We start from the raw sequence: 115953 nt of genomic DNA, 5'->3' as shown, positions 1-115953 counted from the left end.
TACTTGAAAGTCATGTTGCCGGCTTGTATGTTAAAGGTTTAAGTACGTTGGAAGCATGTGGCCCGCAGGCCGTAGTTTGCCCACCGCTGGTTTAGGCTATACAATTAGTGGTGGCTAACGCTGGTAGCTTAAACTTTGCCAAATCCATATAATCTGACAGAAAATGTGTAGTGAAGTTTGGCATAAAATAACTTTTTGTATAATGATCTAATATTACTCTATTTTTGTACAATTTACTTCTGCAATATACATGAACACACTTTCTGGAAAATGCGTTCCCAAAGTCATTAAATTTGAGAAAAAATGTTACAAACCGCTACTTCACAAGAGCAGTGGAATGACTTGAAACAAGTTGCAATGTTATGAAAGTCCATTTGATGAGTTTTTTTTTCCAGCAATGTAAAATGCGAAAGTTTAAATTGTGACATTTCAAAATAATCCAGTATAATTATGAAAAAAGCTGTGATGTTCAATGAATTTTAATACGAAATAGTAAATTTACAAATGAACAGTGGTTATATTGCACAGAAGTGGTAACATTACAAAGATGGTAAATTAAAAAAAAATCTATTATGATGCTGACAGATGTCATGGTAAACTGACAAAGCAATATCGTATTGTAAAACAGTAATGTTTTATACGGTACCAATCTTGACACTACTTCGTATGTGATGGATAGGTGTGTGTGTGTGTGTGTGTTTCCAAGTTAACACTCTGCCTCACTAATCCTGCCAACCTTCCATCTCCATGCATCAGCACATCCAGGGGATTTTACTGCCATTAAGAGATGGCTTTTTGCTCAATTTGTGTGTGTGTGTGTGTGTGTGTGTGTGTGTGTGTGTGTGAGAGAGAGAGATCTGTGCACACAAAACCCGAGTGCAAAGAGTGGGTGGGTCAAATGTAAGACTAACTGGAAAATGGATGTGAAGCACGGCAGTAAAGCTTGAGAATGCACATGAAACGGCCAACATGGACACATTTATGAACATTTGGACTGTGACTTGTTACAACACACATGGATGCAACCATCTGGAAAGATCGACAGGTAACCCAACATACCTTCAAACATTCCTAAAGTGGTGATTGTTTTTTTTTTTTTTTTTAAGTAGTTTTTAAGTTTTTTTTTTTATGTTGCTCTTTCAGACCTGCGTTAATCCCGGCATGTCCCAGATGAGGTAGTGATGACGGCCATCGCTTTCACGGGTCAGTTTTCTAAATGTTTTGTAAATATTCAAATGTGCTGAATTTATTACTTTCAAATCTGTAGGACTACCTACTGTGGATTTGATTGTATTATTGATGGCTGTATTATAATAATTATAATAATTAATTTTATAATAGTTATATATAATATTAGAATGATATAATAAAATTATATTATAATCATGATTATAATAATATAATATTAAAAATTTATTATTAAACTAATTATTATGCCTTAAAAAGAACAGCATGTGTTTTCAGGGTGGAATTATTGTCACTACATCACTGATGCCAAATCTAATTATCAAACATCTCTTCATGGCATTACAAAGCTATATCACAATTCTTTGACCGTTTTGCAACTAATTACATTTATGAGGAATTCCATGAATTTTTTTGGGGGAAAGTAACTAAGGAATTTATGAAAGTTTTCCCAACACGGAGCTTTGAAGCTGTAAATGTACATTGTTAGCAGAGGATGATTAAGCTAAGAGGTAGTGTAGATCCGACTGAAATCCCACGCCCAGACAGTAGCTATTGTTGTATTCATGCTAATCTCTAAACCTCTGAGATGGTCCTTCTGAATAATCACATCATAGGCATCACACTTTTGGGAACCTGACCATGACCTGAATCAGGAGGTCAAATGTCAAGCATAGTTTTTGGTGCTTGGTGTCTCCTCAATTTGCTTGGAAATAAAAAAAAAAAAACTTAGGGAATAGTTATTACTACATTTTCCGTCTTAGTGTCCAATCACAGTCCTACAAACGTATTTTTGTGCCACTGAAAATTAAAAAATAATGAACAAAAATTAGCCCATTTAAAAAACAAATATTTGGAACTTACAATTAAAAAGTTAAAAATAAACTGAAATAGGTTATTTTTAACCTTATCAAAAGTTAAAGGGTACCTATTATGCTCATCTTCAGCCCTTTGTATTGAGCTGTGGACTCCTATAGAGCAGCTACACACAATAACCAATATAGATCTTCCAGAATCTGCACCTATTCAGCTGTATTTAATTAGATTTCATGATTTCCCACTGAGTGCTTATTGGAGTTGATGATAGTGATTTATCTTTTTAAAATTCATTCATTCATTTTCTACCGCTTTTCCTCACGAGGGTCGTGGGGGGTGCTGGAGCCTATTCCAGCTGTCTTCGGGCGAGAGGCTGGGTACACCCTGGACTGGTCGCCAGCCAATCACAGGGCACATATAGACAAACAACCATTCACACTCACATTCATACCTATGGACAATTTGGAGTCACCAATTAACCTAGCATGTTTTTGGAATGTGGGAGGAAACCCACGCATGCATGGGGAGAACATGCAAACTCCACACAGAGATGGCCTAGGGTGGAATTGAACCCTGGTCTCCTAACTATGAGGTCTGCGCGCTAACCACTAGACCGCCGTGCCGCCCATCTTTTTAAAATGTTTAGTAAAAATTAACTTTATGAGGGGGAAAGTACAAAAAGTTGTCCTTTTCAGTTTCCTTTTCCTCGTCTCCACAGTCTTGTTGCTGTGCCTGCAACCTGTGGTGGTGGTGTCCCGCTGGGCATGCGTCCGGGCGTGTCCCCAGTCCTGTTCCTGCACACAGGAGAAGAGCTGCAGTGTTCTTTGTGACCGTTCCAGTCTTGCTGAACTGCCCAAAGAGTTCCCCTGCGAGGCGTCGGCCATCAACCTGGACAAGAACAGCCTCAAGTTCCTGTCGGAGAGGGCGTTTGGTACCCTGCCGTCCCTCAAGTTGCTCTCTCTGGACCACAACAACATCTCTTTCATCACACCTGGAGCCTTCAAGGTCCAATATCAAGAATCCTAAAGAACAGAGTCTACTTCTGGGGTCTTTATTAAAAGTACTATGTTCTGCAGGGTCTGGCCAACCTGGTGGAGCTGAAAATGGCGCACAACGAGTACATCAGCTACCTTCACACACGCACCTTCACCGGACTGAAGAAGCTGGTGCGATTGGACTTGTCCGACTGCAACCTCTTCAACATCCCGGACCGTATCTTCATCGAGCAGACGGCGCTCAAGGAGCTGCTCTGCTTCCAGAATAAGTTCCGTAGGATCCCTGGTGCCATCCGGGGAATGGAGAACCTGACCCACATCTACCTGGAGAGGAACAAGATTGAGGCGGTGGCTTACAACTCACTGCTAGGCCTGGGTAGCCTTAAGTAAGTCTTTGGGACCATGTTTTGGGGTTTTAGGTCACCTTAGATCGCCATCTGTGGAACTCATTGGTCTCACTCCGTTCTCGTGTTGTTCTATAGAACAAATGTGTGATATTTATTGTGTGATTACTTTTTAATCTAGTGCCGATGATAATTTTTTTCCCAACACAAAATCTTGTCACCTTTTAATCTTGGAGAACTGGATCAGAACTGAACTGAACCGCATCTCTTGGTGAAACTGGAGCTTTAAGTTCAGGACTTCAGACTTTCATGTCCTTGTAAATCTTGCAGCATTCCCAGGTGTTAACCAAGTGTCCGTTTCCTGATTCCAGGTACCTGAACCTCCAAGAGAACCGCATCAACGTCATCCACGACCAGGCATTCCAGGACTTGGTGCGCCTGGAGAACTTCTACCTCAATGACAACCTGCTCTCAGACCTGCCACGGCTGGCCTTCAAGGGTCTCAGCCACCTCAAGATGCTCAACCTAGGAGGCAACCTTCTGACCAATGTGTCCAAGACCTGGTTCAGCGACCTGGTGGAGCTGGAGATCCTTTACCTGGACAGGAACCAGCTGATGTACATCGAGGAGGGTACCTTTGAGAACCTGACCAGCCTGATCACTCTGCACCTGAACAGTAACAACCTCACAACGCTCCCGTTCCCGGTTTTCCAGCCCATCTACTTCCTGGGCCGCCTCTACGTCTTCAAGAACCCCTGGGAATGCGACTGCTCCCTGGAGTGGTTGAAGGAGTGGATGGAGAACTACAAGCTAGTGAGGGACATCCCCTGCGCTTCTCCATCCTCCGTGGCTGGACTGGATCTGGGCGAGGTGGTCTTCGCAAAGCTGAACGGTACTTGTGTGGACCCGGCAAAACTGAACCTGACCACGGTGTCCTCGGAGGTGGTGTCCACCACGGAGAACCGCTTCAACAGTCTTCTCTCCAAGCTGCTTCAGCAGGAGCTCCGGGATGAGATGGGGAACGGGACGGAGGGCGCTCGCAACGGGACACTGCTGGAGCCTGAAGATGGACAGCTGTCGGCGGGGGTGGGGGGGCATCACGGTCAAAGAACATGCTCTCTTGTGGCTTGGTTTATCTTCTGGATCAACGTTGGACTTCCTTTGACGTGAACGTGATGGAGCTTTTCTAATGGAAGCAGATTGGAGGCATCGATGGGGACTTTATTGCATCATCGTCCATTTTAATCACAACCCTGGCGTAAGTGTTCTTTTTCTTTTCTCATGGATGTTCCAAGGTTAAAGGTCAACGTTGGCAAACAGATGTCCTCTCGTTTGCCGCTTTTTTTTTTCCTGCCCTCGCTCGCTCTCTCTCTCTCCCCGTTAATCTTCTTATGGTGATGGGGGAAGTCGTGGCAACGTGCCTCTGCCTCCTATGGATGCACCCAACCCCGCCACCCCTCCCACTCTATGAAGGCGAGGGTGTGGTGTGATTGACATATGCCAGATTGTGGATTTGGATGACTCATTCATTGTGACGCCCTCCCGTGTGTTGCTTCATACTTTTTGCTGCCATGTTGGGTGGTTGTGGGTCACGTGACTTTTTTTGTGACATTTTTCTAAATAGCAATAAAATGCTAAAAAACAAACATTAGCTTGACTGTTCTTTTTTTTTTTTCCCCCATCGAGGAGTAAAACTAATCTTTAGCAAGGGATTAATGTGGTGTCATTTAGCATCCACGCAGGAATGCAGCGCTGCAGGCTTCACTACACGTGACGTTATGGAACGTAGGCTTGAAAGATGCTTTCTCTTTTAGATGTGCAGTTGGTGGTGTAGTGCTGGACATAGTTGACTTCCATACACGCTGGATTTGATATATTTTGAAAAAATAATACACATTTTTAAGGATTACTGAGAGCACAACTCACTTGGACTGAGTTGAACCTGACCGCGTTTTTTTTAATTCAGCTTTTACGGCGATGTTTTATGCCCACTTTTGGGGACTACATGTTGTTTTTATTTCTCATGTCTTAATACTTCAATACTTGTATTGACTATTATCCAAAATGTAGATTTTCTTATAATACAACTTTATTTTCATAAAGCAAGTTTCCTCATTAAATGCAGTATGTTTTCAAAAACATAACATTGTGACTTTGGGTATTTTTTCCCTTAATTCTTGTACATTTAACTGTTTTTTTTCTCCTCAAAATATTTAAAAAAAAATTCTCCTCAAAATATTAAATTTTTTTTTCTTTTAAGATGACCGATGTTTGAGGAAAATTTTGTTGTTTTGAAATTGACTTCATCCTTGTAAAATCTCCCTTTTTATTTTTTTTGTCATATTGTAGAAAAATAGTACAATTCCAATTATTTTATGTAAAAAAAAAAAAAATTATTATGAAAGTTCCATGCGTTTTCATGAAATTTTACGTTTTATTTTTTGTAAAAGTATGACAGTATTCTCTGAATATTTGTACTTTATTCTTGTCCTGTTATTCTTACCATCAGTGCTGCTTCTGGTGCATTTAAGTTTTGATGTCTAACCCGGAAATATCAGGACAACTGGAATTGGCTGTGGCTACCTTCATTAAGGGAGCAGATGGATGGATTAAAATGCATAAACCTTGCAATGACTTGCGATGGTGACCCCTAATGGGGGAAAAAACAGAAAGGGGAAAATTTTTTTAACTTCATTCTCTTAATTGTATGACTTTCTTACTATCACAGTTATTGTTGTAATATGGTGTATTTACCGTACTTGCAATATTTTGGCTTTATTCTACTTTCTTCAGTATGGTACTTTTCCATCATTTTCTATTGTTCAATTTTTACTATGCTAATTTTCTATGATGATAATTGTTATGTAGAACACATCAAAAGTGCAAAAAGAAAAAGCCACTCCAAAGGTCATTGGTCCAACACATGAAAGGAAATATATTTTTTAAAAAACTTCATACCGACGAGCTGCTATGACACTCACACACACACACACGCACACACACACACACACAGCCATGTTGACTGAAAGACATTTGCGAGATGGCGTCAAATGAGGTCAGTTTTTTTTTTTTTTTTTGTCTTCACAAATGTCCGCAATGACAGGAAGGACGGAGGTGTGCATAGGCGTCAACGGGACATCCATCACTGCCGCTGCTGTTCTACTTCCCTCTTCTTCTTTCCAACAGCTGGAATATTTTGATATTTTCTTTATTTTCTCTCTTTCTTGGAAGTTTTACAGAAGGATACGAGGAACACTGAGCAACCCGAGCTTTGCCGTAGAAATGGTCCACATGCAGGATTAATTCCTCCTTTTTTTTTAATACAAGTGTCTAATAACACATTTATGGATTTATTTAAGAGACAGGAGGCGCTAGAGCCCGAGGAGGTGGAGAAGAAGGAGGACTGGATCAAGAAAATGAATAAATAAAAAGTAGGTCAGGTGACGTGAGCTACACGTGAAGCATGTCTCTGTGCTTTTTTTTTTTTTTTTTTTTTAATTTGATTGATTTTTTTTACAGGTCCACTGAGTGTCCTCTTGCTGGGACAACGATGATGATGATGAAGGCTGGGACACGGGACAGTCTCTTTAAAACAAACATCTAGAAAAAAAGGTGTGTCCTCCTAGCTAGTAGACAGACAATATTCATTTTTGGGGGTGACAACACCACGACCACGTCGTCTGTGAGGGTCCACTGATAAGGAGGAGGAGTAAGGGGGCATAGTCAGGCCGACGCTTGGCCATTGGTCTGTTCGGTTGTGGGTGGGCGGGGCTTAATCGACAGAAGGGCTGCTTTCAGTAGACCCAGGAGACGGGCACCCATTGGCTGCTGCTGCACACCAGCTCCACCGCCTCCTCCAGGTGTCGAATGGTCTCGTCTATCTCGTTGTTGATGATGGTCTGGTCGAAGTAGTGAGCGTACGTCTTCTGCAGGATCTCCGACTCCTTCTGCAGCCGCTGGAGGGACTCGTCCTGCGTGGGTTCGGGCAAGGAAACAAAATGTCAAGAGTCAGTTTCGTATATATGAAATGATCAAAACTATAATTCAACTTATTTCTTACTGCTAGTTATTAGGTGGCATTACAGTCAATCGTAATATGATTACATTTTATGTTTGTTATAGTTCAGGTTTTTTGCCACTTGGTGGAATGCAAGTGTGAATGGTTGTTTGTCTATATGTGCCCTGTGATTGGTTGGCGACCAGTCCAGGGTGTACCCCGCCTCTCGCCCGAAGACAGCTGGGATAGGCTCCAGCACCCCTGCAACCCTTGTGAGGAAAAAGCGGTAGAAAATGAATGAATGAATGAATGAATATTTCAGGTTTTTTGCCATTATATTCTGATAATTTTATTGCGGAATTGTTTTGTTTTTGTAATATTTTCATAGTTTCTTTGTTCAAGAAACGGCTTTCTTCCGTTATAAGCCAACGTTTTCCCGTAAAATGATGCCATTTTTGGTGTTGAAGTATGACTTGATCTGGTGTAACATTACTTTTATTCAAGTTGTGTATTTTTCACGTTCTACTAATTTTTACATGTAATATTAGAATTTTTGGGGTAAAATTTTGTCATTTTTATTGAGATATGTTTTTTTTTGGTCATTGTTTCCAAAAAAAAACTTTACTTTGACTTTATTGGTGGAATGTGAGTGTGAATGGTTGTTTGTCTATATGTGCCCTGTGATTGGCTGGCGACCAGTCAGAGACAGCTGGGATAGGCTCCAGCACCCCACGCGACCCTTGTGAGGATAAGCGTTACAAAATGAATGAATGACTTGGAGGTTTCCTTTCCTTTTCCTTTCTCTACTCTGATTGGTCAGCCTTGTACCACGTGATCACAGCGACATCTTCACCAAGCAAAGGGACAGGCGATGGGGAGACAGACTGGAAGACATAGTGGGCAAAGACATGCTAACGGCTAGCGGGGGAGGGGATTGGCTGTTACTTACAGGCAACGTGCGACACCACCTGGGTGTCTGAGGGGGGCGCCAAAGAAAGACATGCATGGTGCAGAGATAAAAGCAAGGAAATGAAAGATGGCGGCATGCATGCTGAGACATGGTCATGCTGCAGGACGGTAACATGTCCAATGTCCTAAAGAACGCTTTTACCTCATCGATGCCTGGCGTGATGGTCGGCGCTGCGATAAAGACGACGTAGGGGGCGAACTCTGCTGTACGAAGGACCTTCAGCGCCTGGTGGACAGCACATGTTACTGCAACACACACACACACACACATATATATACACATATACAACACACACCTGAGGTTCCACGTCCAGAATGGCGACCAGTCCCTGCTGGTGGATCTTGCGTATGGTCTCTAGCCGTGTCCCGTACATGGCGTCCTCATGGCTGCCGTACTCCAGGTACTCGTTGTTGCTGATGTCCTGCATCATCTGGTCATGAGACACAAAGTAGTAGTTCTTGCCGTTCTCCTCGTCCTTCTTTGGGGGTCTGGTGGTGTCTGCAGGACACACGACAGTCCGATATAAAGGTTACGTTTATAATCACTTCCTGCAAGGATGGCACTCGTCTTACGTGGGATCGGGTACGCGAATCTGTCAGGATGTTTAGTGATGAGCGTGTTCTTGATGTGTCTTCTACCAACACCGTGAGCACCTGAAACACACCACAAAGGTCAGAGGTCAGAACCCCGACCCTAAATGGAAAACGTCAACACGATGAAGGCTGATCTTCCCTCACCTAACAAAACCAGCGTTTTCCTCTTGAAGGCGGGTAGCTTCACCACTTCCTCGTAGGTGACGAGATCTAGTTGGTCAAACACTGAAGGGGGGGGACGAGAGACAGAACGTGTGAGAGCATGTGGTTGCTTGGAAAACCGAAGCAGTGATGAACGTCGGGGAGCCGTTTTTCCTTGGCAACAATCTGACTGATGTGAACCTCATGCAACTTGATAAGAAAAACAGATCCTATGGGACACCATCACATGCTTCATACATTACATTAACTCATGTCATGCTGCGTTTGAGAAAACTGGGAAATCACAACTATTATAGTCAGAGATCTCAAAGCATTTATATTAAAAAGTAAAAAGTACAATATGATTTATAGGCCTGCACGGTGGTCGGAGTGGTTAGTGCGCAGGCCTCACAGCTAGGAGACCCGAGTTCAATTCCACCCTTGGCCATCTCTGTGTGGAGTTTGCATGTTTTCCCTTTGCATGCGTGGGTTTTCTACGAGTACTCCGTTTTCCTCCCACATTCCAAAAACATGCTAGGTTAATTGGCGACATAGGTATGAATGTGAGTGTGAATGGTTGTTTGTCTATATGTGCCCTGTGAATGGCTGGCGACCAGTCCAGGGTGTACCTCAACTGGGATAGGCTCCAGCAAAATCACGTTTCAAAAGGTACACTTCTTAGTCTTTTTTTAAAATCTGTGATTAATTGTGATTAATCATGAGTTAACACATACAAATGCGATTAATCATGATTCAATATTTTAATTGCTTGACAGCCCTCAGTAAAATACATGTTACAGTTTTAAAGAGTACATTTCTTTAAATTTGTAGAAAGGAAATAAATACGAGTAGAAATACTTGACAGCCATAATAAAGTAGTATTTGCTTTGTCAACAATCCTCACTACAAACTTGAACAAGATTGTTCTAGTTTGTAACGTCTTTTAGTTCTACCGCACTTGTTGGAGGTTTGGAATTTATGACTTGCCAGTTTTGTGCCACGCATCATAATGCAACATGAGCATGTGCGCTCCTTCATGAATGCTATGTATGAATATGAATAATATGTTGTATCATGTCAGCCATGTTTGAGTATCGACACTTTCAATAGGTATAGGACCAACAGACACACACAAGGTCTAAAACTAAACACAACACACAAAAAGGGGGGTTCAAACAGATGTAACCTGCAGCGGCTTGTCAACATAAATATCAGATGCAAAAGAAGAAGAAGAAAGTAAAGAGTGGCGTCACCATGGTTACTTACATGCACAGAGGTTCGTTCAGTAGGAGCAAGCGAGAGAGATGGACAGGAGGGTTACAACAGCAGATTGTATACACACGCACACACACACACAACTCCACAACAAAACACACACAAAGACGCATCTATCAGCATCTTGTGGTGTCCACGCCGTGCAGATTTAAAGGTAATCAGAACAGGAACGCAGTCAACTTTAGCATTTAGCACATCAACAACAACAACAACATGACAGAAAATAATTGCAAACAGCCGGATATTACATAACAATCCCATTAGCTGAATACTTTGAATGGGGAGACACATTTTACTCAACAAATTCACTGAAAAGCTCAAGTATTTTCAAGTCATCAGACTAAAATCCGAGTCAAGTCCCAGAGTTTTTGATCATATAGTAAAGTCCAGTCCACATCATCAGAATTGTGTGTCATGGCTGGAGTCCTCTCCTACCACTAATGTTGGCGACAGTGTGACATCACAGAATGTGGCGGGAAAATACAGTGACTTCGATGACACATTCATGTCATCATCCTAGTTTTGATGATGCAAGAAGAAGAGAGACTGACACAACGTCATACATAAACACAAACATACTGGCTGAGTATTTAGACAGGGACACCTACATACTACACATACTGCACAAATGACTATGTCTACGCATACTGTACACAGTACACACCCTGCACATATAGGACCATATGCATACACACAAACCTACACACAGTAGATAGCTGCTTAACACACAGAAGCACCATTTCGCAAATGTACTAAAACATGTACGTACACATACTCCACATCTACTAACACGTGTACACAACATACTGTACATGTACTGACACACACCTAAACATGCTACGAATGTACTAAAATATGTACCCACACATACTCCACATCTACTAACACGTGTACACAACATACTGTACATGTACTGACACACACCTAAACATGCTACGAATGTACTAAAATATGTACCCACACATACTCCACATCTACTAACACGTGTACACAACATACTGTACGTTGACTAACACTAACACATACATACACACATACTAACACCTGCACTTACACATACACAAGCATAGTGTACATGTACACATGTACACAAACACTGCACGTATTCAGTGCTTACCCATGTACACAAACATAGCGCACATGCACTAACACATGTACACTAAAATACTGTATGTACATGTACACAAACATAGTGTACATGTACAAACATTTGTACACAAAAAGTACTCATGTAGTAACATATGTTGGCAAACAGTGCACATGTACTAAAATATGTACACAAACATAGTGCACATGTACAAACATTTGTACACAAACATGTAGTAACACATGTTGGCAAACAGTGCACATGTACTAATATATGTACACAAACATAGTGCACATGTACTAAAACTTATACACAAACATGTAGTAACACATATTGGCAAAAAATGTACATGTACTAAAATATATACACAAACATAGTGCACATGTACTAACATTTATACACAAACATGTAGTAACACATGTTGGCAAACAGTGCACATGTACTAAAATATGTACACAAACATGTAGTAACACATGTACTAAAACTTATACACAAACATGTAGTAACACATGTTGACAAACAGTGCACATGTATTAAAATACATACACAAACATAGTGCACATGTACACAAATAGTGCACGTATTCAGTGCTTACCCATGCACACAAACATAGTGCACATGCACATGTACACTAACATACTGTATGCACATGTACACAAACATAGTGTACATGTACAAACATTTGTACACAAAAAGTACTCATGTAGTAACACATGTTGGCAAACAGTGCACGTTAGAGAATATGTACACAAACATAGTGCACATATACAAACATTTGTACACAAAAAGTGCTCATGTGGCTACTTATATTTATATTTTTACATATACACATTGTTTGTCAACATGTCTTACATGTGCACTATGTGTATAAATGTTAGTACATGTGCACTGTTTGCCAACATGTGTTACTAAATGTTTGTGTATAATGTTAGTACATGTGCACTATGTTTGTGTACATATTTTAGTACATGTGCACTGTTTGCCAACATGTGTTACTAAATGTTTGTGTATAATGTTAGTACATGTGCACTATGTTTGTGTACATATTTTAGTACATGTGCACTGTTTGCCAACATGTGTTACTACATGTTTGTGTATAAATGTTAGTACATGTGCACTATGTTTGTGTACATATTTTAGTACATGTGCACTGTTTGCCAACATGTGTTACTACATGTTTGTGTATAAATGTTAGTACATGTGCACTATGTTTGTGTACATATTTTAGTACATGTGCACTGTTTGCCAACATGTGTTACTACATGTTTGTGTATAAATGTTAGTACATGTGCACTATGTTTGTGTACATATTTTAGTACATGTGCACTGTTTGCCAACATGTGTTACTACATGTTTGTGTATAAATGTTAGTACATGTGCACTATGTTTGTGTACATATTTTAGTACATGTGCACTGTTTGCCAACATGTGTTACTACTTGTTTGTGTACATATTTTAGTACATGTGCACTTTGTTTGTGTACATATTTAAGCACATGTGTACTGTTTGTCAACATGTGTTACTACATGTTTGTGTATAAATGTTAGTACATGTGCACTATGTTTGTGTACATATTTTAGTACATGTGCACTGTTTGCCAACATGTGTTACTACATGTTTATGGATAAATGTTAGTACATGTGCACTATGTTTGTGTACATATTTTAGTACATGTGCACTGTTTGCCAACATGTGTTACTACATGTTTGTGTATAAATGTTAGTACATGTGCACTATGTTTGTGTACATATTTTAGTACATGTGCACTGTTTGCCAACATGTGTTACTACTTGTTTGTGTACATATTTTAGTACATGTGCACTATGTTTGTGTACATATTTTAGTACATGTGCACTATGTTTGTGTACATATTTAAGTACATGTGTACTGTTTGTCAACATGTGTTACTACATGTTTGTGTATAAATGTTAGTACATGTGCACTGTTTGTGTACATATTTTAGTACATGTGCACTGTTTGCCAACATGTGTTACTACATGTTTGTGTATAAATGTTAGTACATGTGCACTATGTTTGTGTACATATTTTAGTACATGTGCACTGTTTGCCAACATGTGTTACTACATGTTTGTGTATAAATGTTAGTACATGTGCACTATGTTTGTGTACATATTTTAGTACATGTGCACTGTTTGCCAACATGTGTTACTACTTGTTTGTGTACATATTTTAGTACATGTGCACTATGTTTGTGTACATATTTTAGTACATGTGCACTATGTTTGTGTACATATTTAAGTACATGTGTACTGTTTGTCAACATGTGTTACTACATGTTTGTGTATAAATGTTAGTACATGTGCACTATGTTTGTGTACATATTTTAGTACATGTGCACTGTTTGCCAACATGTGTATATGTTTGTGTACATATTTTCGTACATGTGCACTGTTTGCCAACATGTGTTACTACATGTTTGTGTATAAATGTTAGTACATGTGCACTATGTTTGTGTACATATTTTAGTACATGTGCACTGTTTGCCAACATGTGTTACTACATGTTTGTGTATAAATGTTAGTACATGTGCACTATGTTTGTGTACATATTTTAGTACATGTGCACTGTTTGCCAACATGTGTTACTACATGTTTGTGTATAAATGTTAGTACATGTGCACTATGTTTGTGTACATATTTTAGTACATGTGCACTGTTTGCCAACATGTGTTACTACTTGTTTGTGTACATATTTTAGTACATGTGCACTATGTTTGTGTACATATTTTAGTACATGTGCACTATGTTTGTGTACATATTTAAGTACATGTGTACTGTTTGTCAACATGTGTTACTACATGTTTGTGTATAAATGTTAGTACATGTGCACTATGTTTGTGTACATATTTTAGTACATGTGCACTGTTTGCCAACATGTGTTACTACATGTTTGTGTTTAAATGTGTATATGTTTGTGTACATATTTTCGTACATGTGCACTGTTTGCCAACGTGTTACTAACCTCGGTCTTGAACGCAACTACACTATGTGTGTTGCTCACCTAAAAGCATCCCTGTCTCGTCTTTATGGGTTTTAATGATTGCTAATGTAAAAGTACTACTTTATTTGTGAGAACTAGTACCACTTCCTGGTATGTACTAGCTGTCTAAATTGAGCATATAATGCTGTATCAGTATGTTTACAGTTTATAGACTTCCTGGAGCCATTTTGAGACACGTCCACATTTGTTTTTGAAGTTGCAACAATACCAAGCTGGCGTCCATGTCTGGATATGTTTGGGCGTACCTGCGTTATGCTTTGCCAAGTACTTGTCTTTGTACTGCTTCTTCTTCTTGCCAAACCAAGTGCAGCTGGCCTGTTGTTCCTGCTTTGTCTTCTCCATGGCGATGCACGCCACCCGCCTGATGCACACACACAAAACACAGCAAGCATCAACATTTGGAACTTCACGTTGGGTTCTGTGTGTCGTCTCACCACTCCTGCAGCTCGGGGGACGGTATGAGTCCCGCCGTGCCGTTCTTGGTGTTCTCCAGCTTGCCCTGCCACCAGTTGTGGTCATCCTTGGAGATGATCTGGATGATGTCGCCCACGCGGAAGCGGATGCCAGCCTCCTTGCAGGGGATGAGCTCATCTCTGGAGGGGTCGTACTCAAACTGAGCTCTAACGTAGATCTGCGGAGAAAGAGACAACGGTGGCGGTCTATAGTGGACGAGATGGTGGAACTTGGAGGAGAAACAGACAGAAAGAAAGAAGCGGCTAGGCGGCGGACTCGGAATGAGTGGTAGTTGCGGCACAGGCGTTGTTCGGGCCGTCACTTTGTGTTCAAAAATTTTTTAGACCCGGCAGCCATCTTGAGATGGAGCGTCTAGGGGGCATAGGCTGATGTCTTACCTTGACAGACATTTTGTCCTTGATTGGAGGTCTGGGTACGATCTAGGATTGTAAAGCATCACAAACATCATGGAACCAAAAAAAGGCTGTGCAACGTCTCCTAACACAAGTGTGATGGAGGAGGAGGTGGGTGGGGCTTAGATGAGTGACAATGCATGAGTGACGTCATGACTCTATGTCAGGTTTCACTGCCCTCTGCAGGCTGCATGAAGCCCTGCAGGCAGATAAATTAGCTGTTTTAGCAGTATTATTATTTTAGCAGTTATGAATTCATAAACAAAATGAAAAAAAAATGTAGTGCTAGTAACTGTTGTTCAATATTATGAAAAAATATAAACAAAACACACAATATGAAAGTTATTAACAGATAAAATAACTATATTTTATTATTATAACACTTTAATGGCGTTATTAGGAGCCATGAAGGGTTGCGTTCAATGACACCAATACTGTAACTTAAGTTGAATTCACTTTTCTGAGATTTCCGAGCATACTTAAATGCAGCAAATTGTACTTCTGTACTAAGAAATACATTAGTGAGAGATAAAAATATCAATGTATTGTTTTTTTTTACTTATTACAAAGATTGAATGCATCTCACGGTAGTCTAGTAAGTCGTTCTGAGGAGGACTATAGACCTGCTGCTGATGTGTTCAGGTGCGAATAAAGTTGTAACAGAACGTCAGCAACATGTGGGGATGCTATTGTGTCATAACACAGATATTTACAATTACTGTAAGTATAAGAGTGAATATTACAACACTACAACTCAATAAAAGCACATTACTTTGATATCATTAGTACAAATATGATGAAAAAAGTAATACAATGTTTAAAAAAAAGCACTACAGTAATATATGAGTTTAAACATAAAGTGTTAAGGGGAGAGGGAGGTGTTTGGGAAAATGGATGGATGGGATGATGAGGCAACTGTTAGATAGGGCTGCTTTGCTGGTTTTAGGTAAAGGTGGCCCATAACTGCTGATGGTGACCCCTAGTGGACGTAGCAAAGCCATGCATGCAATAATCAATCATTGAGGGTCATCTATGGGAGGGTGGGGTTAACAATGCCTGTGCCATTAATACCACAGTTTAACTTGATAGTACATTGTTTGTTTGTTTGTGTGTGTTTTAGAAAAACCAATAACTGATGTCCAGAGTAGGGATGGAAAAGTCTGATCATCTATTCATTGTGTTTTGTTCCAGAAAAAAATGAAGTGTGTTTTTTCCCCAATTAAAAAAAAAAACACACTTGCATGGACGTATAGGTGCACTGAACCATTAGCAACACCCTGAGGAACCTCACCTCCATGGTCTTTCATTGCACTGTACAGTAGGATTCATTACAACCATCCTTATTCTGGACCTCTGTATGTTATTCTTCCATTTTATAGTAAACCATAATATTTAAAATGCAGAGTAAAGTCAGCGAGTGGTCTACATAAAAGCAGCAACAAAGGTGCACATATGGACTTTGAGAAGATCAGGAGAGGAGGACGAGAAGGTGGAATAAAAAGCATTTTTTTGTTCAGGTGAAGAGGTGGGTGGGGTCGGGGGTAAAGGAGGGGGGGAGTGTGTGAGGGGGTGTTGGATGCAAGCAATATGTTGTGTGAAAATAAAAGGCCTTCAGCAAGCAGTACAGTAGAGGTCCACTACAATACGGTCCATACAGTTGATCCGTGGTGCAGGCGGGACTCTATCACTTCATGAGCAACTTTACAGGAGGTAGGAGTGATCGCATTAGTTATCTGACATGCTTGTGCAAGAATATTTCAAGTTATTTGATGTCTATTATGCAAGGTGGCAGTTATCGATCACAACTGGCGGGAGGAGTGGTTGCATGTTTACAATACAGCATATCCCTGTACATACTGTGGATTATTATTATTATTTTGGTGGTGGTGATTGGCAGCTGATTGGAGGAGAGATTGCATCAATGTTAAGATATTAACTTATGTTACACATGCGTACATTTGTGCCTGAACAAGTGTGCAGGACTGTGGAATTTGACATTAGTGATTACTTTGAGTATTTCTATTAATTTCTATTGCGTAAGGTGGGAGTTATTAATAATTGATGAATGATCTGACTATGCTTATGTTTTGTATGCATGAGCGAGTGTCCAGTGGGCCTTGGCTTGGTGGATTATTTGGAGTCTTTCAATTAATTATGCAAGGTGGGAGTTATCATGAATAACTGGCAGCAGGAGCAATCTAATTTAATATAGGACACGCCTACATTACTCCAGCATATTCCCATACATGAACAGACATACTGAGGACTTTATATTTGTTTCTAAAATGTAATTTGGCGGTGCGCTGTGGAGACTTTGGGGATTGTTTTGGGTATTTCTAATGTGCAAGGTGATGGTTGACATTAATAACTTGTGAGAGGAGTGATCTGCTACTGTACTGCCTGTTTGAAATGATGTTTCAGAGAGAAGAGTCGCTGCGTGTTTATAGTCACCTGTCGACCTTTGGGCTGAATGGTGGACGGCAAGTCCTAAGGAGGTGAAAAAAATGGTCCAAGAGCAGAGAGAACAAAGTTTAACACTTTTGAAGTAGAACATTGGAAAGACAAAACTTTTAGAAACCAAGCCAGCACCAGCAGAGCTGGATGAGAAGACAGCGTAACGCCACCTGCTGCAAGCAAAGCGCACAGCAAAGGTGCAAGCGGCTATGACCAATACACAGCACTCAGCAGCCCTTAAAAGTCACACACCAATTTGTGAACTGAGATATCGGACACGCGATAGGAGGGGGGCCCCTTCCAGTGGTGTCACACTCGTGTCATGGACTGCTGGAGACACTGCGGGTTTTCTTTCCAGATTTTTACTAAAACAAGCGGAGGAACTCATCAATTCAATCACTTCCTGGAGAAACTGGTTAGACAGAAAACCTGCAGTGTCTCGGCCCTCCATTGACATGTGCTTTAAACGCATCGTAGACAGAAACCACTTAGGACTGCTGTGGTGTTATACATGTACCGTACAGTATATGCTTTGTGGGATTTAAAACACCACAGGGGACATTAAAAAGTATAAAAAACAAAGGGATGGCAAAGTTTTTTTCCTTTTTGGGGAAGGTGGGGGGCATCCTTACCAGGATAGAACTGTTAATGCTGGAGTGGCCATTGGCAGGGGACTGCCTGGAGGTGTTGGGGGACTCTTTCTGAAATAAGACATACAGGTCAGCATTACACTCACTCACACAAACACACACACATTACTGGCCAGTCTCGCCTGCATATTCCCGTATCATCACAACGTGATGGACAACAATAGGCCATTACAGCTATGGAGGATGGTACGCAAATACACCAAGGATGAAGAGACCGGAATCAATCTTGCTATTATCTATTACTATTATTAAGATTATTTTATACATAATGAGTGTCCCTCCAATCATGTAAGCCTTTTGACAAAATACATTTCCCGCTATAAAAATAAATAAATATTAAAAGCTGACAAAATAATTTTTTCCCTTTATAAAAATAAATAAATATTAAAAGCTTCTTGCATTGCATGACATTTACCAAAAATAAAAAAAATTACAATTAAAAAAAATGGTCAAGAGCTATAATAAATATTTTACTGGCCCATGGCACATTGAAACTAAATATTTTTTTTTTTTAAATAAAGCAAAAGCATAATGTAAACCGAACAAACTAAATAACTAAAAATGTAACCAAATGTAACCAAATGTTACCAAATGTAACCAAATATATAAGAATGTCAAAGTGGCCCCCAATGGGGGAGACTGCTAAAAAATGTGTTCAAGGTTGGCATTTCTGTTTGTGTCTTGATTCATGCTTGAACAATGCTGGTACCAGCAACTCATACAGTGGTTTGTACAAATAAATACATAGATATTATCAGTTTCTCAGTAGCATTTCAAATCAGTGTGTGTGTGTGTGTGAGGTATATGTATTATATTAATATTAGATATAACCTACATTAGAATACAATTAGATTATTTTCTGTACTTGATTTGACTTTAAACATTTTTCATTTTTAATGTATTGAATTTCTCTCCAGTAGCCTTTATAAACTTGATTGTTAGAGCATGTTTAAAGCCTGGTTTTACTCTTATAGTATCATAATTGATCATTATTTACCGCATAGTCAAAGATGAGAACTTTGGAAGGTGGAGCCTTGGAATGAAAGTCACACACTATAGAGCAAGTGTGTGTGTGTGTGTGTGTGTGTGTGTGTGTGTGCGATAAAACGTTGGAGTACAGGATGAGGACAGAACCACAAAGGGACTCGTTTGTCATTCCTGGAGCAGAGAGGAAAAGTGGGAAGAGGAGGGGGAAGGTTCCGGTATCTTGGTTGTGAAATTGGTGTGTCTGATATCAAGTGACCCAGTGGTAGCAAAACACACACACACACACTCAGTCAGTCAGTCTCACACATGTAGAAACAGTTACACTGAGCGCCCAGGCGAGCAGTTAGTAAAAAGATGAGTGAAGAAGAGAAAGAGGAGGGATGATTACCTCACAGGAAGAGCCCTGGGTCCGGTAGCTTGGCACTATTTTAAAAGTGATGCTGCCTCGCATCTCTCTCTGTAAACACACACATCACACACACAGGTCCCAAGTTCAGCTTGTGCACATACAGTAAACACATGCTAACGGCGAAGCATCCCAAGTACACGGCGTCGCTCACCAGCATCTTCTGCAGCTGCTCAACAGTCTGGTTGGCCACACTAATGCCATTGATCTCCCTGATCTCGTCTCCAACGTGCAATGTCCCTGATGACACAAAATGAATAGGAAGCTGAAACTTTACAAGAGCCTTGGTTTCTCATCCAATGGTGTCACATGCTGGACTATGGGGAAATGCCAACAAAGATCCAAAATGATGGACTGGAAATACTCCAATCAACGACTCTATTTAATGAACCGGCCAGACTCCTCAAGTTGCCAGGTGTGTTGTTTACAAAAACATATAACCGCTGGGGTCATGAAGAAAAAACATTGGCATTATCAGCAATTGATACTGGAAATTTATAATATATATATAAATATATATATAATTATAATGATATAATAATAATGCCAATGTTTTTTCTTTTTTGGTTTTAAATTACTTCGAGAGATTGCAGTAGCTGTATTTTAAGTCTCATCTGCAGCTTTTATTTAGATTTAAAATGCTGCGACTGCTCAGTTGCAGTAGTGGTGGTGGTGGTAGTAGTAGTAATAGTAGTAGTAGGAGGAGTAATAGTAGAAATAGTAACATTCATAGTAGCAGCAACTGTAATAGTAAAAACAGCAGCAGCAGCAGTAGTAGTAGTAGTAGTAGTAGTAGTAGTAGTAGTAGTAGTAGTAGTTGGAGTAGGAGCAATAGTAGAAATAGTAACATTCATAGTAGCAGCAACTGTAATAGTAAAAGCAGCAGCAGGAGCAGTCGTAGTAGTAGTAGTAGTAGGAGTAATAGTGGAAATAGTAACATTCATAGTAGCAGCAACTGTAATAGTAAAAGCAGCAGCAGGAGCAGTAGTAGTAGTCGTAGTAGTAGTAGTAATAGTAGAAATAGTAACATTCATAGTAGCAGCAACTGTAATAGTAAAAACAGCAGCAGCAGTAATAGTAGTAGTAGTAGTAGTAGCAGCAGCAGCAGTAGTAGTAGTAGTAGTAGTAGATGTAGAAGTAGTAGATGTAACAGTAGAAGGAGCAGTTGCAGTCAAATAGTAGTAGTAGTAGTTGTACTAGTAATGGCAGCTAGTAGCAGCAACAGCAGCAGCAGTTCCTGTAGCTGTAGTAATTATAGTAGGATTAGTAATAGTAGTAGCTGTAGTAGTTATAGTAGAAGCAGGAAAAGTAGTAGGTACAGTAGTAGTAGAAGTAGTAATAGTAGTCAAGCAGTAGTAGTACTAGAAAGTGAGGTGAGTGAATACTGCAAATGTAAAGCATGTGATATTCGAACCGGAAGCTACCTTGTCTGTGAATCATTCCTCCATGCATGATCCTGGCCACAATACAGTTGTTGGAGTCGTTCATCTTCAGTGTGATGCCCTGCATCGTATGTGAAATGTCAAGCGAGTCAAGAGCTGAAACACAATCCTTCTCCGATTCAGGTCAATGAAGTACAGAATAGGTGAAAACGTACCATGGGCTCGTCCGTGTTCTTCTGGAACTGGACCAGGCGCACTCGGGTGACGTTCTCCAGGTCTATGTCGCCGTTGGTACTCTCCGGCGAGTCGCCGTTCAGGTAGGGTGAGGTGGGTGGAGGCGTCACCCTCAGAGCCTCGTCGCTGTATACCTCGTGGGCCACCACGTCGTGGGCCTGCATCAGCGCCTATAGCCCAAGAATCGCACGTTAAACAATGACAACATTGTTATTGTTAACAATTTTAGTCTCAGTACAGTCTGACAAAAGTGAGTACAACATATTTTGAAGTATTTATTATCCACTGAAAATGAGCGAAATTACCACTATTGTCAAAATAGCTGGATACACAATCAATGTCACATTACATGTTAGAATTCATGTTTCCACCCAATGAACCACAGCTCCCCAGCATGGGCAGCACTATTGCACTTTCAAACCATGACACAATTATCTTGCTGAAAAGCAAAGTTGCTAGTTTTGTTATTGACAATTTAATTGGGCCAGTAACAAACATTTATGTCAGGAAAACAATACTGCATATGGTTATGCTCTCCATGTTAGATGTCATGTTTCTATTGAAATAACCCTAGCTTTCCAGTGAAGATAGAACTCGTGCTTAACTGTTGAGGCTGCACGGTGACCTAGTGGTTAGCATACTGACCATACAGTCAAAACATGCATGTTTTCTCTTGTTAACAGTTGACTCTAAATTGCCCATATGTATGAATGTGGGTGTGAAAGGTTGTTGGTCTGGTGACCACTTCAGGGTACACGCTTGGATAAGTTGCACCAATGAATGGTGGCGTTGACTCATTTTCAGTGGCTAGAAAACCTATATACTACACAAGCTGTACTTTCAGTAAGTATATCCATGTTTATTTATAGTATTGCCCCATGTTAAGCGATACTATAGTAATAATAATGCTTCCTGAAATAGGAGGAATTGTGGAATTTCCATATACGCGTCACATGACCCACATGGAGTTGTATGTTCACTAATGGGGGCAGGGTAAATCACAGGGTCACTGATGTGGTTGATGGACAGAACGCAGTACCTCCATTAATACAACAGAACATACCATACCTCATCACAACCATCCAACCTTCAACCCTCTTGTCCATGCTGAAGTCTTCTGTTAGTGAGTGCATTGATCCAGCAGTAATCACTGACAGGATTAATGGTGTGATACTGATGACAGTTGAGTGGCTTTCCCCTTAAATAGATTAACTCATGCTGCTCAGGCTTAAAAAAAATAAACCAGAAACTATTAATGAATAAGCCTGAGAAAATGGGGCATGTATTTTACATGGTGTGTTTTTTTTAGGAAAGTGGTAATAAGCACCACTAAAGCCTAAAAAAGACACTATTACTATTTGCTGTTTTTCACTATTAAACAAAGTTACTGGCATAACTTGTTTTTACATTTACACGACACATAATTACACAAAACATTTGTTTTTCTGCGTATGACACAAGTACAGATTGCCATATTTACATGACAATAACATTAAAACATGTTCTATACAATAAACATGCTTGAGAACACAACTGACGTTAGAGATTGGGTGCTTCATTGATTATCAAGAACTAGCTGACAGCATCAAAAACTGGTATGCAACACATTTTTGGGTCCTGACCCTAAGGTCGGCCAACCCTGCCTGAATCCCCCACTCCTGGAATGGGTTCAATTTGGAAAAAAAATAAAATTTAAAGCGAAAAAATATCAAATATCTTGGCATCACTACAGCTATCCTATACTACAGATATCCTCAAGTTAAATTGAAGACTTTTTAATAGCATTTTTGATACTTTTGCAATACTTTAATACACTTTCATCAACAACTTTACTTATTTTGGGAAGCCACATTTAAATTAACTTTTTTCTCAAATATAATAGCTGGCAAAACTCCAATTAATAAGTTTTTTACATTCTGCATTTACTACCTCTTGATACTTCCTGAACACACCTTGCTTAGCAAAAAACACACTATGATGAACACTTTGAAGGAACTGAAATAAAGATCTCTTGACTGCATTTTTACAGATTTCCTCATGTACTGTACTCTCATATGTACTGTACTAAAATTCTTCCTAAGATAAGCAAAATAATCTGAAAATTAACTTTTGCTCATCTGTTATGATGGCATATGCTTATTTTAAGTACCTTGGATTTGAGCATGCATTAGCTAAAATTAGACCAGAGTCAATTTTATTCAACTACTTACATACATTGTCATGCAATTATTATTATTTTTTTATGTGGTAAAAATGTGGCCTGCCTGACATTAAAGGTGCACCTCAATAAGTGAGAATATCTTATAATGCTTAATGCATAATGCTTTCATATTGCATACATTTACTATACAAAGAGTGAAGCATTTCAAGAACGCATTTCTTCAATTCTTCTGAATTTTGATGATTATAGCAGACAAATGTGACAAATTGTCAAACATTAAAAATATATATATATATATACTTTTTGACTCACCATGAAATGCGGCTGGGTTAGTATTCGTCTGAGTTCTTTAGCTTCGTGGTTCTCAGGGTAGCAGGAGATCTCTTCCAGCACCTGAAGACACACAAGGAACGTATAAGAAGTCGCCGTTTACGTCAGCCTCTCCTCTTTGGACGGCTGCGACCCGACAACCTCGCCGACCCTCACAAAAATGCCCACCGCGCTCACTGCCAAGTTTGGACACCACTCGACAAGTCAAGGAATTTTGGTCTCCCTGCCCCCTTTCTCCTCTTCGTCAGCTCCAGTTATGTGGCGCCTGACTGCTAAATGAGGTGATGAAGAGGTTAGGTGGCCAGTGGGGGGGGGGGTGGCTCTTGATTACAAGCAACTCAATCATGTCACCACCCTCCATAGACACCATCTTCATTGTCTACTTTGGTGCAACATGGACGAATGCAGTGTGATGAAGTCTTACATAGTCCAGAAGTGTCAAAGCGTCACTTTCTTCTCGGTGGGAGGACGGACTCTTTAAGTGAAGGAAGACACACAAGGAGATGTGGTTACACAGGCTGATGTTTGACGAGCAAAAACGTCTTCTTCCTCTTCCATTACATGGATTAGTATGCGGAGCAGCCAGCTTTAGTCCAGAAAGATTAGTGGTATAGAGCAGCAACACCCAGATCATGAAGAATTAGTGCAGTCGTCACCGTATCGCTGATCAAAGAGTGGACAGGAAGTTGCCGCATGATTGGCTCAAAGCATCTTCTGCATCAGCCACAGTGAGTGGAAAGGAAAAGCTGGAAAATGTGACTCCCGACAGCAAGCCACTCATTTGTTAAGTATCTTTCGTAATATACTAGAATGTCCCGATGGAATTGGAATTCGGAATTTGGCCACATTCTTCAGGAAAAACGTGACTTGAATGTTGCAGAGAGAGTTCAAGACCTCAGTTGACCTCAGTGAGCATCAAAGATAGTGTTGGAATGACATGGGAGTCACAACTGAGCTCCTTTAAAAACGTTGTCCATATTCATGGTTTTAATACAAAATGCATTTTAGGTGTAAAAAAGTAATACAATATGGAAGTCTATTTAATATTAAAAAATGTGTGAAATATTAATTTGTTCAATGTATCAAATTAATTGAACTATAAAAAGTCTAATAGCTAGAAACTTAAATATAAATAAGAAAGTAAAGTAAAGGAAGTACAACAAAACAGTCATACAATAGAGAAACTTTTCTGTGTAAAAATAAAGTGAATATGAAGTTAATTTAATAAAAATAAATAAAATATGAATCAAGAAAGAAACTAAAACATGAAATAAAAATAAATAAAATAATTAAAATACAAATGAATTAAAATGTGGAAAAAGTTATCTTTTAATTATGAAATTTAAAAAGTTAAGAAATTAGATAATAAGAAATTAGAAAAATTAAAAATTAGTTAAGAAATTAAAAAGCATCCAGCCAGTCCACGGTGTACCCAAAGTCAGCTGGGATAGGCTCCAGCATATCCCTGCGACACTAATGAGGATAAGGGCATAGAAAATGGATGGATGGATGAGTTAAAATGTGAGGCAATTAATTTAATGGTCAGTTAATTATTTTTGTACAACATTACTTAATGGCCTTTTTTTAAAACAATTAATGGCATTTTATTTAATGATATTGCAGAAAAACACATGGAATGGCATAAAGACAGGAAGTCCTCACAAAGAAGGTGAAGGTCGACAAAAAAACCACAACTATTTTTACAATTTGGAGGCCAGTAAAAACTCCCTCAAGGAAGAAACCTTGAACTCAACAGCGACTAAAATGACCATAAAGCTATCCTATTGTATATAAAGACAGTCGTTGCATGCTACAAAGTAGATGTGTGCTAATTAGCTAATAAAAAGCCGGTCAGGTCTCCCTTCAATGAACCTACCTGTGAGGAGCTCTGGGATTGCCACTCGCTCACTTCTTAAAAACACTTCATAATCGCTCCTCAACAAAACACAACTACTGTGTGTGTGTTTTCCGCCCTCACATACAAAGTACACACAACTGATCGCCCCCACCGATGCTTGCTGAAGTGAACACCAGTCAAAGCAGGCCATAATGCTGGCCTCTGTAAGCATGCTGCAAGTGCAGTTGAGTTTAGTGTGTATTAGCAGCTAATGAGGGAAGCTGGGAAAACAGGCCACTGGGTTGTGCAGTACAGCTGCTTTGACAATGAACACGAGTCACTACTGAGATCTGGAATGGCGGACAAAGACGAGAAGTCGGGAGGTCACTAAAGTTCACGACCAGGCAGCACACAAGAGGATATCACATGATTGTGTCACTTCAGTTTTGGTTTGTGTGCGGAGGCTGAGTGAGTTTGTTAATAGCTCCAACTTTGGCATCTCGATCTTCCCTTTGCACAAACTCGAGTTAGCGTTATATCACGTTATACTGGAGGTAGTGAAGAGTGCAGGTTGGTTAGTAAGCAAAAACAGCCACACCAATTAATACATTTTTGAAAGGTAAGACAGTAATGCTGCTTTTCCACTGTAGGGTACCAGCTGTGAAAACCAGGTTGCATTGAACGCATCAGTCTGAACAAAACATGCTGACAAACAACAACAATGAAGGTCTTATGTATTTTGTTTTCTAGCATTTACTGTAAGCAGACATTTTATCCAATAGGAGCCTTGCAGCCACGTGATAATATGGAGTATGATAATGCAGCATCTATAATACTGTAGAGAAAGTATAATACTGCAGCATCCAGAGCTAACACATATCAACAGGGTAAGCTAATGATACCATGTGTCCAAAATTCTATCCACAAGGAGGTTGCGGACAGCAAAAAAAAGAAGCAGAATGGAGCGCTGCAGCAAAGTGGCGACTGTGGAGTGTATCTGTAAGTCTGCAGCAAGTAAGCTAACGTTAGTATGTGAGTGAGGGCATCAAGAAAATAGACTGTGAAGTATAATACTGCAACAAGACTTATTAGCATGTGTGTTTATTTCAGTCCTTTCTAGCCATTTCAAATGTTACGATGACACACACTGAGAGTGGTTTGTGTGTTTGGAACATAGATGTTCTTAGTGTTTCTTAGTTTTCCATGTGAAACAATGCCATTAGCGAATAGACTTGAACAGAGTAGGTACCGTACAGTGGAAGGAGAATCAAACTCTCAATTGAATGAAAAACCTGAGTGACAAAAAACGCTACATGTCCTGTTTTGTTACCTCTTTGGCTCTCTGCACGGCGTCACTGGGCGGGTTTCGGATCTGCGGCGACGACTTGGTGTTGATCTTATCATATAGCTGCAACAACAACCATTCAAATCCAATCAATCAATCATCCTGTGAACCCCCCCCCCCCCCACACACACACATAATCACTACTGATATGTTTGTGTGTTTTTCCACTTCATCAGCGCTTCTGCAGAATGGAAAGAGCCTTTTTCGACATTTCACTTCATGCAATGATACATCCAATTAAAATTCAAGCATATAAAACTCATTAATATCAGCAATAAACTTATTGTTTGCTAACAACCTTTTTTCCCCCCCAGTGGGTCTCCGTGTGTCATCTGTCCAGGTCATTGGTGTGAGTGACGGGAAGAAAGTCTCACTTGGGGAGAAGTCACGTCTAAATGTCTTGACCCAAAATATTCATTCATTCATTTTCTGCCGCTTTTCCTCACAAGGATCGCGGGGGGTGCTGGAGCCTATCCCAGCTGTCTTCGAGCGAGAGGCGGGGTACACCCTGGACTGGTCGCCAGCCAATCACAGGGCACACATAGACAAACAACCATTCACACTCACATTCATACCTATGGACAATTTGGAGTCACCAATTAACCTAGCATGTTTTTGGAATGTGGGAGGAAACCGGAGTACCCGGAGAAAACACACGCATGCACGGGGAGAACATGCAAACTCCACACAGAGATGGCCGAGGCTGAAGGGTGGAATTGAACCCTGGTCTCCTAGCTGTGAGGTCTGCGCGCTAACCACTCGCCCGCTGTGCCGCCCGACCCAAAATATAACAAAACAATTTTTATCACACTTTTTTTTCCGAGTGCAAAACAATATCTTTGATTCAAAGTTGATACGGACAGAACGGATTTTAAATGCAGATGACACTTCCCCGCAGCTTGAACTCAGCAAGCCAAGAAGCTGCTTCTTAAGAGACTCGTTGGAATCATGTGAAAAGCCCCAAAACACCAAAGGGGAGGATTTTCCTGCCTCAGTTCGCTGGAGGCAAACACAAGAAAAAGACATGACACACTCACCCAGGAGCCGGGAAGTTCAACAACCTAAGCCAGTAGACTCCATCTGCTGCTGCTGCTGCTGCTGTCCTCAGCGTGCTGCCATGCTACAAAGTTGCATCCAGCTGCACGAAGAGGCCAACAGCACATACATGGGAGGGAGGCTGCGCTCCTTACACATGTTTTCACAATGGAGGCCATTGTTCTGACTTGCTTCAAGCCTTCGTCGCTGGGCATACAGCCGCGGCGCAAGGCGAGACATCTGCAGAGGCGAGCGCCCACGCCAACATTTAACTAGTGCTAGACTACAGAATGCGTCCCGCAGGACGCTAGTTTGAGGCCCCCGCCTTGATATGAAAGTTTAATGTTAGTGCGGCCCGCGCAAGTTTGATATGGATGCTGTATGGTATCATGTACCCATAAAAAAATATTACGTTTGATTAATGTTCATGTTAAAGGTTAAATAACTGTTAATAGTTATCCTCCCTATCCGTGTGGAAGTGGTACGTTTTTGGCTATTTAAGTTTAAAGGAAATAACTTGAAGGCTACCGTTTAGGTCACTAGCTCTCTAGTTTGCGAGTTAGCATGTGTCTCAAGACCCTGCTCATCAAACATGAACACATCTCCTTTTATTGCTGACTTTCATTGCAGACCAGTGTGGTCTTATTTGCTTACTTGCAAGACAAACTGATGCACTTTTATGCTCTTTTGTGAGCAGACATGGAGAAAACCCACACACTCACGGAGAAAACATGAAAACTCCACACAAAGATGCCCAAGTTGAGCTTTGAACCAAGGTTTAATTAAGGCAGATGTCCACCTCAATTTTGTGTATTGCTGTTGATGTTTTGTTGCTGCCATCTTTATCAATTTTACTTACGTCTAGCAGAGTGTGTAAATGTTGGTCCTGGAAAACGCTGTGCAGGAAATCTAGATCCTTCTCGCTGCAGTCCGTCAACGCGTGGATCTCCTCTAAACTGTCCAACACCTGAGACACGGCCCCTGCAACATGTTAGAAATATATGTTATGTTTGTTGTCCATACTGAAAAGTAGCGAGAGCAAGAATGAGTATAAGAGCGTCACTACATGAGGAACATAAAGATACATACGTTCTGCTGCTAGCAGCCCTACAGGTGGGAAGCATTAAGAGAAAACACAGAGAACAAAGATAGTGGAAAGACAGTTGTTATGTTCACTTTCATATAATTGCACCATAATGTTTACAAACTTTCAGTGTATTTCAGGTGTATTGGTATTCACATGCTAATCCGCTAATTGTGATACTTATGTATCCCACATCACAACATCAAACTTGTTTACCGGTAAACTTTTTGACAATGTGAATAAGAAATATTAATGAATATTTTCTGGCCTCTACAGGTCAGACCTTTGTTCTAAAAGCATTGGTGGCCTTCATGACGAAGTGGTAAGCTGGTAGGATAGTATTTTATTTCTTTGCCATCTATGGATTATGGCTCAAGGAGGAAAAAGGGATTGCCCTCCAAGCATAATCTCCTCTCTCTGAAAAACTCCTCCAACCATCCTTGTTGTTTGCAAAGAGAGTTAAATAAAGGTTAAAAGTGATGTTCAACAGTCAGTTGTCCATTCATTTGAAATTTGTAATCATTTTTTCATTATTTTCTTTGTGTAAAACTATAATTATTGTTCATAAAATGTGTTTAGTGTTAAATTTGTAATAAATTAATTGATTTTACATCATTTTCTATAGGAAAACCTGCCTTGGTTAGAGTCCGTTTTGGTTTGAGTTGGACCTTTTGGAACAAATTAATGACACTAACCAAGGTACATTGACCTTACGGTTTTGCACAGTGCCCAAGTTTAAGGCTTCAGGTCAAATTTCTGAATGAACACTGTAAAAAGTTTGTCAACCACTGGCACAGAGGCTCTTTTTGGATGCTTTTGGCTGTAGCGTAGAATCTTGGCAGTCAACTGTCTGTCACATCAAGGATCTTTGATCAGAGATTTTTGCAGTAGATCCTTAAAACAGCAGAGCACTCCTGTCTGAGGGAAGGATCTCTACATCACCATTCTAATGTCACTAACTCAATCTACAGCGGCTCTTCAGAAATAATGAATTTAAAAAATATTGTCATTTCGTGGTTGACTATGATCTATTGTGAGTCCAAAAATATTGAAAGACAAGTTATACAAAGCAGTACTCTGACTCACTACGGTCCCGCGACTGCTGGAGCCGATGAAGAGCCACTGATGAAGTAAAATTGAAATTGCACTGATATTATATACAAAATAATACTAATATGATAGGAGACATTCGGTCTCCTAGTCCTTATCTTTCTTAAAGTATGGCCTGCATAACAATTCAGTTATAATAAGATGCCTCCGTGCCTGTGTCACCAAAGAACTTGCTCATGTATGCTTTGGCTGCCTAGTGAAAGTCGTGAAGTCACCTGAGGAGGTAGGGTCATCTGAGAAGTCGTGGAGTTCCTCAGGAGGGTCGCCGTAGTAGGAATTAAATTTGTGACTGGACACCGCCGCCAAGACAGCCCCCTGAAGCAACAAAAGAACAACCAGCCAGGTGAGCGTCCATCTTGTCGCACAGTGATGATGTCACCTGATGTCTTACCTTCAGCTTCCTTCTGGCGTTGAACTTTCTCAACTGCTCCACAGTCTCTGGTAGGTGGATCTTGTAGGCATAGCGGTCTCTCTCCTGGGGAGGAAACAAAGGGCTTTGACAGTCTGGCAATCCTGGGACATCATTGTTTTGTTGCTAATAAGCACTATGTAAACTAAAAAAACTGCATATTATCTTGTCTTTGCAGTGCAGTCATCCCTTGTTTATCACAGTTAATTGGTTCCAGACCTGACTGCCATAAGTACATTTCACTTAGGAATCAATATTGATGAACTGAATATTTTTGTAGTTAGCACATACAAAACCTGTTTATGACTTTCTAAATATGGTTTTTAACATTATTAGAGCTCTGTAGACATGAAATAACATCCCCTTAGTCACCATTACACTCTTGTTATTCTTTGTTTACATCACTTTGCATAGGCTATCATTTGCAGGGACATAAAAGACCACTAGCATAGCAAGCTACTGAGCTAACTCTCCAATTTATGTATTCTAAACCAGGCCAGCAAATTTTTACAAAAAGTATAATAGTATAAAGTATAAGTATAAAAGTATATACAAAATTTACATTTTTTTTGTTTTTTACATAAAAGGCAGACAATCACTGATTCAATTAAGGACTGCTGATAGCTACAGTCTGTAGCAATTTATACTTCTTAAACTATACTGAACAATAGTTCTATAAAAGTCAAAACACCAAAGCACTGACTTGGAAGTCTAATTCCAAATGACACATTACGCTATGAAACACTCCGACATCCTATTTTTAATTTTAGGCTGCAGTTCTCTCCCAAAAATGATGGATGCAATTTGTTGACAAATGGCAAAATGTTGACAAAATGGCTACCTTGAGCCAAGGGTGGTTGAGCGCCTCGTAAACAGTGATCCTCTCGGCGGGGTCCAGCATCAGCATGCGCCTCACCAGATCTTTAGCACTCTCTGAGATTTGAACCCACTGGCGGGGATTCATCTATACACACACACACACACACACACACACACACACACACACACACACACACACCATACACAAACAAATAAGCGGATGCAAGTGACAAAAATTATTATTATTATAAAAACACATAAACATAAAATATAATGTACTAAATATGAATTAAATATGATATGAATATTGATTAAATATAATATAGCATCATTTTAATTAAAATATAGTATCATAATTATACGGTATTGACAGTATAAGGTTTTAGCTTGGTGTGGGTTTGTGTGTTTTTATGAGGAATTTATGAGGAATCATGCTTGTTAGATGGCCAACAAATATTTCCATGTACAGTAATAATCAACCATTATTATACTGGTATCCTCACTAGGGTCACAAGGGGTATGCTGGAGCCTATCCCAGCTGTCTTGGGCGAGAGGCGGGGTATACTGGTATACTTCATAGAGATAATTTAGCAGTATGACATGTGCAAACACCACCACTATGCATACACCTTTGAATTAGTGTCTTTTGTGTTTAAAAAACAGCAGAAACAGTTCCTTACCTTATATTTGCCTTTGCAGATGGCTTCAAACAGTCGCTCTTTGGTGCCGTAGAAAGGCAGACACCCCGATAAGAGAATGAAGAGGATGACTCCGCAGCCCCACACGTCCACTGGTTTGCCATAGGGCTCTCTCTTCACCACCTCGGGGGCCATGAAGTGAGGGGTTCCTACGCGACCTGGACATGGCAACAACACAACATGGTCTTCTTCCTCTTGTTTATGGCACTGCTGTGTCCTCCAAATATGTGCTTAAACATTTAGACACACTCAGTGGTGTTGTTTTGTTTACCTCCGGCCACCAATCCCGACTCTCCCAGCTGGATGGCCACGCCAAAGCCTCCTAACTTGACGGGAGCAGAGTTCTCCTTGGACGCCAGCAGCACACAGTGAGGCTGACGAAGAAAGAAGAAAGAAAAGAAAGTGTGATGATTTTGTGGTAGGCTTGTGCTAATTAAAGAATGACACCATTCTATAAATAAGAATAATCACACCAACAAATTGCCTCAACATACGGGAAGTCACTGCGGAGAGGAACAAACAATGACTTCTTGAATAAACAAATAGGACATCCAATGCCGCTTTTAGAGGGAATGCATCTCCATTTTATTTAAGTAATGTGGTGCAGGCTAATAAAAAATGCAAATGGACACGTGCTGCACTTTGGACACAACTACCTTTATACCTCTTGGGGGTTGAGAACATGAATTTTATACAAGTGTAAATAAAATATGCACATTTTGTATATCATTTTGCAACGCAACATTGTGAGTGACAGCAGAAAAGAAGCAGTAATAACGTATAACACAATGACAACCACTGTCCAGCCAATGATAAGACCCTATTGGTATATATTTACTTATGCAGCTGAATCATTAAAAGCAGGTTCTGTTGTACTGCATATGCCGCTCTTTAGCAAGTTAGCGTATAGCTGATGATGCAGCAGAGTAAGAGAGCTAAATGCTGCTTGTTAATGCCGTCTTATGCTGACACAAAGATAAGGTGGACTGGCTTTCAGAGTATGTGCAAACAGAAGAAGAAGAAGAGGTGAATGTGGGTCAGCTGGACTCTTTTTCAAATGAGAAAGGGCTGCTCTGAAAAACACACCGCAAAGCCAAAACAGCAAAGTAGTAGGACCTAATATTACGTCTATGTGTCTGCGGGAAAAATGTTGTGCTACCGAAGTAAAACAACGTTTTCACAGATTTTAGAACACATGAGGAGCACCAGATTATAAGGCGTTTTGTCAATTTTAAAATTAAAGACTTTTAAGTGCACCTTAGAGCAGGGGTCTCAAACACGCGGCCCGCAGGACACTAGTTTGAGGCCCCCGCCTTGATATGAAAGTTTAATATTAGTGCGGCCCGCGCAAGTTTGATATGGATGCTGTATGGTATCATGTACCCAGAAAAATTATTACGTTTGTTCATGTTATAGGTTAAATAACTGTTAATAGTTATCCTCCCTATCCGTGTGGAAGTGGTAAGTTTTTGGCTATTTAAGTTTAAAGGAAATAATTTGAAGCCTACCGTTTAGGTCGCTAGCTCTCTAGTTTGCGAGTTAGCATGTGTCTCAAGACCCTGCAGTTGCGCAATAAGTTGTAATAAATGTGACTATAGTCATGTTTTGTCAGGGCTCTAATAATGCTTTGTTATATTTAATCTGAAAAAAATTATTTGTCTACCCACCAACTATATGTGGTTTCTTAAGTTTTCATTATTTGCCGTTTTAATATTGTTATTATATTTATTTATTACTGATTGATTTTCTTTATTCTTGATTTGTTTATTTATTTTTCATCTTATTTTGTGCAGAAAAATAAAAATAAGATATTTGAGAACAGTGGAATGTTTTATCAGAGCTTTTCTTGTAGAAAATCGGAACCAAAGCACTGAAAAAGTTTGTATATTTTTCTGTTTTTAATAAATGTGTTTTTTTGTTTTGGAAAACCTGATGCGGCCCAGCCTTGCCCAGACCCTAGCTCCAGTGGCCCCCAGGTAAATTGAGTTTGAGACCCCTGCCTTAGAGCGATAGGTACGTATTTCCAATGACGTCCGCTGTTGGCTAGCTCATATTAACTTGTTTTCTCATGCTAGAATGCACAAAAAAGGGAAAGAATATGTGGTCAAAATTCCCCCAAAAAGTGTAGTTCCCCTTTGTATTTTTGAAAGATATTCCTCCTCTTGCAATGTCAGCACAAAGCTGCACGTTATAATAAGAAGTGTGTGCTGCACACATACATTAAAAATCAATTAATTCAATTAATTGACCTAACTAACCTAACTCTCTCTCTTTCTCTCGCTGAGTTGTGCCTACACTACAAGTGGCAAGAAAAAAAAACCCTGAAACCGCAGTCTAACATTGTCTCTGCACTATATCACCACAATCTGCATATCAGCAGTATTTTCTGCTGACTTATCCATCCACAGATATGGGGAAGGGCAAAGCCACCATTGCAGCCTAGGAAACAAACACAGAGGGAATAAATGTTTTTTTCTTCTTCATCAAAATGTATTCACTGCAAAATGACTGACGGGAGCCTAAAAGATGTATGGAGGACAGGATGAATAGCCGACGAAATATAAATTCCAAACTAAACTACTTATCGGAGCACAGTGTGGGACTGTTAAAAAACCCTCAGCATACATTTGCACAAGTAGGCACATTTTTACACATGAACACAAGACTGGTGCATACTTGTTACCTAACTATAGATTTTAAGTATTTTGTTAAAAAATACTTAGTACTTAATACTAGTTTATGCATTTTTATGAACTTTTTTGTCAGGAGGAACGGTGGGTGGTTAGCATGATGGCCTCACAGTTAGGAAACTGGGTTCGAATCTGTGTGGAGTTTGTATGTTTTCCCTGTGCATGCTTTGGTTTTCTGTGGGTACTCTGAACTCTGAACCAACACCCCAGTTACTTTGACATTTTGTGATTTTTTATTAGTTAGCCACCCATCTATTATTAGTTCTATGTGAAGTATTTCCATAATGCCTCATATTAACTCACTAGCAAGATCTCAGTGTATAGACTGGTCATATATCTCATCTCTCTCATCTCATATTACCTACATACTGTATTGTATATAACTCTGGGAAAAACTGTTGATTTTGTTAATACTTGGGTTGTTTTGTACAATTGTGCATGTGAGTGTAACCGTAGGTTAGTGAGCATGCTGTGGGTTTTGACTTTGCGGATTATTTTGGATTCTTTTTACTTACTTGCCTCCGAAAAATGTGTTGGTTGTTATCTTCTGGTGCTTAACGAAGGCGGTCGTATCTTTCCCCTCTCCTCTCCCTTATCTTTCCCGCTTTGCTTCCATGTCTCGTTTTAGTCCTGTTTCATGCTTATAAGGGTCTCTGTATGTAATGCTCTTTAAATCTAAATCATAGAATTGATCAACTGGTCTCAACATGCAAGTGACAAGATATTCTCCATGAGAAGCTTGGGTTTTGGGGGAACCTGACGGAACAGTCACCGCTGGGTGCATGATGGAGAGTTGTGGGAAGTGGATTTTGCCTTTCCGTGGAGGACATTGAAGGCATCTACCTATTCGGAACCTTGATAACAGGTCTGGTGGTGTTTGGATTATGCTCCAAAAGATTGCTGCAGCGGGACGTGCTGACCCGCCAATATTTCTTCACGGACACCTGTTATTTGTTTCCCTGTCTGGGCTCATCCACGGACGTCTCCATGGCAACTGCTGTGTCATCGCTATGACACCCTGCAAAATGAGGCTCCAAGATTGGGCACCTGTCAGTGGGAATTTCCTCAGGCCACCCACCACACATCCAAAAACACACATATGCACATTTACACACACATCCCTTCCCTCATCCAACGCCTTCACCGCTATATCCGTCCGGTGAGGCCGTGACAGTGACCACAGCTAATTGGCTGCATGGGGCTGTAGCTGGCAGCTGACCACACTGGGAACTCACCTTCCCTTTCTCCTTCGTGGAAATAATAAGCATCTCTCTACCTCTCTCTCAAAAACTGGCGAGGAATAATTGCATTGTTTGTTCTATGAACATTCTATGTCACATTCATGCAAGTGCATGTGATTGCAATGGTGCCAGGCCCCGGCCCACATCTTCCTATAATGCCAAAAGGAGGGCAAGTGTACTGAAATTGAGCGCAGATCACAGTGCTTATACTAACTGAATGTGACATGTAATTCTCTGTTCAAATGCTTGGGGGCGGTGTTTTACACAGGGTAAAAAAAAAAACTCTTATTGACCTATTAGCTTGTTTCCTTTCTTGCAAGTCAACAATAATCAACGAGATGTGGAGTGTGGTTGGAGTTGGACCTAGTTGTTGTGTTACGATTTCAGACAAGACAAGACTATTTTAACATTACTTTTAAGAAAACTATCATGACAAAATATAGGATTGGACAAACAGACTTATGTCACAAAATAATGCAGGTACATTTTGAAATGTTTTACAACTTTGCATGCATCAAAACAGAGGTTAGAGGCATTTGTCCCAGAAGGTCAGACTGTAACTGAAACGGATGTTAGTCATGCTCTTCAATTTAAGCTCCAACTTGAACTTTTCCTAATTGCCAGCAGCATTAAATGCATCATCAAAAACAGTTAAAAGAACCTTAAAAACTGTGTTCACCCCCTGAAAAAAAAAGCCTGAAATCAGCCCTTAAAGAATAAGTCCATGCATTTACATTTTTGGACTTTACATACTCTTGATAGTACTTAAATGGGACACCAGTGCCCTCTAAAGGCAAACAAACAACAAAAGTACATAATTTCTCTCTATTTTGTGTTTATGTATTACAATTATATCAGGTATGTTTGTTGAATATTTATACTCAAAACCACAGAAATAAAATACTTTCAATGTTGACATGTTTACAATCACCCAATGAAATTGACTTTAATAGAAGGAAATCCTTTGAATTTTTGAATGGGAATTGTTCTGCACATATGCAATAAGTATATTCGTCATAAAATACATAATTTGTACATCATCCAAATAAAATATCTCACAATTCATTAATTGATCATTTAATATGTTCACATTTTAATAATTTCATATTTAATTTGCCACACAAAAACCTCCATAATTTATGCTTTTTAAATATATTTAACAGGAACTTTTATAATTTTTTGGGGCTTATTTATTGATTTAATTGGTCTTTTATTAAAAATATATTCGCAGAAATCTGTAATGAATGGCTTATATTGCAGTTCAACCACTCAGAACATTGACCCTGCCTGTGACGAGTGACGAGTGACTGTCAATAAAACAAAAACAATAAATAAGCTGGGAAATAAAAATAGTGGGCGGCACGGTGGACGTTGTTTGTCTATATGTGCCCTGTGATTGGCTGGCGACCAGTCTAGGGTGTACCCTGCCTCTCGCCCAAGGACAGCTGGGATAGGCTGCAGCACTCCCACGACCCTCGTGAGGAAAAAGCGGTAGAAAATGAGTGAATGAATAAAAATAGTGCTATAGAAAATCCACACATTAAATAATTTAAAAATGCCATAAATTATAATAAGTAGTTTTTTCCCAAACACGAGTGCAAATATATGTACATATATATCTAAAAAAAATAAAACAACCTTACTATTTCCTTCTACTGTAGATGTGGAAGTCATTGTGGCAATTAACATGTTTCCTTCACAACAACACAGCTAAAAAAAATACAAATTAATACATAGAAAACACATCCCGTAGATACCTTGACGTCTCTGTGGATGACGTTGTTGTCGTGGCAGTAGCGTAGTGCCTCCAGGATCTGTCTCATGTAGTGACTAAATTAAAAGGAACACAAACATATGTACGGGAAAATCGAAATGAAATTGCCGCTGGGCTCCACTGTGGCCATCATGTAAACATTAATCGTATAGGCAATGTTTTCAGTCATATTTTATGTGTAAACAGAAGTTAACCACTGTGAATTGTAAAGACGACTTCTTATTATATTATTACTATAACTATCATCTTTGTCAGCCATATTGTACTAAGCAGCCAGGACAGAAACATGCGTTAAGCTGTCAAATGTCACACTAAGTTGCATGTGATCTCATACACAGATAATTAGATGCTAGATTGAGCTCACCTGGCCACTGCTTCGCTGTAGACAAAGCCAGCGTCAGCCCTCTTCACGATCTCAAAGCACAGGTCTGCTCCATCCATGCTGACACACACACACACACACAAACACACTTTTAGATACAGTATTGCTTCTTCATAAGGAGACCTGCAGCTTACAAGGAAGCTACCACTAGAGGTCCCCATTTTCATCACTTTCATCGTTAAAGTGTTATATGATTTCTGCTGAGTTTTCACATGGGTTGGGAAACAGGAAGAATTCATTTACTTTTTACTTTAGTCTTTTTTTATTTACTTCCCCTCATCCCTATAGAAAAATATGTCCTGCAGAATTCCAAAAGATAAAATACACGCGGCCCGTGGGCCAAATGTGGCCCGCAGGACACTAGTTTGAGGCCCCCGCCTTGATATGAAAGTTTAATGTTAGTGCGGCCCGCGCAAGTTTGATATGGATGCTGTATGGTATCATGTACCCAGAAAAAATTATTACGTTTGATTAATGTTCATGTTAAAGGTTAAATAACTGTTAATCGTTATCCTCCCTATCCGTGTGGAAGTGGTAAGTTTTTGGCTATTTAAGTTTAAAGGAAATAACTTGAAGGCTACCGTTTAGGTCGCTAGCTCTCTAGTTTGCGAGTTAGCATGTGTCTCAAGACCCTGCAGTTGCGCAATATGTTGTAAATAAAAAGAGTATAAATGTGACTATAGTCGTGTTTTGTCATGTCTACAGGGCTCTAATAATGCTTTGTTCATTTTAATCTGAAAAAAATAATTTGTCTACCCACCAACTATATGTGGTTTCTTAAGTTTTAAAGATAAAATACAAGAGCATCCCATCCATCCTTTTTCTATGCCGCTTATCGTCACGAGGGTCGTGGGTATGCTGGAGCCTATCCCAGCTGACTTTGGCCAAGAGGCGGGGTACACCCTGGACTGGTCGCCAGCCAATCACAGGACACATATAGACAAACAACCATTCACACTCACATTCAATGCCAATTAACCATGATGGATGGATGGAATATGTAATATTAAAAAATATACTAAATATTTTTGACATAATACTATATTTAATATTTATTTGGATCCAAATTGAAATGACACAAAATGACATTATATTGTAAATGAACTCATTTGAAAAAACTCTTTAGATAAATATGATGATGGAACTACAGCAACATCCAGTGACAGTGTCTCAAAACCTTTGCTTGGTGCTGTACAACAGTATGGATCAATTTACAGAACATTACATTTATCCACTATTATAATTATGTGGCCAGCCAGTTTAGTTACAGCATCTGCTTTTTCCTGAAGGAGGAAGTGCTCATGAAGATCATCTCCTGATATACTACCTGCTTGGGCGCTACATAGGGAAGAACTACGAACCAAGACAAGCCAAATCAGATGGACCAAAGACTGTAGAAAGACATGCACTAAGAATGAACTGCTTGGTGATAAGAGAATTAAAGATGAAGCTGTGGTGGTTCAGTGAATGGAAGCTTGAGGTGTCTGCCGGAGTGAAATCTTAATCTCATCTCCTTTCCATACTTCTTGTTTCTCAGCCTACCCCCACCACAGCCTGCTAACAAGAATTGTCCTATCAGCAGCGATTATATGGGGGGGAAAAAAACCCCACCGCAGGGCTCGCTTTCTCTGTCGTGTTATTGCCGCAATCTCCCTTTTGCGTCCTCCTCCACCATCATCATCATCATCATCATCATCATCATCATCATCATCATCACTCCCCGTCGTGTATGAATGATCAGAGTGTTTTTGACTCACAATTCAAAGACCATGTAGAGCATCCCGTCTGAGCTGTAGGTCTCCAGGAGCTCCACAATGTGAGGGTGTTTGAGCATGTGGCAGATGCTGGCCTCCCTCTTCAGGTCTAAAAAAGAAAAAGGAATTTTTAGGATTTCAATATGTATAATTATAATATGATCACCAAATTCAGTTTTCTATACACATGATTAGTAGGTTTGTAACAGTCAAAACAGATTTTTCACTATGGTACCAGTGTTTTCCACAGGCACTGGGCCATAATGACTATAATGAAAACAATTTAATACCCATTTCACATCCATACTGACAAAAACAGTACTAACAACATGACGGGAAAATCAGAGAGAGGAAAATACATTAGGGAGCAACATTTATTTAAATGTTGATTTGTTGTAAAGAGTACAAGAAACCTCATACATATTACTTCATTCCTTTTGCTGTATTTTTCCCAATTTTGCTGTTTTTGTTGAATTTTATTCTGACATTGTGCAGTGGACCTGAGCCAAGGAAAAAAGAGACAGTGGCTACAAATGGCCCTGCCCCACAGTTTGGACACACATTTTTTTAATACCAAGGCCACTTTTTGGTTTATGTCATAAGAAATGTGCAACATTATCTGATTTTCAAACCTTATTTTAAACAGAAAATTAAGTTATTGACTTAGGGGGGTATGTAGGCAGTCTGGAAATGATGAGGCAAGGCCAACTCTCGCCATAGCATGTAACAGTGTAACTTTTTTCAGTGATGCAGGGGTCTCAAACACGCGGCCCGCGGGCCAAATGTGATCCACAGGACACTAGTTTGAGGCCCCCGCCTTGATATGAAAGTTTAATGTTAGTGCGGCCCGCGCAAGTCTGATATGGATGCTGTATGGTATCATGTACCCAGAAAAAATTATTACGTTTGATTAATGTTCATGTTAAAGGTTAAATAACTGTTAATAATTATCCTCCCTATCCGTGTGGAAGTGGTAAGTTTTTGGCTATTTAAGTTTAAAGGAAATAACTTGAAGGCTACTGTTGAGGTCGCTAGCTCTCTAGATTGCAAGTTAGCATGTGTCTCAAGACGCTGCAGTTGCGCAATATGTTGTAAATAAAAAGAGTATAAATGTGACTATAGTCGTGTTTTGTCATGTCTACAGGGCTCTAATAATGCTTTGGTAATTTTAATCTGAAAAAAATAATTTGTCTACCCACCAACTATATGTGGTTTCTCAAGTTTTTATTATTTGGTCTTTTATTATTATTATTATTATATTTATTTATTACTGATCGATTGATTTTCTTTATTCTTGATTTGTTTATTTATTTTTCATCTTATTTTGTGCAGAAAAATAAAAATTAAGATTTTTGAGAACAGTGGAATGTTTTATCAGAGCTTTTATTGTAGAAAATCGGAACCAAAGCACTGAAAAAGTTTGTATATCTTTCTGTTTTTAATAAATGCGTTTTTTTTTTGTTGGGAAAACCTGATGCGGCCCAGCCTTGCCCAGACCCTAGCTCCAGTGGCCCCCAGGTAAATTGAGTTTGAGACCCCTGCTGTAATGGTTTCGGGGGAAGCCCTCGTGGGTCTCATGTTTGGCCTCACAATCAGGAGATCATGGGTTCATATCGCTGAACATCTTGGTGTGAAGTCTGCATGTTCTCTCTTTTGCATGTGTGGGTTCTCCCCAGGTACTCCAAAAATACGCATGCTACAATAACTGGTTATGTTAACTGAATGTGAGTGTGAATGGTTGTTTGTTTATGAGTGCTTCACAATAAGGTACAAAAAATTACAGTAAACCACGACTCATTAGTTCCTCAGTAACTACTGTAAATACTGTATATATGACTTACTTCCTCAGTAACTACTTTACTTATTAAGAAGATAAGATAAGAAGGACGTGTTGCTGTTGTGAGTGTGGATGCCGAGGTAGAGCTGCATTCAACTGCGTTGGAATTAGGAACCACAGCTGTTGTCAATACAACTTAAAAAGAGCATCAGTGTTTATGTGACTCGCGGCAGTGGCTCAGGAGGTAAAACAGATCATCCAGAACCCGGAAGATTGGTGGTTCGATCCCGGCATCCTCCATCCCAGTCACACAAGACACTTCACCCAATTTGCCTCCGGCTTGCCCACACTGATGTGCGAATGAATGTTTGGCCGTAGGTGAGAATTGTCAGCCATCTGTGTCTACAGATGTAGGTTACCTCCATCATTGTGACTGAGGAGTGAATGAATAAGAGGTGAAGTGCTTCTGGTACCTTAAGGCCTGGAAACACACAGACATGGACCCAGTCTCTCTCACACAGAAAGCAAACGCCAACTTCCCTCTTGCTTGCCGACACCCCACGTCACTCACCATGCATCGCCTTTTAAAGGCACACACTCAAAGTCACAGACATCACAGTATGTTGTGTAAACCTCACAAAAGCCCCTGGCTTCGGCTCATTGCATAGCACTGCTCGACTTAATGCTCAATCAGTGTGGATGTGTGAATACTGGATTGAGGGGCAAGGTGCATGGCTGAGCCACATACGAGGTGTGTTAAGAGGAGTTATGATCCAGTTATGATCTGTCTTTGGGCGAGAGGCGGGGTACACCCTGCAAATCACAGGGCACATATAGACAAACAACCATTCACACTCACATTCATACCTATGAACAATTTGGAGTCACCAATTAACCTAGCATGTTTTTGGAATGTGGGAGGAAACCGGAGTACCCGGAGAAAACCCACGCATGCATGGGGAGAACATGCAAACTCCACACAGAGATGGCCGAGGGTGGAATCGAACCCTGGTCCTCTCAGCTGTGAGGTCTGCGCGCTAACCATTCGACCATGAGAGAGGGTCAAACACTCCAAATAAAATACAAACAAAACAAACAACATAAACATAAACAAATACAGTACAGCTTTGTCTAGAAGGAGTCATGGCTAGAGACAGTGCCAGAGCTTGAAAATCCTTATCCATTAAATTGTTAAATTGTCATGTCTGGGAACACTTCCCGGTGAAATACATTAATGGACAAATCCAAGTGATAAAGACAAAAACAGTGTGCCACCATTTTTTTTTTGTAGTCACACGCCACCGCCCTGTCAAAGCCTCTTCCTGCTGGAAAATGTTGAATGAATTGATTTGCGAGACAGCGTCCTCTGCTGCATTCATAACTGCAGCCCTCTTTTCCCCCTGCAGATAATGCCAGTTGGATAATAATAAATTATTCATAATTTAAAGCACCCCCCTTTCATTGTGCAAGTGCAGGATTCTAACATAAACTGACTTGTGGGCTCCTTGGGTATGAAACTACAGTTAAAAAATAAAAAAACATTGCTGTGCCTCCCCTGAAGCATTCTGATACATAATATTTATTTTCCACATGACTGTAAATATGCGTAAACTACGGTAAATAGGCATGCAGTTACTTTATGAGGTGTTTTTTTCACATGACTGCATATAAGTGTACTTCCTGTGTCATTTATAGTGGCATTGTGAGCAATTATTATTGTTTGGCCACTCTGTGCCTGTCTCATTAGCAAAGATAAATAGCGGCAGGAAGACACAGCTCGCCATTTAGGATGGCAAATGTAAGCGACGGCGGCTCATGACAAATAACGTGAAACCCAAAGTGTGATACAAGGCATCCATTAAAAGTGTCGTCTCACGCTTTTTATGTCTGATTAAATGTAGAGCTGACCAAACGAGGAAGTGACTCTACTGGTGATTGGCCAAATTGACATTAAAAGTTAAAAAAAAATCCTGGACTGTCTAGCCTAGCAATGCACACACTGTGCAGAGATTAGAGTGAGGGAAGTGGGTCAAAGTGTTCGTGTCTTGGCAATGGATTGGCCAGCGTGTGCCTCACATGCACACAAATGCACGGACATGCATGGACATGCACGCACGCAGGCGAGCATACACACCAGCCTGCGTCTGTGCAGCTTGTCCAAAGGTCTATCTGACGAATAGGTCAGCTCTCAAGAGGGCATGAGAGAGAAAAGCTAGCCAGAGAATGAGCAAAATTCATCCTGTTCCATCACCTCCTCACTTCCTTCTCCTCGTGAAGTTCCCTTATCCTTTCACACACTACCTTTTTTTTTTTTAAGTCGTTCTTTCTCCCCTCATCCTATTCACCTTACTTGTCTGTCACCTCCTCTTCTTCCAGAGTCACAGAAGACAACACGGCGCTAGTATGTGTGTGTATGCTCCTGTTGTGACATCTTGTCCACACCATCTGCACAAGCTGTGACGCCACACACACGCCGAACACACGCTTACACAGGTTTTTGGGATGCGGCAATGAACGGCAAAAAAAAACTTCTAAAGTGACGAAACTGTAGAAAGTAGACTTGGATGTGCTTTTGAGTAATAAGTGTACAAGCCGGTACAGCATATTATCACATACTACAGTAATAATTGGTCCTGTACCCTAGAAACCGCCCATGAATGATACGGGAAAAGGCCGAAATGATACTGTGTCAAAGCCCAGGGCAGTGATACTGATAAAATATAGAGTTTAACCATGTCCAGTATCAGCCCCTGTAGCTGTCCACTCAGAGCGCGGTGCTCTGGTATCGTGCCCGTGAAACAACCAATCAGAGAACAGTGCACGAGTGCTTAGTGCCTAGTGCTTCTCCAGCCACCAAAAAACCCAAACTTGATTAATGGAACTTTAATTGTCAGACATTGATAAGATAAGACTGTTGATAAAATATTATTGTTGAAATATTTTTGCAATTATTGTGTTTACACTGTTTAGATATAATACATGTAATAAACTGAACATTTTCTGGAAACAAAATGGTCTTTTGATTAAATAGTACGTGATAATAAGCTCATGATTAAATAGTACGTGATAATAAGATCATCACATGGTTTGTCTGGTATCAGGCCCAGTATCATGCCCCCAAGTGTCAGTATCAGCCCGAGAACAAAGGTCGATACTGGCATGATACTGGCATGTGATAACCTATAATTAGCATGCATGAGTGTTGCCGGCATTGGAGAGCTGTGGTTCATTGAGGGGCAAGATAAATTCCAACATGTACTGTGACACTGTGAAGCACAGTAAAGTATATTGGAGTATATTTTCTCCTCAATGAAGGATAGTTCTCGAGCAGTAGTATTTAGACTCACTTTCGATAGATAGTAAATCCATACTGCTTTACCCCAACTCCTCTGAAGTATATCCAAGTTTACTTTCTGTAGTATTATGCCTGAAAATGTAATAAAATGCTTGCTGAAATGTGAGGGGTTTACTCATTTTTGTCAGATACTGTATGTACAGTTGGTTGAACGCCGTCGAGTGGTTAGCGTGCAGGCCACACAGCTAGGAGACCCAAGTTCGATCCCACCCTCAGGCATCTCTGTGTGGAGTTTGCATGTTCTCCCTGTGCGTGGGTGGGTTTTCTACGGGTACTCCGGTTTGCTCCCACATTCCAAAAACATGCTATGTTAATTGGTGACTCCAAATGTGTGAATGTGGTGGGAATGATTAGTTGTCTATATGTGCCCTGTGATTGGCTGGCGACTAGTCATGGGGTGTATCCCGCCTCTCACCCAAAGACAGCTGGGATAGGCTTCAGCATGGCCGCTACCCTCGTAAGGATAAGCGGTAGAAGATGAATGAATGAATGAATGAATGTGCTGTTCTCTAATGTCAAGAGGACGGCCATAGAAGCACAAAGCGAGCTGTGTTCCCCAACAAATCAATCACCGGTATTGGTATAGTCAATCACACATTGAAATCCATTGTCACGTTTCATTAATCACAACTCCTCCCTCGCAAACCCTTGGTCCATTCATCTCCTTTTACAGCTTTCCATTTTGCGTCACTGAGCCACTGTCGTACTATTGATCCGTCCAAATCTCTCTCCTTTTCCTGTTCCTGCACACATTAGTCTCCTTGACTGTCTCACTCCATCATTATCATGTTTTAGCGTAATAAAAACAAACGAGACAAAGCTGTACCTTAGCATCATTTGTTACGCGTGTAGGTGTGTGTGTGTGTGTGAGATTGTTTCTAATGTGGCAAACTTGTCACCATCTTCCTGCATATTCTTTTCACTCCACTTAGCTCCTCCATTAACCTTCTTCTCCATTAGGAAACAATTAAAGTAAAGCCTTTATTTCCAGAGGGGAACCTTCAGGTTGTGCGGTAAAGTGTCTATCAACATGGCACAGATTGTTATTGCTAATTTTATGACACTATGATTGTCTTAAAGCACACATGTCGTTTCCATGGTGACCCCACATCACCTGTTAGAGAAGGAGCTTGTTTTTTTGATTGGTCCTCACAATAAATTAAAATCATAAAGTCATTATTGTATAATTTAAAATAATTTTATATTTTATAATTATATTTTATTATATTTTAGAATTTATTTATATTAAAATTATAATTTTTAAAATTATTATAAAAGTCATTACTAATGAAATACATTATTAGATAGTAAGCTGTGTCAGTTATAGCGTAGACATTCAGATAGCGTAGTATATACTGACATATATTGGATAGGTTTTAGCAGCTTTAATGCATCATTTTCTATGCATGGCCCTCAGTGGAAAAAGTTTATGCACTTCCATATTAGAGGTCTATAATTTTTTGATGGACTATGTGTTGTAATGTGTCGGTACTAATTTCAATGCAAATGAGATAGGGCATTTCTAAGTGACCACAGTGTTAAAGATATGATGTCATAAAAGAGACAAATTCTGTTATTAGCAGATATATACTCTATATGATGTATGCTTGCATAAACCACAGTGGTTTATTAGTAAGTGACAGTGCACCAAAACACATAACAGACTAAAGAACTACAATCATATGAGTAAAACTACTCATCTGACACCATGGAGAAGGGATTTTGTAGAAATAGACAGAATGAAATATTACAGAGATAGCTGGAAATTCATGAATATAGACGAGCATAATCAATTGTTTACGATGCTGCATATGTAGCATGGAAGTTGTTCAACAAAATAATCAGGCTCTAAAGATAAATAGGGATGTCTTTTTGCTCGGTTTCCAATTTTGGAAGCATTACAGAATTAAAGATAAACCGAATGCGACAAAAACTTTCAACTGGCCCTTCAAGCCGAACCTTGTTCTTCATGCTCGATGTGCCTTAAATGCTCTACACTTCCAGCAATTTAAGTGGGCCCAAAAATAACGAGGTAAGCAGAAAACCTTTCTTTCGAAAGAACTAATTTCTGCCTCTATTACATGAGGCAGATTGCTGGAACTGACGAGAAAAGAAAGCCAAAAACGTAACAAATTTTGCCTTATTTAATTGCAATAATTAAATTTATCCGGGAGTGAAACAGTTCTATTGGGACAACCCTAATGATAAGATCATTAGCAGTTATCATCGATTTGATTGACACCTACTTTGAAGCTGTCATTGTGGAGGGTGAGTGTATGTGCGTATGGGAAAACAGATATTTGCAACAAAATGTCATAAAATGAATCAGCTCTCAGTGTCTCAGCCTGGCACTGATTGTTGTTTTTTTAATTAATTTGATGCCTGTGTCCCCCCACACGCTGTTACTGTAAATAATAATTAAGCCCCTGAAGGCCAATTGCTCATATAGGAAAGGTACACAGGAAAATCCTTCATATTTAGTCTTATTTATGGGGCTCCTGCAGTCTTACCTTCCGTGCTGAGTCCAGGACTTGAAGTGAACTGGGCTACATCCACAATCTTGACAGCAAACTGCTGCCCCGTCTCTCGGTTGATGCATCTCCTCACAACACTGAAGGGACCCCTAAAAAAGACATTGAGGAAGAACGTTATTACACACATCCAACAACAGCAGTCATTTTATCTCCATGCACAGGCCAACTGAATACACCATAACTGCCCTTATGCTGGACGAGGCATTAATTGCATGCTGGCAATAACAGGAGAAAGGCTGTTAGTCCCTAAACGTGAGAACTATATATATATATATATATATATATATATATATATATATATATAGCAGTTAGCTACTTATTGCTATTACAGTATTGATTCTGCATTATACAAGTAAGTAAATGACCATGTGGTCAAAGAGAGCTATGTTTTTCTTTCCATTTTCTCATGCACTCTACATCATTATTCAAGTTCGAAAAGCAATATATATAACACTTGCTATATAACACTTGCTTTTCATCATTATTCAAGTTAGAAAAGCAATATATATATATAACACTTGCTATATAACACTTGCTTTTCTAACTTGAATAATGATGTAGAGTGCATGGAAAAAATGGAAAGAAAAACATAGCTCTCTTTGACCACATGGTCATTTACTTACTCGTATAATGCAGAATCAATACTGTAATAGCAAGTGTTATATAGCAAGTGTTATATATATTGCTTTTCTAACTTGAATAATGATGTAGAGTGCATGAGAAAATGGAAAGAAAAACATAGCTCTCTTTGACCACATGGTCATTTACTTACTCGTATAATGCAGAATCAATACTGTAATAGCAAGTGTAATAATAGAAATAGAAAAGCAAGTGTTATATAGCAAGTGTTATATATATTGCTTTTCTAACTTCAATAATGATGTAGAGTGCATGAGAAAATGGAAAAAAAAACATAGCTCTCTTTGACCACATGGTCATTTACTTACTCGTATAATGCAGAATCAATACTGTAATAGCAATAAGTAGCTAACTGCTTAGCCAGCATTATGCTGATGACTTCATTGTAAACAACAGTATGGCGAGTGTAACATGCTGAATGCAGACCTATATAAAATATGTGGTTGGGTGGTGTTTATGGTTTATACTCCTACTTTTATCCATGTATTAAGTCAATACAACGTATGGCCAAAATTCTCTTCCTATATTATGGAGCAGTGGTTCTCTGCTGACTCCAATAAGTAATAACCATACATACACATCACTGAGCTGCATAGACAAGCAGTGATCTTGTCTTTGTGTGCCTGTGTTTGAGCTAGGTTATCTTTGTGTAGAAATACAGAGCGCTTGAACAGATGGCAATCAAGCAAAAGCAGCTTAGCATCAGAAGGGTGAGGTAAAACAGCATCATGCCCAACTGAGACACATGCACACACACACACACACACACAAACACTACATATGTCATACGTTCGCAAGCCACTTCATTAGGTACACCTGCACAAAATGATGGATTCCAGTACTATTACACAGACATTCAAAGTTCTCATGTGCAAAAGTACATAATGAATTGTCTAGCTGGACCATTCCAATGCAAGTCCAGTGGGAAGACGCATTCCTTGGTTTCCTGGTCACGTGACCCGCAGTTGTTTTATGGGCTGCCTCGGAGTGCAGATAGATAATAAATTCCACATGAACCCAGCACACTCATTCACTCCTCAGACGGACTATTCATTAATCAACCACCTTTGCTTTTAACAGCAAGAAAGCCAGATTTACATAAATGGATGCTAAAAGCTGATCATTGATCGGTAATAGAAGTAAGGTTATACAAGTTGTTTATACACTTGCAAATTGGGTACATTTGGTCAAGACGGCACCTGCGGTGCTGAGTGAAAGGACTGTGTTTTGCTTGAGAAAAAGCCCTAAAAAGGTACAAATGGGTTTGATCGACCTGCAGTATGGTGACTTAAAAGAAAACTGCACATTTTTTTGTCCATCATCTACAATACTTATGTGACATGAACACGTCTTTCTCTTTACTGTGCATTCTAAAAGGATATATACACAGATGGTCTGCTGCTAAGAATGCATGTAACGAGAAACTAATTTCATACATAAAGCTCCAAAAAGTGCCAACATTGCTCCGTTTATATGTAATGCACCGTGTATATTAGCCAAGCAACAGTGACATTGTTATTATCATTAACATCAAACTAGTTACTGGTGTAGACTAGCGTTATTATGAATGTATCTGTTACTACATGGTCACAGCATGTATATATAAAACTATAAAAACCTTTTTAACAGCAGTCTTGGTGTTTTTTCCATGATGAGCAACAGCTTTAAAGGCTTTTTTCGGGTTTATTTACAAGTTGAAAATTCCGTACTTTTTGCAGACTTATTAAATACAATTTAATTGGTAAACTGATGATTAGTCAATTATCCAATTCAACTACGATGGTAATTATTCACTCATTCATTCATTTTCTACCGCTTATCCTCACGAGGGTCTCGGGCGTGCTGGAGCCTATCCCAGCTGTCTTCAGGCGACACGTGGGGTACTGGTCACCAGCCAATCACAGGGCTCATATAGACAAACAACCATTCACACTCACATTCATATCTATGGACAATTTGGAGTTGCCAATTAATTCATTCATTCATTTTCTACTGCTTTTTCCTCACGAGGGTCGCAGGGGTGCTGGAGCCTATCCCAGCTGTCTTCGGGTGAGAGGCGGGGTACACCCTGGACTGGTCGCCAGACAATCACAGGGCACATATAGACAAACAACCATTCACACTCACATTCATACCTATGGACAATTTGGAGTCACCAATTAATTGTTTTTTAATTTAAAAATAAATAAACAATAAATTAACAAATAAAAATAAATTAACAGCCAAAACCACTACCTGTTTTTGTTGGGTTTGTATTGATTTGGTCTGTTTTGGGCCTACTTGATGACTTGATTCATCAAAACAACAAGCTTCAGATTAATAGAAGAAAAACATTATTTGCAGGACTAGTTCTGTGGAAATAAATTATAAAATGAATAATGTGTTTTCATTATTCTGAATATTTATGCCATTATATTATGTTCTCTTTTTGTGTTTGGAAAGTATTAATAATTTATGGGCGTGTGCTCTAACCACAAAATATGGTAATATGAGGAGTATGTATATGATTTGGGTAATGGGAGGACAAAGCAGTCGGCCAACTATTTGCCTGGCATGCATATTACTGAATTTTGCTTTTTGCTGGTCAATCGCAACAAAAAAAAAAACATACTCTTCACTCACACAATTCTGCGCTGGTGGTGAGGAATTAGATGTGAACATGATTGGCTTAGGAAATCAGACTGGGATGGAGTCTCAGACGGCCAAAAGAGGCGGAAATGGGTATCTTGGGAAGAAATGGGTCTACATGGAGGAAGCTTTCTGGCTTTGACGAGTGTTCAGCTGCACACGGCATTAAAGCCATTAGCGCTCTGAATAGAAGTCAGCTGCTGATTCCTGCACTTTAGCCACCCGCGCTAAAATAACAGGAAGAGGCTGGGAGAAAGAAGAGGAAGAGCGTGAAAGTGAGAGTGAATGAGCGGCGCCTCATCTATCCAGTAGTCCTATTCAAACATTAAGAGAAGCGATATTCATCAATGGCGCAATACAGCATGTCTGCTGCTATTAAAAGGCTGGAATGGTTTCAGGTGGGTGCCTGTTAAACACTCAAAGAGCATGTAGCGTATATATTAGTCATGGACACCATCCCAATCTTAAAGATTCTACAATTTTACAGTCTACAATTCTGGGAAATGAGCCAAGGACAAATTGGTTACTGGTTTTGGTGCAAGCTTTACAATCTTTACAATACTTACAATTATAAATGTAATATATATTATTTATATTACCCAATATTATATATATACCCAAATTATATATGTAATATATTACAATATTTACAAAATATACAAGCTTTGAGACACAAAAAAGGCGTAGAATGGCTTAAGCTCAGATTCTTCCTACTCCCTTTCGGACATACTGAATTGTGAAACTGTAAACATGTGATGTACCGAATCTCATTTAGAAAATCCTCACAATTTGAATGGTCCAACGAGTGCAATCGGAATGTGGCTCTCAAAGTTTGCACACCCCAGCTATACTGTAGATCAGGGGTCTCAAACTCGCGACCTAGTTTGAGACGCTAGTTTGAGGCCCCCACCTTGATACCAAAGTTTAATGTTGAAATGACAGCTTAAAGCTGTGTGCACACCGGACACAATTAACATGATTTTGCCCCACCCATACTTTATTCTTAATTTGTTTATTTTTTTTAATCTTATTTTGTGTATAGAAAAATAAAAATTAAGATATTTGAGAACAGTGGAATGTTTTATCAGATATTTTGGTGTGGAAAACCGGAACCAAAGTACTGAAAGTGTAGGGTATATCAGAAGCAAAAGCATTGAAGATAGTTTTTTATTGATTTTTTTTTCCAGTTTTTAATAAATGAATTTTGTTGTTTTTTTTTGAAAACCTGATCCGGCCCGGCTTCACCCAGAACCTAGCTGTGTCATATACGAGTTAAACAAGGCTTATGTATCTGTGTGCTCATTGATTAGTCTTTGCTGGCTTCCGATAACATTTATATCATGTTAGCGATTCATGACGTAAACTGTATTGTGTATTACTGAACAATTCATTTCCCATTTATTGGTTTTGCAAATCAAAGCATCAAAAAATCATAAAATTCAGGTTTCATTCATTCATTCATTCACTACCGCTTTTTCCTCCCGAGGGTTGCGGGGGGTGCTGGAGCCTACCCCAGCTGTCTTTGGGCGAGAGGCGGGGTACACCCAGGACTGGTCGCCAGCCAATCACAGGGCACATATAGACAACAACCATTCACACTCACATTCATACCTATGGACAATTTGGAGTCACCAATTAACCTGTTTTTGGAATGTGGGAGGAAAGAGAGATGGCCGAGGGTGGAATTGAACCCCGGTCTCCTAGCTGTGAGGTCTGCACGCTAAACACTCGACAACCGTGCCGCACAAAATTCAGGTTTGTGTCAAATAATTAAAAAAAAAAGTTGACTTTTTGTTCTAAATAGGTTGAACCTTGATTTCCAACCTTGATGTTTTCAGTTAAGTGCTCTCAGTAGGTTTGCCATTAAATTAACAATTTTGCGATGTTCTCCGTTCTTGTTCTGCTGGTTGTTGAAAAAGTGAAATAAATATGTTAATCAATAAGTCCTAAAAATGGTTATTTGTCATTATAAAAACAACATTTGCACCACCACAGCTAGGAAGAATCCTAGTAGAAACCCTGCAAGGTTTTGTAGAATTTGATATATATGTTTGTTGTTTTTTTTGCATAATCATATGGTGAAGAGAACAATACCATTGGTGTTTAAGTTCTATTGGAGTCCACAGAATAGTCTTCTGTATCAATCGCTGTAATTTTCACACAACCCTGAGTGGGTTGTGTTTTTATGACAGCACTAATTAGGTGGGAATGTTCACATTAAACTGGAGCAGCACCTCGGAGTTAAAGTGTTAATTGAATGACCGGTCTGGCAGCATGAAAAAGGTAAGCATAAAGTGCCTTTAACTTGCTCAGTTCATGATCATAAGCTCTAAAAGGACTGTGCTCCATGAACTGCACCTGACCCTTACAAGTGGTGACCTACGACCTTGCATGCGTCTAGCCGATTCAACCATGTGACAAAAGGAGCTCTATGGATTTTCTACACTCCGACGTCAGGGCAACTGCTGGGGAATTTACTTAGGAATGAAAAAGAAAGATGCCTTCTATCGCTAGTGCCGTGTGTGTATTGGCGTAGTAAAAAGGTGATTTGCGGCCGCCGTGCGTTTCTCAACTCTGCCGCGCATCAATCACACTGCATCTCATTCGGTAAATGTCAACGGCGTTTTACGACATGCGAAGTCGCCCACACACGAGTTGGCCACATTACTCATGAGATGCCCGGATGGCCACGGTACCTAAATACGTACGATCTTTCAACAAGCTGCTTCCTGCCAGGATTAGAAAATACAACCATTTAATATGTGCATTTATTGGGGACAACACCTTTAATGAGGTCCAATACAAGATCCTAATAATACTTGTCAGGACGAAAAGGTACTACAGCCGATACTTTATGCTATACTGGATGTTCATTGGAGTGGATAACAATTTTGCCTCCTTAATTCTTCTCTTCCATTTTTGTTATTTGTTAGTGTTTAGGGTTGTCATAAGAACCGACACTTTGATACTTATAGGTTATCACATGGTTTGTCTGTTATCAGGCCAGGTATCATGCCCCCAAGTGTCAGTATCATACTGGCACGCGGTAAATAAAACTTGTTATCACATACTACAGTATGTGATAAAACTTGTTATCACATACTACAGTATTAATTGGCCCTGTACCCTAGAAACCGCCCATGAATGATACGGGAAAAGGCCGAAATGATACTGTGTCAAAGCCCAGGGCAGTGATACTGATAAAATATAGAGTTTAACCATGTCCAGTATCAGCCCCCGTAGCTGTCCACTCAGCGCGTGCTGCTCTGGTATCGTGCCTGTGATACAAACAATCAGAGAACAGCACACGAGCGTGAACACACAGCGTTTGTTTTGCTGCCGTCTGTGCTCTGTCAACATGTCAGCGGTTGACACTCCCGGCGAAAGACAAATAGAGAAAATAGCAAACAGAATATTAGAAATGGAATGTTTTATCACCATTAATGAGGAGGACACTCTTGAAATGATGGAAAAAAACTAAAAATGCAAATACAAGTCGGAAAACCAAGGGTCGACCTCAAGCTTTTTTCTGAATGGCTCATCAACTGCAAGAACGAACGAAGACTGATAGAAAGTATTCCCCCGCCTGAGTTAGACAAATACGTGTCTATGTTTATTTTATCAATCAGAAAAGAAAATGGGGATGAATACGAGCCTGATTCTCTCAAATCAAAATTCAACTCTGGAACTTTAATTGTCAGACATTGATAAGATAAGACTGTTATTGTTGAAATATTTTTGCAATTATTGTGTTTACACTGTTTAGATATAATACATGTAATAAACTTGGTTTTTAAATAGATTTTAAATAGATTAAATAGAACGTGATAATAAGCTCATGATTAAATAGTATGTGATAATAAGATCATTACATGGTTTGTCTGGTATCAGGCCAGGTATCATGCCCCCAAGTGTCAGTATCAGCCCTAGACCGAAGGTCGAAGGTGAAGGTGATAACCTATAAATATCAACATGCCTGCTTTTTTTAGGCATCATCAGTAACAACTACATATTTAATCTGTCCCTCTTCGAGCCGTATCGGTTCTTCGCAGAACTGACGTGTGCAGTATACGCGTATGAGCAGCAGTGTTGCTATGTCACTTATTATAAGAAACTTGGGCTTGTTTTTGTGCAAAATAGCTTGCAAAACCAAATCACTTGCTTGTCTTGCAAGACATTACAACACTGCTCGCAGAGCCGAAAAAATAATTCCTGCTGTCTTAAAAAATGGCTCAACTAGCGCAGCTAAAAGCACACAAACGAAGCTTATCGATGAGCCAGGTCGTAGGAGTCAAAATGCCGGCACTCGTCACGGTCCTGACGTGTGTTCTCATTGGACAGCTGAACTGGGGAAGCGGCGAGACTGACTGACGTGCACCCACCATGAACGTGCACACTGAGTCAGAAGTGGTTGCAGAGGATACGTGCGTCACACGTCATCTGTAGCCTTAGGCAGACCCACACACAACCAAAGTTCCTCATGCACTAAAAGTGCTACTTAGTGTCTGTATGCTTCCAAATCCTTGCCCACACTTGGTTGGGACGGGGGCTTTAGCTGCTGCCTGACTGATGTTCACATTGTGAGCCACAAACTCACCACCCCCGGATGTCTTTTCAAAGCAGCACCCCGATGAGACATTTTTTTGATGCACGTTTTGAAGGGTGTAAAACCTATCACTCTCACAAAGACAGCGAGTCCCACACATGGCAGACATGAATGCTGTAGTGTGGGTAGGAATGATAGAGGGATGGTAGAAGGATCGGCCGATATCGATAACATGCTTTTGCACTGACATTGGCCGATACCGATCGGTGGTCGATGGATCGGAATGAGAGGAGAACCCCCCCCCCCCCCCCCCCCCCCCCCCCCACCCCCCACTCGATCTCAGCTATGGCATGTAGGCTCTGTTTTGCTGGCTCAGTAGCTCGTGTCCATACAGTGTGAATGGTAATATAATCTAATGTCATGTCTCATACCATACTGATGCCTTGTGACTAGAATACCCTCCTGTTTTGGTGGATTTATAGTAGTTCACCTGCCTTTTCCAGTATCCCATCTCATACCCTGTGGTGTAGTGGTTATGTAAGGAAACACAGCGCATGGCGGCTTATTTACGTTCCCATGGGGATTAGAAGCAGGAGCCGGGACGTAGTGGCACCTGCGATGCCTGCTCATGGTGTGCTAATACACACATGCATACAGTATGTACAAAAAAACAGTGACCATTGCCTGATGCTGGACATCCGACATACACGGAAACCTCTAAGGCAGTGGTCTCAAACACGCGGCCCGCACAGGATACTAGTTTGAGGCCCCCGCCTTGATGAAATATGAAAGTTTAATGTTAGTGCGGCCCGCGCAAGTTTGATATGGATGCTGTATGGTATCATGTACCCAGAAAAAATTATTACATTTGATTAATGTTCATGTTAAAGGTTAAATAACTGTTAATAGTTATCCTCCCTATCCCTGTGGAAGTGGTGAGTTTTTGGCTATCTAAGTTTAAAGGAAATAACTTGAAGGCTACCGTTTAGGTCGCTAGCTCTCTAGTTTGCGAGTTAGCATGTGTCTCAAGACCCTGCAGTTGCGCAATATGTTGTAAATAAAAAGAGTATAAATGTGACTATAGTTGTGTTTTGTCATGTCTACAGGGCTCTAATAATGCTTTGTTCATTTTAATCTGAAAAAAATAATTTGTCTACCCACCAACTATATGTGGTTTCTTAAGTTTTTATTATTTGCCGTTTTATTATTATTATTATATTTATTTATTACTGATTTATTGATTTTCTTTATTCTTATTTTGTGTAGAAAAATAAAAAGTAAGATATTTGAGAACAGTGGAATGTTTTATCAGAGCTTTTCTTGTAGAAAATTGGAACCAAAGTGAAGTTTTTTAATTTTTTTTTGTTTTTAATAACCTTTTAAAAACCTGATGCGGCCCAGTCTCACCCAGACCCTAGCTCCAGTGGCCCCCAAGTAAATAGAGTTTGAAACCCCTGCTCTAAGGTCTATTCAGGAACATGGGACATTTTAGTTGCTTGGATTTCTGAAATAGAAATTAGCCTTGTCAGGAGTAGCTCCTTGTTTCGGGGACGACCTCTGAGGCAGTCGAGGTTCTAGTGTTCGTGATCAGTTGTTTTTCACACACAACATTGTGTGTGTTTGTGTGATTGGGTCTACTGATACTTCCATTTATCGTGCAGGAAATCATGGAAATTAATCCATTAACTTGGACAACAACGACCAGATGAAGATAAACGTTTGCTTTGCTCTTGATCTGCTCTTGACAGATGATATAATCACTTACAATTACAGTCTCTCTCTCTCTCTCTCCATTTTGCAGCCTTTTAGCAGTCAGGTAAACAGACTTGAAAAACAATTTCACAAGTATATTTCTCGCCTAATAAAAGCACCCAGGAGGAATACAAGACAGCAAGTGCAAACAGCATTCACACATTCTTCACAACATTTATTCAATGAGTGCTGATAAAGTGAGCTAATATCAAGTGTGCAGCAATGCAAAGGGGGGAGGGGGGGCACGGAGAGCAAAAACCGGACAACTCCAGGCATGAATGAGGAGGACAGAGAGAGGACAACTGGTTGTGATAGGAAGTCCCACTGTGGTGTCTGCTTACAGATTCCTCCTTAACCTCCATTTCAACCTCCCTGTGCAACCTCTGCTCCACTGGCAACCTACTGCAAGCCTCAGCCAAGCAGCCTGCAGCATGAGGGGCCACCACCACAGGAAGCCAGCTTCGTACTTAATAATAATTAATAATTCATCATGAACATCTGTACTTACTGTCATTTCCCATCTATTTATAACAATTCTAAAATTAATGAAGCCTTTTTCCAGGCTCTTGAAGAAGAAAAGTATAAAAATGTGTACTTTTTGGCCAAATTTTTGCCTTGGTTTTTGTAGTGTCTCTGTGATCATACAGTACTGAGTTTAATAAAGTTGTAATTTACACTTTGGCATGCGGAATCTTGTGCCATTAACTCAGTCAATACCAAAGATGTATTTATCGTATGTATTTATGTATTTATGTATGTATCCTATACATTTTTATAAACCTGTAAGCCATGTAATAACAGCTCGGCATGGATCTTTTGCATGTAAACACACTCGACAGCAAGAAGGAAGTGATAGAGCGTGGAGGAATTTTTGTAAATAAATTGTTATTTTGACAACAATTTTAAAACAACTCATTTTTCTAAATGTAGTTCATGTTGTGGCGTCACACACCCAACACCAAATTTCACAATATTTAGTTTACATTATCGTTTTTGTTTTTTTTTTTAATCCCTAACTTTCCTGTTTCTGTACGTGAATAGGCTTTTTATAAAAAAAAAAAAATTGTGTTGTTCTTCTTGTGTTTGACAATGGTCAATCATGCCATGAAGTGGACATTGATTGGCCGTCATTGTGTTTGGGCTTGTTTAATATACCTTGAGCCCTGTGATTGGCTGGCAACCAGTCCAGGGTGTACCTGCCTCTTGCCCAAAGACAGCTGGGATAGGCTCCAGCACCCCCGCGCCCCTCGTGAGGAAAAGCGGTAGAAAATGAATGAATAATAATATACCTTGATAGGCTCCCATTGTAGTTGGGAGGCCAGGGTGAGAAGCAGTTAAGGAGCGGTGAGTAGCAAGGAGATATGAAAGGCGTATGTGAGAGTTGTCAACCCATTAAATTTACTGATAAAGTTGGAGTGATATGCCTTCTTTGTAAAAAGTTTGCGCGACGGAAAGCACCCAATCGTGAACACAAACATAGCGAGGATACTAGCAATTTTAGCAACCATAAAAGGGCTCTTTGCCAAACTAAACTGGAGGAGAACACCCCGGCTATAAGCAATACTCCACTGACAAGTATAATATAATCAGTATAATAATCTATATTAGTCTATAATGTATTACTGACATTCTTGCAATTCCTTTCTCCACATGTATTGACATTATCTGTGGCTCTTTCTATTTGAGGTGTGGCATTTAATCAGTGTAAGACACACCAGGTGATTAATTGCGGCACCAGGAAATAAAAAGGGAAGCTTCTCTACAAAAGATGCACACAATAACGCTATTTAAGAATCAGACAATAGAAAAGTCACATCATAGTTATTTATTGTTCCAAAAGAAGTATTTTGAATTTTTTGACTGCAGGTTTTTGTACATTTAAAATAAGCTGGCCTCATTTGGCTCTGTGTGCAGGAGGCTGATTTATTAGCTGTCATTTTAACAAGAGACCCGCTTTCCCTCCCGAGACACGGCTTTGCAGTCCAACAGAGTTCTAACCGCCCCCGTGCAAGTGAGTACAGGATAATAATCAAGTAATAAAACCAAGAATGCAAAACAGGTCTAAATGTCAGGGAATTTGGAGATGCCATTGGCTTCCACTGCAACGTATTTACTGACCTTCACAGTCAAGGCCCATGCAGGTAACCTAATGACCTACAAAAACATTTGATTCTATTCTGGGATAAAGTGCTCTGGAGTGTGCATGCTTACTGTACCAGAGAAGTTTACTGCTGTCCCTTGATGGGAACAAGGACTGAAGAAGGCATCAGGAGTGCAGCAGATAAGGACATTTCATGCGTCCAGTGGCTGGGAGAAAGGAATGGACTTATTCCGTGACTCGGATGCTCACTGACACATCTAAGAAGAAGCAATATTGCGAAGGGCGCTGTCAATTAACCCAGATTTCGCCCCGCATGAATCATCCCATGTCCTCATCGATCTATGTGGCCTCCAGTTGATGTACATGTGCAAGCCAACATGTTTGCGTATATATCAAACACGATCCAATGTACCGTTTTCACCATTATTGTAAGCAGGATGATACAAAACTACAGCACTGATTACCATGAAACATTGGAGATGGTTGCCTAGTAAGAGAGCATCTAATTGTATTGCAAACGTGTTGTGTAATCAATGTAATCACTCCGCCGGCTACTTACTTGCAAGGAATTTGTGGTGCCTTGCACAAATTCAATAACCAGAAGAAGTCAACGTGATGCACACACGCCAGTTTCACAATGAACACACAATCTTTCTTATGAAACAATGTCATCACTTTTGGCTACAACAAACACAACAATGTAAAATAATCCAGCAAGTCAGTCAATGTGTCACAAGAGGATCCTTTGTGTTGTGGGTTAGTGTCTATAGCAGGGGTCTCAAACATGCGGCCCGCAGGACGCTAGTTTAGGCCCCCGCCTTGATATGAAAGTTTAATGTTTTTTCCCGCGCAAGTTTGATATGCTGTATGGTATAATGTACCCAGAAAAAATTATTACGTTTGATTAATGTTCATGTTAAAGGTTAAATAACTGTTAATAGTTATCCTCCCTATCCGTGTGGAAGTGGTAAGTTTTTGGCTATTTAAGTTTAAAGGAAATAATTTGAAGGCTACCATTTAGGTCGCTAGCGCTCTAGTTTGCGAGTTAGCATGTGTCTCAAGACCCTGCAGTTGCGCAATATGTAGTTGCGCAATAGAACTGGAGGTAGCAGAGATGTGAATGCTGAGGTTCACATTGGGAGTGACCAGGATGGATAGGATCAGGAACTAATATGTAATGGGCCAGACTGAGATTGTTCGGACAAGTCCAGAGTAGAGATAGTGAATATATCGAAGAAGAGCCCACTGTTGTGTTGCAAAGCCTGCCTCATTTGTTGTTTTTTCATTTTTAACTAATTTAACTTAAGTTTATCCAACAATAATTGTTTGTTTTTATGTTATTTTTTTACATTGTCTCTAGGTCTCTGTGAAGTGGTGGGTGTATACATAGGCATGCTTATCTAGATCTTATCTTATCTAGGGCCTTCTACACAGAGATGGCTGCCTACGTTGTGGAAATGTGCACATTTCTCGTTTGATTATCTTGGAACATAATAACTCATCTAATAAGATAAATTAGAGGAGTCAAAAATAGTCATTTTGGAGTATGCGTATATTTGTATGAACGTGATATTGGGATGTGTGTACATACGTGACAGATTGTAATGCTTGTCGACAGCATCACTTACTGTATGCCAACGCTTGTCATTCCTGTCATCCAAGATTGATGCCAAGTCTTCCTGAATTAAATGGCCGGATTTTGGATTTTCTTACTATGACACAGCAACTGCTAAAGCTCCAGCTGTCTCATGTGACTCATCCTGTTAATACAGCGTTCTGTATGTTTCACCCATCCATTTTCTATACAGCCTCCCAGCATCCCTACATAGAAAATATTGGATCAGTTCATACAAATTCTCAAATTGTAATCTCAGCACATTATTAGAGAGCGTAGATCGTGTTTAGCGATGCTGCGCCCTCTGAGGAATACATGCATACTCGCATGCTAGCGGGCCCTCAGCGACTCGTTTTAATTGCACTGGATCACAGCTGGCTTCAGGCTGCACGTCCATAAACATGTTGTCTCCACTCATGAGACGTTGTCCTTCAATGCTTTCTTAATGGACCATCTTTGATCCAGTACCGGCAGCTTATGAATGATTTAGCGGCGGGATGATGGCATAGTACTAATGGTCCTGCCATGCCATTAATGTGGGATTGCAGAACGCATGTGAACGCTACAGTGGAAATGGTGACATCAGGCAGATGTCAGGCTCTGGGGACCTAATCATTTTGGTAATTATTTGCTATTACATATGTAGCACTAAGAGAATTATAGCCCAATTTGCATACATTATATTCACCATAATGTAAAATAGGGCTGGGAATGTCAGGGTGCATCATGATACGATACAATTTATGAAACAATAATGATATCTTGATACGGCTGTAGGGTGTGGCAAAAACAAACAAATAATTTCATAGATTATAATTTGCAACATGGGCGGCACGGCGGTCGAGTGGTTAGCGCGCAGACCTCACAGCTAGGAGACCAGGGTTCAATTCCACCCTCGGCCATCTCTGTGTGGAGTTTGCATGTTCTCCCCGTGCATGCGTGGGTTTTCTCCAGGTACTCCGGTTTCCTCCCACATTCCAAAAACATGGCGACTCCAAATTGTCCATAGGTATGAATGTGAGTGTGAATGGTTGTTTGTCTATATGTGCCCTGTGATTGGCTAGCGACCAGTCCAGGGTGTACCCCGCCTCTCACCCGAAGACAGCTGGGATAGGCTCCAGCACCCCCCACGACCCTTGTGAGGAAAAAGCGGTAGAAAATGAATGAATTAATATTTTACAACATATTTTAAGCAAAGTACAAAAGGCGAATGGTACAAAAGCAAAGACACTGTTTTAGAGCAGCATAAGTTTAAGTGTCTAACAAAGAGTGACACTATTTTTAAAAGCTTCAAACCTGCTGAGTAGAAACATAACAAAAAATATTTTTTGTCGTATAATCATGTGGACATAATCACCGTAAAGAAACAAAATAATGACCCAGATGAAGTCACGCAGTCAGCTAACAGGCGTTTCAGTCATTCAGTGGTATTTGATGAACCAGAGTTTTCAACCTGTGTGGAAAATGAAGGGACCTTAAACACTTCCCTGAGGAACGCCACTCAAAATTGTATCAACCTGTGGCTGGTGCCTCATATGAACTCAGCACCTTCTACATTTCAGTGTGCGTTAAGGAGACATATGATTGGCTACTCACTCCAAAGGTAGGCAACAAATCAGCCAGAAAGTTAATCCAGAAAGAAGGCTTCCCCTCTGCCATGAAAAAGCATCCGGCAGCAAATCTCACACTTGGCTCACAACCTCTCAATCCCTCCCCCAAAACACACAGGGGATTGAACTGGAGGTTTTTCCTTTCCTGATTTTTCTGCTTTTTACACTTGCCCTTCCCCACTTTCTTGGTAGCGTCCATCTCCCAACTGCTCCTTTTCTCTGCCTTGTCATCATCTCACTTTTCCGCTCCACTATTAGTGCTCACCTGACATGTGTTTCTTTCCCTGAGGCTTCCTTCAGACCTTTTAGCGTTCGCTCAAACAGAAAATGATTCCGTGCACCAAATTTGCACACTCTTGTGATGCTGCTCTGTGTGCCTCTTTCTCAGTGCTCGCTGCAGGCTGTCTACACAAACATGCCACAAATTAGCCATAATGCTGAGAATGTACCACAAAAATGCTCCAATTAGAGCCTTTATATTCAGTTAACCGCGGAGTCTCTTATAGTCGGTGGGTGCTTGGTCTACAAAAGCAAATAACCGCCAGGGTCTTTTAACTATAATTGGGTCAGAAAACACTGGCATTAACAGCTGCGGTTGTCGTTTTTTTTTTTTTTTTATGAACTCCACAATATGGCTCATCATGCTTATGGTCCTTGAAATACATATGAGCAGCTTTATCTACCTCTGCATGCACTGTTGGTACTCATCTGTTGGTGTGAAACTCTTGAGCTACACATTGCCGTACTGTTGTTTACAATGAACAGATCAGCGCTATTAATGCTGGTTGAGCAGTTTGCCACATTCCAACATTGGTTCAGTTGCTTCGTTTTTAAATAAAAATTAAATAAATAATTATTTAAAATTAAAGAATTATTAATAATAAAAAAAATCAAAAAATTGTTACAACTATAATGATGAAAATGGTAATATTAATGATTATAAACCGTGATAATAATGGTTTATGGTGGTGATAATAATAACAATAATAATGGTAATAATGATAAAGATTATAACAATAAAGATAATAATGATAATAACAATAATAATATTACAGTGATAATAATAACAGGGGAAAACAAGACTGTGGCATGAACATGATTATATCTTGCAAAAAGGGGTAAGCTTTTGCTTCAGCCTACTCCTTTTGTGCTTGTGATTATTCACAAATGTAAATAATGGAAAGTTATATTTTGATTGATGTAAGAAATGCACTGTAATGTTTCATATATTTGCCCAAATAAAATAAAAAATTAAAATTTAAAAATTAAAAAAAAAAAAGTCTCACTCCAATGTAGTATCTCTCTTCACATTAACACTTAGCCTTTTGTGCTTTAGGTAAATAAACACCCCAGCTATAATATATAGTATTATATATAGTATAGTATAGTATTTGCTGAAATCAAAAACCCAACTATAGTTGCAGTTTCCTTGAAAGTAACAGTAAAAGCACTCTATAGACCAGGGGTCTCAAACTCAATTTTCCTGGGGGCCACTGGAGCTAGGGTCTGGGCGAGGCTGGGCCGCATCAGGTTTTCCAAAAAAAAACAAAAAAAAAACACATTTATTAAAAACAGAAAAATGAATAAACTTTGCTTTGGTTCCGATTTTCTACAAGAAAAGCTCTGATAAAACATTCCACTGTTCTCAAATATCTTAATTTTTATTTTTCTACACAAAATAAGATGAAAAACAAAATAAACAAATCAAGAATAAAGAAAATCAATCAATCAGTAATAAATAAATATAATAATAATAGTAAAACGGCAAATAATAAAAACTTAAGAAACCACATATAGTTGGTGGGTAGACTAATTAGTTTGAGGCCCTCGCGTTGATATGAAAGTTTAATGTTAGTGCGGCCCACGCAAGTTTGATATGGATGCTGTATGGTATCATGTACCCAGAAAAAATTATTATGTTTGATTAATGTTCATGTTAAAGGTTAAATAACTGTTAATAGTTATCCTCCCTATCCGTGTGGAAGTGGTAAGTTTTTAGCTATTTAAGTTTAAAGGAAATAATTTGAAGGCTACCGTTTAGGTCGCTAGCGCTCTAGTTTGCGAGTTAGCATGTGTCTCAAGACCCTGCAGTTGCGCAAAATTTGTAAATAAAAAGAGTATAAATGTGACTATAGTTGTGTTTTGTCATGTCTACAGGGCTCTAATAATGCTTTGTTAATTTTAATCTGAAAAAAATAATTTGTCTACCCACCAACTATATGTGGTTTCTTAGGTTTTTATTATTTGCCGTTTTATTATTATTATTATTATATTTATTTATTACTGATTGATTGATTTTCTTTATTCTTGATTTATTTTTCATCTTATTTTGTGTAGAAAAATAAAAATTAAGATATTTGAGAACAGTGGAATGTTTTATCAGAGCTTTTCTTGTAGAAAATCGGAACCAAAGCAAAGTTTATTCATTTTTCTGTTTTTAATAAATGCGTTTTTTTTTTTTTTTGGAAAACCTGATGCGGCCCAGTCTCACCCAGACCCTAGGACCCAGTGGCCCCCAGGTAAATTGAGTTTGAGACCCCTGGTCTAGACCAAACAACATGGCTGATCTCACCAGTTTTGTATACCTTTCCTTTCATTTTAGCTGAAACTCTTCTATCACACATCACACCTGACACTTTTCTCAACTCGCTCCATCGTGCCTGCACACGCTTCTTCACCTCCTTTTCACGTTCTCCATCGTTCTGAACTGTTGACCCCAAGTACTTAAAATTCCCCACCTTCTGTATCTCTTCTCCCTGTAACCTCACTCTTCCACTTGGGTCCCTCTCTCATTTACACACATGTCGTCCATCTTGCTGAGGCTCCACTCTTCTAGCATCTCCTCCACCTGTTCCCTACTCTCACTACAAATCACAAAGTCATCTGCAAACATCATAGTCCATAGAGATTCTTGTCTAACCTCATCTGTCAGCCTGTCCATCACCATAGCAAACATTAAGGGGCTCAGAGCTAATCCCTGATGCGGTCCCACCTCCACCTTGAACTCTTCTGTCACACCTACAGCACATCTTACCGCTGTTTTACAGCCCTCACACATGTCCTGCACCACATTAATATACGTTTACTTCAAGTGGGGCTGAGGACTACACAATTCCAAAAAATTGGTGAAAAATACTATAATATGGGTATGACATTAACAGCAAATGTGGACATTTCTTAGAATGCCAACCCTTAATAATTTGACTGCAATGACGATAATTCTGCATATACTGTATGTATACTTAACTGGCATGTGAGTGTTTGACCGTCCCGCCACTCTTAGTTGCTCTCATTACTTCCTTTTATGTCTCCTTGTCCTCTTTTTTTTAAGAGCAGTACTGACAATTAAAAGTGTGGGACGTCTCCTTGACCGGTGATTACTGATGAGTGAAACGATCCTCGTGGCGGGCACACACACACGCACACACAGCAATATCTGGCACTTGCAGCCCAAGTTTGGGAGCAGTGTTGCGTAAGAAGGCTTACCATTGAAGTGTGCGTGAAATATGAGGAGACAGGATGGACACGTCTACTCCCCCCCCCCCCCACCCTCTGACTCATGTGAACTTCAACAGACCCGAGTGCAAACCATCCTGCAGTGAGCGGAAGACCAACAACACGCGTCTGCAGTAACCACAGGCGCTGCAACATGCAGGCAGGTGAGTGTGCATTCCAGCAAGATCATTAACTTTTATAGACTGCAGTCTGAGCCAGGAGGAAATGACCGGGCCAATGTGCTGACCGCAGCTACTCGCATTCATCGCACAAAAAGTACATACATGTCCATACATACAATGAGTAATGCTTTACACATTACATATTATTGCGACAAATTTTCACATGTACTGTTTTACAAAAATGGCAAAGCCCGTAATTATTTCGCATTATTTTGCATGTTTGTCACACTTAAATGTTTCAGATCAAACAATTTATAATATTTGTCAGTGAAAACACAACTGATCACAAAATGCAGTTTTTAAACAAAACTCATTCATTCATTCATTCATTTTCAACCGCTTTTTCCTCATGAGGGTCGCGGGGATGCTGGAGCCTATCCCAGCTGTCTTTTGGACTCCAGCAAACCACAGTGAGATCCACGCATTTATTAAAAACAGAAAAATATACAAACTTTTTCAGTGCTTTGGTTCCGATTTTCTACAATAAAAAAGCTCTGATAAAACATTCCACTGTTCTCAAATATCTTAATTTTTATTTTTCTGCACAAACTAAGATGAAAAATAAAAAAGCAAATCAAGAATAAAGAAAATCAATCAATCAGTAATAAATAAATATAATAATAATAATAAAACGGCAAATAATAAAAACTTAAGAAACCACATATAGTTGGTGGGTAGACAAATTATTTTTTTCAGATTAAAATGAACAAAGCATTATTAGAGCCCTGTAGACATGACAAAACACGACTATAGTCACATTTATACTCTTTTATTTACAACATATTGCGCAACTGCAGGGTCTTGAGACACATGCTAACTCGCAAACTAGAGAGCTAGCGACCTAAACGGTAGCCTCCAAGCTATTTCCTTTAAACTTAAAAAGCCAAAAACTTACCACTTCCACACGGATATGGAGGATAACTGTTAACAGTTATTTAACCTTTAACATGAACATTAATCAAACGTAATAATTTTTTCTGGGTACATGATACCATACAGCATCCATATCAAACTTGCGCGGGCCGCACTAACATTAAACTTTCATATCAAGGCAGGGGCCTCAAACTAGTGTTCTGCGGGCCACATTTGGCCCGCGGGCCGCGTGTTTGAGACCTCTGGTCTCGAGACAGTGCCACTGAGGGAAAAGACAGGAAGCAGAACTGGATGTAGCAGAGATGAGAATGCTGAGGTTCACATTGGGAGTGACCAGGATGGATAGGATCAGGAACTAATATGTAATGGGCCGCGTGTTTGAGACCCCTGTTGTAGATGCTTTATTGTTGGGAGTTGGAATTGAAGTTGGAATCGCAACACTGCTCTCTGTATCTCTTAGGGTGAGAGTTACCACCCTATGGAGGGAACTGCTTGTATCCATGATGTTGCTCTTTCTGTCACTATACCCAAAGCTTGTGACCATAAGTGAGGGTAGGAATGTCGATCAACTCGAAAATCGAGAACTTTGCCTTCTCATTCAGCTCTCTTTACTCCACGACGACAACAATACTGCTGACCCTCCAGCCTTCCCTCAATCCCGAAACACTTGAACACCTCCACCTGGGGAAAGAAACAACTCCCAACCCGAAGGGTCCAACCCTTTAAAATGGTAAAATTAATTTGACAAATAAAGGCCTCCCCTCTTAACATTATTCCTGTAGTTGAGAAAATAAACACCCCTTGCAACAGTAGGGTACTTTGCATCTTGTCCATTCCAGCACCACTAATTGCTAATTTGTTAAAGGCAAACTCCTGCTTTATTTGGTCAGAATCCAGAACACTTCATCATCTTAATGTGCTGCAGTGCTAATCCAACATTCAATGGATCTTATTGATGCGCTGCAGTGACTGTGTTTGTATGCCCAACACAGGAAGTCATTCATTTCAATTTCCTCTCCTTATTCCGGGGGAACCATGATGGTTTGTGGTGAGCTCAGTGTGTCATGGTGATGGAGTTGGGTGGCTTTAGCGGGATTTTAAGTGGAATGGAGATGATCTTCTGCTTCTTTTCCACTCTGCTGCTCCAGACTGTATTTTTACTGAGGTTTTCCTAATACCCCAATGTCACTCATTTGTAGGCTAAATACTGTATGAGTTTTGTCTGCTGCACCATGCAAATAAGATGACCAGTTTTTTTTCCTTCTTCTTGTGAATCACAGTGATTTGAACCACGATGACAGCTTTGCAGCCCTCTCGGGCTCTTTTATTACTGGCATCATTTTTAATGATGTCCCTCTTCCACGTCCGTGATGCAGCGGCTGGACCGGAAATGTGAGCGGCCGAGAGCCAACAAATTAGACCAAGTGATAGAAGCTAAGCTGATAATCAGCCCTCTGTTTTTTTTCATTTCACACCACTTCATTAATTAAGAAGAAAAACCGATACAGACTAAATGGGGAGAAAATTAACAATAAAACACTCCTTCTTAATTCAGACGTCAACCTTTTTTGTGTAATTCTACACACTAACTGAAGTTTTGGACTGGACCAAAGTACACAAAATGAAACAAGACTGGAGTACATTTGTGACATGAGGTAATGTATTATCTAGACCTGCTCCGTCGTCTCTGTTTTGCTCCGAGTTTCTTCCTTAGAAGTGTTTTTTCCTTGCCAAAGTGCTCACCAAAGTGCTTGCAAGTTTAACATACGTATATAATGTAGGTTACTAGACCAGGGGTGATGACAAACTGCGGCGGCTGCCAAGCGTCTTAATCCAGCCCACCGGGCGTTTCCAAATTCCTTTTTTAAAAAAGAACTAACATGAAAAGTGTGGCTGGCAACATGACTTGTGCTATTGTGGTACGCTTTAGTCACCAAATTAGTCAGATGCAATCGGTAGGTGATACAAAAGACAACACAACACGTCAACACATGACGCACAAAGTAACTTGCGTAGTGCACCATGTCAGCATTAAGGATCTATCGGGACGATATTTACGTTCTTTATTTAAATTGGTGTTGGCCGATACGCGTGTGAGTTCACCGATGTATTTTTCCTACTGTATTCAGTGTTTACATTTCAATAAATATTTGTTTAAAATTGAGACCTGTAATATTTGTTATCATTGTCATTTTTTCATGTAAATTGAGGGAGCAAAAGCAGTATCGGCCACAAATATCGGCCCAAGCAAAATCGGCCATCGGCTAAGGGTGATGGGAAAAAAATCGGTATTGGCCCGACAAAAAAAACATATCGGTCGGTCCCTAGTCAGCATAACAATAATATTGACGTGCAATACTCATGCCAATAAAACACCCATATATTCCTTTTGTCAATAACATTAAATATGAGAAAACTTTCTCAGGAGTTGGAGATGTTTCGAACGGCGGTGATTATTTTGGAGGACATTTTTGCGCCTCCAGGGTCCAGTGAGTATGCCCATGCTGGTTCATCCCCAGTTCTGTGCCACCTCGGGGAACTTGTGCATGGCATGTTTTGCACTCGTCTGTGAGGTCTATTTCGAACTTTGGCATCACTCTTGCGCTTTGCTACTTTGTTAGTGATCACATGTTAACAGGAGCCAGCTTGGTAGTCCTCAAACTATGTAGATCGGAAATAAGACCAGGTCATTTCCTTCCTGTGTTGGAGACATCCAAATAAATTAACCACATGCCAACTTCCCAGTTAATGTGCAAAGACGGCTCAGATTGAGGCGGCATTGAGCTCTGAAATCTACAAAAATCGACAGCCGTGACGTTGAGAGCTGTCGGGAGGTCGGTTCGATGCGCGGGTAGACACGTTAAATTGGGAGAAAGTGGTTCTTATTACTGCGGGATCTGAGAAAGCACCGTGGATGAAGATCTCCCTCTGGAAAAGCAGCGCTGTTAACAGATGTCACATTACTGGCTGACACTGATGTGATGTGAGAGGACGAGGAAAAACAGATAAAAGCCAATTTTTTTTTTTTTTTACTACTCAGTACATGAACACAAACACAATTTAAAAACTTCTACTGAGTTCTACTGATTTAAAGCCGACATCTCGACATGGTCAATCTTCATTTCTTGCAGTTATTTTTGTTGTCTCTATGAAGGCTAATATGAGCCTGCAGGTGCAGGCAGCCTTCAGGGTATTAAAAAAACACTGTGTCAGTAGCTGTGTGGAAATAAGGACGAGGCCATCATAGAAGATCTTCAGCAAATACATCGTGTTGCGGACGTTATAGTGTGAATTTGTGACCTGTCACATTGTAAATACCAAACTAATATAATCATTCTGTGTAAAGATGTGTAGTGGTATTCTCCTTATGTGTAAACAAATCCACTATTGTTGTATTTGTATTTGTATTTCCTAGTGTGGTAACACACATGGCCAATAAAGCTGATACTGAAAAGAAATCGCCTACAAATGTGTCGTTAGCTAGCCTGTGGCTAAACCTAGCGGCTAACATCACTGCACGGTCTCAACATCAAAAGGTCCCCATGATACAAAAGTGACTCTTTAATGATGTTCTCACAGTAATATGCATCCCTAGAGCCGGTTTAGAAGTACAGAATGTGAGAAAAATCCATCATTGTCCTCATTTGTGAGAAAAGAGTCGCTAAAACAATCGTTTTGGAAGTTTTTTTTATGAAGCATGATTTGAAGAAAAAGCCTCCTTCCTCATGAACGGGATCAAACATGAACATGAATTGACCGGCACCAAACTACCATTATTTCTGTCTTATAACACCTCACTTTCTTTCTTAAAGTTTTTTTTTTAATTAAAAAATTCTCTAAATATATTTTTTCATTTTAAAAGGTGTATTGGTACTTGTTTGTATATTTCTTAAGTACACCTTTTCAATGTTAAGTTACTGTGTGATGAGTTTAGTGTTCTTTTTAAGATGACACCGTGAGTGAAGACAGAGTCATATTGACTGATGGCTTCCTTTCATTTCCAATAGGTTGACAAGCTTGTGAGTTTTTTCAGAAATCATGATTGGCTCCTGTTAAAGTAAGAGCTGCCTGGTCCTCACAGACTTGTGCACGCCACCAAACTGTCTATATTCCAGCATCAACACCTGACTTTGAACAACATAAAACTTATTTAAAAGGTGTATTGGTACTTGTTTGTATATTTCTTAAGTACACCTTTTCAGTGTTAAGTTACTGTGTGATGAGTTTAGTGTTCTTTTTAAAATGACACCGTGAGTGAAGACTGTCGAACAGAGTCATATTGACTGATGACTTCCTGTCATTTCCAATGCGTTGACAACAGTGTTTTTTCAGAGATCATGATTGGTTCCTGTCAAATTAGAAGCTGCCTGGTCCTCACAGACTTGTGCACGCCACCAAACTGTCTATATTCCAGCATCAACACCTGACTTTGAACAACATACTTCCAAAACACTGCTGTGGAGCCTCTAAAACTTATTTAAAAGGTGTATTGGTACTTGTTTGTATATTTCTTAAGTACACCTTTTCAGTGTTAAGTTACTGTGTGATGAGTTTAGTGTTCTTTTTAAGATTACACCGTGAGTGAAGACTGTCGAACAGAGTCATATTGACTGATGATTTCCTGTAATTTCCAATGGGTTGACAAGCTTGTGAGTTTTTTCAGAGCTCATGATTGGCTCCTGTCAAATTAAGAGCCGCTTGGTCCTCACAGACTTGTGCACGCCACCAAACTGTCTATATTCCAGCATCAACACCTGACTTTGAACAACATACTTCCAAAACACTGCTGTGGAGCCTCTAAAACTTATTTAGAATTATGAAAAATATTTCACTCAAAGCCACTGTCAGGAGCCACCATTATGGGAATTCACTGCACCTGAATAATTCATGTGAACATGGCGTTTGTGCAACGGTTAACCTCAATTTTTGTGTCACGAGTGTTGTAGGAATTCTTTTGCACACACACACACATTTAATTTACTGGTTAGATGGATACTCCAGGCAAGTCTCACACCACTGAAAACAAACAATGTTGACTGTGACACATTTCTGCTGTAGTAACAGTTGTTTTATGAAATACTTTGCTATAAAACATGTTTTTATTGCTCCAGAGAACCCCTTAACTGTGATATACACGGTTATCATGGGACGACGATAATATTCTGAGACTTGAAGTAAAGCAGTGCCTGTTCTTCTTCACCTAAAAAGTGTGCGTGTTTGTTTCAATGTGCTGTGGAAAAACAAAACAAGCTATCGGGGATGTTGCTGCCGTGTGCACCACAGCTGACTCATGAGGGCCATTCGGTCGGCCTTTTCTATTCCACTGACTGATGCTCCACTTTGGATTGTCTCTTACTTGTAGTTTGATGTATAATTTGACCTACATCACTCCTGCAAACAAAGTAAAAATATAACATTTTGTATTAAGAAAATAGAAGCATCAAAGACAAGTGTCGTTTTGGTGCCATTAGGCCTCTGTGTCATTTTGAGCAAGCAACGGCTTACTTCACCAAAAACTCAAATCCTGATATATTTAGGTTGAATATTGATTTATACGATATATACATATATACCAATAAAAAGGGCTTAACAAGAAGAAACTGATGTTTGAGTTGGTCACCTGTTCAGACAGAGTCTCAAGTTCTTGTTTTTTAATGCACAAGATTAGACACATGCAATCCAGAAAATTATATGTAAAAATTATATGTAATTATATGTATTATATTAGCCCATTTAGGGGAAAAAAGTGGGCTAATAAATTGATTTCAGAAAACAACAGATGGAATAATACAGCACTCTATATGAAGCAATGAAGTCTGTAAAATTAAATAATCGAAAAATCAAAAGTCAAAAAATTGTTACAACTATAATGATGAAAATGGTAATATTAATGATGATTATAATGATGGTAATAATGATAAAGATTATAACAATAATGATAATAATATTACAATGATAATAATAAAACAAGGGGAAAACAAGACTGTGGCATGAACATGATTATATCTTGCAAAAAGGGGTAGGCATTTATAAGCTTTTGCTTCAACCTACTCCTTTTGGGCTTGGGATCAGATAGTTGAATACAAATGTAAATAATGGAAAGTTATATTTTGATTGATGTAAGAAATGCACTGTAATGTTTCATATATTTGCCCAAATTAAAAAAAAATAAAATAAAAAAATATTTTCATGGCGGTCGAGTGGTTAGAGCGCAGACCTCACAGCAAGGAGACCAGGGTTCAATTCCCACCCTCGGCCATCTCTGTGTGGAGTTTGCATGTTCTCCCCGTGCATGCGTGGGTTTTCTCCGGGTACTCCGGTTTCCTCCCACATTCCAAAAACATGCTAGGTTAATTGGTGACTCCAAATTGTCCATAGGTATGAATGTGAGTGTGAATGGTTGTTTGTCTATATGTGCCCTGTGATTGGCTGGCGACCAGTCCAGGGTGTACCCCGCCTCTCGCCCGAAGACAGCTGGGATAGGCTCCAGCACCCCCGCGACCCTCATGAGGAAAAGCGGTAGAAAATGAATGAATGAATGACATATTTTCACACGAGGTGAGTCTAGACAAAATCAGAGAGAGAGGTGTATTATTATTATTATTATGCCATGATGTACATGTATTATTCATTCATTTTCTACCGCTTATCTTCGGGCCAGAGGCGGGGTACACCCTGGACTGGTCGCCAGCCAATCACAGGGCACATATAGACAAACAACCATTCACACTCACATTCATACCTATGGACAATTTGGAGTCGCCAATTAACCTAGCATGTTTTTGGAATGTGGGAGGAAACCGGAGTACCCGGAGAAAACCCACGCATGCACAGGGAGAACAGCGCATGTATTAATTAAATACGCTGTATTTGCCCTAGTTGAGAGCATTTATCGCTGTTCAAAAAGTATTTCATATGTAACACTAGATGCTGGCTGTTATGGAAATATTACTCTTTGCTGGGTTCTGTGTGAAAAGCACAAGCAAATACAGTAAATCCGGATCCAGTGTCACAACTCTTGTGTGAACAGGATTATAGTCTCGTCACAAACTTTCCCAGAGTTGTAAACCACATTGCCCGCACACTAACAAGATATGTACCTCCCCCATACTTTTGGATGAGGGCAATAAAAAAGAAAAAAAAATGCTGGCCACACAAAACTCTTGGTCCTCGCCCTGCAGGAAACCACAGCACCAAATAACCTCGCAAAGAGCCTTACAGGAGGAGTCGATGTCTCTACTTCCACTTGTGACTTGTATCGGATTTCCTGGGCAAGTCGGCATTGATCTACACGTCAGCTGTGTGTTTCCGCAGCCAATCAGCACTCCACACTGAGTACACCGAATCTATGCCCCGCGGTCAATTGTCTGGAAGTGCAGCCTGAGAATAACGATGCTCAGCAGGCGACTGACTGAAGCCTCCCACTGCTTCAGAATAAGAACCAAACCCATAATCCAAAGTGAGATAAGTTTATGGCCGCCATATGTATGGAAAAGTCTCCAACCATCACGGCTCAAGACCTTGGAGCCAAATGAAAGCTCTGACCTTTTGGCTTGTGTATTATCTCGTTCATGTTTGGGACTCAATCAAGTGCTGGTTCTGCGTCAAGGTCAAGAGTCAAGGTAATGATGAGATCATCTTTCTATGAGCTTTGTAAAAGCAGGCTAACATCTCACAGCTGACTACTGGAAAATCATACAGTTGCCAGATGTATAAGATAATTGTGTACAATCTCATGGTTAGTTTAACTTTTATTATTTGAAGGAAGTCTTTTTCTTTTACCTACTGACTATATTAAGATTAAGAAATTAAGATATGCCTTTATTCGTCCCTCAGTGGGGAAATTTGTATTGCACAGTAGCAAGAGTACAGAATCAGTTAAGCAGTACAAAATACACAATATAAAAAAAATAAACAATATAAACAACCCAAGTATTAACAAAATCAACAGTTTTTCCCAGAGTTATATACAATACAGTATGTAGATAATATGAAACGAGATGAGATATATGACCAGTCTATACACTGAGATCTTGTTAGAGAGTTAATATGAGGCATTATGGAAATGGAAATACTTATATCTTATATCTTATCAGTCACATGATCTCTTTGTTGGAACATGTAAAAAGGTCCGTGTTGTATTTTGGCATTCCGGGATGCTGGCGCCCACGAGAGCGAATTCACCATCTGTCATATTTCTTGCTTTGTCTCCTGAACTCGTCATCTCTAGCACGTGGAACAAAAGATTACCGTAAATTCTGGACTATAAACCGCTACTTTTTTCCCCCAAACTTTCAACCCTGCGGCTTATTCAGTGATGCGGCCAATTTATGTAATTTTTCTAACAGCCGCCAGGGGCTCTCGAGTAGAAAAGGTAAGATTAAGATGCGTCGAGGAAGACTGCAACTTCTTGCCTTGTGCATAAATTAAATTAGCGTGAACATACACTCATCATGGAAAATGCAAAAAGAAAGTCATATGACGCAGCTTTCAAGCTAAAAGCAATCAAGCTGTCCGATAAAGAAGGAAACAGAGCTGCTGCACGTAAACTTGGCATAAACGAATCGATGGTGAGACGCTGGAAACGGCAGCGGGAAGAACTGGAGCAATGTAAAAAGACGAAAAAAGCTTTCAGAGGTAATAAAAGCAGGTGGCCCAAACTGGAAAACATTCATTCTCTGTGTACCGTCTTTCTTTGTAAATATGTTTACATGTTTAAATGTGGGTACAAGCGGCTTATATTCAAGTGCGGCTTGTGTATGTACAAAATCGGTTTTCCTCTAAAAATGTAGTGAGTGAGGCTTATAATCAGGTAAACAAGTAAACAGTAAACAGATTGATTTAGGCTAACCACAATGCCGTAGAGCAGCGGCGGTAAGAAATTCCGTCCAATTTGTCATGTGACTTTCTCACAACTTTTCTCCCCTAGTAGCCTTGTTGCCGGTGTCGTGTGTTTCCTCACTTGTCATGTGATTATGTCTCTTAATCCCTATCCTTGGTGGGGGCCGGAGCTAAAGCTAAGATTAGCCCCCCCTCCACCCACACACATGCACACACGCTGTTAAAAACAAACACACACACCAATATAATGACACAGCGATTACACACAAACACTCTGTCTTGTCCTTAGCTGCATCGCTGCTGATTGAAACGGAGTCGGCAACATCCCGTGGTGTCAACGCCGGCCGAGGGAGGAATGAATATCTTGGACAATTCGACAAGTTTTTTCTCCTGCAAAGGAACATTTATTAAGTTTAACTCCGCCGCCACATTCCCAACTAAGAAAATACTTTTAATCTTCCTCCTTTTGGGCCTTTTGTCTGTGTTTTTAAAGATGGGAAATTGGAGCTTCTTGCAAAATCCATGCAGAATAAGTGTGACAATGCTCTGCAGGGAAAATGGACCTTCAGGGAGACAATTATTGTATTCAGAGCCGTATCATATCAAAGCACAGCAGGGTGTCTAGTCTATAACATTAATATCAACTTTTTTCAATTCCTTGTATAGTAGCGGATAATTGTGTCAACTGTCCCAGGCACTCATAAGGATGAGGGTGTAGATTTGGAAGGAGGGATACCGCTCTTTTACCTGAGCCAATATAATCAAATATTACATAGTTTTATATACTAATTGTAATATTTATTGTAACCTATAATTATACATTGTATTAATACTGTATTTTTTATGATTATATTGTAAATGAACAATATTAAACAATAATGAAATACATGATTCAACAATGATTGCCTATTATCCGGTGGCACAGCGGTATAGTGGTTAGCACGCAGACCTCACAGCTAGGAGACCAGGGTTCAATTCCACCCTCAGTCATCTCTGTGTGGAGTTTGCATGTTCTCCCTGTGCATGCATGCTAGGTTAATTGGCGACTCCAAATTGTCCATAGGTATGAATGTGAGTGTGAATGGTTGTTTGTCTATATGTGCCCTGTGATTGGCTGGGGTGTACCCCGCCTCAATTACAATGTATGACAAATCAAAGAGGAGCTATAAACAAACAAATAAAAATAATAGCAAAATAGATTTATAATTATAGCTTGACCTTTAATACAAAAAACATGTAAAAACTGTTATAAATACCATTAAAAATTACATTTTATTTGTAATATTCCTACAAACGTAAATAAAACGGACAATATGGAGCCAGGCTGTTTTTTTCCCCTTGGGTGAAAAAAAGATGCATCTATTTGAGGTGTGGCGCGTTCTGCACTTAATTGGGGCAAAATGACAATTGGAATGGGGGCCAGTCTTCGAGGAAATATTTATTTCCGTTAAGTAGAGGTGCTTATCATTAGTATTAGTATGTTTTTGTTTTTAATTTCTACTATAATTTTGTTCAGTCTCGGTCACAAGTGAGTGTTCCTTATTTTGGATCAATAATCTTCAATAATCTTTATTAGTAGCTCGAGGCAGAGTACAGTTTTGCATCAAAATTAATGTTGGATGAAAGTCGGGGGCTGAGACATAACATCTAATTCGGTCCAAGCAACAGAAATGTCCATTTCAAGGCCCGTCGCACACTGTGGCTTAGAAGATGTAAGAGGACAGGTTATCACAGCTGCAAATATGTACTTAAAAATCTGATAAACGGGCGAATGACCGCTGTTGCTTTCACTTGGCTGATGATGTCATGCTGCGGTGCAATAGTCGAGCCGGCCACGGTACGTCCGCTGCAAATTAATGAGCCCACATTCGTGTAGCGAGGCTTCAATCAATCTGAACCCTGCCTGAGATTGCCTGTAGGTATATGAATTATACATGACGGGCAGGAGAGCGGGAAAAGAAACTCAGCAGAGTAACCGGTCGCCACAGTCCAGTTTTACTGGCCTTTATGTCGTAAGTAGAAGGCTTTTTACCTTGGGGAGCACAGCTATGGACATAAACAAGTGCTGGTGCTTTCAAAATGACAAATGGCACTTCACTTTGGACAGGAGAGTCCCTGATAGGATCTTTTTTTTTGGTAACCAGTGAAATATGTCAACAGTAAAAAGAACGAACGCCCTTTTAGAAGAGGCAACATTTAGTGCACAATTCAATGTTTAATTCACTTTAAATGTGAGCGCATTGATTGCATCATTATCAGATCATTAGCCAAAACAAGCCAAATTGCCTCAAAGTGAGATTCCAGACACAACATTAGGCACACATGCACAAATGGCATGTTTTTTTAATAATATACCTAATATAAAAATAACTGTACAATGTTAATTTAATGAAAAATAGTGGCAAAAAGTGTGTCAGCGATAACAATCATGATGATTAGATACAAGATGATTTTTAGATATTTACATGTATTCATGTGGAGTAATTTGGCCCCATAATTTAAGCCTAGTTTCTTGCTTGTTGTGTAAGAAGAAAAAAAAAATCCCCCACCCAAAATATCAAGGATTAACTCAACAATCAAGAAAAACAGAAGGAGCAAAACAGAACTCCCCACCCAAAATATCAAGGATGAACTCAACAATCAAGAAAAACAGAAGAAGCAAAACAGGACCCCCAACCCAAAATATCAAGGATTAACTCATCAATCAAGAAAAACTGAAGAAGCAAAACAGAACCCATCCAAATTATCAAAGATTAACTCAACAATCAAGAAAAACAGAAGAAGCAAATCAGAACCCCCCACCCAAAATATCAAGGATTAACTCATCAATCAAGAAAAACAGAAGAAGCAAAACAGAACCCATCCAAATGATCAATGATTAACTCAAAAATCAAGAAAAACAGAAAAAGCAAAACAGAACCCCCCACCCAAAATATCAAGGATTAACTCAACAATCAAGAAAATGAGAAGAAGCAAAACAGAAACGCCCACCCAAAATATCAATGATTAACTCATCAATCAAGAAAAACTGAAGAAGCAAAACAGAACCCATCCAAAATATCAAGAATTAACTTAACAATCAAGGAAAACAGAAGAAGCAAACAGAACCCCCCACCAAAAATATCAAGGATTAACTCAAGAATCAAGAAAAACAGAAGAAGCAAAACAGAACCCATCCAAATGATCAATGATTAACTCAAAAATCAAGAAAAACAGAAGAAGCAAAACAGAACCCCCCACCCAAAATATCAAGGATTAACTCAACAATCAAGAAAATGAGAAGAAGCAAAACAGAAACCCCCACCCAAAATATCAATGATTAACTCATCAATCAAGAAAAACTGAAGAAGCAAAACAGAACCCATCCAAAATATCAAGAATTAACTTAACAATCAAGGAAAACAGAAGAAGCAAAACACAACCCCCCACCAAAAATATCAAGGATTAACTCAAGAATCAAGAAAAACAGAAGAAGCAAAACAGGACCCCCCACCCAAATTATCAAGGATTAAATCAAGAATTAAGAAAATAGCAAACGTTGTCCAAGATTTGTTTTATCATGACTACTATAATTCAGCAATCCTGTTCCTCGGTAACAAGTACAATCATGGAATTTCAATTTCATTTACCACTAACAATTTCAGATTTATACAAAGAATAAAAGAGCCTACTAAAGATCTCTGTAAGTATGGAGAATGGATTAGACCTACACTGCTGGGTACATAAATGAAGCTGTTTCTTCAGTTTGTTTTTGTGGTAGGGAAGCAGAACAATAAATCTTTAGAATTAAAAATTTAAAAAAAATCTTTAAATCTTATTGAATTACTCATGACATTGTATGCTGCTCACCAACTGTTTTTAGCCTTTTCCTATTTAGGTATGTGTGGTTTCAAATGTTTTCCGAAAATCTGCTCTGTCAAGTTTTTCGCTAATGTTCTTCTGGCTTCATGGACGTATAAGTGTGTATATTGATAGAAGCGTTGCATAGCAATTACCATAGCAACATAGTCACAACCCCAGTCTTGCCATATGGTTTTAAAAAGTTGATAGATAAGAATAGGATTAATAAAGGCAGCTTATTTACTTAAATGAATAAAACATCTGAACATATCAAAGCCCAACATGCATTCCAAAAGAGATTTTTCCTTAACCTGTCAAAATCGGCGGGTCCCAATACAGGGGCATTTGTGTCGCTATGGCAATTGCTAGGTGACACTTGTATCAACTTACATATGCTATAAATCCATGTAAACAAAACAATGTGAGCTAATAGCTTAACAAAAAGTGATTTTAAGAAAAACAGAAGACAATTCATATAGGAATTCATATAATTCAATTCAATTCATATAGGAAAAAGTCAAAAACAAGCCAAACAGTTAAAGATGAAGACAACAAACTTCCAGTATTTATATGATATAAAATTGGAGGTCAGTCAGTGTCTTTGAATGGATGGTCGGGTTCCACTGTAAAAGGTGTAACAGATTCCAGCCACTCCTTGAACCTTGAACCAGTTGACGTTCTGGGTTTTAACTTGATGCCTAGAACTCTCTACTCTTATTCCAAAGGACCTGGGTTTGAGACCATGAGAATGCACAGGGCTGGCTGAACCAGGCAGGTTAGAAAGGCAACATTATTAATACAGCTCTTGTATTGGAATATGAGCGTGTGCAGGTGTACCTAATATTATGTCCAGTGCATGCTTAATGTTAACCTACACAAGTTTAACTGGGTATGACAAAAGGGCTCAAAGTGGGCGTGACTGTAACACACACTCTTCCTCAAGTAAGTCCTTTAGCAAACACACACACACACAGATGGCAGCAAGGTCACCACTTGGGCCGCCATATGTTTTTTTTGTGTGCATATGGTGTGTTTGTGTTGCAGTGACTTCGAGGCATGCTGTTTGTTGGCCAAACAAGCATGTTTTAAAAACAGCTCCTGTTTCTTGACATTTGAGAAACCAGACGACAGCAAACGCACAAAAAAGTCTGGTGTGCATTATCGAATCACGTGTGTGGAGACTAATAATAACACTACATGTGTGATCACACTTCCTTCCATCAGTGACTCATTGTTTCGGAACGCGCCACCTGATGGTTCCAGGCATCCCGGCAAAAAAACAGGTGGGGGTTAGCGGAGGCGAAGCTGGTAAATATTTGATTGCATCACGGCAGCCATTCGAACCGTCTGTCTGTTATATGATATCCCTAGCAGATTGTTCCCGATGTAAATACAACCATTCCACAGTGACTGTAAAGGGAGATGTCGACAAACCCTTCTGTGATAATGGCTGACTTCCTAGTTGTTCTAATTTCAAAATAATATAAAGTGAGTCCCTTTTTTCATCATAAAACCTAAGCTATATAAAAATAAAACAATAAAAAAGCTATATAATTCAACTAAATAAAACCACAATAAAGTAAAATCTAGAGCCGACTAGTTCGCACGCAGGCCTCACAGCTAGTAGACGCGAGTTCAATTCCACCCTCGGCCATCTCTGTGTGGAGTTTGCATGTTCTCCCCGTGCATGCGTGGGTTTTCTCCGGGTACTCCGGTTTCCTCCCACATTCCAAAAACATGCTAGGTTAATTGGCGACTCCAAATTGTCCATAGGTATGAATGTGAGTGTGAATGGTTGTTTGTCTATATGTGCCCTGTGATTGGCTGGCGACCAGTCCATGGTGTACCCCGCCTCTCGCCCGAAGACAACTGGGATAGGCTCCAGCACCCCCGCGACCCTCGTGAGGATAAGCGGTAGAAAATGAATGAATGAAACCTGAATTTTACTTGATGCTTTGATTTGCAAAATCAATACATGGGAAATAATTGTTCAGTAATACACAATACATTTAACGTCATGAATCGCTAACTTGATATAAACGTTATCGGAAGCTAGCAAACAGATACATAACAGCTTGGATAGGCTCCAGCACCCCCCTTGACCCTCGTGAGGACAAGCGGTAGAAAATGAATGAATGACTTGAATGAAGGAAATCTACTCAGTCTTTGAAGACAACGGACGAATGATTTGGTTTGCTCATCCAGCCGCATGCATCACTCGGTCCAAATTTTGCTGAAAATATTGACCGAACTTTAAATTGTTCAACTTTTTGCATGTCACATGTTTAGGATATTTTTCCCAGAGGATTTCCCATCTCCACACAACGGAGCACCACAAGCAACTACCAGTCTTCATAATCCAAAAATAAAAATAACTATAAAATGACTTCAGCAAGCGCCTCCTCCGCTTCTTTTGTTTCCGAAGATCTCCTTTGTTGGAGTTCCCTTCAAACACGTGAGCAAGGAGCGACAACAGCTGCACTTAGGTTGCTGACAGCTTGGAGATGGAACAAATGAACATGAGAGACACTCTACAAGGACATGAGTGGGAGTGACACAAAAGAGTCTGCAATGCGTGTTTGTGTCAGTAGACGCACACGAATACAGTTATACAACAGAACTGCCATCATCATACATGTTCAAGTAGACATGCAGCTCAGGTAGAAGGTAAGGTAGACACCCCGATTGGAATTCTGTTCCCTTTGAGGGGTTATGTAGGCGGGATAGTGACATTACAGTGTGGTGACACAATATACAAGGCATGAATGGAAGAACAAGGCCACACAGTAAACAAAGGACAACAATGGAGGACATCAAGCACTTGGTGTTCTTTTTTTTCCCCTGACACGTGGCAAGCCAAGCTGTCTTTGAGATGGGGCAAAAAAAACAAAAAAACAGTCCTGATTGTAAAGGGAAAAATATTGTAAGGTATTTTAATCAACCATCCATTCAAATAAATGCCACTATTCAGATAACCCCCGAGTTTCAAAAAACAAAAAACGAAAAAAAAACGACTGGCATTTCAAAGTTAATTTTATCAAAAACATCAGCATCCAGCTTATCTACCTCTGCATACTATTTAAAATGTTAGTTGTGCTAATCAGCTGCTGATGTGTTTTGACCATTGGAATTGCTCAATTTTACTCAAATTGCATCAATTTGAATAAAAACTGAACGGACACAAAACACTTCCCTGGGGAATTCCACGTTAAATTGTATTGTATAATGTTTGGTAGCTTCGATGGATGTTGGATGCCAGTTAATTCCATTGCGTACAGTACATACAGATACCACCCGCACCCTTTGTCTACCTCTACATGTACTTTAAAATATCTCTGGGAAATAACTCTGGGAAAAACTGTTGATTTTGTTAATACTTGGGTTGTTTATATTGTTTATTTTTCTATATTGTGTATTTTGTACTGCTTAACTGATTCTGTACTCTTGCTGTGCAATGCAAATTTCCCCACTGAGGGACAAATAAAGGCATATTTTATCTTATCTGTCTTGCAACTTGGCTGTTGGTGCCAAACTTATTATCTTATATTGTTGGAAAACACTGAAGAATACAAACTTATTATATCAGTATATTAGGTATAATATATATATATACATATATATATGTATACATATATACATATATATGTATACATATATACATATATATATACACATATATATATATATATATATACACACACACATATATATATATATATACACACACACACATATATATATATATATATATATATATATATATATATATATATATATATGAAAGGTTTAGAAAATGTCCAGACTACTACATTCTATCAGTTCCTTTAGTCTTTTGTTTTTCACATTTTAAAAACAAACAATGCAGACCTGATTTAGGATTCTTACCAAAACTAAAGTGCACAACAAACCAAAAAATGGCCGTTTGTCCAATGCCACACCAACTCCATCATTTTCCTAGTAGTAGTGTAAGCATTTATTTAATGACACCCTTATTTTGTTACCACAAGTAAGCGGAATGTGGAAGGCCATAAGTGTGCTGTGCTGCGTACATGAATGAAACTGTCTCCTGCAACCGTGGCCTCCATCCTTTATTTACACTGAACCTCCATGGCATCAGTGGGCATTCTGCAACTCTCGGTTACAGTAGCTTTGCTCTTTTCACTGCTCATAAGCACTAAAAGCGGGCCGCTGCCTGGCTCTTTGCTCCGGTTAGCTTTCAAACCTTTGCGAATATAGATAAGATCGGTTTCATATGTCAGAATTGGCCGCACATACCCCGAAAATTAAGGAAATTGCCGTCAATCGACCAGAATGGTTAGGCAGTTTGCTTCTTACTGCTACTACAACACTGGTTCTGTCATTGTGTACGTTCTGTGTTGTGCAATATATTTGTTAATAAACAACCATGTATAATGACAAATATTTCAACCGGGTAGTATAAACCATTTACTGCATAAAACTAAAAGTTATAAAAAAAACATAAAAGTTTTTGTACAGGATGTTGTAAATAAGCATAAGCCCTGTGACCAATATTAGACAAAGCAAAGAGCAGCTGGTTTGGACAGAGTGCATGTGTGTGTATGTGTGAGTGTGTGTATGTGCACGGTAATTGCACATTGTTGTGTGACATTCTGGCAGCTTGATTTAAGATGCTGTGGTTTTCCACCCAGCTCACCTCGACAAGCATGCCCCCTCAATGTGGTGCATGTGGCAGCCATATGCCAACACAGGCCACAATACTACCATATTAAATGTGCTGGTGTGCAAGCCCCAATACAAACACCCACACACACCCACACACACAAATACACATATACAGTATATCAATGACCCTTCAAATGTTACCTGCCTTTCTGTCTTTCACCTGCTTTGTATTATTTTGCATCACACCTCAGTGATGTGTCGTTGCCATACTCGTCATCTTTTCAGTACGCTGGCCGCGACCCGCAACCTGACACACACGCACATCATTAAAATTAATGATTTTGAGGTGACATATCCTGTTGCTGTCCTTGTCATGGATGCAGCACTCTGTTACAAAAACTGATGCTTTGTAATGAATCTCCATTTTAGCACGAGCAACTATGCTAACTGTCAAATAAGAACACTGCTTAGTTTGTGCATATCACATGACATAAGAGGACTCGTTTTACCCAATAGGACACTCAGGGCAGTTAGTAAATGTGGAGCTGCAGTGCAAAGACCGCAAAACCACATCAACACATGGCATGCTAACAAACAAAACTAGAGGAGTAGACAGGTCTCCTTGTCAGCATAAGGAGACAAATTTTATCCAAGGGGAGACTGACAGCAGCGAGAAAACGGAGCATTGCAGCAAAATAGAGACTGCAAAACCACAACCCATTAAACACTTGGAAGAAGATATGCTAATAGCAACAGTAACAACAAAGGGTCTCCTTTATTTACTTCTCGGCAAAAGAGACAAATATTTATTGACATATTTCTGTAATTCCTATATAAGTCTAATCTTATGTTTACGGTACTAAAAGTCACAAATCCGTAGAGAGACAAGATCTACATCAAGAACCATTTCCACAATGATGAACCACACATTCAATAGATATATCTCATATTAAAGTGACACAACATGCTCCAAAATCAATACAGTTTTTTTGGTAAGATTATGTGAATAGCGTTTATCATTGCTTTGTCCAAACACAAGATTATAGACGTGTTTCTATATAAAACCCAATTGCGATATACGGTGCATGCTGCAGCACATAGCCTCTAGCTGTCATTTGTTTTGCTTCTGAACAAGCATTCCCATTTACACCCACCACAAATGGAGTGCTAAATGCTTATTGCCAAATTTAGAAGAAATTTTACTATGTGCAAATCTGGAGCACAATGTTGATTTAAAGAAAGAAGGACACAACAGCTCGCAAGGATTATTTGTAAAAAAAAAAATAAAAAAACTTAATAGGAATATGAGATTAGAGGTTCTAAGATTATGTTTCCACAACAAAAAAAAAAACCCAAAGATCACCTGCCACACACTACACAACTGACATAATCTGGTAATGTTGCTTCCAATCGGAGGTTGGTCGGAACCGATAATCTGCTCACATGATCCTACAGGCGTAATCTTAATGCCACCGATTGGATTGGAGGCCTTCCAAATGTGAATTGAAGGGGTATTCTTGTAAACGGCGAAACTGCAAATCTCACGATGGCCACCGCAATGCTTCACACAAACCAGAAATAGCGCTTCATTCTCACCTCCGCTCATGCAGCAAAATGTAAAAATCACACTGATTCATTTTCTGTCTTCAAATGGCACATTTATATAAGATCATGGCTCAATGGAATGATTTTCAGGTTTTAAGTCAATTTTTCCGTCATGATTTAAGGTAAACATTTTTTCATTCATCCTTTATTTAACCAGATAAACCTCATTGAGATTAAAAATCTCTTTTACAAGAGTGACCTGGCCAAGATGGCAGCAGATGCAAAAGTTTCTGACAAGACATTTCCAACATGCAATACAACATTGACAGTGAACACTAAACATTCATTCATTCATTTTCTACCGCTTTTTCCTCACGAGGGTCGCGGGGGTGCTGGAGCCTATCCCAGCTGTCTTCGGGCGAGAGGCGGGGTACACCCTGGACTGGTGGCCAGCCAATCACAGGGCACATATAGACAAACAACCATTCACAGTCATTTCATTCATTCACTCATTCATACCTATGGACAATTTGGAGTCGCCAATTAACCTAGCATGTTTTTGGAATGTGGGAGGAAACCGGAGAACCCGGAGAAAACCCACACATGCACGGGGAGAACATGCAAACGCCACACAGAGATGCCCGAGGGTGGAATTGAACCCTGGTCTCCTAGCTGTGAGGTCTGCGTGCTAACCACTAATCCGCCATGCCGCCCTGAACACTAAACAATTCCACCAAATTAAAAACAATTCCATTGGCCAAGCCCATGCATTTCACGATCCGTTAAAATCACTTTAAATTAAAAACGTGATAAGTTGAGGTAAGTTTAGCTCATTTTGAAAATCATTCCATGCAAAGGGAGCACCGTATTGCAATGCTGTCTTACCTAACTCTGTTCTGACTGTAGGAACGACCATTAGTACGTTTTTCTGAGAGCTGAGAACATATACTGTTGTTAGTATTTATGCATGTATGCACAGAGGTAAGATGGTAGGAGCCCAAGAATACATTTATAGATAAAAACCAACCAATGAGTCCACCTGCAAACATATAGGGATTGAAACTCAGAAAAAGTGCAATGGTGAACACCAATGCCATGGCCAGTCATGAAGCGTAAGAGTGATAAACAGTGTCTAGCTTTTTTAAAAAATGATTTGATGCATTCATAAAAGGAAGGTCACGATAATCCAGCAAAGGTAAAAAAAGAAGCAGAAATTAAACGCTTTCTTATATAAAATGAGAAGCAAGATTTATTTCTGAAGAAGAAACCGAGTTTTAGCTTCAGTTTATGTACAAGATGCTCCATGTGTTGTATTAAAAGGTACCTTTGGTACGAGGTGCATTATTAAAAAAACAACAACAACAACAAAAAAACCTTAAACTATATTATGGAAAGCAGGAAGTGAACAAATGTAACAGTTACTGATTGTAAAAGTACCAGATGGAGGGGTAGGATTTAATAAGCTTTGCTTCTTCCTACTCCTTTTGGACATGTGGAACTGTGAACTGATTATGTGATGCATTCAATTGTAATCTGATGCATGTTCAAATAAAATAAAACTATTACCATTATTACCATAAATAATTGCTGAACAGAATGAAAGTATCTTTAGAGACAAAAGACTTGAACAGAGCCCAAATAGTGTAATCTATTACTGCAATTTAGCAGCGGGCCTTCAAGCTTGCTGCCACTGGCGACTGGATGGCCGCTGTGAGAACGAGGCCATTGGCCAGCAAACACGTCCCACTCTCTTTCCCTATCTCACATGATTCTGTGTTTCATGCATTTCAGAATCAGAATCAGCTATTCATTTACTCCAAAAGACGGATCATCAGTTCAGATAGGAGATGTTAAGAAAAGAAGAATACACTCAAGGTGTTAGAGTACCATATTCAAGCATCACCATACATTCATTCATTCATTCATTTTCTACCACTTTTTCCTCATAAGGGTCGTGGGGGTGCTGGAGCCTATCCCAGCTGTCTTTGGGCGAGAGGCGGGGTACACCCTGGACTGGTCGCCAGCCAATCACAGGGCACATATAGACAAACAACCATTCTACCCCTCCATCTGGTACTTTTACAATCAGTAACTGTTACATTTGTTCACTTCCTGCTTTCCATAATACAGTTTAAGGTTTTTTTGTTGTTTGTTCTTTTTAAATAATTCATACCTATGGACAATTTGGAGTCACCAATTAACCTAGCATGTTTTTGGAATGTGGGAGGAAACCGGAGTACCCGGAGAAAACCCACGCATGCACGGGGAGAACATGCAAACTCCATACAAAGATGGCCGAGGGTGGAATTGAACCCTGGTCTCCTAGCTGTGAGGTTTGTGTGCTAACCACTCGACCGCCGTGCTGCCCCGTCACCATATAAATTCGAACTAATTGCTGTCAAAGTCAACTTTACAGTGGTGAACATTACAAACATACATTCTGATTGTGTATAGACAGATACCCTGGGACTGATGATTTTGTTTTAAAAACCTTCCATCCCTGTGATTGGCTGGCGACCAGTCCAGGGTGTACCCCGCCTCTCGCCCGAAGACAGCTGGGATAGGCTCCAGCACCCCCGCGACCCTCGTGAGGAAAAAGCGGTAGAAAATGAATGAATGAATGAAACCTTCCATCCATTTTCTGTACCGCTTATCCTCACGAGGGTCGCAGGCATTCTGAAGCCTATCCCAGCTGTCTTCGGGTACCCTGGACTGGTCGCCAGCCAATCACAGGGCACATATAGACAAACAACCATTCACACTCACATTCACACTCATACCTATGGACAATTTGTAATTAACCAATTAACCTAGCATGTTTTTGGAATGTGGGAGAAAACCCACGCATGCACGGGGAGAACATGCAAACTCCACACAGACGCCTGAGCGGCGAATCAAACCAGAGTCTCATAGCTGTGTGGCCTGCACGCTAACCACTCCCTCACCGCGTAGCCCTTGTTTCAAAATCTTTCCAGACTTAATCCACTGGCTTACTTTGAACAATTACCTATTACTTGACCACCAGGGCCCATAGGTTGTCAGGGCGGAGAATGTGCTGACTCGCCCACACACAGCATCTCTTTGTGTGTGTGGGCTATGACCTAATAAAGCCTTCTATTGCATTACATACACACACCAGCACACACTCCAGGATCTTGTGCTTCTGGTTAAATTCCAACACAACAACATGACCTTTCAAAGACTAATTAAAATCAAGCTAGGATTGGACAAGATCTCAATAGATTTGGACCACCTAAGCTTTTAATTTTCATGTAGATGTGGTGCGAATGAAACATTGCTGCATCCAACATGGGGTGTGAGGCATATCTCAGGGTGAATGACAGCAGCACAATAAATAGACCACAAACCATCTCTGTGTCATACACCTAAAAAAAAAAGAAAATATACACATCTATTTTCTTTATGACTTGAAAAATGTAAAACTAATAATATTACACAGTGGGGGGCAGTACTCAGGTGGAACCTTTGTCTCGGGAGCTGTTGTGCCAAGATTGCATTGAGGCGTGGACTTCCGCCAACGCTCAGACGCAATCTGGACGAAGATGTTGCTGCTCCGTGTCCTCACTGCTGTCCATCCATATCTGTCCTTACAGGTCAGTTGTTGTTAAGAGGAACAAATTCAATCTCTGTAAATTCATAATTCGTTGAAGGGAAGTAATCCAAGCATATCTTATAGCTCATATGATATTGTTAAGCCTTTTTTTTTTAAATAGAGCAAGCTTATTAGTAGCGTCCGACCAGACGCAGTTTAGACCAGTGATTTTCAACCTTTTTTGAGCCACGGCACGTTTTTTACATTGGAAAAATCTTGTGGCACACCACTAACCAAAAATGTTACAAAATGTCACCATGACCTCACACGTGCATCAAAAAGTCTATCGGAGGAACAAGGTAGGTGTTGCCACACGGACCAATATTACATTGCTCTGCCAGTCTTTACACCACAGACACTCGACAGTAGCCACGTTTACATGACGAGTTTTCTCTTTCCAAATGACCTTTCGGGAAACAATGTTATCCATAGAAAGGAATATTCCAATCTCTTGTCTACATGCGCCGTGAAAATCAACCAGAATAGTCAATAGGGCATGCCCATTAAAACGTAAACGTCAACATCACGTGATACCGGCTTCCCTAAGTTTTTCTTTCACTTGTTGGAATAACTCCGTATTGCCAGTTTTCCGTCTTTCCAGTCTTGAAATTTAGTTTGAATCAAAAACAAACTTTGCTTAGTCCAGTGCCGATTGCTGGCCTCCATTTTTAAAAGTGAAGAACGTCTGGATCTGCGTGTTACGTCATATCTGAGCATGCGCTGAAAGAACGCACCCGGGATAAATTTAAACAGGAAAAGATCAAATTCAATCTTGCTAATATTTTATAACTAAACTCAGGACATGTTTTATATAGATATATATTTTATTTTTTAATAAAACTGCACTTGTGAATGGCGTATACAAGGGTTTAGATTCTGTTCCACGGATGGCGGTAATGCATACGAAAGCTGCTTGCCAACTGCCAATAAACAACAGAAGAAGAAAAACACCACGAAGAAGAACGCACCCTGACAACTTTCCGATTGAGCGGGTACAAGGTACCTCAATCGGATTGGTTAAAGGAATATTCCATCCCTGTTCAATTCTTTCCGTTTGAGCAAATAAACCAAATGCAATTGAAATATTTGGGTCCATGTATACTATTGACATAATGGCTAGACATAATATTTGCATATGATGATTAATCAATGTTAATTATAAAAAGTGATATTGGATAATTCCTCACGGCACACCTGACGGTTTCTCAAGGTACACTAGTGTGCCGCAGCACAGTGGTTGAAAATCACTGGTTTAGACGACAGTTATTACCGTGTGGCGGCCATTTTGGGTTTAGATGGCCCTCAGCCTTGTCTCACAGGCAGGTTCATTGAAGGTAGTTATTGAGCTCCTGCACACACTCGTGACCAATTATTGTATATTGTATACATATTGTATATAATAATTCTTGAAATGAATCAAATTTTAATAAGAGACGCAATCTGGACGAAGATGTTGCTGCTCCGTGTCCTCACTGCTGTCCATCCATATCTGTCCTTACAGATTACTGTATTATTTTGTTACTGTGGTGCCATATCCTGGGACCCGTAACATCTGCGGGGGAACAATATTGTATCCCCGGTCAGCTAACATGGGCGTTCTGTGACCGGGTCACAAGGCTGTTGTAGTCACTGCTTGCTTCTTACCTCTGAGAACCATAAAGAAACCTTAATGGCATTCTGCTTAAGACTTAAACAGAAAGCTCATTATGTTTTCCTGAGTGCAAAAAAAAAGAACAGTAACTTACACCGTAAATGGCTTATTCCTTAGATATCAAAACAGAAAGTCCTGTCCAATTATTTTAAAAGCAGAATACTGCGTTCATATTGCACAATGTTTACACAGCAGCTACCAGCCGTTATTACCAGCCTCCGAGGACTTGTCACCCGTCACGCTGTTGTTTTGTGATTCTGTCACTCTCTAAGCTTTTATACTCTTTGTTTCAGGAAGACAATGTAAAAAAGGAAAATCCCAGGCATGCCAGAGGAGCGATTTGAGCATAAACATACAAGAGACAAAGTAACATCGACAAATGCGTTCCTGGTGGCAACTATCTTACTTTTCAGACTTGCCAACAAAAGATGTGATTTAAAAGTTACAACTTCAGCTGGGGACTGTACCGTGGAAATCAGAAGACAATATACTGAGTGCCCCACTCTGTCAAATGTCCATTTATTTTGCACTTAATCATAAGTCAGCTATAATTTTGCATCAGTAATGTTCCATTATTGATAGGTGAAAACACTGCATGGAATCAACTGCAGCATGTCTGACATGATAGAGTGAAAAGAAGCTCTCCTCGCATTCAGTGTGGAAGTTGGACATTTTTGGCTTCTTTGTCCTTCTTTCCCGTTTTAACTCTTAAGTTTAGAATACAGTGAATAAATTGGGGGCGGCACGGCGGTCGAGTGGTTAGCGCGCAGACCTCACAGCTAGGAGACCAATTCCACCCTCGGCCATCTCTGTGTGGAGTTTGCATGTTCTCCCCGTGCATGCGTGGGTTTTCTCCGGGTACTCCGGTTTCCTCCCACATTCCAAAAACATGCTCGGTTAATTGGCGACTCCAAATTGTCCATAGGTATGAATGTGAGTGTGAATGGTTGTTTGTCTATATGTGCCCTGTGATTGGCTGGCGACCAGTCCAGGGTGTACCCCGCCTCTCGCCCGAAGACAGCTGGGATAGGCTCCAGCACCCCCGGGACCCTCGTGAGGAAAAAGCAGTAGAAAATGAATGAATGAATGAATAAATTGGAGGGTAATTATAGTTAGCTCGCTAGTTTGCTATTGGTGAACTCATTCACTGTCAGCCATTTTCAAAAAAGACAGCTCAAAAATGGCAGTTTTTGATTTTTGCTGAACTTTCTAGACCCACATAATATTGAGTTTTAGGACCACATAAACATTTAAATTAAGAAAACTAAGACTTAGATCTTTCATTCATTCATGGAGCCTATCCCAGCTGTCTTTGGGCAAGAGGCGAAGACAGCCAATCACAGGGCACATATAGACAAACAACCATTCACACTCACATTCATACCTATGGACAATTTGGAGTCACCAATTAACCTAGCATGTTTTTGGAATGTGGGAGGAAACCGGAGTACCCGGAGAAAACGCACGCATGCACGGGGAGAACATGGAAACTCCACACAGAGATGGCCGAAGGTGGAACTGAACTTAGATCTTCTTTCATCAGAAAAAAAAAAGTTTGTTTCTAGCCTTTTTGGGACTTTATAAATCGCCAGTAAACCATAGGATGGTGTTTTGAAAAAACCTTATTTTGACCAAATAAACAGAGAAATGTTGCTTTTTCTGCAGAAATTCAAGAAAATTGCCGCCCCCAATGACAGTTCAATACTTTGTAATGTATTCCTAATGGAGATGATGGTCACCCACTAGAAGACTCAGTGGTGACACAAGGGGTGATGCTTGAGGGAGTCGAACAAGATGCCAAGTTGTGTGACCAGGCTTGTTTTTTTTTTCCTACCACTGGGAGCATCAAAGGTCTAAGGGGGGGGTGGTATTTAGTCCGGTTTGATGGGAATGCATAAATATTTTAAGTGGCCGAGTGTGAGATCTCTCTGCTATATCATCTATGTGTAATTGTGCGTGCCGGAACCAGCCTTTCAGCACATTTTCTCTGCCCCCTGGAACCCCAACAGAGTGGCTAAGATTATATTATACAAGCTGCTTGCACACACACACACACACGCACACGGCTACACAGCACATATGAGCACCCTGGAGGAAGCAACAAAACACATGTGTAGCCCCCCTACAAGGCCTGGGACCCCATTCAGTCACAACAACTAGCTGTTTTAGGGGAGCTCACAGCTGATTAACAAATGGTCCCGTAGCGTAATCTCTACATTTCCGCTTTAATAACTCCCTCAAAGCCCAGTCTCCCTTCAGCCTTAGCACTATTTTGTATGTTAAACCAGTCAGCGCTCATTTACAGTCACACCTCATTACGCAAATTTAGCTCAAGACGTTGTGCACAGGATGACCACTCAAAAATCCTTTAGTATAAACAACGTTTCCACTGAATCATCTGCAATGTGCAAGAATTTGCTTTTGTTTACATTCCCTAAGTGCCAAAGGCATTGAATAACATTTTTTTTTATTCAGTAATGTCTGCAGACTCCTTATTAATGTGGATTTATGATGATGGGAGCAGAGAGGAGGTGACGTGAGTCACCAGCAGAGAAGCAACAAAGAAAAGACAATTACAGTACTTGGGCACGATGGTGATTTTATTCAAAGCGATCATCAGTATGTTTGTTTGTTTTTTTTTTATTTAGTCAGCCATCACAGATAAGTTGAGCGGAAAGTTTAATTAAGATTGCATTAAAATTATATTTTATTTAAGCTCTCTGTATATAACTACTGTAAATTAACTATAACTAAACCAGGGGTCTCAAACTCAATTTATTTGGTTGCCACTGGAGCTTGGATCAGGTTTCCCCCCCCAAAAAACCCAAAAAACGCATTTATTAAAAACAAAAAATGTTTAAAAACTTCGCTTTGGTTCCAATTTTCTACAATAAAAGCTCTGATAAAACATTCCACTGTTCTCAAATATCTTACTTTTTATTTTTCTACACAAAATAAGATGAAAAATGAATAAACAAATCAAAAATAAAGAAACTCAATCAATCAGTAATAAATAAATATAATAATAATAATAAAACGGCAAATAATAAAAACTTAAACCACATATAGTTGGTGGGTAGACAAATTATTTTTTTCAGATTAAAATTAACAAAGCATTATTAGAGCCCTGTAGACATGACAAAACATGACTATAGTCACATTTATACTCTTTTTATTTACAACATATTGCGCAACTGCAGGGTCTTGAGACACATGCTAACTCGCAAACTAGAGAGCTAGCGACCTAAACGGTAGCCTTCAAGTTATTTCCTTTAAACTTAAATAGCCAAAAACTTACCACTTCCACATGGATAGGGAGGATAACTATTAACAGTTATTTAACCTTTAACATGAACATTAATCAAACGTAATAATTTTTTCTGGATACATGATACCATACAGCATCCATATCAAACTTGCGCGGGCCGCACTAACATTAAACTTTCATATCAAGGCAGGGGCCTCAAACTAGTGTGCGGGCCGCGTGTTTGAGACCCCTGAACTAAACAACATATACTGTATATGTGTGTGTGTGTGTGTGTGTGTGTGCAACAAATGATAATATATTTTATATTCAGGCTCCACGCAGCCTCCACCCCCAAGCATCCTCCTACGCTGTGAGGTATGCAAATGATGGGGAATTTCTCTCCCTCCCACTGGAGTAAATCATCCCTACAGCAATATAGTAAGTTATAGGACAGCCGCTACTGTTAAATCTTCAATGTGTCCATTCAGATGGCTATCTTGGCTCTATTAACAGCACGTGCAGACACATGTTTGCCTCGTAATCACTTTAATGCATCGGAGCTACTATAAAAAAATGACCACGTTGTTGCCAAGTGTCTGAGAGGAAGAGAGTGTGCCCCCCCCCCGAGGCACAGGATGTCTTAACGTGGGAGTCAAGCTAATGGACCACCTCCTTCCTTGGCGACCAGGACCATCATGCATCAAACATCTCAGACTGGCTGTCCTCATTCTTGTCTGCTTTAGTCTTTAGAACACTATTTACCTCTCCGCATTATTACCGCATCGCTTGGTTTGCTTCTCCTGGAATCATATCTTTGAGGTAGGTCCATATGTGTCAATTAAAGTCAAATGCCCACTGATGTTGTACAACATGGAAGCCAAAAATAATGCCTTAAGTCAGTGTTTTTCAACCTTTTTTTGAGCCACGGCACGTTTTTTACGTTGGAAAAATTTTGCGGCACACCAATAACCAACATTATTTGCTTCTTTCAGCTTTTTCCCGATTATGGACTCGCCACAGCAGATCCTTTTGATCCGCATACAAATTTAAACAACAATATTACAAAATGTCACCACTACCTCTCACGTGCATCACTAAGTCTATTAAAGGAACGAGCGCAATCAGCTACGTGTTGCCACACGGACGAATATTACATTGCTCTGCCAGTCTTTACACCAATGACACGCGACAATGACATAATATTTGCAGAAAATTATTAATACCTGTTAATTAAAAAAGTGATATTGAATAATTCCTCACGGCACACCTGACAATTTCTCACAGCACATGTGTGTGCGGCGGCACAGTTGTTGAAAATCACTGCCTTAAGTTGCACAAACCTTGTTTTTCCACAAAAAAAGTTGACATAGCTTGAGAGATTTCCGTGAATTTCGCAAAACATTAGCAAATATCGAAAGATAATCTTTCAAGAATTTACTCCACAAGTGCTTTTTCATTGGCATTTTTTTTACCCAACACTACTACACAATACAAGGCTACCAGCAACAAGACAAGACAAATAGTGTGATTATAACCATAGACCTGGAAATGTAATAATGTACAGTAGTAGTATTAGTAGAGTAGCAAGTTGGCAATACACACATTTCTATCCTGGCTGCTTAGCACAGTAGGGCTAAAGCTTCAGAAGATTTGCTATGAAGCGACTTTGACCACATATCATCAAATAATGAATAATTTATTTTGTTTTCAACAGTGGTTAGCTTAGTTACACTTGAAATATTCAAATATTAATTGTGACAGATTGCCACTGACAAGAAAGTTTCCACTACACAGTTTCACAATGTAATTAACCACGAGAGTCAGGTGCAAATTTAAAAAGAAGAAATCACCTGTGTTATGGTGCTATGTCGTTATTTTTGATCTCACAAAACATGGCGGAGGGTGAAATTGATAAGTGGTGATCGTCTATGTAAGCACTTACAACTAAGACAATGGTAGAAAGGCAAATTTGAACAATGCTGTGATAGATTATTGTGATCACAATTATGATCGATTGTGTTCCACCCTCGGCCATCTCTGTGTGGAGTTTGCATGTTCTCAAGCCTGGTCACACAACTTGGCATCTTGTTCGACTCCCTCAAGCATCACCCCTTGTGTCACCACTGAGTCTTCTGGTGGGTGACCATCATCTCCATTAGGACTACATTACAAAGTATTGAACTGTCATTGGGGGCGGCACGGCGGACTAGTGGTTAGCGCGCAGACCAGGGTTCGATTCCACCCTCGGCCATCTCTGTGTGGAGTTTGCATGTTCTCCCCGTGCATGCGTGGGTTTTCTCCGGGTACTCCGGTTTCCTCCCACATTCCAAAAACATGCTAGGTTAATTGGTGACTCCAAATTGTCCATAGGTATGAATGTGAGTGTGAATGGTTGTTTGTCTATACATGCCCCGTGATTGGCTGGCGACCAGTCCAGGGTGTACCCCGCCTCTCGCCCAAAGCTGGGATAGGATCAAGCACCTCCACGACCCTTGTTGGGGATAAGCGGTAAGTTTCACCCTAATAAATCGGAATGACTTGATATTTCTCACCAAACCTGCACACTCCCAATTGGCTGGCGATCAGTCCGCCTCTTTCCTGAAGACAGCTGGGATAGGCTCCAGCACGCCTGCGACACTCATAACGATAAGCGGTAGAAAATGAATGAATGGTGTGGGGTTAATGATTAATGAAGTACACTGCTTTGCTGCAGTCAACAACAACAAAAATCAATCAATCAATCAATCAATCTTGAGATTCAATCTTCTCAATACAGCAATGGAACATCATTCATTTCCGTGGCCCCATCCCAAAGTAAAAGATGAAGTACTCAGTTCTAATAGAGCAGTGTTGTTCACATCACATTGGCTATAAGTCTTTACAGAATAAATACAGCAAAGTAAAGCGAACACAGGAAACTAGTGGCTGCCTGGTATTGGAAGGCCACAGGCTATAATTCACTTAAATTAGTAAGAAGACACGCATGTGTGTTTGTACAACTGGCTTGTATTTAAGACTTTCTACTGGCCCATGATGGAGACAGCATGGCTGGCAGGAGGCGAGAGGATTCTTTTGGCTCCTGTGTTTTAAGAGCAAGACATCATTTTTTAGGCCTGCCCTAAACACGCACTTGCCACTCTTATCGCCCCGTCAAGACACTCTCGAAGACCGTAGTGACTTTCATTGACTGACGACGACTGTCAGGTTCGCGCTCCCAAAGCTTTAGATGACGCTCGCCTCTTCACGTGTCGCTCAAAGCAGAAAAACTCTTCCCCTCAAAAAAAAATAAATAAAAACTCTCTCGACAGCCATACCCCCCCCCCCTCCTCTCTCCCCTCCATCTTTCATTCCACTATGCTCTTTGGTGAAACGCTGTGATAACATACTGCTAAGTCCTCCCAGTGTGATGTAGGTACTGGAGCTATTTTCAAAACAAAAAGGTGAGGATGTGAATAAACGCCTGCAGAGGACGGGCCCCTTAGAAATAAACACGCTAGCATAAACAGACAGTTTATGCAGGTTTGGGTTATTAGTCAGCAGCAGCAAGGGAACATTTACAGTTAATTGCATATGAAATACTAAAAATATCACAGAAGTCTACTGCAGTTGTAATTGTATGTATTATTTATTCAACCTGAGTGTATGCTTTTGTGACACAGGAGCATTCAGACATGATCAGTGCGTGTTGCTCATCCACAAAATGCTTGAAAAATCCAGTTGTAACAAGTCAGATCGTCGTACGATTGATTAGTAGTTTAGAACCAGTCCTCGATTCATCCTGTATGACTAACAATAACACTTCAAATTTAAATCGTCACAAAGACTGGATTCCAAGGAGATCCACTTGCTCTGCTCTGATTATTTAAGTAAAATTTTGTTTGATCTTCGATTTTCCTTGCAATGTTTTATTTTAGGTAAATTAATAACATCCCACTATAACGCACATCTGATATTTTATGTATTGATCAGATGGGTAACAACATTTGATTGTGTCCATAGTAAAATGTGAAACTGAAAATGTGGTAAATAAGATCATTACGTTGTGATAATAACCTGTAATTTGACCATACACCATACAATTTTAGCCCTACCGGTGCCTCTATTTGGCTTTTCCAAGGTCTTTTTCAGTTCAGCAGGACAACATAGCAAGTAACATATCATGACAGTTGACAGTGCCATTAAAGCTAACTGACCCACGGAAATGCTCTAATCTCGAGGCGTGTCTCATTGGTATAAAACAATGCATTGTCCTGTAACTTTTTACTCTTAAACCATGACAAAACTGAGATTTTGATTATTGGCGCAGCTAAGTAGAGTTGCCTGTTTAAGGACAATTTCACTAAAAGCATCTTTACCCAAGGTGACTCAGTAAAAAATCTCAATGTGATATTTGATTCGACAAGAATGTCATACGGCCTATTCTATCCACTACTGACACAAAGACCAGAGTCCATTATTTGTCACATCTCGCCTTGATTACAATAATGTGCTGCTTTCTGGCCTTCCAATGTCTAGTTTTAAAGCCTACGGTTAGTACAAAATACCGCAGTATGACTCCTCCGGAACAACGTATAAATTCGACCATATTCCTCCAGTACTAGCCAACTTGGACTGGCTCCCAGTTTATTTAAGATGCAACTTTAAGGTTCTGTTACTTGCCTACAAAATATTACATAGGTTGGCACCTTCGTAGTTGGTTGACCGAGTTGTACTCTATGCTACCGTCCAGAAACCGCTCACAACACGGCGGTCTTTTGACAATCCCGAGAGCAATAAAGAAGTATGTGGGCTCTAGAGACATTTTTATTCGGGCTCGAACCTGCCCTGACAGAATAGGACAAGATCTGAGGTGGTCCACGTCTTAGAGGCACTGCCACACTTTGGGGGTTGATCATCCCTCGATGTGCGGTTGACTAACCCTCTACGGTTCCTTCTCAAGGTTTCTTTTTTCCTCCCAAATGGGGTTTGGACTTTTTCCTTGTCCCTATGGGGGTTCAGATCAGGGGATGTCGTCGATAGTTGCCAGCTTGTAAAGCCCTTTGAGACTCTTTTGTGATTAAAGGCTATATAAATAAGCTTGACTTGACTAAAGAAACAAGTCAATGTGATGTGACCTAAAACCAGTCAACCTGACTTTTACCTGCTCTGACAGCACAGTGTCACTACAGTATTTGTCTGCAGATATAATGCCCATTTTGGGTCGAAATTAATCCTGTCATAAGAAGCCACACGAGCGGTTTTGTGACGCTAGGTGCAAAAATAACAAAAAACAAAAAAAAACTTCCAACTAAAAATGTGAAAAAGGAGTCGAAATTTAAAGTTGGGGCACTCAAAACTTGCTTATTTTTTTCAGTGTTTAATCAGCGTCACGCTACAAAAAACATGCAAAAAGATGTTAATTACATAAAAAATTGTGGCAAACAACATCCCCCCTTCCATCCACACTCCATATGAACACATTTATTTCGCTTTTCTGTGCATTGTAACAACAGAAAAACGAGTTAGTATGAGCAAGCTAACAATGCACGTCATGGGACCTAGCTATTTTGGTACCATTTCCATACTGTAACTGACCTGTATATTAACCAAGCTACAATGATATTGTTATTGTAGCAGCTGACACTAAAAAACTAGATTTATTTGGCAGAGTAACAACATCTCACTAGCTGCTTGTCTCATTTTATCATCACTACACCTCAATAATGTAACAATTATTACAACCATGAATTTCCATTTAACCTACAACCAACATTCATTCATTCATTTTCTACCGCTTTTTCCTCACAAGGGTCGCGGGGGTGCTGGAGCCTATCCCAGCTGTCTTCGGGCAAGAGGCTGGGTACACCCTGGACTGGTCGCCAGCCAATCACAGGGCACATATAGACAAACAACCATTCACACTCACATTCATACCTATGGACAATTTGGAGTCACCAATTAACCTAGCATGTTTTTGGAATGTGGGAGGAAACCGGAGTACCCGGAGAAAACCCACGCATGCACAGGGAGAACATGCAAACTCCACACAGAGATGCACGAGGGTGGAATTGAACCCTGGTCTCCTAGCTGCCTACAACCAACAACGTCGAGCGAATTCTTGCAAGATAGCACAAAAAAGGCTAACGACAAATGAATACAGTGTCAAGGACCTTGACTGTTGCTGTCGTCACAATCTCAACCGCCGTCCAATCGTCATACCTCAAATCAAGTCAAGTTGAGCCTTGATTTACTGTCAAGTCGGGAGGGGTCACCGAAACATTGACTCGAGTCGATTCCGGCCCAAGCCAGCCTTGTCACTCAAGCATCCATCTCTTGAGCTTTATGCATTGCACGGTTAATGCATGGTGAGCCATTTCTCCAGGAAAAACACACCCTCATACCTACACCCTTTTTGGGGGATGAAGATTATTATTCCAACTGGCCTGGAAGAACATGAAGTCACTCCCTAACCATGACCACATGTGTGTGTGTGTGTGGTGTACATGAGTCAGGATGGTCTTATATGTGTGTGTATCCTTTAATCTGTGCAGAAAGTTACCAACTGGGATCACTTGAAGCATCCAGTGCAAGTGTAATTGAACTTAAAGCCATGCTGGCAATAAAAGTGAGGAATGCAACAACTGTTATTATGAGTGCCATAAAAACATTACAGAGCTGTGTGAAGGGAAAGGTTCAAAGGTCGATGAAAAGGCTGCATGGACGCTAGAAAGAATGAATAAAAATGCACTGTATTGGTTAGCAATGCAATACTTACTTGCCGATCACCTCGCAGAGCTCGTATACATCTTCAAATAGAATGTCGTCGTCCGCCATAGTCCTAGTCCGACAGGGGAGGGGGTGCAAAAATCCCGAAATATAAATGCGCCCCCAATCGGGTTAGGCTCCAAAATGGGTACGAAAAATGGCCACGACCAGGTGACCGTTGACAGCAATGACTGACAGACGCCGCTCACGCCCAACGGAGGCGGTGTCTTCGGTTGTTAGTTCCCGGTAAACGTCGGTGGAAACTCCCCGGCTCCCCCCCAGGAATCCGCGTCGTCGCTGGGTATGAAGCGGCGGAGGGGGAGCTCGGTAATCCCGGTGTGGGAGACCACTAGTTCGGCCCCGCCTTTCCCAGCTTTCCAGATGGCACACTCCGGTGTCAAAAAGAAAGCGACACTACTGCCAGCATTACAAACAGAGCTGGTTTGGGTCCACTTTGATTTATGTCCACAAGGGGAGGTGAAAAGTAGAGTTTACACGCGTGATCCAGGTAGGTTTACACAGGTCTTCACATCCCGAGATCCCACAGATTTACAACCTTTTCGTGTTCAGCCGAGATGTGCTGGCACACCGTCGCCTGCTCTTCTGGGTCCTCTGCCTTGTCAGCGAACGATCCACAAGCGATCCGTGTCGTCCACGGCCGTGGGTTCGTCTTTTCTACCCCCACATCAATGTCGTCCGTCCGTGTGACCCAAAGCCTCCTCGTTCAGCTCCGCCGAGCAACCCAGAAAGCTAAGCTCCGCCCCCACACAGCGGTTATGAAACTGGCGCCCTGAGTCCTCCATGTTGGCTCCGGGAAGATTCCCAGAGTTCTTTGAGGCGGGTTAATACGTTCAGAGCCAACATGGCGGAGGGCAGCACCGTGGAAACCAGCAAGGCTGCAGTTTCCTCAGGGCAGGTTGTTTAATGAGCGACCCGCGGGCCGAATCCGGTCCATGAATGAACTGAATGAACTGTGGCCCCTGACTTCATTGGATCCACGGACCAGTCGTGTTCTAAAGCGTCATGTTCTGATTCTGTTTATTTTTGTATATTGTGTGTAAAACAAGGCACAAAGCACAAATGGAGTTTTTTTCAGGGAGAAGAATATAACGTCTTTGTTGCGTGGGTGACAAGCTGGCATGAATTAACTTCAGATTGTGCACAAATATGCACATTAGCAATCAATAACATCATCAAACCTTCCCTTTATATATTCCCACACAGTATCAGCAATTGGTAATGTCTCTGTGCAGTGTCTGAGGTGCGTTCAAGGACCATAGGAAAAAGTGGGTAGGCTGCACAATGAAACAACAAACATGTAAAAAAACTTGGGATTATATTCATTCATTCATTCATTTTCCACCGCTTATCCTCACAAGGGTCGCGGGGGTGCTGGAGCCTATCCCAGCTGTCTTGGGGCGAGAGGCGGGGTACACCCTGGACTGGTCGCCAGCCAATCACAGGGCACATATAGACAAACAACCACTGGATTATATTCTGTGTTTCAAATAAAATCATATTTTTTCCAACATTCATTCATTCATTTTCTACCGCTTTTTCCTCACGGGGTGCTGGAGCCTATCCCAGCTGTCTTGGGGCGAGAGGCGGGGTACACCCTGGACTGGTCAATTGCCAATCACAGGGCGCATATAGACAAACAACCATTGGATTATATTCTATGTTTCAAATAAAATCATATTTTTTCCAACATGCATATACAATTTTTGCAATTTGGGATGCTCCAACCAGAGTTTATGCTGCCGATCATCCATGAGAGTGGCAGAGCATCGCGGAGCGTGGCACACCCTGTGTGGTGGTCATTTCGTCCAGCGCACCACAGCCAATTTAGTAATCAAGTGGGTGTGGGGGCATACTGGGGGGGCGGGGGTGTCCACATTTTCAGTTCAACGCAGTGAAAATTTTATGATAAAACAGTGCGACGAAGGTCCGCTGAAAGCCTGCCAGCTCCGACCTAGTGTATTCTCGGCGCAGGTGAAGCGCATCCGGTTCAGTGGTAAATTGGCTGACAGGTGCACAGTGCACACATGGCACCAAAGTGTGTCAGGCACATTTGAATGCAATAAACAACCACAGCAACCACTATTTAATGTAAGCATCTGCACCAGCATGTACATTTTTGTATTAACTGTTCCATCACATCTGATGTCAGATCAAAGACGTCTCGCATAATGGGAACTCAACCTGACTGCAGCTGAAAGTATGATGCCAACTAATGAATTCACATCACACAGACCACAAACAGCCACGGCATCCGATACGAAGGATATATTTGGCTCATGAATCTAATTCAAAGACAAAAAAAAGAGCAAGATGGTTTTTGAATAAATGTAAGCTAATCTGTGTCTTAAGGACGTACTTGTGATTGTCCATATTTCTCTGTTTTAATCTTTATTCTTAACATCATCTGAAAAGATGGAGTACATTAAAATAAGGAAGATGAGAATATACTTACAAGCTTGATGCCTGGATTAGCCTGCTGCTGTGTTTAATGTAATTATCACTTAATGTTGTACTATTCATGACACAGAAATGGATTACATATGTCCCACGAGGTGGCCCATGTGGTGATGCGCATTCTGGCCTCTGATGAGCAGTCCAGTGGGCCCTGCACATTTAAAGGCAACAAGAGGTGTTTATTTGATTGGTTAAGATTACACTCGGGTGTGTTAAACTCTGTAACGCAGGGGTCTCAAACACGTGGCCCGCGGGCCAAATGTGGCCCGCAGGACACTAGTTTGAGGCCCCCGCCTTGATATGAAAGTTTAATGTTAGTGCGGCCCGCGCAAGTTTGATATGGATGCTGTATGGTATCATGTACCCAGAAAAAAATATTACGTTTGATTAATGTTCATGTTAAAGGTTAAATAACTGTTAATAGTTATACTCCCTATCCGTGTGGAAGTGGTAAGTTTTTGGCTATTTAAGTTTAAAGGAAATAACTTGAAGGCTACCGTTTAGGTCGCTAGCTCTCTAGTTTGCGAGTTAGCATGTGTCTCAAGACCCTGCAGTTGCGCAATATGTTGTAAATTAAAAGAGTATAAATGTGACTATAGTCGTGTTTTGTCATGTCTACAGGGCTCTAATAATGCTTTGTTAATTTTAATCTGAAAAAAATAATTTGTCTACCCACCAACTATATGTGGTTTCTTAAGTTTTTATTATTTGCCGTTTTAGTATTATTATTATATTTATTTATTACTGATTTCTTTATTCTTGATTTGTTGATTTATTTTTTCATCTTATTTTGTGTAGAAAAATAAAAAGTAAGATATTTGAGAACAGTGGAATGTTTTATTAGAGCTATTATTGTAGAAAATTGGAACCAAAGTAAAGTTTTTTTTAATTTTTTTGTTTTTAATAAATGGGGTTTTTTTGTTTTTTTTTTTGGAAAACCTGATGCGGCCCAGTCTCACCCAGACCCGAGCTCCAGTGGCCCCCAAGTAAATTGAGTTTGAGACCCCTGCTCTAACGTCTTCTCTCCTCCCTCTTTGCCATTTGCACCAGTAGGAGGGTCGGAAGCGTGGGGACGCAGGGCAGGTACGCCGCGCCTGTGCCTGGTCTACATTAATACAGCCCAGTGTGTCACTGCTGCTTACCACAATTAGTTGCTGAGTTGACAGTTGAAGAAGTGGCAGTACTGGTTATGGCTTTGGACGATGTCACATTTGGCTCTCTGTCAAGAGCATGTCATGACAGAAACTTAGACTTTAGTCTTTAAAACATTTTTTGCAAATTCGATTTTCCCCCTTCTCCAGAGGGAGCACAGGACTCTTGACAGAGCTGCCTTCATGTTTCATAAAGTCATAGACTAAATTCAATACTATGCCAGATGACTGCCTAATTAACATCCTGTTAATAATTGAACAGGTAGTAAACCCAAGATGATAAGCTTGTTTTTTTATTTATAGGGATTTCAGCAGAAAGGACTGTGGTGTAATTAAACAAGCTACTACAGTGGGTATTGTTGTTCCCCCTTGAAACAAGGATGCCAGTGTAGCGTAATGTTTTATTTAGGATGTTTGGAGCTGCTGTTGATTTAGTGTGGATGGGGTTGTTACAAGGTAGGCTCAAAATACCAGTCTAATACTGTTTTTATGCAGGGGGGTAGTCTGACTAGTCCACTTTCAAGGCGCCCCCGAGTAAAAGCCCATTTGGCTTTGGAATCAGAGAATTTAGGACATCAGAGAACATCTTATCTCAAACCAACACACCATTCTAGACTCAGCCGGTGGGCCAATCTGTTCTCTCTCAGTGTGTGTGTGTGTGTGTGTGTGCTCTAATGCCTCTGTATACTCTGAGAAATACCAACCAAACTTTACATACAGTGCAGGGCTATTCAACCGAATTGGTCTTGGGGCCACGTTTTTAGAAATATCAGGACTGGAAGGCTGGATTTCTCCCTTCACAATTATTTTATATAATAATGTGGGCGGCATGGCGGTCGAGTGGTTAGCGCGCAGACCTCACAGCTAGGAGACCAGGGTTCAATTCCACCCTCGGCCATCTCTGTGGGGAGTTTGCAAAACAACTCTCTCCAAAAAACATGCTAGGTTAATTGGCGACATAGGTATGAATGTGAGTGTGAATGGTTGTTTGTCTATATGTGCCCTGTGATTGGCTGGCCACCAGTCCAGGGTGTACCCCGCCTCTCGGCCGAAGACAGCTGGGATAGGCTCCAGCATCCCCTGCAACCCCCGTGAGGAAAAAGCGGTAGAAAATGAATGAATGAATGTGGGCGGCACGGCGGACGAGTGGTTAGCGCGCAGACCTCACAGCTAGGAGACCAGGGTTCAATAATCTCTGTGTGGAGTTTGCATGTTCTCCCCGTGCATGCGTGGGTTTTCTCCCGGTACTCCGGTTTCCTCCCACATTCCAAAAACATGCTAGGTTAATTGGCGACTCCAAATTGTCCATAGGTATGAATGTGAGTGTGAATGGTTGTTTGTCTATATGTGCCCTGTGATTGGCTGGCGACCAGTCCAGGGTGTACCCCGCCTCTCGCCCGAAGACAGCTGGGATAGGCTCCAGCAACCCCCGCGACCCTCGTGAGGATAAGCGGTAGAAAATGAATGAATGAATGAATAATGTAATTATAATCTTTGGTGTTTTTTATGTTAATATAGGTTGCTCATTAAGAGGGTAACAAAAAGGTTTTGGTTCAAAAAATGATTTCAAAATGTTTTCAGATGCAGTGCAACCTCAGTTAAGATCCGCTACGGTTAGCATATTTTTAATGTGAAGTGAAAAGTTTGACACGATTTCACTTCACATTTATACTTCACCAAATGGCTAATGCAGTAATCAGAGTTAAAGTCATAAAGTCAAAACCTATGTTTTGAAGGTTGCAACGATATTAATATCTGATTGCAAATCGTTACTGGAATCACAAGCAGTGTGGATTACGTATACACGGCTTGTAGAATTAGCCTGCTAGCCTCTGGAGCTAGCCTGATGAGGCTAAAGACCACACAGTGAATCCAAAAGGCATCTGTTCATGGATCATCTTACATTATCATTCATTAGTGCTGAGTACCTATGTATACATTTGATCATTTCAGTTCATTTACTGGGAATTAAAGTATTAAACTCCTGCCTCTTCTTCTGAGCTCTAAAGTACATAGACTGAACTCTTGAGCACATTTTAAAACAGTGCACGCGTACGTCTAGTCTACTGTTTTTTTTTCTGCACAGCAGCAACCAGGGAGCTACATCTGATAAGCGACTTGCTCTTTCCCGCCTCAACAAGCTAATCGTTGCAGATCAGAGAGAGTCGCATCTCGTCATTGTGTTGCTTAATGATATCTTCAGCCAGACGTTTTTTTTTTTTCTTGTTTCGGAGTACGACACTCTGCCCTCAGGGGAGTTTAAAGCGAGAGGCTGCTCCATTTTTCATCAGGAGAGTAAACTGTGACACTCCCCCGAGAGGCTTTATGATAAGTATTGCATGTGGAGTGCATCATCCTTTTTTTCTGCAAGTTAGGAGACCTGGTGTTCTTCACCCTGCAGTCCTTCCACCTGATGACGCAGTTTAGGCACATTCTCAATTCTTCATGCTACTGAGCTAAAATGAAAAATCCTGGTGCCTTTGTGCGAAAAGAATGATGTCAGAAGACAGGACTCAAATGACAAAACTTATTTTGTTAAAGGTGAAAACTTGTTTTTCCCTTTTGGTAGGTTTAGAAGGCTATTTTCAGGTTCACAACGCAGGCGCCAACAAGGACTGGATGATCATGATAATGAAGGTCCACTAATTTACTTCTTCAAACATTCATTCATTTTCTACCGCTTTTTCCTCACGAAGGTCGCGGGGGTGCTGGAGCCTATCCCAGCTGTCTTGGGGCGAGAGGCAGGGTACACCCTGGACTGGTCGCCAGCCAATCACAGGGCACATATAGACAAACAACCATTCACACTCACATTCATACCTATGGACAATTTGGAGTCACCAATTAACCTAGCATGTTTTTGGAATGTGGGAGGAAACCGGAGTACCCGGAGAAAACCCACGCATGCACAGGGAGAAAATGTAAACTCCACACAGAGATGGCCGAGGGTGGAATTGAACCCTGGTCTCCTAGCTGTGAGGTCTTCGCGCTAACCACTTGACCGCCGTGCCGCCTCGTTCTATCATGTTATAAAAAAAAAAATTCCAGAAATAAATTGACTGCACGGTAGTCGAGTGGTTAGCGTGCAGGCCACACAGCGAGGAGACCCGGGTTCGATTGCTCGATCAATCATGAGCTATGAAAATACTCACAACAAGCTTATCAACCCATTGGAAATTGCAGGATGTTATTACTCAATATACTATAACAGTAGTGAACTGTACTCAAGAAGGTATTGTATAGTAAAAAAAAAAAAAAGTACTATACACATAAAAGTATCAACATCGCCATTACCATAGCATTTATCTCACAGCCCACTGCTCACCATGACTAAACAGGCTGCCAGAAAGATAAACACCCCCTTTTCTATACTCACACACATGGTTAAAGTCTGTGTGTGTGTATGCCAGCCACAGCGCCAACCAACCTGTTCATCTATGCTGCGGTATGCTAAACCCATTGATCAAGTCCATGGTAACACACATAGTAGATTTGGGCTCTGTTAGCAGCACCAGAAGAGCAAGCAGTCACTCATAATGATCATTTAAGTTGTTTTTGTTTGCCTCCCCCTCTTTTCCCCTTTCAGAAGGCCAGACAGAACACAATTAGTATTTAACCACACAAAACAGAATTGACTAGCATGCCACTGTTGACAGAGTGTGGGGTCAGTGCAAGATAGAATATTGCGTGTTGACATTTGCGGAGGTATTACTCACACTGAGGGTGTGCTGCTGTGTTTTGTTTACATAAACATAATAAGCAAGCAATTTGACTACATTAAATTTGTGGACAAAAAAAACCCACAAAAAACAAAGCAATCCAGATACATTCTTTTCCCCATTAGACAGAAATACAGCTGGAATAGGTGCAGATTCTGGAAGATATATAAAGCTTTCTGTGCTGGTTATTGTGTGTAGCTGCTCTATAGGAGTACACAATACAATATGACCATAATAGGTCCCCTTTAAGAGAGCTTCATAGTCAAAATGGGTAGGTGCCAATAACTTGCACTGTTAGCTAGCTCATAATAATTTGTTTTCTCTCGTTAGATTGCACATAAATAAGAAAGATATGTGTTCATATTTCACATAAGGATTGTGGATGATGGGCAAAATTTAAAAAATTATTACAAGTGATGCCATGGTGTTTCCCCACTATGCAATTCTTAATACAAAAGCCAGTATAAATACATTTCTACAAACCGATTAAACCAATGAGTTAAAAAAAAAATTGCCATTTTAACTACTTCTCATTAGGCATTATTCCCTGCCGAGATGTTCATTGGCCAACGGCTGCTATGGGTGGACGCATGTCAGCATGCCTTTTCACTTCCTGGTTGTTGCGGAGTATGTATTTCAATGGGAAAGATGCAGGCTGAGTTCTTATAAAATGCACTCCTACCACCTTGTGGCCGTTTTTTTCTGATTTCTTCTATTGTGCAGTTTCATCATCACCTGTTTGTGCCTCTCATGCAAAAAAATTAAAAGATGTATAAATATGTCTTTGGGAGCGAGTTGCCTTTCTAGCTGTAGTCTGATACGTCTCTTGTATTGCATGTCATTATACAGGTGTACCTAATGCTGTGGCCAGCGAGCATGTTTTTTTGTTCCTTCAGTTGCAGTGTTCGGGAATGAATTCTTTGATGTGAGCGACATCGTCCACTGCGAGTTCTTGCCACAGGGCCAGATGATCAAGCGGCGCGTCTACAAAGAGATCCTGCGGCATTTGCTTTGTTCAGTGTAAGAGTTGTGGCAGGACAACTTGTGGCTGCCTCGCCATGATAACGCACCTCTTCACAACGCCCTGAGCACGCCACAGTTCTTGGCCGAAAAGAAGATTGCCATGCAGGAGCAACCTCACTCATCACCCGACCTGGCTTGGTGGGATGTTTTTGTCTTTCTGAAGCGTAAGGGTCAACAAGGTTTTGAAGACAAGATGGCTGTGACGGCAGAAGAGCCTTTTCAAGAGTGAATGAATGTTTACGTTGTACATTGTTCATATTTGATGTCAACTATTTATTCTCCACATTGTTATTTATTATTACACGAGAGCCAGGCAACGACATTTGGTTGGCAATTTCACTGCTGTGTTATTGTGCAATGACAATAAAGAAAGTCTATGTCTATCTATGTCTACTTACGTATGTACAAATTCACCTTTATTTTGTCTTTGATTTCACAGATTTTAAGGATGCTCCAAAGTGCATTTAAATGGAGTCTAAAAAGAAGCAAACATATCAGGAATCTGTTGTTATTTGTAGCAACTACACTAATTTCCCACATTGGCAGCTTTCAGATAAATGCAGCACCCCCACTACTATGTCAAACCTCTGTAATCCCAACCTTGAAATGGTGCAAAAAAAAGGCCACAACTCAGCGACCTCATCGTTATGTACGCATACACGATGCAATGTAATTAAATATGGTAAGCATTAATACCAGAAACAGCATTGCAGAGTGTAAACTACGGCCGAATATCATCTTTGAAAGGGCAGCTTGTTTTGTATGTATGAAGGTATACCTAATGTTGTGGCCCGATGGGTTCACCATCCAAAGAGGTTGCGGGGAAAATGTGTCACAGAGGAAACAGGATGAAGGCAACAAAAGGGGAGACAGGTGAGCACACAAAATAGATGGAAAATCAAACACAGGAAGTAGAATACACATTAAACAATGACAACACATTACACCAGCACAGTCCAGAAACGTTTGGACTTTTTGAAAGGGTGCCACAGTGGCAATTCACATTTCTCCTGCTAATATGACAGGAAGTGAATAAATGTATTGCAATTGATACGCAAGGGATGGGGGTATAGGATTAAATAAGCTCTGCTTCTTCCTACTCTTTTCTGGACATGTAGAACTGTGAATTGTACTATGTGGTGTATTTCAATGTAACTTGTATGCATGTGGAAAAATCATAATAGGTCCCCTTTTATTATGCTTTTTCCACTTTTCTGACCTATAAATGTAGTTAAAATGTTGTATTCCTGTGTTAAACGATGCCAAAGTTTCAGATAATGAGGTTTGCGTATTTGGAAGTGAACCCTGAAAGAAGTTTGGGATGGCTCAAAACGCTCGGTTTCAAAAAGTGTGGTAAAAACTGCACCTTTGTGATGTCACAGAGAGGCGGACAAGCGCTCTGCCCTCCCCCAAGCTCGGCTCCTCTGTTTACTTGCTAACAAAGCCACATTTGTTTACAATTCCCAACGACGCCTCCATCAGTCATACATATGGTTGTAGTTCCTGATTCCTGACCAGCAAAACAAATGGATTTTAATTTGTCAACAGCATTTCACACTGGACTGTTTTGTGAACATGGGCCAGTATGCAGCAGGACTAGCCGACGCCTTTCCAACAGTAATTGGTCCTGTGGACAGAGCAAGCAGTAAGTAACAATTTATCAGTGTCTAAACTTTGTTTATTTTGTGTAAATCTTAAAGCAAAAGCACTTACATACAGGGAGCGGGGTTGCTAATAGCTGTTTCCCACCATAATTAATGGCCACATTCGGTCACCGATGCTAAAATGCTAAAGCTACTCACCATTGAGAGACTTCCTGAAGTAACCACTTTTCTTGAGAAACTTCCGAATTGGATTTGGGATCCAACACATATGGCTGTATCTAAAAAAGATAAATCGCTGTCAATTATCAACTCCTATACCGTTTGCAGATAGCAGCACAAACCGGAACTCCTTTTATGTACACTCTAGTGTGACCAACCACAGTGGAGTGGGCGTGACTAGAGGCGGACGGCGGGGGGAAATACATTAAAACCGACCATTTTCACGGGAACTACAAAATCCAAAGAAATACAGCTGAATAGGTGCAGATTCTGGAAGAACTATAAAGCTTTGTGTGCTGGTTATTGTGTGTACCTGCTCTATAGGAGTCTACAAAGTGCCAAAAAATGAGCATATGGTAATAAAATCACTTTCATTCATCATTTCTATTCGATCACAATTGTTACATGCATGTAAATTATCACTGTAAAACTATAAAAACTTTTTTTGCGTTAACATTTTCAACAATTTTCAACCTTAACCACTAAAATATGCTGGCTGAAGTTCCACTGTATGTATATATTAGTTTAAGAGCATATAAGGAAGAGCACACCGTGATAAAGACGAGGGGAGGACTCTCACTGACATTTCTATAAAGCCGACAGCCGCCCGGCCTGTGATGGAATATTTTAATCCGGCAAAAGCTCAGCCGTCTTAAGCGGCCCTCTCGTCAGAGAGCGGTGCACTCTGGAGAGGGAGCTGCTTAAGATGAGCTCATCGCTTTGCTCGTCAACCTTCATCCGCCATGATCTAAGCCCCGGAGCCGCAGGAAGAACAGGTCTCTTGCTAGTATCCCCTCGTCAAACTCCCCGAATGATGTCATCTGTCGCCTAATGTGTCTCACGGACAGGTGTGTTTTATGGACACTAAACGTCTCATCTTGTGGTAATACTGTACTTTACAGTTCTGTGTGATTTTACTGTATGACTCAGTTCATTGATTACTATGACTGGCTTTCAGCGGGCTAACTGGCTGATTCACTAGTGTTCAAAATGCGCTCTTTTTTGTTTTTTTTCACTATTTATATAATATAATATAATATACTAAGTTCTATGTGAAGTATTTCCATAATGCCTCATATTAACTCTCTAACTAGATCTCAGTGTATAGACTGGTCATATATCTCATCTCGTTTCATATTATCTACATACTGTATTGTATATACCTCTGGGAAAAACTGTTGATTTTGTTTATACTTGGGTTGTTTATATTGTTTATTTTTCTATATTGTGTATTTTGTACTGCTTAACTGACTCTGTACTCTTGCTGCTGTGCAATACAAATTTGCCCACTGAGGGACGAATAAAGGTATATCTTAATCTTAATCTTAATATCTTTACAAGTCACGTTGATTTACACTAATAATATGCTTTGCTCCAAACAACACAACATGTGCAACAACACAAAAATGAAAAGCAAGTTGATTTTTCAGTAGGCGACTCTTGGTGGAAAAGGCTTGGAGACCCCTGGTCTTAGGTGACTCCAACTGTCCTTGAACAGTACCCTCATACTGGATATACTGCATTTTAAAAGACCCTGAAAGACCCTTTTTCAAGGGTTTTTGAGCAAAATCAACAGCAAATGTATCTCTTAGTTGGTGGACGGTTGTTTGATGACAGTACCTCACTGATCACCATTTTAAAATCGTCGTTGTCGTTGTTTGTTGAAAACATTCTAGACTTTTTCTGAATGAGTCTCCAGTGAGTCGTAGCGCCTCTCTCCTAGACTGGCATGTGTGAGTGACAGGAAGAAATGCTCTAGTTATGCTTGGGAAGAAGTCACGTGCTGGTTTGCAGATACAAGTCTTAAACCCTGAATGAATATTTGGACTATTCTAGTGAAGAAATCCCATCTTATATTCGGGTATATTCCGCTCCAACATGGTCACTCAGGTATTATTAGCTTTGCCAAATGCAAGAGAGATGGATTGGCACAAAATGTAGTGACGGGTGTAATGTATGTGGTGAGCAAAAACCCATTACATTTAGGTGAGGATTTGAATAAACGCATAGACACATCAACTCATTTTCATTTTCTTACTGTTATAGTCCACTTGTATTGGGGCCAAGTTGTACAGTGACCAATTAGATGTAGAGTGAAACATTATGGCCAACTAGAGCTTGGAAAACAAACACAAACATGATGGGAGGTTCAGGCCACAGGAGATTCACCACGCCTGAATATTCCAAGTTGGAACTTCTATAGAGAGGAGAAAGCAGGCACAGATTGGATTTGGGTATTGGTGTGTGTGTGTGCTGCCATCTCCGTGTGTGTTATCGCTTAACCGCCTGGGTGAAAGGCTTCCCTCCTGGCCTGGCTCTAAAGGGGGGGAACCACACACAAATGCTGTGTGCATCTAAGAGTCTAATGGACTCACTGCCAGCAACGTACACACACATACACTTGGGCCGGGTTTTGATGCATTCTGGTTAGTCCCAAGAAAAAAGAGGCAGGCCTGTCATTCATGGAAATGGATAGAATGATGGAGGTTCACAGTAGGTGCATATTCAACATGGAACCACCATATACAGCAGGGGTCTCAAACTCAATTTACCTGGGGGCCACTGGAGCAAGGGTCTGGGCAAGGCTGGGCCGCATCAGTTTTTCGCCCCCAAAAAAACGCATTTATTAAAAACAGAAAAATATACAAACTTTTTCAGTGCTTTGGTTCCGATTTTCTACAATAAAAGCTCTGATAAAACATTCCACTGTTCTCAAATATCTTAATTGTTATTTTTCTGCACAAAATAAGATGAAAAATAAATAAACAAATCAAGAGTAAATAAAATCAATTCATTAGTAATAAATAAATATAATAATAATAATAAAACGGCAAATAATAAAAACTTAAGAAACCACATATAGTTGGCGGGCAGACAAATTATTTTTTCCAGATTAAAATGAACAAAGCATTATTAGAGCCCTGTAGACATGACAAAACACGACTATAGTCACATTTATACTCTTTTTATTTACAACATATTGCGCAACTGCAGGGTCTTGAGACACATGCTAACTCGCAAACTAGAGAGCTAGCGACCTAAACGGTAGCCTCCAAGTTATTTCCTTTAAACTTAAATTGCCAAAAACTTACCACTTCCACACGGATAGGGAGGATAACTATTATATAACAGTTATTTAACCTTTAACATGAACATTAATCAAACGTAATAATTTTTTCTGGGTACATGATACCATACAGCATCCATATCAAACTTGCGCGGGCCACACTAACATTAAACTTTCATATCAAGGCGGGGGCCTCAAACTGGTGTCCTGTGGGCCACATTTGCCCCGTGGGCCGCATGTTTGAGACCCCTGATATACCGTGAGTATTCCCACCTACAGACTCTGTCAAATAATAATAATAATAATAAAATTTAATTTATAAATGGAACTTCCCTAACTCTAAATATTCTACTACTATATTACAATAACGATCGATTCCTTAAAACGGAAGTTACTGTACCCCGAACCCTGCAGTGGGAGGCTTGTTAACACACTCTTTGCCGCTGTGGAAGATTAGACTGGCGTGTTAAGCCCGAACCCGACTCTGCCCTTATCTCCATCCCCTATATTCACTCGCTCACTGTCGCCATCCTTTGTTGTCATTTCATTAACACCTTTCTCCTTCATCGTGACCCTTCACTACGCTGGCGGCCCTCTTTGGCTTTTACTCCTCTCTCCACGTTGCTACACCTCTCCATCGGCCATATTTGAATGTCAGGTGTGAGCTGGCATACGGAGAAACCTTGAGGGAGATGAGAGGGAGGTAGTGATGGGGAGAGAAAGAGAAAGGTGGGGCAGAAAGAGCAACCAGAGGCTGCCTTCCAGCTGCAACCTGATTCAAATACTGGTCAGTCTATGGAGGTGTACATTCAAACTGGACATGTGACTACATTGCGCGGCGATCGAGTGGTGAGCACAAAGGCCACACAGCTAGGAGACCTGAGTTCGATTCCACCCTCGGCCATCTCTGTGTGGAGTTTGCATGTTCTCCCCGTGCATGCGTGGGTTTTCTTCGGGTACTCCGGTTTCCTCCCACATTCCAAAAACATGCTAGGTTAATTGGCGACTCCAAATTGTCCATAGGTATGAATGTGAGTGTGAATGGTTGTTTGTCTATATGTGCCCTGTGATTGGCTGGCGACCAGTCCAGGGTGTACCCCGCCTCTCGCCCAAAGACAGCTGGGATAGGACCCTCGTTGTGGATAAGCGGTAAGTTTCACCCTAATACGTCGGAATGACTCACCAAACCTGCACACTCCCAAAAACACCCACTGAAACTTCATGTTGTTTGGCCAAATCACTTCAGAATTTGGTACACACCATTAGGTCTATGAAATGTAATGCACACCCATCCACATCCTGTAATATGTTATTTAATGTCAGTAATGTCAATTAACTAATTATTGTTTGTCTCCTTTTCCAGTAAATCATCAGATAGATACATGTACGTA

At 40.3% G+C, this 115953-nt stretch overlaps 2 protein-coding genes across 18 annotated transcripts; one reads left to right on the top strand and one right to left on the bottom strand.

Annotated features, from left to right (window-relative positions):
- Window positions 1-833: 833 nt before the first annotated feature.
- On the top strand, window positions 834-5034 carry nyx (nyctalopin). The gene is made up of 5 exons (XM_058082910.2): window positions 834-1045; window positions 1144-1203; window positions 2720-3006; window positions 3078-3382; window positions 3712-5034. Exons 2-5 carry the CDS (start codon window positions 1182-1184, stop codon window positions 4508-4510), a joined length of 1413 nt encoding a protein of 470 aa, XP_057938893.2. The 5' UTR covers window positions 834-1045; window positions 1144-1181; the 3' UTR covers window positions 4511-5034.
- A 1223-nt stretch (window positions 5035-6257) lies between these two features.
- Window positions 6258-102089, bottom strand: caska (calcium/calmodulin-dependent serine protein kinase a). 17 transcript variants are annotated; one of them, XM_058082878.2, is made up of 30 exons: window positions 101315-102089; window positions 47715-47827; window positions 40076-40181; window positions 38301-38378; window positions 37920-37992; window positions 32503-32605; window positions 32214-32389; window positions 31556-31678; window positions 30697-30780; window positions 30521-30620; window positions 29201-29218; window positions 28971-29092; window positions 27062-27139; window positions 24319-24369; window positions 23877-23957; window positions 21385-21573; window positions 21212-21290; window positions 19942-20027; window positions 19770-19838; window positions 18377-18445; window positions 17742-17777; window positions 15276-15317; window positions 14859-15055; window positions 14670-14785; window positions 9045-9125; window positions 8880-8960; window positions 8603-8805; window positions 8449-8532; window positions 8287-8313; window positions 6258-7311 (listed from the first exon to the last, which is right to left on the bottom strand). In XM_058082878.2, exons 1-30 carry the CDS (start codon window positions 101371-101373, stop codon window positions 7135-7137), a joined length of 2901 nt encoding a protein of 966 aa, XP_057938861.1. In that variant the 5' UTR covers window positions 101374-102089; the 3' UTR covers window positions 6258-7134. The 17 variants fall into 17 exon arrangements, with proteins under 17 accessions (XP_057938861.1, XP_057938862.1, XP_057938870.1 ...); XM_058082879.2 differs by having other exon boundaries at window positions 9045-9110; XM_058082887.2 differs by lacking the exon at window positions 18377-18445.
- Window positions 102090-115953: the final 13864 nt, after the last annotated feature.

This window comes from Doryrhamphus excisus, linkage group LG12, assembly GCF_037039965.1.
Source record: "Doryrhamphus excisus strain RoL-2023G ecotype Guam linkage group LG12, RoL_Dexc_Guam_v1.1, whole genome shotgun sequence".
Taxonomy (NCBI): domain Eukaryota; kingdom Metazoa; phylum Chordata; class Actinopteri; order Syngnathiformes; family Syngnathidae; genus Doryrhamphus; species Doryrhamphus excisus.
The sequence above is the reverse complement of the archived record's forward strand: the minus strand, read 5'-3'. Positions and strand labels throughout refer to the sequence as shown.

Excerpts from the sequence above, each read along its gene's own strand:
- nyx (XM_058082910.2), top strand. The coding sequence starts at position 1,182 with ATGACGGCCATCGCTTTCACGG. Across the intron at positions 3,007-3,077 it reads TCACACCTGGAGCCTTCAAG|GGTCTGGCCAACCTGGTGGA; the intron begins GTCCAATATCAA and ends TATGTTCTGCAG. Across the intron at positions 3,383-3,711 it reads CTAGGCCTGGGTAGCCTTAA|GTACCTGAACCTCCAAGAGA; the intron begins GTAAGTCTTTGG and ends TCCTGATTCCAG.
- caska (XM_058082878.2), bottom strand. The coding sequence starts at position 101,373 with ATGGCGGACGACGACATTCTATTTGAAGATGTATACGAGCTCTGCGAG. Across the intron at positions 40,182-47,714 it reads TCCTGGACTCAGCACGGAAG|ACCTGAAGAGGGAGGCCAGC; the intron begins GTAAGACTGCAG and ends TTTCTTTTTTAG. Across the intron at positions 8,961-9,044 it reads GAAAACGCTGGTTTTGTTAG|GTGCTCACGGTGTTGGTAGA; the intron begins GTGAGGGAAGAT and ends GGTGTGTTTCAG.